General features: G+C 46.7%; 6 protein-coding genes across 10 annotated transcripts in view; 2 read left to right on the forward strand and 4 right to left on the reverse strand.

The window, feature by feature from the left end:
* The window catches only part of LOC139402512 (E3 ubiquitin-protein ligase MARCHF4-like), a 13,206-nt gene extending 5,794 nt beyond the window's left edge, over positions 1 to 7,412 (forward strand). For both annotated transcript variants that reach the window (XM_071146502.1, XM_071146503.1), the window contains exons 3-5: positions 5,567 to 5,722; positions 6,312 to 6,504; positions 6,820 to 7,412. In XM_071146502.1, the coding sequence (XP_071002603.1) occupies positions 5,567 to 5,722; positions 6,312 to 6,504; positions 6,820 to 7,310 (840 nt within the window). In that variant the 3' untranslated portion in view covers positions 7,311 to 7,412. The remainder of the gene's footprint in view (positions 1 to 5,566; positions 5,723 to 6,311; positions 6,505 to 6,819) is intronic.
* A 5,444-nt stretch (positions 7,413 to 12,856) lies between these two features.
* Positions 12,857 to 66,183, reverse strand: LOC139402508 (propionyl-CoA carboxylase alpha chain, mitochondrial-like). The gene is made up of 21 exons (XM_071146496.1): positions 66,100 to 66,183; positions 65,390 to 65,467; positions 62,107 to 62,154; positions 61,837 to 61,905; positions 55,387 to 55,500; positions 55,205 to 55,258; positions 41,869 to 42,000; positions 40,145 to 40,181; positions 39,589 to 39,667; positions 39,228 to 39,425; positions 38,747 to 38,897; positions 38,450 to 38,593; positions 38,162 to 38,236; positions 35,105 to 35,173; positions 34,924 to 34,999; positions 34,437 to 34,650; positions 31,498 to 31,600; positions 27,121 to 27,273; positions 21,386 to 21,526; positions 19,996 to 20,073; positions 12,857 to 16,163 (listed from the first exon to the last, which is right to left on the reverse strand). The coding sequence occupies exons 1-21, from the start codon at positions 66,151 to 66,153 to the stop codon at positions 16,095 to 16,097; spliced, it is 2,136 nt and encodes a 711-aa protein (XP_071002597.1). The 5' UTR covers positions 66,154 to 66,183; the 3' UTR covers positions 12,857 to 16,094.
* A 1,023-nt stretch (positions 66,184 to 67,206) lies between these two features.
* On the reverse strand, positions 67,207 to 69,618 carry LOC139402509 (zinc finger protein ZIC 2-like). The gene is made up of 3 exons (XM_071146498.1): positions 68,760 to 69,618; positions 68,141 to 68,304; positions 67,207 to 68,002 (listed from the first exon to the last, which is right to left on the reverse strand). The coding sequence occupies exons 1-3, from the start codon at positions 69,616 to 69,618 to the stop codon at positions 67,820 to 67,822; spliced, it is 1,206 nt and encodes a 401-aa protein (XP_071002599.1). The 3' UTR covers positions 67,207 to 67,819.
* Positions 69,619 to 71,669: 2,051 nt separating this feature from the next.
* LOC139402514 (zinc finger protein ZIC 5-like) lies at positions 71,670 to 74,705 on the forward strand. Its single transcript, XM_071146505.1, has 2 exons — positions 71,670 to 72,144; positions 74,148 to 74,705. The coding sequence occupies exons 1-2, from the start codon at positions 71,670 to 71,672 to the stop codon at positions 74,591 to 74,593; spliced, it is 921 nt and encodes a 306-aa protein (XP_071002606.1). The 3' UTR covers positions 74,594 to 74,705.
* A 24,177-nt stretch (positions 74,706 to 98,882) lies between these two features.
* Positions 98,883 to 116,677, reverse strand: LOC139402507 (transmembrane 9 superfamily member 2-like). Of its 4 annotated transcripts, none has more exons than XR_011633258.1 (18): positions 116,291 to 116,657; positions 115,471 to 115,538; positions 112,991 to 113,084; positions 112,385 to 112,512; positions 108,961 to 109,090; positions 108,660 to 108,784; positions 108,187 to 108,298; positions 107,884 to 107,963; positions 107,680 to 107,788; positions 105,719 to 105,851; positions 103,254 to 103,373; positions 102,806 to 102,863; positions 102,237 to 102,396; positions 101,959 to 102,110; positions 101,356 to 101,467; positions 100,526 to 100,697; positions 99,962 to 100,178; positions 98,883 to 99,121 (listed from the first exon to the last, which is right to left on the reverse strand). XR_011633258.1 is itself a non-coding variant. In XM_071146495.1 (17 exons), exons 1-17 carry the CDS (start codon positions 116,438 to 116,440, stop codon positions 100,111 to 100,113), a joined length of 1,971 nt encoding a protein of 656 aa, XP_071002596.1. In that variant the 5' UTR covers positions 116,441 to 116,677; the 3' UTR covers positions 98,883 to 100,110. The 4 variants fall into 4 exon arrangements, 1 of the variants encoding a protein (XP_071002596.1); XR_011633257.1 differs by having other exon boundaries at positions 98,883 to 99,114; positions 99,422 to 100,178; XR_011633256.1 differs by having other exon boundaries at positions 98,883 to 99,114; positions 99,277 to 100,178.
* A 346-nt stretch (positions 116,678 to 117,023) lies between these two features.
* The window catches only part of LOC139402511 (ubiquitin-associated domain-containing protein 2-like), a 42,711-nt gene continuing 15,555 nt past the window's right edge, over positions 117,024 to 144,179 (reverse strand). Inside the window, exons 5-9 of the mRNA XM_071146501.1 lie at positions 141,050 to 141,173; positions 128,289 to 128,336; positions 127,907 to 128,155; positions 118,286 to 118,456; positions 117,024 to 118,184 (exon numbers count right to left, since the gene is read on the reverse strand). Coding sequence (XP_071002602.1) covers positions 118,071 to 118,184; positions 118,286 to 118,456; positions 127,907 to 128,155; positions 128,289 to 128,336; positions 141,050 to 141,173 — 706 coding nt within the window. The 3' untranslated portion in view covers positions 117,024 to 118,070. The remainder of the gene's footprint in view (positions 118,185 to 118,285; positions 118,457 to 127,906; positions 128,156 to 128,288; positions 128,337 to 141,049; positions 141,174 to 144,179) is intronic.

Raw genomic sequence — 144,179 nt, forward strand, 5'->3', positions numbered from 1 at the left:
TCTCCCTCCTCTCTCCTCTCTCCTCCCCCCTCTCTCTCTCCTCCCCCCTCTCTCTCCCCCCCTCTCTCTTCTCCCTCCTCTCTCTTCTCCCTCCTCTCTCTCCTCCTGACCTCTCTCTCTCCTCCCTACTCTCTCTCCTCCACCCCTTCTCTCTCCTCCCTCCTCTCTCTCTCCCCCCACTCTCTCTCCTCCCTCCCCCCCTCTCTCTCTCCTTCACCCCTTCTCTCTCCTCCCTCCTCTCTCCCTCCCCCCTCTCTCTCCTCCCTCCCCCCCTCTCTCTCTCCTCCACCCCTTCTCTCTCCTCCCTCCTCTCTCCCTCCCCCGCTCTCTCTCCTCACCCCCTCTCTCTCCTCCCCCCCTCTCTCTCTCTCTCTCTCCCCCCACTCTCTCTCCTCCCTCCCCCCCTCTCTCTCTCCTCCACCCCTTCTCTCTCCTCCCTCCTCTCTCCCTCCCCCCCTCTCTCTCTCCTCCACCCCTTCTCTCTCCTCCCTCCTCTCTCCCTCCCCCCCTCTCTCTCCTCACCCCCTCTCTCTCCTCCCCCCCTCTCTCTCTCTCTCTCTCTCCTCCCCCTCTCTCTCCCCCCACTCTCTCTCCTCCCTCCCCCCCTCTCTCTCTCCTCCCCCTCTCTCCCCCTCTCTCTCTCCCCCCACTCTCTCCCCCTCTCTCTCTCCCCCCTCTTTTTCTCCCCCTCTGTCTCTCCTCCCTCCCCCCCTCTCTCTTCCCCCCCCTCTCTCTTCCCCCCTCTCTCTCCTCCTCCCTCTCTCTCTCCCCCCCTCTCTCTCCTCCTCCCTCTCTCTCTCCCCCCCCCTCTCTCTCCTCCTCCCTCTCTCTCTCCCCCCCTCTCTCTCTCCTCCTCCCCCCTCTCTCACTCAGTCTAGTCTAATATGTTATTGAATGTAAACCCTGTTTCAGACACTTGTTGGACCTACTCTGCTAGTCTGATTCCTGTCACAGACAGTACAGGACAGTCGGTTCCCCGGGCGGTTTAGGTTGAATTAGGTTGGATAACCAACGTACCGGTTCAGACCTCTTTTCAACTCACGTTGTTGTAGCCTAACTACCAGACAGCAGGCTACACTGGGTACACATACATTTATCTGCCAGCCAGGGCCAGCTTTTCTATGTCTTTATTGTGTAGTATCCACCTGTTTGTATTACATAGATAGTGTGAAATTGAGTCTAGATAATTGCCTGTCTTTCTCTGAAGAAAGGAACAGGAGAGATGTCATTATAGATGTTTGGCTTTAGAAAAGTGCTCTTCTGGGTGTTTGTGTTTCAACAACTGAAACATGAAAGCAAGAGAATGACCTTCTTGAAAGGCTGTTTCCGCCCTCTCTGTGTCTCTCTGTCTCTCTCTCTGTGTCTCTCTGTGTCTCTCTGTGTCTCTCTGTGTCTCTCTGTGTGTCTCTCTCTCTGTCTCTCTCTCTGTGTCTCTCTGTGTCTCTCTGTGTCTCTCTGTGTCTCTCTCTGTGTCTCTCTGTGTCTCGCTCTGTGTCTCTCTCTCTGTCTCTCTGTGTCTCTCTGTGTCTCTCTGTGTCTCTCTGTGTGTCTCGCTCTGTGTCTCTCTCTCTGTCTCTCTCTCTGTGTCTCTCTGTGTCTCTCTGTGTCTCTCTGTGTCTCTCTCTGTGTCTCTCTGTGTCTCTCTGTGTGTCTCGCTCTGTGTCTCTCTCTCTGTCTCTCTCTCTGTGTCTCTCTCTGTGTCTCTCTCTGTGTCTCTCTGTGTCTCTCTGTGTGTCTCGCTCTGTGTCTCTCTCTCTGTCTCTCTCTCTGTGTCTCTCTGTGTCTCTCGCTCTGTGTCTCTCTCTGTGTCTCTCTGTGTCTCTCTGTGTGTCTCTCTCTCTGTCTCTCTCTCTGTGTCTCTCTCTGTGTCTCTCTCTGTGTCTCTCTGTGTGTCTCTCTCTCTGTCTCTCTCTCTCTGTGTCTCGCTCTGTGTCTCTCTGTGTCTCTCTCTCTGTGTCTCTCTGTGTCTCTCTCTCTTTGTCTCTCTCTGTGTCTCTCTCTCTGTGTCTCTCTCTCTCTGTGTATCTCTCTCTCTGTGTCTCTCTGTCTCTCTCTCTGTGTCTCTCTGTGTCTCGCTCTGTGTCTCTCTCTCTGTGTCTGTATCTCTCTAATAAAAGAGGTTGCATGGTCCTTAGGAAAAATAACATTTGAGTCTGGATATGGTGAGCCTGGATATGGTGAGCCTGGATATGGTGAGTCTGGATATGGTGAGCCTGGATATGGTGAGCCTGGATATGGTGAGCCTGGATATGGTGAGCCTGGATATGGTGAGCCTGGATATGGTGAGCCTGGATATGGTGAGCCTGGATATGGTGAGCCTGGATATGGTGAGTCTGGATATGGTGAGCCTGGATATGGTGAGCCTGGATATGGTGAGCCTGGATATGGTGAGCCTGGATATGGTGAGCCTGGATATGGTGAGCCTGGATATGGTGAGTCTGGATATGGTGAGCCTGGATATGGTGAGCCTGGATATGGTGAGCCTGGATATGGTGAGCCTGGCAGATTCAAGACTACCCACCATCACTGCTGACCCTTTAAATAGTTGATCCTGCTTCTTATTAGAGAAGATCCTGGTGAAGGATTCATCTGACCAGAGAGGATGTGGCCTGGTCATGATAACCATGGTAGCTGTGAGATGTCTGGAACCAGAGAGGATGTGGCCTGGTCATGATAACCATGGTAGCTGTGAGATGTCTGGAACCAGAGAGGATGTGGCCTGGTCATGATAACCATGGTAGCTGTGAGATGTCTGGAACCAGAGAGGATGTGGCCTGGTCATGATAACCATGGTAGCTGTGAGATGTCTGGAACCAGAGAGGATGTGGCCTGGTCATGATAACCATGGTAGCTGTGAGATGTCTGGAACCAGAGAGGATGTGGCCTGGTCATGATAACCATGGTAGCTGTGAGATGTCTGGAACCAGAGAGGATGTGGCCTGGTCATGATAACCATGGTAGCTGTGAGATGTCTGGAACCAGAGAGGATGTGGCCTGGCCATGATAACCATGGTAGCTGTGAGATGTCTGGAACCAGAGAGGATGTGGCCTGGTCATGATAACCATGGTAGCTGTGAGATGTCTGGAACCAGAGAGGATGTGGCCTGGTCATGATAACCATGGTAGCTGTGAGATGTCTGGAACCAGAGAGGATGTGGCCTGGTCATGATAACCATGGTAGCTGTGAGATGTCTGGAACCAGAGAGGATGTGGCCTGGTCATGATAACCATGGTAGCTGTGAGATGTCTGGAACCAGAGAGGATGTGGCCTGGTCATGATAACCATGGTAGCTGTGAGATGTCTGGAACCAGAGAGGATGTGGCCTGGCCATGATAACCATGGTAGCTGTGAGATGTCTGGAACCAGAGAGGATGTGGCCTGGTCATGATAACCATGGTAGCTGTGAGATGTCTGGAACCAGAGAGGATGTGGCCTGGTCATGATAACCATGGTAGCTGTGAGATGTCTGGAACCAGAGAGGATGTGGCCTGGTCATGATAACCATGGTAGCTGTGAGATGTCTGGAACCAGAGAGGATGTGGCCTGGTCATGATAACCATGGTAGCTGTGAGATGTCTGGAACCAGAGAGGATGTGGCCTGGTCATGATAACCATGGTAGCTGTGAGATGTCTGGAACCAGAGAGGATGTGGCCTGGTCATGATAACCATGGTAGCTGTGAGATGTCTGGAACCAGAGAGGATGTGGCCTGGTCATGATAACCATGGTAGCTGTGAGATGTCTGGAACCAGAGAGGATGTGGCCTGGTCATGATAACCATGGTAGCTGTGAGATGTCTGGAACCAGAGAGGATGTGGCCTGGTCATGATAACCATGGTAGCTGTGAGATGTCTGGAACCAGAGAGGATGTGGCCTGGTCATGATAACCATGGTAGCTGTGAGATGTCTGGAACCAGAGAGGATGTGGCCTGGTCATGATAACCATGGTAGCTGTGAGATGTCTGGAACCAGAGAGGATGTGGCCTGGTCATGATAACCATGGTAGCTGTGAGATGTCTGGAACCAGAATAAATACATTATATTGGTAATACTGATGATAAAAATACGCTTTTTAAATGAGTGTCACACACTAACGTGTCATCTCACTCTCTCTCACTTTCTCTCACTGAGCTGATAAATCTCTATCACTCTCTCTGAGAGGATTATAAATGACAAGTTCACGGTAGAACGCACTGATGTGAGAATCACACACGCTCACACACACGCACTCTACACACAAACTTTCACACATAACAAGATAAGAGCGTTAAGGATTCATCTCTGAGGAGGTCTCTGTTCAAACAGATTACATGAGCTTTGGGAGGTAAGAAAGCAGAAACCACAGCCCTGTCTATCTGTCTGGAGGAAACACGCTGTAGAATCCACACTGTGACAGATACAGAGTCAGTGGGGACATGTAGGTGTAGAACTGAAGGGCACGTTACTGGTAACTCTAGAGACAAGGCTCCAGATCGACCATTCTCCAGAGCTGTGGGTGTAGAACTGAAGGGCACGTTACTGGTAACTCTAGAGACAAGGCTCCAGATCGACTGTTCTCCAGAGCTGTGGGTGTAGAACTGAAGGGCACGTTACTGGTAACTCTAGAGACAAGGCTCCAGATCGACCATTCTCCAGAGCTGTGGGTGTAGAACTGAAGGGCACGTTACTGGTAACTCTAGAGACAAGGCTCCAGATCGACCATTCTCCAGAGCTGTGGGTGTAGAACTGAAGGGCACGTTACTGGTAACTCTAGAGACAAGGCTCCAGATCGACCATTCTCCAGAGCTGTGGGTGTAGAACTGAAGGGCACGTTACTGGTAACTCTAGAGACAAGGCTCCAGATCGACTGTTCTCCAGAGCTGTGGGTGTAGAACTGAAGGGCACGTTACTGGTAACTCTAGAGACAAGGCTCCAGATCCACCGTTCTCCAGAGCTGTGGTGCACAGGACATGTAGAGATAACGTGGCTCCCTATTCCCTACATTGTGCACTACTCCTGCTCTGGCTAAAAGTGACGCACTATATAGAGAATACGGTGCCAGATTAACCCTGTGGCAGCGCCAATTATGTATATAAACCCTGGATTGCTGATGCTACGTATTGGCCAATGAGAGGCTTTGAAGCCATGTGTCGGCCATATTGGTGCTCCCCAGTAGGAACAGACGTCCATAAGAATGAAGGGAAGTCTACAGTATTTCAATGAGGACAAAATTACATGTATATAAGTAGTTTTTGTTTTAGTAATGTAACAAATATATACTTTAAGGAAAATGTTTTTATATATGATATGTTTATCTCACATAATATCATTTAAAAGTCTGCATTAAGGCTGTGATAGAATAAACATGGTAAAACTAATGTAGACATTAATACATGCATTTCTTTAGATTCCACAATATTTTTGACACCGGTGTCGGAGTGTCAAGATGGAGGGGCGATGGCTTCAATACAGCGCCCCCTGTTGTTCATCTAGTGGATATGTAAATCACTGGTCAGCACCCTGACCGACACTCAGCTGGCTCACTGTAAGACAAACCAATAGCAGCATTTTCCTTTGTGTCCCACAGGGGGAGCTGCTGAGCCCGTGTCGCTGCAGTGGGTCTGTCCGCTGCACCCATGAGCCCTGCCTCATCAAGTGGATCAGTGAGAGGGGCTCCTGGAGCTGTGAGCTCTGCTACTACAAATACCACGTGGTAGCCATCAGCACCAATAACCCGCTCCAGGTAGGGACAGCTGTGATGGGACTCGCCAGCTCTTGGACTTGAGTCAGGGGGGAGGGTTTTAGGGGATGAAGAGGAGAGCTCTAATTGGGTGTATATCACACAGCACTGCAGAGAGAGAGAGAGAGAGGGTTAATACTAGTGTATAGTGTGTATGAATAGTATGGGATGATGATGTACTCTCTCTTCCTCCCTCTCTCTCCCCCTCCCTCCTCCCTCTCTCTCCCCCTCCCTCCTCCATCCTCCTCCCCTCCCTCATCCACCTCTCTCTCCCTCCCTTCTCTCCCCCTCCCTCTCCCCCTTCCTCCCTCTCCCTCTCCCCCTTCTCTCCCCCTCCCTCTCCCTCTCTCCTCCCTCCCTCCCTCTCTCTCTCCCCCTTCCTCCCTCTCCCCCTTCCCCCTTCTCTCCACCTCCCTCCCTTCTCTCCCTCTCCCTCCCCCCCCCTTCTCTCCACCTCCCCCTCCCTCCCTCTCCCCCCTTCCTCCCTCTCCCCCCTTCTCTCCACCTCCCTCCCTTCTCTCCCTCTCCCTCTCCCTCCACCTCCCCCTCTCCCCCCTCTCCCTCCTCCCCATCCCTCCTCCTCTCCCTCCAGTGGCAGGCCATCTCTCTGACAGTGATAGAGAAGGTCCAGATAGCAGCAGCCGTGCTGGGCAGCCTGTTCCTCATGTCCTCTATCTCCTGGCTGGTGTGGTCGTCCCTCAGCCCCTCGGCCAAGTGGCAGCGCCAGGACCTGCTCTTCCAGATCTGCTACGCCATGTACGGATTCATGGACCTCGTCTGCATCGGTGAGGCCGGCACACAGAGGAACTCCTCCTCCTCTTCTTCTTCCTTGGTTGATTTATTGGGGGGGAAAAGATACACAAGCCAGGGGATTCTACTTGTTTGCACCGTAGTCCCCTATGGAATACACCTCCCTCCTCCTCTCGTCTTCGTTCATTCCCTCTTCTCCAATCAGGACACTTGAGGTGGGACATATATGACTCCCCAGACAGAGCTCTGGAGGACTCACTGTTTGATTAACCAACACTACCAACATGTTGGATTCAGGATGTATTCATGTGTAACTGACAACCTCCCCCTCTTCTTCTCTCTCGTTCAAGCGCTGATCGTCCATGAAGGCCCTGCAGTGTTCAGGATCTTTAACCGCTGGCAGGCAGTGAACCAGCAGTGGAAGGTGCTCAACTACGACAAGATCAAAGACACTGAGGACCACCAGAGATCCAGGCTGACGCCCAGGCACCTGGCCCTGCCCAACCCCAGGACGAGTGCTCCTCCCGGGGCAGAGCCGGGGGATGACATGGTCTCCCCCTCCACCTCCTCCCTCATGGCCGCGGTGGCCGCCTCCGCGCCTGGCTATACCGTGACCACAGCCGCAACCGCCAGCCTGACGACGGTGACGACGCAGGACTCAATGTCGGAGCAGGGGCCACCATCCCTGCCAGACCACCACTGTGTGTACAACATCCTCCACCTGCTCACCCAGCACCTCTGGACAACGCAGCAGGAGTCCCGCCCCACTCAAGTCCATCCCCAGCCTCCGCAGCCCAGCAACAGCAGCCGGGAGCTGGTCATGAGAGTCACTACGGTCTGAGGCTTCAACTGAGGCCTAACTTTGTTATGTTACAACAACGAGAGAGACCGACATAAGAGAGAGAGGGTTGTGTGGCCTCGTTTTGGGAGTTTGAATGGAGGACTGGGAGACGTTGCTGTGTGTAAATGTGTGGGTGAGGGGTAGAGTGTGGGTGAGGGGTAGAGTGTGGGTGAGGGGTAGAGTGTGGGTGAGGGGTAGAGTGTGGGTGAGGGGAGAGTGTGGGTGAGGGGAGAGTGGGTGAGGGGTAGACGATGGACAGGGGGTGAGGATGGAGAGCAAGAGAGAGGGAGAGATTTGCCAGTTTCCTGTGTTTTGACAGCCTTGATGTAATAAAACGAGATTTCCAGATCTGTGTGTGGTGGTCTGATGTAGCAGGAAGGATGTGTGAGGCACAGCCATTTCTCTATATATATAGGACTCTGCTTACAGGGAGCTGTGATAGATGGCACTGATCTGATGTGATCTACTATGTAGCCTGGAGCAACACTCCTGTCAGGAAGCTGCAGTCCTCACAGTCGGGATAAATAGACCTTTCTAATTACTATGATGACAGACAGGAGCACAGTTCAGTACAGTGACAGTCCATAACACTAATACCTTCTTACATTAGCTGTTCACAATGACAATTCCGCCTGCATCCCAAATGGCACCCTATTCCCTACATAGTGCACTACTTTGGACCAGAACCTGATGGGCCCTGGTCAAAACTAGTGGACTGCACAGGGAACAGGTTGCTATTTGGGATGCAGACTGAGCTCAAGTTTCAATACAAAACACAAGCCGTCTCCTTCTGAAGAGCTTGAATAGTACGCCACTGACCCGTGGTTAGTTTGGAGTAGCCTAAAGTATGTGGTAACGCATTAACAGTTGAATTATTCATATTGGAATAGGATTCCTTCCTGTCAACTCTGAGACATGGCAGAGGCATCACAGACAGCTTTACGTCTTCCCAGAGTCATTTATAAACAGCTTTACATCTTCCCAGAGTCATTTATAAAACAGCTTTACATCTTCCCAGAGTCATTTATAAACAGCTTTACATCTTCCCAGAGTCATTTATAAACAGCTTTACATCTTCCCAGAGTCATTTATAAACAGCTTTACATCTTCCCAGAGTCATTTATATACCACTTTACATCTTCCCAGAGTCATTTATAAACAGCTTTACATCTTCCCAGAGTCATTTATAAACAGCTTTACATCTTCCCAGAGTCATTTATATACCACTTTACATCTTCCCAGAGTCATTTATAAACAGCTTTACATCTTCCCAGAGTCATTTATAAACAGCTTTACATCTTCCCAGAGTCATTTATAAACAGCTTTACATCTCCCAGAGTCATTTATAAACAGCTTTACATCTTCCCAGTCATTTATAAACAGCTTTACGTCTTCCCAGGGTCATTTATAAACAGCTTTACGTCTCTCAGGGTCATTTATAAACAGCTTTACATCTTCCCAGAGTCATTTATAAACAGCTTTACATCTTCCCAGAGTCATTTAAACAGCTTTACATCTTCCCAGAGTCATTTATAAACAGCTTTACATCTTCCCAGTCATTTATAAACAGCTTTACATCTTCCCAGAGTCATTTATAAACAGCTTTACATCTTCCCAGAGTCATTTATAAACAGCTTTACATCTTCCCAGAGTCATTTATAAACAGCTTTACATCTTCCCAGAGTCATTTATAAACAGCTTTACATCTTCCCAGAGTCATTTATAAACAGCTTTACATCTCTCAGGGTCATTTATAAACAGCTTTACATCTTCCCAGTCATTTATAAACAGCTTTACATCTTCCCAGAGTCATTTATAAACAGCTTTACATCTTCCCAGAGTCATTTATAAACAGCTTTACATCTTCCCAGCATGATAAACACAAAGGTTAAATCATGATGTGTGTCTAGTAGAACACTGTCTCTCCTGTCAGGTCCATCAATTTTAGTACAGGTTGGCATCTCTATGAGAAGTGAATCCATATGATCTTTGATAACACCACCGATGGCAGTAAAAGGGCTTCATGTGTGACAGCAAGTAGCCTGAGAGAAAACTGAAGAGCAGCAAGTAGCCTGAGTGAAAACTGAAGAGCAGCAAGTAGCCTGAGTGAAAACTGAAGAGCAGCAGAGGGTGTTGTTAGGGTGAAAACTGAAGAGCAGCAAGTAGCCTGAGTGAAAACTGAAGAGCAGCAAGTAGCCTGAGTGAAAACTGAAGAGCAGCAAGTAGCCTGAGTGAAAACTGAAGAGCAGCAAGTAGCCTGAGTGAAAACTGAAGAGCAGCAAGTAGCCTGAGTGAAAACTGAAGAGCAGCAGAGGGTGTTGTTAGGGTGAAAACTGAAGAGCAGCAGAGGGTGTTGTTGGAGTGAAAACTGAAGAGTAGCAGAGGGTGTTGTTAGGGTGAAAACTGAAGAGCAGCAAGTAGCCTGAGTGAAAACTGAAGAGCAGCAGAGGGTGTTGTTAGGGTGAAAACTGAAGAGCAGCAGAGGGTGTTGTTAGGGTGAAAACTGAAGAGCAGCAGAGGGTGTTGTTGGAGTGAAAGCTGAAGAGTAGCAGAGGGTGTTGTTAGGGTGAAAACTGAAGAGCAGCAGAGGGTGTTGTTGGAGTGAAAGCTGAAGAGTAGCAGAGGGTGTTGTTGGAGTGAAAACTGAAGAGCAGCAGAGGGTGTTGTTGGAGTGAAAACTGAAGAGCAGCAGAGGGTGTTGTTGGAGTGAAAACTGAAGAGCAGAACAGGGTGTTGTTGGAGTGAAAACTGAAGAGCAGCAGAGGGTGTTGTTTGAATGGAACATAACGAGAGAAGAGACTGCTTTTCAGATGCTTCCTGATGTTTTTGGTTCTGAGTGAAGTACCTCCAATCAAAACAGTGTGCATCTGGTAACCATGACGATGACCCCCCCCAGCACCTACCTGTCCCCTGAGTTAAGCCAACCACAGTGCTCTGTGAAAAGGACACCACATGCCTTCAGTCACTGAATACATTGTTCCACGGGGACATGCCTTCAGTGACTGAATTCATTGTTCCACGGGGACATGCCTTCAGTGACTGAATACATTGTTCCACGGGGACATGCCTTCAGTGACTGAATACATTGTTCCACGGGGACATGCCTTCAGTCACTGAATACATTGTTCCACGGGGACATGCCTTCAGTCACTGAATACATTGTTCCACGGGACATGCCTTCAGTCACTGAATACATTGTTCCACGGGGACATGCCTTCAGTCACTGAATACATTGTTCCACGGGGACATGCCTTCAGTCACTGAATACATTGTTCCACGGGGACATGCCTTCAGTCACTGAATACATTGTTCCACGGGGACATGCCTTCAGTCACTGAATACATTGTTCCACGGGGACATGCCTTCAGTCACTGAATACATTGTTCCACGGGGACATGCCTTCAGTCACTGAATACATTGTTCCACGGGGACATGCCTTCAGTCACTGAATACATTGTTCCACGGGGACATGCCTTCAGTCACTGAATACATTGTTCCACGGGGACATGCCTTCAGTCACTGAATACATTGTTCCACGGGGACATGCCTTCAGTCACTGAATACATTGTTCCACGGGGACATGCCTTCAGTCACTGAATACATTGTTCCACGGGGACATGCCTTCAGTCACTGAATACATTGTTCCACGGGGACATGCCTTCAGTCACTGAATACATTGTTCCACGGGGACATGCCTTCAGTCACTGAATACATTGTTCCACGGGGACATGCCTTCAGTCACTGAATACATTGTTCCACGGGGACATGCCTTCAGTCACTGAATACATTGTTCCACGGGGACATGCCTTCAGTCACTGAATACATTGTTCCACGGGGACATGCCTTCAGTCACTGAATACATTGTTCCACGGGGACATGCCTTCAGTCACTGAATACATTGTTCCACGGGGACATGCCTTCAGTCACTGAATACATTGTTCCACGGGGACATGCCTTCAGTCACTGAATACATTGTTCCACGGGGACATGCCTTCAGTCACTGAATACATTGTTCCACGGGGACATGCCTTCAGTCACTGAATACATTGTTCCACGGGGACATGCCTTCAGTCACTGAATACATTGTTCCACGGGGACATATTTAGTTTATGATTAGTATAAATATGTTGAAGAAAACTGTTGAAATGTAAAAGAATGAATTTTATTCTGTGGTTCAGCTTGGGTTCATCTGAGTCAGACCGTGTCGTTCAACATCGTTCCAATCATCTCTTTTTTTTATTACAAAATGAGCTCCAAACAACAAGTAGAAACACATCATGATTTAGAGGTGTAGGTCTACATTCCTTAAAGCCTGGCGTCTCATTCAGAGCTCTGCTGTACTGCGAGTCCTGATCTTTGAACTTTGACACCGAGCAGCCAATCTACTCCTTATATAGTGGACTACTTTGGGCCAGGGCCGTCTCAAGCTGTTCTGCCTTCAACAGGAGGTCATCAGTAGACTGAGTCCCAGATCTGTTTAGTCAACTACACATGACATGATGCCAATAGGAGTTGGCTTTACAGCACAAAACAGATCTGGGACTCAGGCTAGGTAAATCAGATAAAATACACATTTTACACTCTAAAGCAATCAAGTCTCTACAGGCGACACAATGCACACGATATATAATAGGTAGGCTTTCCTCTAGAGGAACCCCTGGGTAATGATGATGTCACAGAACCATAGGTGCTGTTCTGGTCGGGGGTTTCACCATTACAGTACATGTAGCATCCTCAGTATGGGATGGAAGCACCACACGCTGACAAGCAGCATCCTATGAAGTAAACTACTTTTGATCAGGGCCCATAGAGTGCCATTTGGATCATAAGCACAGGCAATATAGAACCAAAACCGATCTATAACACCCACTGGGATGTATGAGGGAGAGCGAGTGTGTGGGGAGAGAGATCGATACATCCAGCCCCTCTACCAGTCCCTACAGTATGTCCAGCCCCTCTACCAGTCCCTACAGTACGTCCAGCCCCTCTACCAGTCCCTACAGTATGTCCCTCTACCAGTCCCCACAGTACTTCCAACCCCTCTACCAGTCCCTACAGTACGTCCAGTCCCTCTACCAGTCCCCACAGTACGTCCAGTCCCTCTACCAGTCCCCACAGTATGTCCAGTCCCTCTACCAGTCCCCACAGTACGTCCAGCCCCTCTACCAGTCCCCACAGTACGTCCAGCCCCTCTACCAGTCCCTACAGTACGTCCAGCCCCTCTACCAGTCCCTACAGTATGTCCCTCTACCAGTCCCCACAGTACTTCCAACCCCTCTACCAGTCCCTACAGTACGTCCAGCCCCTCTACCAGTCCCTACAGTACGTCCAGCCCCTCTACCAGTCCCTACAGTATGTCCCTCTACCAGTCCCCACAGTACTTCCAACCCCTCTACCAGTCCCTACAGTACGTCCAGCCCCTCTACCAGTCCCTACAGTACGTCCAACCCCTCTACCAGTCCCCACAGTACTTCCAACCCCTCTACCAGTCCCTACAGTACGTCCAGTCCCTCTACCAGTCCCCACAGTACGTCCAGTCCCTCTACCAGTCCCCACAGTATGTCCAGTCCCTCTACCAGTCCCCACAGTATGTCCAGTCCCTCTACCAGTCCCCACAGTACGTCCAGTCCCTCTACCAGTCCCCACAGTACGTCCAACCCCTCTACCAGTCCCCACAGTACGCCCAACCCCTCTACCAGTCCCCACAGTACGTCCAACCCCTCTACCAGTCCCCACAGTACGTCCAACACCTCTACCAGTCCCCACAGTACGTCCAGCACCTCTACCAGTCCCTACAGTAAGTCCAACCCCTCTACCAGTCCCCACAGTACGTCCAGCACCTCTACCAGTCCCTACAGTAAGTCCAACCCCTCTACCAGTCCCTACAGTATTTAAAGAGTAACTTTCAAGACAAAAAACAGGATGTTTTAGGCTTAGTTATAGTGAAACACATCAACCCTGGTCTTCATTTTGACAGTTTGTTGCAAAAGTGATATATTCAGGTCTTTCAGTATTAAATCTAGCTCCTTGTCCCTAGTGGTTCAACTCTACCATCGAAATGGTGATGTAGAGGCGCCCCTACGTCATCAAAGGGAGGGGTTCAGTAGGTAATCCACTCCCTTCTAGATGCAGGTTGTGGAGTGGGCCAGTATATTTAGCATGATGCTTCCTTGAATACTGACGCTACACAACATACAAAAGGCAGTGAAGGCACATACCTGCACATGACCAAATTCAACGTTTTAGCTTACCGTTTCATACACATCAATCTGGTATACCAGGAAAAAATACAAATGATACGTATATACAGTTGAAGTCGGAAGTTTACATACAATTAGGTTGGAGTCATTAAAACTCGTTTTTCAACCACTCCACAAATTCCTTGTTAACAAACTATAGTTTTGGCAAGTCGGTTACTACATCTACTTTGTGCATGGCAAGTAATTTTTTCCAACAATTGTTTACAGACAGATTATTTCACTTATAATTCACTGTATCACAATTCCAGTGGTTCAGAAGTTTACATACACTAAGTTGACTGTGCCTTTAAACAGCTTGGAAAATTCCAGAAAATTGTCATGGCTTTAGAAGCTTCTGATAGGCTAATTGACAACATTTGAGTCAGTTGTAGGGGTACCTGTGGATGTATTTCAAGGTCTACCTTCAAACTCAGTGCCTCTTTGCTTGACATCATGGGAAAATCAAATGAAATCAGCCAAGACCTCTGAAAACAAATGGTAGACCTCCACAAGTCTGGTTCATCCTTGGGAGCAATTTCCAAATGCCTGAAAGTACCACATTCATCTGTACAAAAAATAGTACGCAAGTATAAACACCATGGGACCACGCAGCCGTCATACCGCTCAGGAAGGAGACATGTTCTGTCTCCTAGAGATGAACAAACTTTAGTGCGAAAAGTGCAACTCAATCCCAGAACAACAGCAAAGGACCTTGTGAAGATGCTGGAGGAAAAGTATCTATTTCCACAGTAAAACGAGTCCTATATCGACATAACCTGAAAGGTCGCTCAGCAAGGAAGAAGCCACTGCTCCAAAACCTACATAAAAAAGACAACTTCACATGGGGACAAAAATCGTACTTTTTGGAGAAATGTCCTCTGGTCTGATGAAACAAAAATAGAACTGTTTGGAGGAAAAAGGGGGAGGCTTGCAAGCCGAAGAAGATCACCCCAACCATGAAGCACGGGGGTGGCAGCATCATGTTGTGGGGGTGCTTTGCTGTGGGACGGACTGTTGCACTTCACAAAATAGATGGCATCATGAGGGAGGAAAGTTATGTGGATATATTGAAGCAACATCTCCAGACATCAGTCAGTTAAAGCTTGGTCGCAAATGGGTCTTCCAAATGGATAATGACCCCAAGCATACTCCCAAAGTTGTGGCAAAATGGCTTAAGGACAACAAAGTCAAGGTATTGGAGTGGCCATCACAAAGCCCTGACCTCAATCCTATAGAAAATGTGTGGCCAGAACTGAAAAAGTGTGTGTGAGCAAGGAGGCCTTACAAACCTGACTCAGTTACACCAGCTCCGTCAGGAGGAATGGGCCACAATTCACCCAACTTGTGGAAGGCTACCCGAAACATTTGACCCAGGTTAAACAATTTAAAGGCAATGCTACCAAATACTAATTGAGTGTATGTAAACTTCTGACCCACTGAGAATGCGATGAAATAAATAAAAGCTGAAATAAATCATTCTCTCTACTATTATTCTGACATTTCACATTCTTAAAATAAAGTGGTGATCCTAACTGACCTAAAAACAGGGAATTTTTACTAGGATTGAATGTCAAGAATTGTGAAAATCTGAGTTAGAATGTATTTGGCTGAAGGTGTGTGTAAACTTCCCACTTCAACTGTATTCGTAGCTACATCCATCATAACAAGAAATAGATGACAGTGGTCATGTTAACTTGACTGATTGGTGACTCTGCTACAGTTGGCTCATAGTTCAATGGTTGTGAGTTCTAATCCCAACTGGGGAAGATTGATTTTTTTCTTCAAATCCTTTATTTCATATATTCATCCCGTGACCACACACACACACACTTCTAATTCTGAAAAGTGAAAGCATACCTGTGAGAGGGGTCGCCCTGGTAGTAGTTGTAGGTTTTCATACAGTACCCAAGACCAGTCTGTGTTAATTTGACCATTGGAAAAAAGAGATACTGTGTAAATACTGCAATGTGGTTTGGATTGAGTTGAGCTCCTTCATTTACAAGGTGATGATTGCCCTTTCCTCCCAACACAATACCGCAGTAAATATGAGTCCACATTTCAACTATTCAACATTTCAACTCTGATACACAAGTGTTTCATTACGTTGAAATGAGAGGCGCTAGCCTGGTCCCAGACGTCCAGGCAAAATGGCACAAACAGATCTGAGACCAGGCTAGTGAGGAAGAACATTACACATGATTAGTGACATGTAGCTAAGTGATATATACAGTATTCATCATATTTAACAGGGCAATGCTCCTTTCAGAGACTGAAGGCACTAAAACAGGTCCACAGCGTCCATCTTGTTTTTCATTTTTTTTCAGAGGAAAATTCCTAGAATGAGCGAATCCCAGAAGCCAATACTGGAGAGTGTAGCCTACATCAGAACAAAACAACAAGGAGAGACTGGGGAACGGTCCATCTAGTCTACTAGTATCCTGTTCATTCCTTTGTCCCAGAATTCCTTCAACCGGACTTCGAAGCCAATCCCTGACGAGCGAGGTCAGAGGTGGGAGGGCAGAGGTTAGAGGTCGTAGGTTAGATCCTACTCCAGTTGGACCAGAAGGTCTCCCTCTCCAACCGTCTCTCCTGCTTTACAGTGGACACTCTTCACCTGGGAGGGAACCACAGAAAGGTCTGTTGTCATAGAAACGAGCCGTCTGACTGCCGTCTGACTGTGGTGATGTGTAGAGGAAAGTAATTCAGTGTGTGTGGTAATGTTGTAGTGTAGGTTAGTGTAATGGGGGGGTGGTAATGTGTTGTAGTGTAGGTTAGTGTAATGGGGGTGTGGTAATGTAGTAGTGTAGGTTGGTGTAATGGGGGGGGGGGGGTGGTAATGTGTTGTAGTGTAGGTTAGTGTAATGGGGGGGTGGTAATGTAGTAGTGTAGGTTAGTGTAATGGGGGGGTGGTAATGTAGTAGTGTAGGTTAGTGTAATGGGGGGGTGGTAATGTAGTAGTGTAGGTTAGTGTAATGGGGGGGTGGTAATGTAGTAGTGTAGGTTAGTGTAATGGGGGGGTAATGTGTTGTAGAGTAGGCTAGTGTAATGGGGGGTAATGTGTTGTAGAGTAGGCTAGTGTAATGGGGGGGTAATGTGTTGTAGAGTAGGCTAGTGTAATGGGGGGGTAATGTGTTGTAGAGTAGGCTAGTGTAATGGGGGGTAATGTGTTGTAGAGTAGGCTAGTGTAATGGGGGGGTAATGTGTTGTAGAGTAGGCTAGTGTAATGGGGGGTAATGTGTTGTAGAGTAGGCTAGTGTAATGGAGGGTAATGTGTTGTAGTGTAGGTTAGTGTAATGGGGGGTAATGTAGTAGTGTAGGCTAGTGTAATGGGGGGTAATGTGTTGTAGTGTAGGTTAGTGTAATGGGGGGGTAATGTGTTGTAGTGTAGGTTAGTGTAATGGGGGGTAATGTAGTAGTGTAGGCTAGTGTAATGGGGGGTAATGTGTTGTAGTGTAGGTTAGTGTAATGGGGGGGTAATGTGTTGTAGTGTAGGTTAGTGTAATGGGGGGGTAATGTGTTGTAGTGTAGGTTAGTGTAATGGGGGGGTAATGTGTTGTAGTGTAGGTTGGTGTAATGGGGGGGTAATGTGTTGTAGTGTAGGTTAGTGTAATGGGGGGGTAATGTGTTGTAGTGTAGGTTGGTGTAATGGGGGGGTAATGTGTTGTAGTGTAGGTTGGTGTAATGGGGGGGTAATGTGTTGTAGTGTAGGTTAGTGTAATGGGGGGGTAATGTGTTGTAGTGTAGGTTAGTGTAATGGGGGGGTAATGTGTTGTAGTGTAGGTTGGTGTAATGGGGGGGTAATGTGTTGTAGTGTAGGTTGGTGTAATGGGGGGGTAATGTGTTGTAGTGTAGGTTAGTGTAATGGGGGGGTAATGTGTTGTAGTGTAGGTTGGTGTAATGGGGGGGTAATGTGTTGTAGTGTAGGTTGGTGTAATGGGGGGGTAATGTGTTGTAGTGTAGGTTAGTGTAATGGGGGGGTAATGTGTTGTAGTGTAGGTTAGTGTAATGGGGGGGTAATGTGTTGTAGAGTAGGCTAGTGTAATGGGGGGGTAATGTGTTGTAGTGTAGGTTGGTGTAATGGGGGGGTAATGTGTTGTAGTGTAGGTTGGTGTAATGGGGGGGTGTGGTAATGTGTTGTAGTGTAGGTTAGTGTAATGGGGGGTAATGTGTAGTAGTGTAGGTTAGTGTAATGGGGGGGTAATGTGTTGTAGTGTAGGTTGGTGTAATGGGGGGGTGTGGTAATGTGTTGTAGTGTAGGTTAGTGTAATGGGGGGGTAATGTGTTGTAGTGTAGGTTAGTGTAATGGGGGGTGTGGTAATGTAGTAGTGTAGGTTAGTGTAATGGGGGTGTGTGGTAATGTGTTGTAGGTTGAGGTAATGTAGTAGTGTAGGTTAGTGTAATGGGGGTGTGTGGTAATGTGTTGTAGTGTGAGGTAATGTAGTAGTGTAGGTTAGTGTAATGGGGGTGTGTGGTAATGTGTTGTAGTGTGAGGTAATGTAGTGGTGTAGGTTAGTGTAATGGGGGTGTGTGGTAATGTGTTGTAGTGTGTGTTAAGGTAGTAGTGTAGGTTAGTGTAATGGGGGTGTGTGGTAATGTGTTGTAGTGTGAGGTAATGTAGTAGTGTAGGTTAGTGTAATGGGGGTGGGTGGTAATGTGTTGTAGTGTGAGGTAATGTAGTAGTGTAGGTTAGTGTAATGGGGGTGTGTGGTAATGTGTTGTAGTGTGTGGTAATGTAGTAGTGTAGGTTAGTGTAATGGGGGTGTGTGGTAATGTGTTGTAGTGTGAGGTAATGTAGTAGTGTAGGTTAGTGTAATGGGGGTGTGTGGTAATGTGTTGTAGTGTGAGGTAATGTAGTAGTGTAGGTTAGTGTAATGGGGGTGTGTGGTAATGTGTTGTAGTGTGAGGTAATGTAGTAGTGTAGGTTAGTGTAATGGGGGTGTGTGGTAATGTGTTGTAGTGTGAGGTAATGTAGTAGTGTAGGTTAGTGTAATGGGGGTGTGTGGTAATGTGTTGTAGTGTGTGTTAAGGTAGTAGTGTAGGTTAGTGTAATGGGGGTGTGTGGTAATGTGTTGTAGTGTGAGGTAATGTAGTAGTGTAGGTTAGTGTAATGGGGGTGTGTGGTAATGTGTTGTAGTGTGAGGTAATGTAGTAGTGTAGGTTAGTGTAATGGGGGTGTGTGGTAATGTGTTGTAGTGTGTGGTAATGTAGTAGTGTAGGTTAGTGTAATGGGGGTGTGTGGTAATGTGTTGTAGTGTGAGGTAATGTAGTAGTGTAGGTTAGTGTAATGGGGGTGTGTGGTAATGTGTTGTAGTGTGAGGTAATGTAGTAGTGTAGGTTAGTGTAATGGGGGTGTGTGGTAATGTGTTGTAGTGTGAGGTAATGTAGTAGTGTAGGTTAGTGTAATGGGGGTGTGTGGTAATGTGTTGTAGTGTGAGGTAATGTAGTAGTGTAGGTTAGTGTAATGGGGGTGTGTGGTAATGTGTTGTAGTGTGAGGTAATGTAGTAGTGTAGGTTAGTGTAATGGGGGTGTGTGGTAATGTGTTGTAGTGTGAGGTAATGTAGTAGTGTAGGTTAGTGTAATGGGGGTGTGTGGTAATGTGTTGTAGTGTGAGGTAATGTAGTAGTGTAGGTTAGTGTAATGGGGGTGTGTGGTAATGTGTTGTAGTGTAGGTTAGTGTAATGGGGGGATGTGGTAATGTGTTGTAGTGTAGGTTAGTGTAATGGGGGTGTGTGGTAATGTAGTGTAGGTTAGTGTAATGGGGGTGTGTGGTAATGTGTTGTAGTGTAGGTTAGTGTAGGTTAGTGTAATGGGGGGGTGTGGTAATGTGTTGTAGTGTAGGTTGGTGTAATGGGGGGGGGGTGGTAATGTGTTGTAGTGTAGGTTAGTATAATGGGGGGGTGTGGTAATGTGTTGTAGTGTAGGTTAGTGTAATGGGGGGGTGTGGTAATGTGTTGTAGTGTAGGTTGGTGTAATGGGGGGGGGGGGTAATGTGTTGTAGTGTAGGTTAGTATAATGGGGGGGTGTGGTAATGTGTTGTAGTGTAGGTTGGTGTAATGGGGGGAGGTGTAATGGGGAGGGGTGGTAATGTGTTGTAGTGTAGGTTAGTGTAATGGGGGTGTGGTAATGTGTTGTAGTGTAGGTTAGTGTAATGGGGGGGGGTGTGGTAATGTGTTGTAGTGTAGGTTGGTGTAATGGGGGGGGGGGGGGGGGGGTAATGTGTTGTATTGTAGGTTAGTATAAGGGGGGGGTGTGGTAATGTGTTGTAGTGTAGGTTGGTGTAATGGGGGGAGGTGTAATGGGGAGGGGTGGTAATGTGTTGTAGTGTAGGTTAGTGTAATGGGGGTGTGGTAATGTGTTGTAGTGTAGGTTAGTGTAATGGGGGGGTGTGGTAATGTGTTGTAGTGTAGGTTGGTGTAATGGGGGGGAGGGTGTCCATTGGCCTGACCTTGGCAGCTTTAGCAGCAATCAAGCTGTTCTGCATCTTCATGGCCTCGATCACACAGATCTCCTGGCCTTCAGCCACCTGGGGAACAACAATACATCATTACTACATACAATGATGTAGCGTCTATAGCATGACTCACTCCACACAGACAGACAGATGCATTGACTCACTCCACACAGACAGACAGACAGATGCATTGACTCACTCCACACAGACAGACAGACAGATGCATTAACTGGCGCCAGACGCCACATGCAATATTGATAAACCAGCATTCCATCTCCATCATTGAGTGCTGATTTACAAGGTTAAATCATTGATGGATGAGGAGGTGAAACTAATATCCAGCAACAACATGTATGTAACAACTAATGTCCAGCAACATGTATGTAACATGTAACAACTAATATCCAGCAACATGTGTGTAACATGTAACAACTAATATCCAGCAACATGTATGTAACAACTAATATCCAGCAACAACATGTATGTAACATGTAAAAACTAATATCCAGCAACAACATGTATGTAACATGTAACAACTAATATCCAGCAACATGTATGTAACATGTAACAACTAATATCCAGCAACAACATGTATGTAACATGTAACAACTAATATCCAGCAACATGTATGTAACATGTAACAACTAATATCCAGCAACATGTATGTAACAACTAATATCCAGCAACAACATGTATGTAACATGTAACAACTAATATCCAGCAACATGTATGTAACATGTAACAACTAATATCCAGCAACAACGTGTATGTAACATGTAACTAATATCCAGCAACATGTGTGTAACATGTAACAACTAATATCCAGCAACATGTATGTAACATGTAACAACTAATATCCAGCAACATGTATGTAACAACTAATATCCAGCAACAACATGTATGTAACATGTAACAACTAATATCCAGCAACAACATGTATGTAACATGTAACAACTAATATCCAGCAACATGTATGTAACATGTAACAACTAATATCCAGCAACAACATGTATGTAACATGTAACAACTAATATCCAGCAACAACATGCATGTAACAACTAATATCCAGCAACAACATGTATGTAACATGTAACAACTAATATCCAGCAACAACATGCATGTAACAACTAATATCCAGCAACAACATGTATGTAACAACTAATGTCCAGCAGCAACATGTATGTAACATGTAACATGTCCTCCACATCATCTCCAGGCTTGACAGACACCACAAAGTCACCACAGATCCAGGCATGACGCTACCGCTCTGTTCAGGATGCTCTGTTCAGGATGCTCTACGTACCAGGCATGACGCTACCGCTCTGTTCAGGATGTACTAGTGTCTCGGATCTATGTGGATTCTATGTAACATGTACGTTCTTACCACGTCTCCAGGTTTGACAGACACGGCGACCACGGAGCCAGGCATCGGAGAACGCAGGATGCTGCTGGTGTCTTCTGGAACCTTCTCAGGCATGTGAGCGCTCAGTGTGGATACCAGCTGACTGAGAACACGCACCTTAAACTGAACACACAAGAGACAGAGGTCGGGGGTCAATTCACAGTTATCAATTCATTACATATACAAGTCTACAAAGTAGGCCCATGTTGTAAAACTAATGAAAGAAAAATAAAGATGAACAACACTCCACATTCATTATTCTGAAACTCCTATTGTGTTGATGCTGTTCTCCTTGGGTCCACCGGGTGGCAGCACCCAACATCATTCGTGTCAGTCTATATCCCTGTCCCTGGCTTAGTGAATCAATACTACTGCTACTACTGCATTACTGCTACTACTGCATTACCGTCAGTGGGTTCATTCATCAGGCTATTTCATGCCAATCCTTTAATTAGTTCATGAGGCTAATTTATGTCTTACACATAGCTAGCACTGAGTGGCTGGTTTCTCCCTCGTTAAGAGTTGAAACTTCACGAAGCAGCAGGCCTAATAAATATAACAGCCAACAGTCGCTTGGCGCCGGGCAACGAGGTGAGACCGGAGAGTGGTAGGGAGGAGGGAGGGAGGGAGAGGTACAATACATATTTGCTGGTAGATATCTGTTGTGTGGTGCGATTCAATGAGCAGCTGGATACTGAAGTTTGATAACAGATTGATAACAAAATACCTTCCTAACTCTGTCCTTTTATACAGAACAAAAATATAAACACAACATGTAAAGTGTTGGTCCCATGTTTCATACGCTGAAATAAAATATCCCAGAACTGTTGCCAGAGTGTTCATTTCTCTACCATAAGCCGCCTCCAACATCATTTTGGAGAATTTGGCAGTACATTCTACATTTTTTTACTTTTGAGTAATTTAGCAGATGGTCTTATCAGAGCGACTTACAGTGAGTGCATACATTTCCATATTCCCCGTGGGAATTGAACCCACAACCCTGGCGTTGCAAGCGTCATGCTCTACCAAATGAGCCACACGGGACACAGCAGTACGTCCAACCTGCCTCACAACCGCAGACCATGTGTAACCACGCCAGCCCAGGACCTCCACATCCGGCTTCTTCACCTGCGAGATCATCGGAGACCAGCCACCCGGACAGCTGATGAAAATGTGGGTTTTGCACAACCAAAGAATTTCTGCTCAAACTGTCAGAAACCGTCTCAGGGAAGCTCATCTGTGTGCTCGCCATCCTCACCAGGGTCTTGGCCTGACTGCAGTTTGGCGTCGTCACCGACTTCAGTGGGTAAAACGCTCACCTTCGATGACCACTGGCATGCTGGATGAATCCCGGTTTCAATTGTACCGGGCAGACGGCAGACCGGATGGCGTTGTGTGGGTGAGCAGTTTGCTGAACATTGTGAACAGTGTGCACCATGGTGGCGGTGGGGTTATGGTACGGGCAGGTTTAAGCTACGGACAAAAAACACAATTGCAATTGCAACACAATGCAACACAATTGCATTTTATTGATGGCAATTTGAATGATACTGTGAGGAGGTCCTGAGGCCCATTGTCTTCCATTCATCCGCCACCATCACCTCACGTTTCAGCATGATAATGCAAACTCCGTGTCGCAAGGATCCGTACACAATTCCTGGAAGCTGAAAATGTCCCAGCATTGTCCTGGTTTATCACTGGTCTAGGCTAGGGGGGGCATTGTCCTGGTTTATCACTGGTCTAGGCTAGGGGGGGCATTGCCCTGGCTTAACACTGGTCTAGGCTAGGGGGGGCATTGCCCTGGCTTAACACTGGTTTAGGCTGGGGGGGCATTGCCCTGGCTTAACACTGGTTTAGGCTGGGGGGGCATTGTCCAGGCTTAACACTGGTCTAGGCTAGGTGGAGCATTGCCCTGGCTTAACACTGGTTTAGGCTGGGGGGGCATTGCCCTGGCTTAACACTGGTTTAGGCTGGGGGGGCATTGCCCTGGCTTAACACTGGTCTAGACTAGGTGGAGCATTGTCCTGGCTTAAAACTGGTCTAGACTAGGGGGGGCATTGCCCTGGCTTAACACTGGTTTAGGCTGGGGGGGCATTGCCCTGGCTTAACACTGGTTTAGGCTAGGTGTAGCATTGTCCTGGTTGACTTGGTAGGTCCCAGTCACACTACTAGTAGCCGGTCCCAGTCACACTACTAGTAGCCGGTCCCAGTCACACTACTAGTAGCCGGTCCCAGTCACACTACTAGTAGCTGGTCCCAGTCACACTACTAGTAGCCGGTCCCAGTCACACTACTAGTAGCCGGTCCCAGTCACACTACTAGTAGCGGGTCCCAGTCACACTACTAGTAGCTGGTCCCAGTCACACTACTAGTAGCCAGTCCCAGTCACTGACCTGTATATGAAGGTCACAGTACAATAACATTAGGAAGCCACCCACCATGTTAATGACCTCATGCATCCTTGTTTGTTTACCTTCCTCACCCCCTGGAACCCTGCCCTCATAAGACTGTATTTAGCTAGCACGCACGCACGCACGCACGCACACACACACACACACACGTCATCCTCTTCACAACACCATCAAAGTGACTAAAATAACCCCTGGCCGGGGTACCCCCAAAGGACACCCCCAAACAAACAGCCATTGATTCCCAAGGCCGACAATCCCTTGTTGGAAAACCAGGAGTGGGGAGGGAAAACCAAGCTGGACTCGTAAATCAGGGCAGGAATCCGGAGCGTCAGGAGTGTGGGGAATGGGAGCGTTGGGATGGCCTGGGGAAATGAAGGCTTCGACAGGATTTCTTCCCAGGAAACAACAGTAACTAACAGCCCTCATATTGCCCCCGTTGACTGTCACCCCAGTTCAGATACAGGTCAACCAACCAGGTTAACTAGGTGTTGATCTGTAACCAGCCTGGTAACTAGGTGTTGTTCTGTAACCAGCCTGGTAACTAGGTGTTGTTCTGTAACCAGCCATACTAAAGGTCTATTCAACTCCAGCCTGGTAACTAGGTGTTGGTCTTTAACCAGCCTGGTAACTAGGTGTTGCTCTGTAACCAGCCTGGTAACTAGGTGTTGTTCTGTAACCAGCCTGGTAACTAGGTGTTGTTCTGTAACCAGCCTGGTAACTAGGTGTTGTTCTGTAACCAGCCTGGTAACTAGGTGTTGTTCTGTAACCAGCCGTACTAAAGGTCTATTCAACTCCAGCCTGGTAACTAGGTGTTGGTCTGTAACCAGCCTGGTAACTAGGTGTTGGTCTGTAACCAGCCTGGTAACTAGGTGTTGGTCTGTAACCAGCCTGGTAACTAGGTGTTGTTCTGTAACCAGCCATACTAAAGGTATATTCAACTCCAGCCTGGTAACTAGGTGTTGGTCTGTAACCAGCCTGGTAACTAGGTGTTGTTCTGTAACCAGCCTGGTAACTAGGTGTTGTTCTGTAACCAGCCTGGTAACTAGGTGTTGTTCTGTAACCAGCCGTACTAAAGGTCTATTCAACTCCAGCCTGGTAACTAGGTGTTGGTCTGTAACCAGCCTGGTAACTAGGTGTTGTTCTGTAACCAGCCATACTAAAGGTATATTCAACTCCAGCCAGGTAACTAGGTGTTGTTCTGTAACCAGCCTGGTAACTAGGTGTTGGTCTGTAACCAGCCTGGTAACTAGGTGTTGGTCTGTAACCAGCCTGGTAACTAGGTGTTGTTCTGGTAACCAGGTGTTGTTCTGTAACCAGCCTGGTAACTAGGTGTTGTTCTGTAACCAGCCTGGTAACTAGGTGTTGTTCTGTAACCAGCCTGGTAACTAGGTGTTGTTCTGTAACCAGCCTGGTAACTAGGTGTTGGTCTGTAACCAGCCTGGTAACTAGGTGTTGTTCTGAAACCAGCCGTACTAAAGGTCTATTCAACTCCAGCCTGGTAACTAGGCGTTGTTCTGTAACCAGCCTGGTAACTAGGTGTTGTTCTGGTAACCAGGTGTTGTTCTGTAACCAGCCTGGTAACTAGGCGTTGTTCTGAAACCAGCCTGGTAACTAGGCGTTGTTCTGAAACCAGCCTGGTAACTAGGTGTTGGTCTGTAACCAGCCTGGTAACTAGGTGTTGTTCTGGTAACCAGGTGTTGTTCTGTAACCAGCCTGGTAACTAGGTGTTGGTCTGTAACCAGCCTGGCAAGTAGGCGTTGTTCTGAAACCAGCCTGGTAACTAGGTGTTGTTCTGTAACCAGCCTGGTAACTAGGTGTTGTTCTGTAACCAGCCTGGTAACTAGGTGTTGTTCTGAAACCAGCCGTACTAAAGGTCTATTCAACTCCAGCCTGGTAACTAGGTGTTGGTCTGTAACCAGCCTGGTAACTAGGTGTTGGTCTGTAACCAGCCTGGCAAGTAGGCGTTGTTCTGAAACCAGCCTGGTAACTAGGTGTTGTTCTGTAACCAGCCTGGTAACTAGGTGTTGTTCTGTAACCAGCCTGGTAACTAGGTGTTGTTCTGAAACCAGCCGTACTAAAGGTCTATTCAACTCCAGGCCTGGAGGGCAACAGGAGACCTACGTCTGGTTTCTTTTCCAGATGGTTATTAATGTTATTGAACCCTGTACTACTGAGGGACTCCATGTCCCCAGCTAGACTAGAACATACCCAGGATGAGCTAGACTAGAACATACCCAGGATGAGCTAGACTAGAACATACCCAGGATGAGCTAGACTAGAACATACCCAGGATGAGCTGGACTAGAACATACCCAGGATGAGCTGGACTAGAACATACCCAGGATGAGCTGGACTAGAACATACCCAGGATGAGCTGGACTAGAACATACCCAGGATGAGCTGGACTAGAACATACCCAGGATGAGCTGGACTGGAACATACCCAGGATGAGCTGGACTAGAACATACCCAGGATGAGCTAGACTAGAACATACCCAGGATGAGCTAGACTAGAACATACCCAGGATGAGCTAGACTAGAACATACCCAGGATGAGCTGGACTAGAATATACCCAGGATGAGCTGGACTAGAACATACCCAGGATGAGCTAGACTAGAACATACCCAGGATGAGCTAGACTAGAACATACCCAGGATGAGCTGGACTAGAACATACCCAGGATGAGCTAGACTAGAACATACCCAGGATGAGCTAGACTGGAACATACCCAGGAGGAGTGAGAGCTAAGGGATACAGGGGGACACAGTGGTCTTCCATATCCTCAGGAGAGGAAGCCTGGAAGCAGCTCAGCAGGGGTGTCTCCTCCTCTCCAACACAAAGACAGAATCCTCCAGCTGACGCAGCAGTGGACAGGACAGAGGTACTTACTGAGCCACTCATCAACCTCCTCCCAACCCCCCCCATGCCCGATCAGACCCCCACGGCCCAGCCCCAGGTCCCTAAAGGAGGAAAGGGAAGTGATGTCGCCCCATGACAAGTTCCTGTGGAGCCCACCCCCCCAGGGTGTGAGCAGCACAGAGCCGTTTATAGCTGGCTCCTTTCAAAGCCTCTGATACATAACGGATGGTCTTCTCTTCCTGACATTCTGTGTAGTGTGGGGGTCTGGGGGGTATTGGGGGTCTGGGACTAGGCTGGATGGGGATGTGTAGGCGGGGAACTGACGACGACTTAGATCGACAGATAAGAGGAACGTTACAAAATGTGTGTACATACACGAAAAACATACACACGACCACTAAGACACAAGATTCATACATTCACCAGAAGGAAGGAGAGGTGACTCACCTGTGTGCCCAGGTACTGTAGAGTGATGTCTCCTCCTGCCTCTCTAGACAGACACTGTAGAACCCTGGGGGTTCTGTTGATGGTGACAGGCAGCAGGGCTGAGGCCAGGTTCCACTCTCCACTAACCTCCACCTTAACTCCATCCACCTCCACCTGCCAGGGGGGCCAGAGGGTCATTTCATTACTACACTCTACTTATTATTCTGATACAAGACATTTGCTTCCCATGTGGAGAGACTGCAGTTTGATATGCTGGAAGAGACAGTCTGCATCCTGACAGCAGGAGGAGCAGCTATGTTGAACCACTTGGGAAAATAACAGCATCAGATAGTACTGTTGGGCAGAGGAGACACTCAGTATCCACTACTAGAGGACAGAGGAGACACCCAGTATTCACTACTAGAGGACAGGGGAAAGACCCAGTATTCACTACTAGAGGACAGGGAAGAGACCCAGTATCCACTACTAGAGAACCAGGGAAAGACCCAGTATCCACTACTAGAGGACCAGGGAAAGACCCAGTATCCACTACTAGAGGACCAGGGAAAGACCCAGTATCCACTACTAGAGGACCAGGGAAAGACCCAGTATCCACTACTAGAGGACCAGGGAGAGACCCAATATCCACTACTAGAGGACCAGGGAGAGACCCAATATCCACTACTAGAGGACCAGGGAGACACCCAGTATCCACTACTAGAGGACCAGGGAGAGACCCAGTATCCACTACTAGAGGACAGGGGAGAGACCCAGTATCCACTACTAGAGGACAGGGAAGAGACCCAGTATCTACTACTAGAGGACCAGGGAGAGACCCAGTATCCACTACTAGAGGACAGGGGAGAGACCCAGTATCCACTACTAAAGGACCAGGGAGAGACCCAGTATCCACTACTAGAGGACAGGGGAAAGACCCAGTATCCACTACTAGAGGACAGGGAAAGACCCAGTATCCACTACTAGAGGACCAGGGAAAGACCCAGTATCCACTACTAGAGGACAGGGGAGAGACCCAGTATCCACTACTAGAGGACCAGGGAGAGACCCAGTATCCACTACTAGAGGACCAGGGAGAGACCCTGTATCCACTACTAGAGGACAGGGGAGAGACCCAGTATCCACTACTAGAGGACCAGGGAGAGAGACCCAATATCCACTACTAGAGGACAGGGGAGAGACCCAGTATCCACTACTAGAGGACCAGGGAGAGACCCAGTATCCACTACTAGAGGACCAGGGAGAGACCCAGTATCCACTACTAGAGGACCAGGGACAGACCCAGTATCCACTACTAGAGGACCAGGGAGAGACCCAATATCCACTACTAGAGGACCAGGGAGAGACCCAGTATCTACTACTAGAGGACCAGGGAGAGACCCAGTATCCACTACTAGAGGACCAGGGAGAGACCCAGTATCCACTACTAGAGGACCAGGGAAAGACCCAGTATCCACTACTAAAGGACCAGGGAGAGACCCAGTGTCCACTACTAGAGGACCAGGGAAAGACCCAGTATCCACTACTAGAGGACCAGGGAAAGACCCAGTATCCACTACTAGAGGACCAGGGAGAGACCCAGTATCCACTACCAGAGGAGAGGACCAGGGAGAGACCCAGTATCCACTACTAGAGGACCAGGGAGAGACCCAGTATCCACTACTAGAGGACCAGGGAGAGACCCAGTATCCACTACTAGAGGACCAGGGAAAGACCCAGTATCCACTACTAAAGGACCAGGGAGAGACCCAATATCCACTACTAGAGGACCAGGGAGAGACCCAGTATCCACTACTAGAGGACCAGGGAGAGAGACCCAATATCCACTACTAGAGGACAGGGGAGAGACCCAGTATCCACTACTAGAGGACCAGGGAGAGACCCAGTATCCACTACTAGAGGACCAGGGAGAGACCCAGTATCCACTACTAGAGGACCAGGGACAGACCCAGTATCCACTACTAGAGGACCAGGGAGAGACCCAATATCCACTACTAGAGGACCAGGGAGAGACCCAGTATCTACTACTAGAGGACCAGGGAGAGACCCAGTATCCACTACTAGAGGACCAGGGAGAGACCCAGTATCCACTACTAGAGGACCAGGGAAAGACCCAGTATCCACTACTAAAGGACCAGGGAGAGACCCAGTATCCACTACTAGAGGACCAGGGAAAGACCCAGTATCCACTACTAGAGGACCAGGGAGAGACCCAGTATCCACTACCAGAGGAGAGGACCAGGGAGAGACCCAGTATCCACTACTAGAGGACCAGGGACAGACCCAGTATCCACTACTAGAGGACCAGGGACAGACCCAGTATCCACTACTAGAGGACCAGGGAGAGACCCAATATCCACTACTAGAGGACCAGGGAGAGACCCAGTATCTACTACTAGAGGACCAGGGAGAGACCCAGTATCCACTACTAGAGGACCAGGGAGAGACCCAGTATCCACTACTAGAGGACCAGGGAAAGACCCAGTATCCACTACTAAAGGACCAGGGAAAGACCCAGTATCCACTACTAGAGGACCAGGGAGAGACCCAGTATCCACTACCAGAGGAGAGGACCAGGGAGAGACCCAGTATCCACTACTAGAGGACCAGGGACAGACCCAGTATCCACTACTAGAGGACCAGGGAGACACCCAGTATCCACTACTAGAGGACCAGGGAAAGACCCAGTATCCACTACTAGAGGACCAGGGAAAAACCCAGTATCCACTACTAGAGGACCAGGGAAAGACCCAGTATCCACTACTAGAGGACCAGGGAGAGACCCAGTATCCACTACTGGAGGACAGGGGAGAGACCCAGTATCCACTACTAGAGGACAGGGGAGAGACCCAGTATCCACTACTAGAGGACAGGGGAGAGACCCAGTATCCACTACTAGAGGACAGGGGAAAGACCCAGTATCCACTACTAGAGGACCAGGGAAAGACCCAGTATCCACTACTAGAGGACCAGGGAAAGACCCAGTATCCACTACTAGAGGACCAGGGAGAGACCCAGTATCCACTACTAGAGGACCAGGGAAAGACCCAGTATCCACTACTAGAGGACCAGGGAGAGACCCAGTATCTACTACTAGAGGACCAGGGAGAGACCCAGTATCCACTACTAGAGGACCAGGGAAAGACCCAGTATCCACTACTAGAGGACCAGGGAAAGACCCAGTATCCACTACTAGAGGACCAGGGAGAGACCCAGTATCCACTACTAGAGGACCAGGGAAAGACCCAGTATCTACTACTAGAGGACCAGGGAGAGACCCAATATCCACTACTAGAGGACCAGGGAGAGACCCAGTATCCACTACTAAAGGACCAGGGAAAGACCCAGTATCCACTACTAGAGGACCAGGGAGAGACCCAGTATCCACTACTAGAGGACCAGGGAGAGACCCAATATCCACTACTAGAGGACCAGGGAGAGACCCAGTATCCACTACTAGAGGATAGGACCAGGGAAAGGACACAGTACCCAGCACCAGTCGTTCCTCTCCTGGGGGGTACTGGCCCCTAGTTTGATGTGTGGTTCAGTGGTTCTGGGTGACCAGGAGAGGCTGATTAGGAGCACATGTTATCATGGTTCAAGGAAAACAACCCACCAGACCAGGGACTGCAGGTGTCTAAACACCCAGCCACCGAGTGATGTCTGTCGGCCAGGACAACCCCTCCTCCCCCTCACCACCTGGACCTCCATTCAAGCCCCCTCAGAGAGAAGGCCGACAGCCTTCATTCTCTCCACCAAACCACAGAGATATATAGTGGGGTCCCAAATGATTGACACCATGATAAATTATCAGCAAAAATGACTGTATAAAACCTATAACTCTGAGTTATATTGTTTGCTCAAATAAATGGGAAAAGTATATTATTTTATACTAATACAATATTTTTTTAATCTCTAAAAAGGTTAGGGGTCAGGGGTCAAGATGATTGACACCTCTGTTTTCAATACTTCACCTTGCGAGGATAACAGTAACGAGCCTTTCTCTGAAATGTTTTAGGAGAACACATTAGGAGGGATCTTGGACCGTTCCTCCATACAGAATCCTTCCAGATCTTTGATATCCTTCGTCTGGTCTTATCAACTGCCCTCTTCAAGTCAACAGGTTTTCACCGGGTTTGGAGGAACGGTATTGGAATGTGTTAAAACCAGTCAATAATGTTGATCCCTACCTTTGAGTAAAAAACTATGTCTTTGAGTAATTATATTAGTATAAAATAATATAAATTCCCCTTTTTGTTGCATAAAATAGATCTCAGTATTTAAATGATTTACCTTTTACAGCTTTTTGCTCATCTTTATCAAGGGTGTCAATAATTTCGGACCCCACTGTGTGTGTGTGTGTGTGTGTGTGTCGCTCACAGTGAACGTGGATCCAGAGCGTGACACAGCGACCGTGTGGCTTCCCTTCTCCAACTCCACACACAGCTCCCACTGCCTCTGCTCCTGGGGGGTGGTGGACACCCTGAAACACACACACACACCACTTTCCCATTAGTATCAGTCTCAGAGAGCTATTCTCTGAGGGTCAGAGGAAGCTGTATAAACAGAGTCAGCTCCTCCACTGACTGACAGCTGCCTCCTCTCTCTCCCGACACCAGAGACCAGTCTGCTGCTCTGTTACAAAGCTGAACCAAGGAGATCCCAGCCAGCTGACCTCTCAGCCAACCTTCCGAACACAACTTCTATTAACAAAGACACTTGAAATGAGCGTGGTATAAATTAACATAATCAACAGCTCCAAAACATACAAGTTTAGCTTTTGAACCAGAAATTCTAAAGATATAAATGTTTATAAAATGTTGATGGCTAACTATAGTGTTGAGGCTTTACTGATCATGCTCTCTGGAACACTCCACTGTAGAAGGATCTGTCTGGTTTATCCCTGCTCTGAGAGAGAGGAAGGGGGAGGGGTGGGGGAGGGAGGGAGGGAGGGAGGAGACAGGAGGGAGGGAAGGAGGGAAGAGGAAGGGGGGGTGAGGGAGGGAGGAGACAGGAGGGGTGAGAGGAGGAGAGAGGGAGGGAGGGAGGGAGGGAGGGAGGGAGGGAGGGAGGGAGGGAGGGAGGGAGGGAGGGAGGGAGGGAGGGAGGGAGGGAGGGAGGGGACAGGAGGGGTGAGGGACGAGAGAGGAAGGGGGGGTGAGGGACGAGAGAGGAAGGGGGGTGAGGGAGGGAGGAGACAGGAGGGGGGAGGGAGGAGACAGGAGAGAGGAAGGGGGGTGAGGGAGGGTGGAGACAGGAGGGGTGAGAGAAGGAGAGAGATGAGGGGTGAGGGAGGAGAGAGGAAGAGGGAGGGGTGAGGGAGGGAGGAGACAGGAGGGGTGAGGGAGGAGGAGACAGGAGGGGTGAGGGAGGGAGGAGACAGGAGGGGTGAGGGAGGAGAGAGGAAGAGGGAGGGGTGAGGGAGGAGAGAGGAGACAGGAGGGGTGAGGGAGGAGAGAGGAAGAGGGAGGGGTGAGGGAGGGAGGAGACAGGAGGAGAGAGGAGGGGTGAGGGAGGAGGAGACAGGAGGGGTGAGGGAGGGAGGAGACAGGAGGGGTGAGGGAGGAGAGAGGAAGAGGGAGGGATGAGACAGGAGGGGTGAGGGAGGAGAGAGGAAGAGGGACGGGTGAGGGAGGGATGAGACAGGAGGGGTGAGGGAGGAAGGAGACAGGAGGGGTGAGGGAGGAGAGAGGAAAGGGGGGGTGAGGGAGGGAGGAGACAGGAGGGGGGAGGGAGGAGGAGAGAGGAGGAGACAAGAGGGGTGAGGGAGGAGAGAGGAAGGGGGGGTGAGGGAGGAGAGAGGAAGAGGTGAGGGAGGAGAGAGGAAGAGGTGAGGGAGGGAGGAGACAGGAGGAGACAGGAGGGGTGAGGGAGGAGAGAGGAAGAGGGAGGGGTGAGGGAGGGATGAGACAGGAGGGGTGAGGGAGGAGAGAGGAAAGGGGGGGTGAGGGAGGGAGGAGACAGGATGGGGGAGGGAGGAGGAGAGAGGAGGAGACAGGAGGGGTGAGGGAGGAGAGAGGAAGGGGGAGGGAGGGAGGAGAGAGGAAGGGGGAGGGAGGGAGGAGAGAGGAAGGGGTAGGGAGGGACGAGACAGGGGGGGTGAGGGAGGAGAGAGGAAGGGGGAGGAGTGAGGAGAGAGGAAGGGGGAGGAGTGAGGAGACAGGAGGGGTGAGGGAGGAGGAGACAGGAGGGGTGAGGGAGGAGGAGACAGGAGGGGTGAGGGAGGAGGAGACAGGAGGGGTGAGGGAGGAGGAGACAGGAGGGGTGAGGGAGGAGGAGACAGGAGGGGTGAGGGAGGAGGAGACAGGAGGGGTGAGGGAGGAGGAGACAAGAGGGGTGAGGGAGGAGGAGACAAGAGGGGTGAGGGAGGAGGAGACAAGAGGGGTGAGGGAGGAGGAGACAGGAGGGGTGAGGGAGGAGGAGACAGGAGGGGTGAGGGAGAGAGGAGGAGTGGGAGAGGGAGAGAGGAGGAGTGGGAGAGGGAGAGAGGAGGAGTGGGAGAGGGAGAGAGGAGGAGTGGGAGAAAGGAGGAGTGAGAGGGAGGAGAGAGGAGGAGTGAGAGGGAGGAGAGAGGAGGAGTGAGAGGGAGGAGAGAGGAGGAGTGAGAGGGAGGGAGGGAGGGAGGGAGGGAGGGAGGGAGGGAGTGAGTGAGTGAGGGAGGGAGTGAGTGAGTGAGTGAGGGAGGGAGGGAGGGAGGGAGGGAGGGAGGGAGGGAGGGATGGGAGGGAGGGAGGGAGGGAGGGAGGGAGGGATGGGAGGGAGGGAGGGGGGGATGGGGCCTCTACCACTGACTGCAACTACAAAGACCGACCCCCGGCGGTTCATGAACAACGAAAGGAAACGATCCGAAAAAGAAAGAAGAAAATGTGGCCAGATGTTTAGACAGATGGCAGGGCTGACAGAGAGAATCAAGTCTAACAGTTTGACCAGTAGACTGCTACACCACGCTAGGATACAGCTCTGTTAACTGGTGACATATTGCAGGACTGAGCCAGTGCTACAAACAATGGAACATGTAAAACACTGGTTTAAACACACAACACAATAATAACCTCTGTAAAAACAGACAATGGACATTCAGACACAGTGAAACAGCACAATAATTAACACATGAGGAACAATGAGAGCTCTAGCTCTTTCTGATGTCAACTAGAACCTCTTGGTGTTTTTACCTCCTCTCCGTTTGATTTAACCAGGTTAAATCTTTTAGAACATCTTTTATAGTATCAACCTGACCAAGATGGTGCTTTATCTATGTGCTGTTCCAGCACCAATTCTTACAAGAAGTTCCCACAGTTTTTTGAATTGGTTTAATTTACCTGAGATTACCCAGGAACCTCTGGGAGCGGAGCTGTGCGGAGACGTAGAGAGCGGCTGCGGTGGCGACGAGCTCCCTGCGACCCTCGGAGGTCAGCTGGTGACCTTTGAACCCCTCTGGGTATTCCTCTGGCAGGAAGTTAGTGGTGATGTCACCAGAGATGAAGCGAGGGTGGGTGATGATCTCTCTGAGCAGGGGGATGTTGTGGGTCACACCTGGACAGTCACACACACAGGAACAACAGACAGAGATCAGACCCCTGGACAGTCACACACACAGGAACAACAGACAGAGATCAGACCCCTGGACAGTCACACAGACAGGAACAACAGACAGAGATCAGACCCTCTACATGTGTGTAGCTATACAGAAAATGTCAGAGTCTTGAGGTACTGAAGATGCTTCCAGAAAGCTCTAACACCCAACACAGAGTGAGTGAGTGAGTGAGTGAGTGAGTGAGTGAGTGAGTGAGTGAGTGAGTGCCTTACCTCTGATGACATAGTTATCGAGAGCCGCCTCCATCCTCTGTAGGGCTTCAGCGCGCGTGGCGCCATAGGTCACCAGCTACGGCGAGCACAGAGGGACATTCACGTTATAGATCAGTAAAACATAAGGGCAAAGGGCAATGTGATTGTGTTAGGCAGTTTGAGGGAGAACACAGCAGCTGACCTTGGAGATCATTGGGTCATAGTAGATACTGATGTCACTTCCTTCTTGGATGCCACTGTCCACACGCACCTGATAGAGAGGAGACAACATGTCAATATGACTACATGTCAGTATGACTACATGTCAGTATGACTACATGTCAATAAGACTACATGTCAGTATGACTACATGTCAGTATGACTACATGTCAGTATGACTACATGTCAATAAGACTACATGTCAATAAGACTACATGTCAATATGACTACATGTCAGTATGACTACATGTCAGTATGACTACATGTCAATAAGACTACATGTCAGTATGACTACATGTCAATAAGACTACATGTCAGTATGACTACATGTCAGTATGACTACATGTCAGTATGACTACATGTCAATAAGACTACATGTCAATAAGACTACATGTCAATATGACTACATGTCAATAAGACTACATGTCAATATGACTACATGTCAGTATGACTACATGTCAGTATGACTACATGTCAGTATGACTACATGTCAATAAGACTACATGTCAGTATGACTACATGTCAGTATGACTACATGTCAGTATGACTACATGTCAATAAGACTACATGTCAATATGACTACATGTCAGTATGACTACATGTCAGTATGACTACATGTCAGTATGACTACATGTCAATAAGACTACATGTCAGTATGACTACATGTCAGTATGACTACATGTCAGTATGACTACATGTCAATAAGACTACATGTCAGTATGACTACATGTCAATAAGACTACATGTCAGTAAGACTACATGTCAGTATGACTACATGTCAATATGACTACATGTCAGTATGACTACATGTCAGTATGACTACATGTCAGTATGACTACATGTCAGTATGACTACATGTCAGTATGACTACATGTCAACATGACTACATGTCAGTATGACTACATGTCAGTATGACTACATGTCAGTATGACTACATGTCAGTATGACTACATGTCAATAAGACTACATGTCAATAAGACTACATGTCAGTATGACTACATGTCAGTATGACTACATGTCAATAAGACTACATGTCAATATGACTACATGTCAATAAGACTACATGTCAGTATGACTACATGTCAGTATGACTACATGTCAATAAGACTACATGTCAATAAGACTACATGTCAGTATGACTACATGTCAGTATGACTACATGTCAATAAGACTACATGTCAATATGACTACATGTCAATAAGACTACATGTCAGTATGACTACATGTCAGTATGACTACATGTCAATAAGACTACATGTCAGTATTACATGTCAGTATGACTACATGTCAGTATGACTACATGTCAATAAGACTACATGTCAGTATGACTACATGTCAATAAGACTACATGTCAGTATGACTACATGTCAATAAGACTACATGTCAGTATTACATGTCAGTATGACTACATGTCAGTATGACTACATGTCAATAAGACTACATGTCAGTATGACTACATGTCAATAAGACTACATGTCAGTATGACTACATGTCAATAAGACTACATGTCAGTATGACTACATGTCAGTATGACTACATGTCAGTATGACTACATGTCAATAAGACTACATGTCAGTATGACTACATGTCAATAAGACTACATGTCAGTATTACATGTCAGTATGACTACATGTCAGTATGACTACATGTCAATAAGACTACATGTCAGTATGACTACATGTCAATAAGACTACATGTCAGTATGACTACATGTCAATAAGACTACATGTCAGTATGACTACATGTCAGTATGACTACATGTCAGTATGACTACATGTCAGTATGACTACATGTCAATAAGACTACATGTCAGTATGACTACATGTCAGTATGACTACATGTCAATAAGACTACATGTCAGTATGAATACATGTCAGTATGACTACATGTCAGTATGACTACATGTCAGTATGACTACATGTCAGTATGACTACATGTCAATAAGACTACATGTCAGTATGACTACATGTCAGTATGACTACATGTCAGTATGACTACATGTCAGTATGACTCAAGTCTTCCAGGAAGATAGAAATAGGACATGTAGTATGTATTTCCATGTTGTTTCATGTTTACATAACATATCAATAACAATTACAACCATTTCAAAGGCAAATAGTTTTGACATCAGGGGGAGGACAGGAAGATGTAAATATGACACTATTATTAGTAGTCATAACAACAAGCATTGTGATGCTGTACATCTGAGGCCTGACGAGAACAGCAGCAGTGTTCCGTGGAAATATCCTGTCAGGTTCAGAGAGGTCAACACACGTCTTCAGCAGAAATAACAGAGAGGTCAACACACATCACGTCTTCAGCAGAAATAACAGAGGTCAACACACATCATCAGCAGAAATAACAGAGAGGTCAACACACGTCTTCAGTAGAAATAACAGAGAGGTCAACACACATCATCAGCAGAAATAACAGAGAGGTCAACACACATCTTCAGTAGAAATAACAGAGAGGTCAACACACACCACGTCTTCAGCAGAAATAACAGAGGTCAACACACGTCTTCAGTAGAAATAACAGAGAGGTCAACACACACCACGTCTTCAGCAGAAATAACAGAGGTCAACACACATCACGTCTTCAGCAGAAATAACAGAGGTCAACACACATCATCAGCAGAAATAACAGAGAGGTCAACACACATCATCAGCAGAAATAACAGAGAGGTCAACACACATCACGTCTTCAGCAGAAATAACAGAGGTCAACACACATCACGTCTTCAGCAGAAATAACAGAGAGGTCAACACACATCATCAGCAGAAATAACAGAGAGGTCAACACACATCACGTCTTCAGCAGAAATAACAGAGAGGTCAACACACATCACGTCTTCAGCAGAAATAACAGAGAGGTCAACACACATCACGTCTTCAGCAGAAATAACAGAGGTCAACACACATCACGTCTTCAGTAGAAATAACAGAGAGGTCAACACACATCACGTCTTCAGCAGAAATAACAGAGAGGTCAACTCAGAGCATATGCACACAAGCAAAAAGTGTACATGCATGTGACTCACCTTTGGGAGGTTGATGGGTTCCTGGTACTGTGACAGACGTCCAATGGAGGGCAGGCCAAAGGACTTGTAGGGGTCCTGGAGAAGGAGAAATATGCTTTATAACGGGTTATAACTGCCTAATTAAACTCTCCATAACCTCTATAACACACGGGAAGTGTCCAGCAGACAGTGGGGACCCAGAAAGCGCTTCGTAGAGAGAAGTGACACATTCACAAGGCAGCAGAAGGGCCACGGTTGACCGGCTTCACTCTACGGTACAGAGCAGAACAAGTGTTCAGTGATGCCCACCTCAGCGTAGACTCGGCTCTCTATAGCCCAGCCGTTGATGGGGATGTCTTCCTGTTTGTGTAGCAGAGGGAAACCCTTGGCCACACGGATCATCTGCTGCACCAGGTCCAGACCAGTGATGCACTCTGTGATTGGGTGCTCCACCTGAAGGGGGCAAAGGTCAGCGGTCGGGTCAACCACTCAGAGGGGAGGACTGGGTTGGTTACAGGAAGTCACTTGGTTCAAGTGTCTGGACTTGTCATGTCACAGAAAAACACACACAGAGACTAAACTACGGCTTTCTTCCCATCGCCCCACCTGAAGGCGAGTGTTCATCTCCAGGAAGTAGAAGTTCTTGTTGGAGTCCACCAAGAACTCTACGGTCCCGGCAGAGGAGTAGTGGACTGCTTTAGCCAGCTGTACCGCTTGCTCCCCCATTGCACGACGCGTCTCTGGGTCCAGGAACGTACTGCAGAGAGGAGGACAGAAATCACAGAACTTACAACCCAAGACATGTATTTAATGTAACCTTGATTTAACTAGGCAAGTCAGTTGAGAACAAATTCTTATTTACAATGACCACCTATAAGGGCCAAACCCGGACGACGCTGGGCCAATTGTGCGCCACCTTATGGGACTCCCAATCACGGCCGGATGTGATGCCGCCTGGATTCGAACCAGGTACTGCAGTGACACCTCTTGCACTGAGATGCAGTGTCTTAGACCGCTGCGCCACTCGGGAGCCCACCTAGGACTTACACCAATGAATAAGTTAAAGGTGAAAACATTGACCCCTGACCTTGGAGCCTCCTCCACCACCTTCTGGTTCCTCCTCTGGATAGAACACTCCCTCTCGTTCAGCCACAGAGCATTACCATGCTTATCAGCCAGGACCTGGATCTCAATGTGTCTGGGGTTGTCTACAAACTTCTCTATCAGCAGACGGTCGTCTCCGAAACTAGACGCAGCCTCCTGTGAGGACAAACGAAAACCTTCCCTGGGAAAGACAGAATGGAAACAGTTTATTCAAGTCTCATTAAATGTCTTAATAAAGTCTATAAATATCTTACTACACAGTGTAGAGACGTATAAATGATTGTATAATTTAAATGCTTTTATTATATTTGAATTGCAATTATTACAGTAATAACGAATCTCACCTGGTCTCATCATCGTTCCAGGCGATCCTCATGCCTTTCCCCCCTCCTCCTGCTGAGGCCTTGATCATCACCGGGTAGCCTGATCAACAACACAATATGACCCGGGTAGCCTGATCAACAACACAATATTTTTTTTTTTTATTTTACCTTTATTTAACCAGGCAAGTCAGTTAAGAACAAATTCTTATTTTCAATGACGGCCTAGGAACAGTGGGTTAACTGCCTGTTCAGGGGCAGAACGACAGATTTGTACCTTGTCAGCTCGGGGGTTTGAACTCGCAACCTTCCGGTTACTAGTCCAACGCTCTAACCACTAGGCTACCCTGCCGCCCCCATGACCCGGGTAGCCTGATCAACAACACAATATGACCAGGTAGCCTGATCAACAATACAGTATGACCCGGGTAGCCTGATCAACAACACAATATGACCCGGGTAGCCTGATCAACAACACAATATGACCCGGGTAGCCTGATCAACAACACAATATGAAAATTCTGCATGGAGGCCAGGCAAATATTTTTTAAATTAATAAATTGAATTTTGATTCACTTACCGATGTCTCCTGCAATCTTCACAGCGTCCTCCACGTTCTGAGACAGGAGACAGAGTTGTAAGTTCCACCAACCACCAGCAGAGGGAGGGCACACCCTCAGCTCCTCAACCATCCCTTTGTTCCTCTGTGTCTCCCTGCCTGTCTGTGTCTCCCTGCCTGCCTGTCTCCCTGCCTGCCTGCCTGCCTGTCTGTCTCCCTACCTGCTTGTCTCCCTGCCTGCCTGCCTGCTTGTCTCCCTGTCTGTCTGTCTGTCTGTCTCCCTGTCTGTCTGTCTGTCTGTCTCCCTGCCTGTCTGTCTGTCTGTCTGTCTGTCTCCCTGCCTGTCTGTCTGTCTGTCTGTCTGTCTGTCTGTCTGTCTGTCTGTCTGTCTGTCTCCCTGCCTGTCTGTCTGTCTGTCTCCCTGCCTGCCTGCCTGTCTGTCTCCCTGCCTGCCTGCCTGTCTGTCTCCCTGCCTATCTGTCTGTCTGTCTCCCTGCCTGCCTGCCTGTCTGTCTGTCTCCCTGCCTGCCTGCCTGCCTGCCTGCCTGTCTGTCTCCCTGCCTGTCTCCCTGCCTGTCTCCCTGCCTGTCTCCCTGCCTGTCTATCTGTCTCCCTGCCTGTCTGTCTGTCTGTCTGTCTCCCTGCCTGTCTATCTGTCTGTCTCCCTGCCTGCCTGCCTGTCTCCCTGCCTGTCTGTCTGTCTCCCTGCCTGTCTGTCTGTCTCCCTGCCTGTCTGTCTGTCTCCCTGCCTGTCTGTCTGTCTCCCTGTCTGTCTGTCTGTCTCCCTGTCTGTCTGTCTGTCTCCCTGTCTGTCTCCCTGCCTGTCTGTCTGTCTCCCTGCCTGTCTGTCTGTCTCCCTGTCTGTCTGTCTGTCTGTCTCCCTGCCTGTCTGCCTGTCTCCCTGCCTGTCTGCCTGACTGTCTGACTCCCTGCCGGTCTGTCTGTCTAGCCCATCAATCATGCCCTGGGGGCAGCATAGGTAGAAGAGATCACCCCATCAGAGCTGTTGTTGCCCCCCTGGCCTGTGACAGCTACGTGACAACAACCATCAGTATCTATTTATCTACTAGCCATCAGCAGGAGAAGTGTTAAACATGGCCCACACAGCTCTATTAGGACCATCACTGTATACAGAGGAGGGGAAGAGCAGGAGAGGAGAGAGGGGGGAGAGGAGAGTGGAAGAGCAGGAGAAGAGAGAGAGAGGAAGAGCAGGAGGAGAGAGAGGGGGAGAGGAGAGTGGAAGAGCAGGAGGAGAGAGAGGGGGAGAGGAGAGTGGAAGAGCAGGAGGAGAGAGAGGGGGAGAGGAGAGTGGAAGAGCAGGAGGAGAGGGGGGAGAGGAGAGTGGGAGAGCAGGAGGAGAAAGAAGGGAAGATTGAGAGAGACCGAGAAAGGCAAATGGCTGAGGAAAGAGGGGGTAGAGGAGAGAGGGGGTAGAGGAGAGAGAGAGATGAGGAGAGAGGGGGTAGAGGAGAGAGGGGGTAGAGGAGGGAGAGAGATGAGGAGAGAGGGGGTAGAGGAGAGAGGGGGTAGAGGAGAGAGGGGGTAGAGGAGAGAGGGGGTAGAGGAGAGAGAGATGAGGAGAATAGAGATGGAGGAAAACAAATGCCTGTGTGTAGAATGAGGGATAATGAAGACCAGATCTGAGTGGTACTGTTAAATGTAGATCCAGTTTGATTTGTTGCCAGGACGATCATATGCTTGCAGAAAGTTGTTGCCAGGACAACCATGTTGACAGTATAGCTCACCTCGACGACCCCGTCGAACCCAGGGATGACGTTGACATTGGCTGCCTTGGCTAGGAGCTTGCTCTCGATCTTGTCGCCCATGGCATGGATGGCGTGGGTGTCCGGTCCTATGAACACCACGTCTTCTGCTGCCTGCAGGAGACCAACAACAACATCACCACATCAGAGAACAGCCATACACCAGAACCACTGAGACAGACGATCACACCTGGGACAGCCTGTAGGAGACCAACAACAACATCACCACATCAGAGAACAACCATACACTGGAACCACTGAGACAGACAATCACACCTGGGACAGCCTGTAGGAGACCAACAACAACATCACCACATCAGAGAACAACCATACACTAGAACCACTGAGACAGACACCTGGGACAGTAGAGATTCTACCTATACCAACCTACATAATGAACAGACCTGGGTCAGTAGAGATCTGCTACCTATACCAACCTACATAATGAACAGACCTGGGTCAGTATAGATCTGCTACCTATACCAACCTACATAATGAACAGACCTGGGTCAGTATAGATCTGCTACCTATACCAACCTACATAATGAACAGACCTGGGTCAGTATAGAGATCTGCTACCTATACCAACCTACATAATGAACAGACCTGGGTCAGTATAGATCTGCTACCTATACCAACCTACATAATGAACAGACCTGGGTCAGTATAGAGATGCCACCTATACCAACCTACATAATGACCAGACCTGGGTCAGTATAGATCTGCTACCTAAACCAACCTACATAATGAACAGACCTGGGTCAGTATAGATCTGCTACCTATACCAACCTACATAATGACTAGACCTGGGTCAGTATAGAGATGCAACCTGAACCAACCTACATAATGAACAGACCTGGGTCAGTATAGAGATGCAACCTGAACAGACCTGGGTCAGTATAGAGATGCAACCTGAACAGACCTGGGTCAGTATAGAGATGCTACCTATACCAACCTACATAATGAACAGACCTGGGTCAGTATAGAGATGCCACCTATACCAACCTACATGATTATAGTGGTTGAATTGGTTCCATTGTACCAGGCAGCTCAAGAATTTAAACGTGTTCAACATTTTTCACCAATTTCAGTATTTATCACAATGTGCATTTACATGAGTCATTTAGCAGACACTCTTATTCAGAGAGACTTACAGTTTATCTCCCCTAAACATAGTGAGGTGGGACAACCACATCTCAGTCATAGTGAGGTGGGACAACAACATCTCAGTCATAGTGAGGTGGGACAACCACATCTCAGTCATAGTGAGGTGGGACAACCACATCTCAGTCATAGTGAGGGGGGACAACAACATCTCAGTCATAGTGAGGGGGGACAACAACATCTCAGTCATAGTGAGGGGGGACAACAACATCTCAGTCATAGTGAGGGGGGACAACCACATCTCAGTCATAGTGAGGGACAACCACATCTCAGTCATAGTGAGGTGGGACAACCACATCTCTCAGTCATAGCGAGGGACAACCACATCTCAGTCATAGTGAGGTGGGACAACAACATCTCAGTCATAGTGAGGTGGGACAACCACATCTCAGTCATAGTGAGGGGGGACAACAACATCTCAGTCATAGTGAGGTGGGACAACCACATCTCAGTCATAGTGAGGGGGGACAACAACATCTCAGTCATAGTGAGGTGGGACAACCACATCTCAGTCATAGTGAGGGACAACAACATCTCAGTCATAGTGAGGCGGGACAACCACATCTCAGTCATAGTGAGGTGGGACAACCACATCTCAGTCATAGTGAGGGGGGACAACAACATCTCAGTCATAGTGAGGGACAACCACATCTCAGTCATAGTGAGGGGGGACAACAACATCTCAGTCATAGTGAGGGACAACCACATCTCAGTCATAGCGAGGTGGGACAACCACATCTCAGTCATAGCGAGGTGGGACAACCACATCTCAGTCATAGTGAGGGACAACAACATCTCAGTCATAGTGAGGTGGGACAACCACATCTCAGTCATAGTGAGGGGGGACAACATCTCAGTCATAGTGAGGGGGGACAACAACATCTCAGTCATAGTGAGGTGGGACAACAACATCTCAGTCATAGTGAGGTGGGACAACAACATCTCAGTCATAGTGAGGTGGGACAACAACATCGCAGTCATAGTGAGGGGGGACAACAACATCTCAGTCATAGTGAGGTGGGACAACCACATCTCAGTCATAGTGAGGTGGGACAACCACATCTCAGTCATAGTGAGGTGGGACAACCACATCTCAGTCATAGCGAGGGACAAACACATCTCAGTCATAGTGAGGGACAACCACATCTCAGTCATAGTGAGGGACAACCACATCTCAGTCATAGTGAGGGACAACAACATCTCAGTCATAGTGAGGTGGGACAACAACATCTCAGTCATAGTGAGGTGGGACAACAACATCTCAGTCATAGTGAGGTGGGACAACCACATCTCAGTCATAGTGAGGTGGGACAACAACATCTCAGTCATAGCGAGGGACAACCACATCTCAGTCATAGTGAGGTGGGACAACCACATCTCAGTCATAGTGAGGTGGGACAACCACATCTCAGTCATAGTGAGGTGGGACAACCACATCTCAGTCATAGTGAGGTGGGACAACCACATCTCAGTCATAGTGAGGGGGGACAACAACATCTCAGTCATAGTGAGGGGGGACAACAACATCTCAGTCATAGCGAGTACATTTTTCTTCAATAAAGCAGCTATCAGCAAAGTCAAAGCTGGCGAGGACAAAAATAAGTCAAATGTGAAATAGGTAAAAGATACAGGAAGAGACTCCATCACAGACATTTCTTGTCAGTCAAAACAGTGCTGTCTTGGGAACTCAACACAAACCCCTTCAGGCTGTAATAGTTGAGGCCTAGTCTCCTGATGTCACATCTACCCCTCCTACATTACCCACTAGCCCTGGACACATGACAGTACTTAAGGCTTATAAACAGGGAAAGAAAGAGGGACGAGAAGAAGGGCGCTTGTTCTCTCTCTCTCTCGTTGTCTTTGTGTTGTATAGAGCCCGTTGGATATTGCTTCCTGCCTCACACACAGTGGCAGAGCCTCAGGGCCCATCGTCAGGCCTACAGCTGGGCAGTAATGCTGTGGCCCAAATGGCAACCTATTCCCTATGAAGTGCATCCCCTTTGACTGGGCACTGGTCAAAAATAGTGCACTATATAGGGAATTGGGTTCCATTTGGGTCGGAGCCTAAGGGCCTGTTATTAGTATGGAGATTCACCCTCAATGACTCCCAATTCAGCACCATTAAAGTGAATGGGCCCTGGTTCCCATAGCATGACACACAAGACAAAGGCAGAGAAGGAGAAGAGGGGGACTCGACCCAGAGATAATTCTGCTGTTTGTAAATAATAAGCTTAGCTGAGAGGGACAAAGAGAAGAGTGGTGAAGAGAGAAAACAGAAGAACAAAACCCCTACTTTAGTGAAATGATTTAAGTTTTACACAAAAGGTACCTTCATTCTCATTTCATCAGTAGGCTTCCTTGTTAGACTTTGACTTGGTTGTAGAGATCACTGTTTGAACAATATTTACAACTCCTCCATCTTGGCTCCAGATCACTGTTTGAACAATCTATACAGCGCCTCCATCTTGGTTCCAGATCACTGTTTGAACAATATATACAACTCCTCCATCTTGGCTCCAGATCACTGTTTGAACAATATATACACCTCCGCCATCTTGGCTCCAGATCACTGTTTGAACAATATATACAGCGCCTTAGGAAAGTATTCATACCCCTCTGCATTTTGTTGTGTTACAGCCTGAATTCAAAATTGATTAACACATCTACACACATTATCCTGTAATGACAAAGTGAAAACATGTTTTGCTAATTTATTGAAATACAAAAACACACAAGTATCGACTCACACCCCTGAGTTAATACTTTGTAGAAGCACCTTTGGCAGTGATTACAGCTGTGAGTCTTTCTGGGTAAGTCTATACGAGCTCTAAATTCTTCAAGCTCTGCCAAGTTGGTTGTTGATCATTGCTAGGCAGCCATTTTCAAGTCTAGCCATAGATTTAAGCTGACTGAAGGGGTGTGAGTCAGGAACAGTCAATGTCTTCTTGGTACGCAACTCCAGTGTAAATTTGGCCTTGTGTTTCAGGTTATTGTCCTGCTGAAAGGTGAATTCGTCTCCCAGTGTCTGGTGGAAAGCAGACTGAACCAGGTTTTCCTCTACTGTGACTGTGCTTAGTTGTATTCTGTTGATTTTTATCCCTCCCCCCCAAAAAACTCTATAGTCCTTGCCGATGACAAGCATACCCATAACATGATGCAGCCACCACCATGCTTGAAAATATGAAGAGTGGCACTCAGTAATGTATTGGATTTGTCCCAAACATGACACTTTGTATTCATTTTTTGCTGTTTTACTTTAGTACCTTATTGCAAACAGGATACATGTTTCAGAATATATATTTTGTACAGGTTCTCTTTTCACTCTGTCATTTAGGTTAATAATGTAGAGTATACAATGTTGATCCATCCTCAGTTCTCCTATCACAAACATTATACTCACCATTGGCCTCATGGTGAAATCCCTGAGCAGTTTCCTTCCTCTCCAGCAACTGAGTTAGGAAGGATGTCTGTATCTTTGAAGGGACACCATCTAAAGTGTAACTAACAACTTCACCATGCTCAAAGGAATATGTCATGTCTAATTGTATTTTTTTTTACCCATCTACCAATAGGTGCCCTTCTTTGTGAGACATTGGAAAACATCCCTAGTATTTGTGGTTGTATCTGTGTTTGAAAAAAATTCTCGACTGAAGGGACCTTACAGATAATTGTATGAGTTGGATACAGAGATGAGGTACACACTAGTATTGAACACAGAGTCCAAGCAACTCATTATGTGACTTGTTTAAGCACATTTTGACTCCAGTACTTATTTAGGCTTGCCATAACAAAGGGGTTGATTACTTATTGAGTCAAGATTTAATCCTAAATTAAATCTTGATTTTTAATGAATGAAAAAAATAACCTACTTTGACATTATGGGGAATTGTGTGAAGGCCCTTTCAAGGCACTTTCAATGTAAAAATCCATTTTAAATTCAGGCTGGAACAACAAAACATGGAAAAAGTCAAGGGGTGTGAATAATTTCTGAAGGCACTAAGTATTCACAGCTGAGTCAATACTTTGTAGAAGCACCTTTGGTTGGGATTACAGCTTTAAGTCGTCTTGGGGGATGTCTGGATCAGCTTTGCCTTGCAGATTTGGATCAGCTTCTTCCTTGCAGATTTTCTCAAGCTTTGTTAAGTTAAATGGGGAGTGCCGGGGAACAGCAATCTTCAAGTCTTTCCACAAAATTTCAATGGGATTCAAGTCTGGGCTTCTGCTGGGCCACTCAAGGACTTTCATATTCTAGTTCTGAAGACATTCCAGCATTGCTTTGGCTGTATGCTTGGGGTCATTGTCCTGTTGGAACATAAATCTTCGACCCAGTATAAGGTTGTTTGCACTCTGAAGCAGGTTCTCATCAAGGGTTTTCCTGTATTTGGCTCCATTCATTGTTTTCTCTATCCTTACCAGTCTCCCAGTCCCTGCAGCTGAAAAGCATCCCCATAGTATGATGCTGCCACCACCATGCTTCACGATAGGGATGGTGTTCGACGGGTGATGAGCTGTGCCTGGTTCTCTCCAGACATAGCGCTTTGCATTCAGACCAAAGAGTTACATTTTAGTCTGATCAGACCACCAAACCTTTTGCCTCATGCTCTGTCTTTCACAGGCCTTTATGCAAACTCCAGGCGTGCTGTCAAGAGCCTTTTTCTCAAAAGTGGCTTCGGTCTGACCACTCTCCCATAAAGCCCAGATCGGTGAAGTTCTGTAAAGACGATTGTCCTTCTGGCAAGTTCTCCCATCTCGGCCAAGGAACACCCACTCTGAAACTAACTGCAGCTCTTTGTAAAGTGTTGCAGCCATTTCAGTCGCTGTAGTAGCTGACGTGTATAGTGCCGAGTCATCCGCATACATAGAAACTCTGGCTTTACTCAAAGTAAGTGGCATGTCGTTAGTAAAAAAATTTAAAAGCAAGCTGCCTAAACAGCTTCCCTGGGAAATTCCTGATTCCATTTGGATTATGTTTGAGAGGCTTCCATTAAAGAACACACTCTCTGTTCTGTTAGACAGGTAACTCTTTATCCACAATATAGCAGGGGGTGTAAAGCCATAACACACATGTTTTACAAGCAGCAGACTATGATCGATAATGTCAAAAGCTGCAGTGAAGACAGCCCCCACAATCATTTTATCACAAATTTCTCTCAGTCAGTCATCAGTCAGTTGTGTCAGTGCTGTGCTTGTTTAGTGTCCTTCCCTATAAGCGTGCTGAAAGTCTGTTGTCAATTCGTTTACCGTGAAATAGCATTATATCTGGTCAAACAAATTTTTCCCAGAAGTTTACTAAGGGTTGGTAACAGGCTGATTGTTCAGCTATTTGAGCCAGTAAAGGAGGCTTTACTATTCTTGGGTAGCGGAATGACTTTAGCTTCCCTCCAGGCCTGAGGGGACACACTTTCTAGTAGGCTTAAATTGGAGATGTGACAAATAAGAGAGGCAATATCGTCTGCAATTACCCTCAGTAATGTTCCAACCAGATTGTCAGACCCCGTTGGGACACACAATAATTTGTCAGACCCCACAATAATTTTCACCTCCTCCACACCGACTTTACGCAATTCAAAAGTACATTTCTTGCCTTTCATCATTTGGTCACATATACTTAGATGTGTTGTGTCAGCCAGTGTTGCTGGCATGTCATCCCTAATGTTGCTTATCTTGTCAATGAAAACATCCTTAAAGTAGTTTGCAATATCAGTGGGCTTTGTGATGAGTGAGCCATCTGGTTCAATGAATGATGGAGCCGAGTTGGCTTTTTTCCCCCCCAAATTGTAATTTAATTTGCCTCAAAGCTTTTTACGATCATTCTTTATATAATTTCTCTTTGTTTCATAGTGTAGTTTATTTTTTATTTAGTTTAGTCACATGATTTCTTAACTTGCAGTACGGTTGCCTGTCAGTTGGGCTGCCAGACTTATGTGCCATACCTTTCGCCTCATCCCTCTCAACAATACAATTTTTCAATTCCTCATCAATCCAAGGAGATTTAACAGTTTTTACAGTCATTTCTTAATGGGCGCGTTGCTTATTAGTAACTGGAATAAGCAATTTCATAAATGTGTCAAGTGCGGTGTCTGGTTGCTCCTCATTACACACCAGACCAGCAGCATCTGGTTGCTCCTCATTACACACCAGACCAGCAGCATCTGGTTGCTCCTCATTACACACCACAGACCAGCAGCATCTGGTCGCTACTCATTACACACCACAGACCAGCAGCATCTGGTTGCTCCTCATTACACACCAGACCAGCAGCTTCTGGTTGCTCCTCATTACACACCACAGACCAGCAGCATCTGGTTGCTCCTCATTACACACCACAGACCAGCAGCATCTGGTCGCTCCTCATTACACACCACAGACCAGCAGCATCTGGTTGCTCCTCATTACACACCACAGACCAGCAGCATCTGGTTTCTCCTCATTACACACCACAGACCAGCAGCATCTGGTTGCTCCTCATTACACACCACAGACCAGCAGCATCTGGTTGCTCCTCATTACACACCACAGACCAGCAGCATCTGGTTGCTCCTCATTACACACCACAGACCAGCAGCATCTGGTTGCTCCTCATTACACACCACAGACCAGCAGCATCTGGTCGCTCCTCATTACACACCACAGACCAGCAGCATCTGGTTGCTCCTCATTACACACCACAGACCAGCAAATATTATTTACATCACCAACATATGAATCACTACACAACTTATTGTATGACCTCTTATACACTATATCAGGCCCAACCTTTGTACCTGTGGTTTTTCTAGATATGGCTACAATATTGTGATCACTAAATCCCATGGATTTAAATACTGCTTTCAAGCTCATTTCTGCAGCATTAGTAAAAATGTGATTAATACATGTTGATGATTTAATTCCTGTGCTGTTTGTGGTAACCTGAACCAGGTTGCAGACACTGATTACAGTTTGACGTTTTTTTCTTGAGTGGGCAGCTTGATGAGAGCCAATCAATATTTAAATCACCCAGACAATATACTTCTCTGTTGATATCACATTATCAAGCAGTTCACACATATTATCTAGATACTGACTGTTAGCACTTGGTGGTCTATAGCAGCTTCCCACCAGAATGGGCTTTAGGTGAGGCAGATGAACCTGTAGCCATATTACTTCAATAGTATATAACATTATATTGTCTCTAAGCTTTACAGGAATGTGGTTCTGAATATAGACCGCAACACCTCCCCCGTTGGCATTTCTGTCTTTCCTGTAGATGTTATAACCATGTATTGCTACCACTGTAAGAATGGTATTATCTAAGTGAGTTTCAAGGATAGTCAGAATATAAAATGTTACAATCAAGTTATAGACTTCACGAACCTTGTCTCTTAGTCTACGCATGTTAATATGGGCTATTTCTTAGCACTTTCCTGGGTTGCTAGATTGTTTTTAACGCTTCACTGGGAAGTTTGTTAGAAGTAGACTTCCTCACGTTATTTACATTGGAGCTGATAGTGCAGGGTGAGTGAAGTGCATGAAGTGGGCTTCCTACTAGGACACCGCCTCAGTGATAACAGTGTAACTCTGGTTCCTAGGCTCATGATTACTGCTTACAATAGCTGTAGGATTAAAATAAGTATTCAGGGTAATTAGGGGTACATAATAAATTAAATGACTTCCATTGTGTTTGCCAATGCCCCTTGGATCATGTACATTTGATGCAGCATTATGACGACTCATTGTCACAATGGTAGGGATTAACTGAGCTGGTCTTTGGATCATTTACCAGTCATTGTTTCAACGCAGCCTTGAAACGCGTGGACGGAGTCCAGGAGCCAAGATGATTTGGATGGACTCTGTCATTCCTGTAGAGTATCTTCTGTTTCCAGAAGGTGTCAAAGTTATCAATAAAAGTGACTCCAGCAGAGCTACAGTAATCTACAGAGCTACAGTAGTCTACAGTAGTCTACAGAGCTACAGTAGTCTACAGAGCTACAGTAGTCTACAGAGCTACAGTAATCTACAGAGCTACAGTAGTCTACAGAGCTACAGTAATCTACAGAGCTACAGTAGTCTACAGAGCTACAGTAGTCTACAGTAGTCTACAGTAGTCTAGAGCTACAGTAGTCTACAGTAGTCTACAGAGCTACAGTAGTCTACAGAGCTACAGTAGTCTACAGAGCTACAGTAGTCTACAGTAGTCTACAAAGCTACAGTAGTCTACAGAGCTACAGTAGTCTACAGAGCTACAGTAGTCTACAGTAGTCTACAGAGCTACAGTAGTCTACAGTAGTCTACAGAGCTACAGTAGTCTACAGAGCTACAGTAGTCTACAGTAGTCTACAGAGCTACAGTAGTCTACAGTAGTCTACAGAGCTACAGTAGTCTACAGTAGCCTACAGAGCTACAGTAGTCTACAGTAGTCTACAGAGCTACAGTAGTCTACAGTAGTCTACAGAGCTACAGTAGTCTACAGAGCTACAGTAGTCTACAGAGCTACAGTAGTCTACAGAGCTAGAGTAGTCTACAGAGCTACAGAGCTACAGTAGTCTACAGTAGTCTACAGTAGTCTACAGAGCTACAGTAGTCTACAGTAGTCTACAGAGCTACAGTAGTCTACAGTAGTCTACAGTAGTCTACAGTAGTCTACAGTAGTCTACATAGCTACAGTAGTCTACAGTAGTCTACAGTAGTCTTTCAGCCAGATGTGTAATGCCAGCAGTCTGCTGAATATTCACACCCGCGGCCCAACGATGGTACTGGACCTGAAATGATTGGCCGTTTTTTGGAATCTTAATGCTAAAATCAGTTATTTAAAGTACATTTTCAAATGTTCCTAGCTAGCCCTCCTGATGTCGTTTGACCCCACATGGACTACGACAGTGTCAGCTCCCGGCATCTGTGGTAGAACAGTTTGAATCAACCTTATGTCCTGTACTCGTGCTCCTGTGGTAGAACAGTCTGAAGCAGGCTTGTTATGTCCTGTACTCGTGCTCCTGTGGTAGAACAGTCTGAAGCAGGCTTGTTATGTCCTGTACTCGTTCTCCTGGGTAACACAGGGTTTTTGCCTTGGGGACTGAGATGTTTCTCACCATAGCGCTGGTGATGTTGAATGGACCGGTTTCTCAGGCAGCCTCACGGTCTGTTGAGGGTGGGAGCTCCGAGGATCTGAACCTGAGATAGGAGCCACCGGTGAGGTAGACGGGACCGAGGACGAAGATGCAGGTACCTCCGGATCCGATCTCGAATGGGAAGCCCTCAAGGAAGAAGGCGCCGGAACCTCTGGATCCAGTGCAGCAAAGCTGTTCCTGGTCTGTGTCAGTTCTGGGCTCAACATCTCCATGGAGACCCCCGCTGCCAGAGGACGCCTCCTTCGACTTCCACGGCGAGTGACGTACCTCCGTGGCTGGTTGGTTGGGTCGAGAACAACTCCGTTCTCCAGGGAAGGGGGAGACCCTTCAGAGAAGGAACCCTGCGGAGCACTGGCCTGTCGGCTGTGGAAAGCCGACACGGCGGCGATACTTCCACTCGAACAAAGCGGCGTCCGGCTAATGGGGTGGAAGAAAATGGAAAAGTAGGTGGGCGTGGGTTCCCAAGTAGTTTGTGTTGGTTTGCTACTTGATAAAAGTAGGTGGGCGTGGGTTCCCAAGTAGCTTGTGTTGGTTTGCTACTTGATAAAAGTAGGTGGGCGTGGGTTCCCCAGTAGCTTGTGTTGGTTTGCCACTTGATTAAAGTAGCTACTTTGCTGCTGTAGTCTTCCACAAGCAGTTACTCCATTGAAAGTCACCCTGGTCCACATCGTCCCGGGAACAAAGTAAACACAGCTCCCTGCAGCGCTGGAAACTTTTAATACCGGCCTCCATTTGAGACCGCCAAGACAGTGAGGCTAGCTGGGCTTTGGTGTCTTGAGACCGCCAAGACAGCGAGGCTAGCTGGGCTCTGGTGTCTTGAGACCGCCAAGACAGCGAGGCTAGCTGGGCTTTGGTGTCTTGAGACCACCAAGACAGCGAGGCTAGCTGGGCTTTGGTGTCTTGAGACCGCCAAGACAGCGAGGCTAGCTGGGCTTTGGTGTCTTGAGACCGCCAAGACAGCGAGGCTAGCTGGGCTCTGGTGTCTTGAGACCGCCAAGACAGCGAGGCTAGCTGGGCTTTGGTGTCTTGAGACCGCAAAGACAGCGAGGCTAGCTGGGCTCTGGTGTCTTGAGACCGCCAAGACAGCGAGGCTAGCTGGGCTTTGGTGTCTTGAGACCGCCAAGACAGCTGGGCTTTTGTGTCTTGAGACCGCCAAGACAGCGAGGCTAGCTGGGCTTTGGTGTCTTAAGACCGCCAAGACAGCTGGGCTTTGGTGTCTTGAGACCGCCAAGACAGCTGGGCTTTGGTGTCTTGAGACCGCCAAGACAGCGAGGCTAGCTGGGCTTCGGTGTCTTGAGACCGATAGCAGCGCTCACAGCAATTTAGCCCAACAGAGTCGCAGGATCCAAAATAAAATAAATGGATATAAAAAAACACTGTCAGATTTTAAACCAATGTTTTTAGTTTAACAACAACAGACATCTGCCCTTTAGACGAGGACACAATGAAAAACACACAACCTATCATCCTCTAAATCAGTGTTTCCCCAACTCAGTCCTGGGGCCCCTCCCCCGGGTGCACGTTTTAGTTCGTTACGCTGATTCCAATAACCAACTCATCATCAAGCGTTGATTATTACCAAACGTTCACCCGGGGGGGGGGGGGGGGGGGGCAGGACGGAGTTGAGGAAACCCTGCTCTAAATGAAGACACAATGACAAACATCGATCCTCCCTCCCTCTGGTGCCATGTTGTGACATCTCACTATTTACATCATAATAAACCTGGCTGAGCCTTTTCAGACCTGCCTCATAGTCTCACGTCCAAACGGCTGTTCTTAACACACTGGTGAGCGGAGCACCACACGCCATTTTGCCAGGCGCAAACAAATGAGTCTCCAACAATAAGAGGTGTCCTAGAGTGCTCAACACAAGTGTGAAATGCTTGTGTCCGTCTGCAAAAGTCCCAAAAAATAATTACACATTTATTTTGAAACGGGGGGGGGTGGGGATCCACCGACGCATTGAGGGACAATACATTCTACTATACTCCATCCATCCCCCATATCCCTCCAGCTCTATTCAGCCTGAGGTTCTTTCTCATGCTAACAGAACCCTTACCCTAATCCCCCCCCCCCCCCCCCGGCTTTACCCCGAGCCCAGAGGCATACGGACATTGCCCCCACCCTCAGAGGGTTTTGCAATGCGTAAATCTGGCACTAACTATTCCCCCACTGTTACAGGAGGGGGAGGTCCTTTGAGTTGCTAATGTAATGACATCTCCATTTCCACAGCAGGCTCCCATAAGGCAGCGGACGGCCCATACCGAGCAAGAGCCTTGTTCCAGGGCAACACAATAGGAGTCGGGGACACTGGGCATTGCGGTTGATCCAAATCATGGGAGTGGGTACGACATCTTTTAGTTCCAATGAAGGAAAATAGGCCATTTACCTGTGGGATTAGCTTCAATGTACTACAGCCCACCTCCGGGTGCCTTGCATGATATGCCACAACAGGAAGGGAAAAGGGGAATACCTAGTAAGTTGTACAACTGACTGTATTCAATGGGAGGGAGAGATGTCAGGGTTGTTTTAGGACATTGAATGATGGTGGGAGAGGTACTTAGTTAACCATGAGGTAAATAAGCATGTTGTTATTTACCTGTGGAACAGGTGAGTTTTAGATTTGCAGTACCAACACAGCCTTGCATAACGGCATGGTTCGATGTGTGTCATCGGCTAAACGTCGGAGGGGTCTTGTATTTTTAAATGTTTTATTTAACCTTTTGTTTAAGTTGTCAAGTCTTGTGTCTGTCTGCAGGACATTGGGGCCATGAAATGTGGAGGTATAACTGAGAAAACATTTTCCTTTAAGTAAATTACTTTTAAAATCATTTTGAAAGATGTTACATTTTCTTATCATGAAGTGAGTCTTTTGGCGTCTGTGTGTTAAGTTTTCATATCAGGTTTTCACCCGGAGAATCACACCCTTAATAAAATTAACCTTCCGGGGGTTCCCGAAGCCTGTTGATAAGGGAAACAGAGGGGGATATACAGAGAGAGGTGTGTGTGTGTGTGTGTTCCCGACAGTTGTAAATCCCAGCATGACTCACCAGTCTCTTGGCAAACTCTTTATTTTCAGACAGAAAACCGTAGCCTGGATGCACCTTCAGAGACAGAAGAGAAAAGGCCTCAAAACACAACAGCAAACACAACCGTGTGTTCAAATGTGTGTGTGTGTTTAAAAGTTGATGTGTGTGTGTGTGTGTGTGTCAACGTGTGTCGTAAATCTCACGGCCTGGGATCCAGTCTTCCTGATAGCGTCCATGATGGCGTCCATGTTGAGGTAGCTCTTGTTGGTGGGGGCGGGGCCTACACACACTGCCTCGTCAGCCATCTTCACATGGACCTGAGGCGGCACAGAGAAAAACAAGTATTTATTCAAATGTGGCCAAAGCGTCAAGCCACAATCATATGGTACGCAGCTACTACCGCAGACACAGCTACTACCGCAGACACAGGCACTACCGCAGACACAGGCACTACCGCAGACACAGGCACTACCGCAGACACAGCCACTACCGCAGACACAGGCACTACCGCAGACACAGGCACTACCGCAGACACAGCCACTACCGCAGACACAGGCACTACCGCAGACACAGGCACTACCGCAGACACAGGCACTACCGCAGACACAGGCACTACCGCAGACACAGCTACTACAGCAGACACAGGCACTACCACAGACACAGGCACTACAGCAGACACAGGCACTACCGCAGACACAGGCACTACAACAGACACAGGCACTACCGCAGACACAGGCACTACCGCAGACACAGGCACTACCGCAGACACAGCTACTACAGCAGACACAGGCACTACCACAGACACAGGCACTACAGCAGACACAGGCACTACCGCAGACACAGGCACTACAACAGACACAGGCACTACCGCAGACACAGGCACTACCGCAGACACAGGCACTACCGCAGACACAGCTACTACAGCAGACACAGGCACTACCGCAGACACAGCCACTACCGCAGACACAGCCACTACCGCAGACACAGGCACTACCGCAGACACAGGCACTACCGCAGACACAGCCACTACCGCAGACACAGGCACTACCGCAGACACAGGCACTACCGCAGACACAGGCACTACCGCAGACACAGCTACTACAGCAGACACAGGCACTACCACAGACACAGGCACTACAGCAGACACAGGCACTACCGCAGACACAGGCACTACAACAGACACAGGCACTACCGCAGACACAGGCACTACCGCAGACACAGGCACTACCGCAGACACAGCTACTACAGCAGACACAGGCACTACCACAGACACAGGCACTACAGCAGACACAGGCACTACCGCAGACACAGGCACTACAACAGACACAGGCACTACCGCAGACACAGGCACTACCGCAGACACAGGCACTACCGCAGACACAGCTACTACAGCAGACACAGGCACTACCGCAGACACAGCCACTACCGCAGACACAGGCACTACCGCAGACACAGGCACTACCGCAGACACAGGCACTACCGCAGACACAGGCACTACCGCAGACACAGGCACTACCGCAGACACAGCTACTACAGCAGACACAGGCACTACCGCAGACACAGCCACTACCGCAGACACAGGCACTACAGCAGACACAGGCACTACAGCAGACACAGCCACTACAGCAGACACAGCCACTACCACAGACACAGCCACTACCACAGACACAGGCACTACCGCAGACACAGCTACTACAGCAGACACAGCTACTACAGCAGACACAGGCACTACCGCAGACACAGGCACTACCACAGACACAGGCACTACCGCAGACACAGGCACTACCGCAGACACAGCCACTACCGCAGACACAGGCACTACCGCAGACACAGGCACTACCGCAGACACAGGCACTACCGCAGACACAGCTACTACAGCAGACACAGGCACTACCACAGACACAGGCACTACAGCAGACACAGGCACTACCGCAGACACAGGCACTACAACAGACACAGGCACTACCGCAGACACAGGCACTACCGCAGACACAGGCACTACCGCAGACACAGCTACTACAGCAGACACAGGCACTACCACAGACACAGGCACTACAGCAGACACAGGCACTACCGCAGACACAGGCACTACAACAGACACAGGCACTACTGCAGACACAGGCACTACCGCAGACACAGGCACTACCGCAGACACAGCTACTACAGCAGACACAGGCACTACCGCAGACACAGCCACTACCGCAGACACAGGCACTACCGCAGACACAGGCACTACCGCAGACACAGGCACTACCGCAGACACAGGCACTACCGCAGACACAGGCACTACCGCAGACACAGCTACTACAGCAGACACAGCCACTACCACAGACACAGCCACTACCACAGACACAGCCACTACCACAGACACAGGCACTACCGCAGACACAGGCACTACCGCAGACACAGCTACTACAGCAGACACAGGCACTACCGCAGACACAGGCACTACCACAGACACAGGCACTACCGCAGACACAGCCACTACCACAGACACAGGCACTACCGCAGACACAGGCACTACCGCAGACACAGGCACTACCGCAGACACAGCTACTACAGCAGACACAGGCACTACCGCAGACACAGGCACTACCGCAGACACAGGCACTACCGCAGAACGGGATCTTAAGCACTTTGTTTTTTTGCAGGACCCAACGTATCACACAAAATGGATGACGTTTTGGCTCGAGCGCTACTTTCAACTACTGGCTGAAATGATACAAAATCTCTGTAGCATCATTTTAAATAACTAAATATTCAAGAGGACAAACTAGCCAAAGCATCAACTGCGATCCATTCATCTGACACAGACATTTTCTGTTCAATTAAACAGGTTGTAAAACAAGAAAGACATTATTCATTGGGTGAGAGTGGTATTTTGAAAACCACATCAAGGCCAGGCAGCCATATCATCTTCTAAATCTCACATCACCAGCCCCCGTCCTCACCCCCCCACGGAGCCAGACCCTCAGCAGATTGAGTGACAGACACTGTCACCACCAGGACACATTCCACGGGATTAACATCAACATCTGGATCAACAAGGTGGCAGAAGGAGTGTGTGTGTGTGTGTGTGTGTGTGTGTGTGTGTGTGTGTGTGTGTGTGTGTGTGTGTGCGTAGGTGTGTGTGTAGGTGTGTGTGTAGGTGTGTGTGTAGGTGTGTGTGTGTAGGGGGGGGGGGGGTTACAGGCCAGTTGGTTCCCTGCGTCTCTTAACAAAGAAGTGCTAAGGGAGGCATCATGTCTGCTCCACAGCTAAACACCACTCCAAACCTGTCCAACACATCCACAGGTCAATGGGACCTCACTATTACGTGGGCCATCTTACCTCTGGCTGTACTTGGTCCATTGACATACAACAATATTAACATCAACCGTAGAGCCTCCGGAGCACATTTTGGTGGGTACTCAACAGTCCCCCATCTACCCCCTGTGTCCTGGTCAACGTCAAGGTGGGTACTCAACAGTCCCCCATCTACACCCTGTGTCCTGGTCAACGTTTAGGAATGTTACTCAGCTTGGCAACTAGAGGAGCCCAATAAACAACCGTGTCTACCCACCCGTCTGACCAATAGAGGAGCTCAGTGCTGGAAAGTCACTTTCACACCCAGTTAAAGGCCTACTATGTCATTAAACCAGCCTGTAAATACAACTAACCTTCTCATGTAGCGGTCATTATAACACAATCCCTCTGGCTGTATGGGGTCATTATAACACACCACCTCTGGCTGTATGGGGTCATTATAACACACCACCTCTGGCTGTATGGGGTCATTATAACACACCCCCTCAATACCTCTGGCTGTATGGGGTCAATATAACACACCACCTCAATCCCTCTGGTTGTATGGGGTCATTATAACACACCACCTCAATACCTCTGGTTGTATGGGGTCCATATAACACAATCCCTCTGGCTGTATGGGGTCATTATAACACACCACCTCTGGTTGTATGGGGTCATTATAACACACCACCTCAATACCTCTGGCTGTATGGGGTCATTATAACACAATCCCTCTGGCTGTATGGGGTCATTATAACACACCACCTCAATATCTCTGGCTGTATGGGGTCATTATAACACACCACCTCAATACCTCTGGCTGTATGGGGTCATTATAACACAATACCTCTGGCTGTATGGGGTCAATATAACACACCACCTTAATACCTCTGGCTGTATTGGGTCATTATAACAATACCTCTGGCTGTATGGGGTCAATATAACACCTCAATACCTCTGGTTGTATGGGGTCAATATAACACACCACCACAATACCTCTGGCTGTATGGGGTCATTATAACACCTCAATACCTCTGGCTGTATGGGGTCAATATAACACACCACCTTCAATACCTCTGGCAGTATGGGGTCAATATAGCAATACCTCTGGCGGTATGGGGTCATTATAACACAATACCTCTGGCAGTATGGGGTCAATATAGCAATACCTCTGGCTGTATGGGGTCAATATAACACACCACCACAATACCTCTGGCGGTATGGGGTCATTATAACACACCACCTCAATACCTCTGGCTGTATGGGGTCATTATAACACCTCAATACCTCTGGCTGTATGGGGTCATTATAACACAATACCTCTGGCGGTATGGGGTCATTATAACACAATACCTCTGGCAGTATGGGGTCATTATAACACACCACCTCAATACCTCTGGCAGTATGGGGCCAATATAGCAATACCTCTGGCGGTATGGGGTCATTATAACATACCACCTCAATACCTCTGGCTGTATGGGGTCATTATAACACACCACCTCAATACCTCTGGCTGTATGGGGTCAACATAACACACCACCACAATACCTCTGGCTGTATGGGGTCATTATAACAATACCTCTGGCTGTATGGGGTCATTATAACACAATCCCTCTGGCTGTATGGGGTCAATATAACACACCACCACAATACCTCTGGCGGTATGGGGTCATTATAACACACCACCACAATACCTCTGGCTGTATGGGGTCATTATAACACCTCAATACCTCTGGCTGTATGGGGTCATTATAACACCTCAATGCCTCTGGCTGTATGGGGTCATTATAACACAATACCTCTGGCTGTATGGGGTCAATAAAACACACCAGGTTAGTAATGGAGATCCGTCTACTTTACTTTCCATCTACTACTAGACACCAACATCCCCTACACACCACCTCTACAGACCAGACAGACTTACCCCCACACACCACCTCTACAGAGCAGACAGACTTACCCCCACACACCACCTCTACAGAGCAGACAGACTTACCCCCACACACCACCTCTACAGAGCAGACAGACTTACCCCCACACACCACCTCTACAGAGCAGACAGACTTACCCCCACACACCACCTCTACAGAGCAGACAGACTTACCCCCACACACCACCTCTACAGAGCAGACAGACTTACCCCTACACACCACCTCTACAGAGCAGACAGACTTACCCCCACACACCACCTCTACAGAGCAGACAGACTTACCCCCACACACCACCTCTACAGAGCAGACAGACTTACCCCTACACACCACCTCTACAGACCAGACAGACTTACCCCTACACACCACCTCTACAGAGCAGACAGACTTACCCCCACACACCACCTCTACAGAGCAGACAGACTTACCCCCACACACCACCTCTACAGAGCAGACAGACTTACCCCCACACACCACCTCTACAGAGCAGACAGACTTACCCCCACACACCACCTCTACAGAGCAGACAGACTTACCCCTACACACCACCTCTACAGACCAGACAGACTTACCCCTACACACCACCTCTACAGACCAGACAGACTTACCCCTACACACCACCTCTACAGAGCAGACAGACTTACCCCTACACACCACCTCTACAGAGCAGACAGACTTACCCCTACACACCACCTCTACAGAGCAGACAGACTTACCCCCACACACCACCTCTACAGAGCAGACAGACTTACCCCCACACACCACCTCTACAGAGCAGACAGACTTACCCCCACACACCGCCTCTACAGAGCAGACAGACTTACCCCCACACACCACCTCTACAGAGCAGACAGACTTACCCCCACACACCACCTCTACAGACCAGACAGACTTATCCCCACACACCACCTCTACAGAGCAGACAGACTTACCCCCACACACCACCTCTACAGAGCAGACAGACTTACCACCACCTCTACAGAGCAGACAGACTTACCACCACCTCTACAGACCAGACAGACTTACCCCCACACACCACCTCTACAGACCAGACAGACTTACCCCTACACACCACCTCTACAGAGCAGACAGACTTACCCCTACACACCACCTCTACAGAGCAGACAGACTTACCCCCACACACCACCTCTACAGAGCAGACAGACTTACCACCACCTCTACAGACCAGACAGACTTACCCCCACACACCACCTCTACAGAGCAGACAGACTTACCCCCACACACCACCTCTACAGACCAGACAGACTTACCCCCACACACCACCTCTACAGAGCAGACAGACTTACCACCACCTCTACAGACCAGACAGACTTACCCCCACACACCACCTCTACAGACCAGACAGACTTACCCCCACACACCACCTCTACAGAGCAGACAGACTTACCACCACCTCTACAGACCAGACAGACTTACCGCGCTGGCGTCGACATCACTGTGCACCGCCACTGTTTTGATACCCATCTTCTTACATGTTTTCATCACCTGCCAGAGACAATGAAGAAGACGTGTGATCAGCTTCTATTCAATACATCAATAATAATAATAATAGTCTATAATGTTTACTAGGTGCTATAGACCTGCTATAGGCGCAGTAGAGAGATGAGACACGGTGTAGCTTAGGAGGGCTTTCATCCTGTCTCTTAACCTGAGAACCAGTGATGCTTAGTTAACACACAGTCTTACCCTGCAGGCGATCTCTCCTCTGTTTGCAATGAGGATCTTATCAAAGGTCTAGTAGGGTGAAAGGGAAGAAAGAGATTAGTTTGGGAACTCATTGTCACAACAAATCATTTGCTCCTGTGTGTGTGTGTGTGTGTGTGTGTGTGTGTGTGTGTGTGTGTGTGTGTGTGTGTGTGTGTGTGTACCAGTAAACACGTAGAAACACAGTAAGTGAAAGCGTCTGGTTCTGTCAGTCTTTCCGTTCCTCTGGTCTGAACACCTTATTAAATGAAACGTCTTTCCTCTGTCCCCTCTCCCCCCGCCCCCCCCACTCACAGCTCAACCCCCTGCCTGTCCTACTGCTAAACACTATGGCCAGAGGCAAGGTTGGCGGTTTGAAGATGAAAGGACAAAGCTAGGAGGATGTGACATGTTGTTTATATTGGGGATGGAGGGAAATTAAGGTTTCCCCTTGTAACATTTAGAGAGAAAAGATAATACTCTGCTAGCAACAAATAAAATACATTCTGTGTGACCCAGGTTCATGTTGACAAACCTCCACAAGTCATGACAAAGTACTGTTTTTAAATCAGAGGTCTGTCAACACAAAGTACTGTATTTAAGCAGATGTCTGTCAACACAAAGTACTGTATTTAATTTCAATACAGAACTACTCCTGTCCTTCCTGGCATCATGTGACAACCCTGCACCCAGTGAGCCATACTACTCCTATCCTTCCTGGCATCATGTGACAACCCTGCACCCAGTGAGCCATACTTCTCCTATCCTTCCTGGCATCATGTGACAACCCTGCACCCAGTGAGCCATACTACTCCTATCCTTCCTGGCATCATGTGACAACCCTGCACCCAGTGAGCCATACTACTCCTATCCTTCCTGGCATCATGTGACAACCCTGCACCCAGTGAGCCATACTACTCCTATCCTTCCTGGCATCATGTGACAACCCTGCACCCAGTGAGCCATACTTCTCCTATCCTTCCTGGCATCATGTGACAACCCTGCACCCAGTGAGCCATACTACTCCTATCCTTCCTGGCATCATGTGACAACCCTGCACCCAGTGAGCCATACTTCTCCTATCCTTCCTGGCATCATGTGACAACCCTGCACCCAGTGAGCCATACTTCTCCTATCCTTCCTGGCATCATGTGACAACCCTGCACCCAGTGAGCCATACTACTCCTATCCAATGTTCCCTCTATACTGCACCTTTAGAGACTGAACGCCACTGAGTTCACCCAATTAGTTTGCACTACGGGGCCTTCGTAAAGTATTCAGACCCCTTGACTTTTTCCACATTTTGTTACGTTACAGCCTTATTCTAAAATGGATTCAATAAGATGTTTTTAAATCCTCAGCATCTACACGCATTGCCCCATAATGAAACAGAGAAACAAGTTTATGAAATGTTTGCAAATTTATAATTAAAAAAAAAAAAAATAGCTTAGTAGTATTCAGATCCTTCGTTATGAGACTCGAAATTGAGCTCAGGTGCATCCTGTTAACATTGATCATCCTTGAGATGTTTCTACAACTTGAATGGAGTCCACCTGGGGTAAATTCAATGCATTGGACATGATTTGGAAAGGCATATACCTATTTATATAAGGTCCCACAGTTGACAGTGCATGTCAGAGCAAAAACCAAGCCATGAGGTCGAAGGAATTGTCCGTAGAGCTCCGAGACAGGATTGTGTCGAGGCACAGATCTGGGGAAGGGTATCAAAACATTCCTGCAGCAATCAAGGTCCCCAAGAACACAGTGGCCTCCATCATTCTTAGCCTCCATCATAGATCTGGCCACCCGGCCAAACTGATCAATCGGGGGAGAAGGGCCTTGGTCGGGGAGGTGACAAGAACCCGATGGTCACTCTGACAGAGCTCCAGAGATCCTCTGTGGAGATGGGAGAACCTTCTGGAAAGACAACCATCTTTGCAGCACTCCACCAATCAGGCCTTAATGGTAGAGTGGCCAGACAGAAGCTACTCCTTAGTAAAAGGCACATGACAGCCCGCTTGGAGTTTGCCAAAAGGCACCTAAAGACTTTCAGACTTTGAGAAAAAAGATTCTCTGGTCTGATGAAACCAAGATTGAAGTCTTTGGCCTGAATGCCAAGCATTCCTCCATGTCTGGAGGAAACCTGGCACCATCCCTACGGTGAAGCATGGAGGTGGCAGCATCATGCTTTGGGGATGTTTTTCAGTGGCAGGGACTGAGAGATTCTTCAAATAGCCACTTTTTGCCTCAATGACAATACCACCCATACCTTATCACAACACAACTGACTGGCTCAAACGCATTAAGGAAAGAAATTCTACAAATTAACTTTTAAGAAGGCAAACCTGTTCATTGAAATGCATTCCAGGTGACTACCTCATGAATCTGGTTGAGAGAATGCCAAGAGTGTACAAAGCTGTCATCAAGGCAAAGGGTGGCTACTTTGAAGAATCTCAAATATAAAATATATTTTGATTTGTTTAACACTATTTTTGGTTACTACATGATTCCATATGTGTTATTTCATAGTTTTGATGTCTTCAATATTATTCTACAATGTAGAAAATTGTCAAAAATAAAGAAAAACCTTTGAATGAGGCGGTGTTGTACAACTTTTGACCAGTAGTGTATGTAAATGTGATTTCAGTTTCTTTATTTATTTTTTAAATTAGCAAAACAAATTCTACTGTTTTTGCTTTGTCATTATGGGGTATTGTGTGTATATTGATGGGGGGGGGGGGATGATTTAATCCATTTAGAATATGGTTGTAATGTAACAAAATGTGGAAAAAGTCAAGGGGTCTCAATACTTTCCGAAGGAAAAAGTATTTTTCTGTGATCGAATCAACATTATATCAGCCCCTTTTCAATGCAACAAGCCAAAACAAATCTAACTTAGCAAGATTTAGTCTGTGATGTTGTAGGCAGAGCTGGAGCACAACGGAGTAGAATTCTATTGGCTCATGAGCCGTCTTTCAATCCCCTGTAGGATATATATCAAAAGCTATTTGCATGTTTAAATGTTATGGGATTTGCTCCATTGGTTTTGTCGGTAGGCCTACATTATGCTCCAATAGCATGTCTGTCTAAAACTGTAAGGGTACAGCCTCCGTTCACTGTAAACGCTCGCCGGACGTTGTACAGCATTCTCACAACTTTCAACTCACAAGACCTGAAATGTGCTCTGTGCTCAGTGCCCCCCCCCAAAAAAAATGTTGAGGTAACATTGGTCCTAGCCTTCCATGCATCCTTGTGACAGCCCTGCACCCTGTGAATCATATGTTACCTTCTCATTGGAATCATAAACAGTGGAGTACTGGACTCGACTGGACGCCACACAGCATCTGGACTGGAAAGAGGCATGCTGCGGGGAAACATTTCAGAAACATGAACGTTATAGTACCATCATAAACACCACTCTTCGCTATTCTTTATAATGGACACATGCCGAACATCACAAAGAGGTGAAGGTTAAACGTGATGGCAGCGGTGTTGTTTCTATTACACCAACAGCGCCCAGTATTGCTGAGCTGGAACGAAGGCAAATCCCGATATTATCATTCAAAGACAGTTACATTTAGTCATGTGGTGAAGGTTCGACCAGTTCAGGATTGTGTTATATAGTGTAACAACTTATTAACAAGATGCTAACGGGTTGGACGCTTTGACATTGACAGAGGAGGAACGGACGAAGCTGTACATTCTCTAATACGAATAACTTAAACATTTATACCGCGAAATTAAACATTTAAATGTCAGAGTAGAGAATGCTTACATCTTACAAACTTCAAAAGAAGAGAGACGGCTTGAGAGAAGGCGTGTGAGTGACAGACAGACTTGCTAGCTTGGCAGGCTAGCGAACAGATGTCCAATTGTGTGGTGCTAGAAACTTGCATTAAAAGGCATAGATTGTCGGGTGTTTCGGTTTTGCAAGAGCTCTTCATGAATTTCAAATAACTAGCTACAAGATTAAGTTTACAATAACTGACAGCTCACCTTAGCAACAAGCAAAACTCTTCGCAGGGTTGAAGTGATCATGTACGCCGCCATGTCTGTCCGGGTGAGAGGAGCGCAGTAGTGACGTGTAACAGGGGAGTGTGCTCCGTCTTCCAATCAAATCGAGTAACCGGACGTAGAAGTACGTACGTAGAAGGACGTCGGTAGAGCTTGAGGGTTTTCAATGTATTTAGACTGAATGGACCATACAGTAGAGCCTACTTTTATAATGCAAAGCCTCGTCTTACTTCTTTGTCCATCTGTTTTCTCACCTTCTCGCCTGTTTTCCTACCTTTTCAAATGATATGAACAACAATGATGTTGAATATTATCAACATAGTAGGTATTTCGAGTGACATTTGGAATTTGTGGACTTTTACAGAGATAAGCCTAGAAGAAATCCATTATTCCTATATTTTCATAATGTAATTGTAGTGTCATACAGTAGAATACAGTCATGTACAATATCAATGTATCTTCATTATTCTCTGGAAATGGGGAAGAAATCTATAAAAACTGAAATGATGGAATTAGGTCTATATCTGGGTTGGCCTATAGACTTCTTTCCCCAACTCTTTAACCGTTCTTTCCTGTTGTATCGTCTCTCGTTATTGTCCACTGCAATGACAGGAATAAAATCAGAACACAGCAGGCCGTGTAAACTCCAACCTGTAAGAAATGACTGGCGCGGTGTTAAAATACTCATGCGATGTAAATTTAGTGTCAGGTACACGGTATGTTATCCTCGCTGATTTTACTCGTGTAAAATACAGTCATGTACAATATTTTTTGGTTTGTTTTTAAAATGGTCGAATTAATAAACTAAAGGGGTCTCATTTCAATGACCTTTTTTTTAAACGAACAAACATGAAATAACAAAACAAGTTGTATTTCTCATAAACAATAGTTTGGTGGCGATCAATCCAAGTTGTCCAGCCATATTAAGGATAAAGTAATCCCTTCTCCACATAAATAATGAATCATTGAATTGATGATTCTGAACAATAAACGCATGATAATTTATGCATAAATGTAATTTATTATCTTACATATCAGTAGGGTACATATACAATTTAGACTTGTATACATTCCATATCATACTTGTTGGTGTAGGGAGCGTTCAAACTGAACTTTCTTTTAATGCAAAACATTTACAGAGAGACACGAATTTAAAAAAGGAATTAAGACAGGCATTTTAAACATCACATTCATTTTACTAACACGTTTGTTAACATAATATAGACTTACAGAAAAACAACACAGCAACTTTCTTTTTTATATAAATTATGTCTCAACTGGGCATCTCAAGAGGTCGTTCATGGAGGACAACGCATATTCAACCTGTTCAACTTCAACAAAAACTTGTTTCCAATTTGTTTAAATGTGCACAATTAAACTAAGGTTAACTTTGGCACTTATTTAAAATACTTTTAAATAGTTCATGTTCAGTCTCAAACTCCCAATCAACTGTAAAAATAACCGATCTCAAAATGACAACGAAAGACTGATAATTAAACAACCATCGAAAGAAAAATAACGTTTGTTTTTTACATAAGACATTTTCTTCTTTGGCTTCCAATGTTTTAGTGCAACGTTCTTGATTCATATTTCAGTCGCGCGTAAAGCGTCCATTTAGGCCAGTCAGATGCTCATTGTATTTGTTGCCTGTTTTTCCTTCATTTTTTTGCCGTCGTTTTCCCGTTAGTCTTGAGTGTGGTCCTCAGACATACCACTCACTGAAGTTGGACGAGAGGTTGCTGTGTCCGCTACCGAGGACCGCAGAGTCCGGGGACATGGTGCTCTGGGTCTCCGAAGCAGGGGACACTAAACTCGGGGGCGTCGAGGACTCATATCCGCTGCTGGCTCCGGGCGAAGTGTCTGCTACTGACAAAGAATCATGCACCTAAAATAAATCAAAACAAATCTGTCAACAAACAATCCCTCAAAGATGACCACAATTTCGGCACAAAAGTCCCCACAATTTTGTCACAGAACAAAGTTGTCCAGGACAAGTATATTTTGGCAAAGACAGAAAACGGACCTTCATATGTTTTCTCAGAGAGCTGGGGTGTGTGTAGGACTTGACACACTTCTTGCACAGATAGGGCTTGTCAGACGTGTGAACGTGCAGGTGTTTCTTGCGGTCACTGCTGTTGGCGAAGCGTCTGTCGCAGCCGAAGAAATCACACATGAACGGTTTCTCCCCTGGTGGAGAACAGAAGGAGGGGATTAGTTGAAATGTGTTTGTTGGTTTAAATACAGTCACAGTTGTTTTCAAATATCTGATACGATTTAGTTATAGGCCCCGCCGATAAAACCCTAAGCGCATCAACAAATAAAAACATGGGAGAGTTATCAATCCTTTTTTAAACTTTCTAAACAACCTCACTTCATACAAAACTCAAATCAGATGTCTAAAACTGACGTTTATATCCATGAGATATTCAACCTGCAGACATCAAATCAAAATTAAATCAAACTGTATTTGTCACATACAACAAGTGTAGACTTTACCGTGAAATGCTTACTGACAAGCCCTTCACCAACAGCGCAGTTCAAGACGAGTTAAGAAAATATTTACCAAATTAACTAAAGTAAAAAAAATATATAAAAAGTAACACAACATAACAATAATGAGGCTATATTTCGTTTTAAATTACCTGTGTGAGTTCTCTTGTGTATCTTCAAGTTCTCAGAGCGCGCAAAGACCTTGCTGCACGCGGGGAACGGACACGCGAAAGGCTTCTCTCCAGTGTGCACCCGAATATGATTCACCAGCTTGTATTTGGCCTTGAACGATTTGTTCTCGCGCGGGCACTCTTCCCAGAAGCAGGTGTGGCTACTCTGCTCGGGCCCACCAACGTGCTCCACGGAGACGTGCGTAACCAGCTCGTGCATGGTGCCGTAGGTCTTGCCACAGCACCGGCTCGCCCCGCCGGGCTGGTCCGGGTCTATCCACTTGCAGATCAACTCTTGCTTGATGCACTGCTGCCGCATGAAGCGGAAGAACGCGGCTGGGTGATGATGGTGGTGAGCTGCCATGCCCATGTTGTGACCCATTGCCCCATATTGACCGTAAGGATCGCTCCTTGGACCGGAAACATGGTGATACTGGTCCGCTCTCCCGAATACCTCCCCTGGTAGCCCCAACCGGCCGCCCAGCACGTTAGCAGAGCCGTGGTGCTGGTCTTGCATCCCGGGAAAGAGGAGGTGTCCATGCCCGTGGCCCTGGCCCTCTACGTGTGAGTGATGGAGAGACCCAGCCATAGTCCTGAGGAGAGAGTGCTGATCGCTGACAGGGGAAGAGTCTCCGAATCCCCGGTTACGCAGGATAAAGTCCCGTGTAGAGTTGGCGTAGGATGGGCCATACCCAGGTCCCTGGCTGGCGATGTGGACCGACTCCATAAAGCTGGGGTCTCTCTCCTGCATCTCGACTGGTGAATGCGCTGAGTGGTGCCTTTGGAACGCGCTCGCACTGACCCCTGAGCCTGATTGCTGGTGACCTCCCTCCAACAGCATCACAGCACGAGCCTGGGCTCGATGAATGGAACGATGCGCAAAGTAAATATGTGAACTGTAGGCGAACTGTAGGCGAACTGTAGGCGTGCGTAGAAAGCGGTTGAAGAAGTGTCCAAAAGCTCCAAATAAAAATATGTTTCTTTCTCAAATGAGGACTCAATATCTTGCCGCAAAACACATTCCAGATAATTCCTCAGCACCCCAAGGAGAAAAAACTTCCCCAAGCTGTGAATGAATAGTTTTGCAGGAGTCTCAACAGGAATGTGCCAGGTCATTTACCCGGGAATGAATAAAGGTCTTGTGGTAAATGTTCAGAATGCTGTTTGTAAGTATGACTATTCACTACAACGTGAAAATGCTTATCCCGGGGTCTTCAAAGGGCACTTCTTACCTCCCCTTTTTACAGAACCCCGGGTGTTCACCAAACGCACCCTAATTGGCCACTGCAGCTCATCCCGATCCCAGCCATTCCACCAATTACAGGCAAGCGTCTCATGACTAATAGATGCTTGCTCCGCCCATGTTTTATTACTTTGGAAAGTCTTAACGGGAAAATGACAAATGTTAGGTGAAATCCTGAAAGTGAAACCAGTCACTTCCTTTACGTTGCTTGAATGCTGAATAGTGACGGGGGAAAAAATATGCATTCAGTTGTGTGGAAAGTATATATTTTCACTCACACAACACACACACACGCGTTTAATAATAGATTTTGCAAGCTAACCATATGTTATGTCAGATCAAAGCTAACATCTGTTTTAACTGATGCACCTCAGCCATACAATTTCATTAGGCCTAAATAAACCCCCCCAGGGAGATTTATGTTTCAAGTGAATAAAATGGACTTACAGCAAGGAGAAGAATGACCCCCCCCCCAAAAAAAAGTTCCATTGCTCCATGGTTACAGTTACGCACGGCCCTACCTCTTTTGTCCCGCTGGAAACACCACAGGAGTGAGTCGAGTTCAAAGGCAGCCCTGCAGCTCTGGGTTGGAGGGAAAAACAACCTTTCAGTCTGAGAGAATGAAGTGTCTCTGTGGAAACATAAAACATTAACCCTGTCCTGTTAGAGGCGCAGAGGAAGATACAACAAAACAGCTATAGGACCAAAATACAATTGCAAATGTTTGAAATCCGATTCCAAATGATTAGCAGAATCTTCAAGACTTTTCATTTTGGAACATGACATGGCATCCCATGTTCCTTACTATCCACTGAATGTGTCAAACCATATATAGAATGAAAAGTGGATATTCTGTAAACGAAATATTTAATATTTTATTGCGAATTCAATTATGTGACAAATGCCCAAGGAAAAGTTGAATTTCTTACAATTCCACGTTTTACATTTAGTAAATATATCCTTGTGGCCACAACTATCAAATGTTATATTTATATAGAAAGGATACAGTTTATAACAAAATCAAACGTGGCAAAAGAAAACAACGTTTATTTTTGCTAATCGGCGGAGGAAAAAAACCCTCAACCAACATGGATTAAATTTGAAGTAAATCTGTCTTCTCATGATAGGCTATAGAGGGCATTGACATTATGCATATGTAGTCCCGGCCTATAGATGCCACAGATGTTCACTTGGCGAGCGTCCTCGTGCTTACCACTGGGGGGCGCATCTCAATAATTCCGAGTATATTCTCATCTCCCTTTCCTTCGAATCCACTGATCTGAAAAGACTGGAGTGAGGAAATAAATCACCTTCATCCGCCATATTGCTTTCTTCTGTTTTTCAAATCAGTGCCGCCTGAGCTGAAGGAATAGGTGATGAAGAGAGGACGCCATTTTACACCATTGGGATACGGTCATAGATCTGCCAGTTTTTCTTACAACTATGTGGGGACGGACCACCTGGTTCTAACCGGGTTTACGGCCAATTTACAGAATATGCCTCATGCTCCTCGGTAGTCCAAAACCTGGGCGGACCGCGTTAAGATCAACGTGGTTTCCCCAAATCAGCGCGGTTTCTATCTGCAGCTGCAGGAAGCATAAAGGACAGAGAAAGGCAAGACAGCCAGCCCGAGGCCCGTCTCTACTACCATGCAGCGGCCGGGTGGTCGCCATCGCCACAATGGCCACTCTCTGCTCCGCAATAACAATTCCATGATCTCATACATCGCTTCTCCTTCACCGCGCGCTTCTACCACAGGCGCCTATGCGGAATACTCCACCAACAACAACAGGCCGATAAAGCCCGAGCTGGTCTGCAAATGGACGGACCACGAGCACCGTGACCGAACTTCAAAACAAAGGATATGCGACCAAACTTTCAGCTCCATGCACGAGCTGGTGGACCACGTAAGCACCGAGCACGTCGCTGGGCTCGAGCCCCTGAGCCATGTTTGTATGTGGGAAGAATGCCTGAGAGAAGGAAAGGCGTTTAAAGCCAAATATAAACTGATAAACCACATCAGGGTACACACTGGGGAGAAACCGTTCTCATGCACTTTCCCAGACTGCGGGAAAGTGTTTGCTCGGTCGGAAAACCTCAAGATTCACACGCGCACGCACACAGGTATGTAGATTATGTTCCATAAAGGACACTGGGAATGCCAACAAAGAACCGACCCTTTCGTTTCCTTCATTCCACAGTGAAAGGTTATGTTATTCTACATGGCGTCATTGGGCCTATACTAAAAGTAAACAATGGGACAACATTTCAGATGTATATACAGTAGGTTAGTCACTGCTTGCCAGACAGGCAGAGCACGTCATCATGTTGACATGTTCCACACACAGTCCTATTCAGGAAGTAGCCTGTTTGTGGAGTAGTAGACTACACTGTGTGGTGGGGTTTGGCCATTGACAAGAAGTGAAGGACCTTTTAAAGGGAAGGTCCAGGGAAGCCAGCTGTAGAAAAGGGAGATTGTTCTCAGTCAGTGAAGTGACACTGTTTGACATATTTCATGCAGCTACATCAACTCGAGGTTGACAGATGAAGCACGGTACACAGGGTAGGGTGGAGCACGGTACACAGGGTAGGGTGGAGCGCGGTACACAGGGTAGGGTGGAGCACGGTACACAGGGTAGGGTGGAGCACGGTACACAGGGTAGGGTGGAGCGCGGTACACAGGGTAGGGTGGAGCGCGGTAATCACGGTAGGGTGGAGCGCGGTACACAGGGTAGGGTGGAGCGCGGTACACAGGGTAGGGTGGAGCGCGGTACACAGGGTAGGGTGGAGCGCGGTACACAGGGTAGGGTGGAGCGCGGTAATCACGGTAGGATGGAGCGCAGTACACAGGGTAGGGTGGAGCGCGGTACACAGGGTAGGGTGGAGCGCGGTAATCACGGTAGGATGGAGCGCGGTACACAGGGTAGGGTGGAGCGCGGTACACAGGGTAGGGTGGAGCGCGGTAATCACGGTAGGGTGGAGCGCGGTACACAGGGTAGGGTGGAGCGCGGTACACAGGGTAGGGTGGAGCGCGGTAATCACGGTAGGGTGGAGCGCGGTACACAGGGTAGGGTGGAGCGCGGTAATCACGGTAGGGTGGAGCGCGGTACACAGGGTAGGGTGGAGCGCGGTACACAGGGTAGGGTGGAGCGCGGTAATCACGGTAGGGTGGAGCGCGGTACACAGGGTAGGGTGGAGCGCGGTACACAGGGTAGGGTGGAGCGCGGTACACAGGGTAGGGTGGAGCGCGGTACACAGGGTAGGGTGGAGCGCGGTAATCACGGTAGGGTGGAGCGCGGTACACAGGGTAGGGTGGAGCGCGGTACACAGGGTAGGGTGGAGCGTGGTACACAGGGTAGGGTGGAGCGCGGTAATCACGGTAGGGTGGAGCGCGGTAATCACGGTAGGGTGGAGCGCGGTACACAGGGTAGGGTGGAGCGCGGTACACAGGGTAGGGTGGAGCGCGGTAATCACGGTAGGGTGGAGCGCGGTACACAGGGTAGGGTGGAGCGCGGTACACAGGGTAGGGTGGAGCGCGGTACACAGGGTAGGGTGGAGCGCGGTACACAGGGTAGGGTGGAGCGCGGTAATCACGGTAGGGTGGAGCGCGGTACACAGGGTAGGGTGGAGCGCGGTACACAGGGTAGGGTGGAGCGCGGTACACAGGGTAGGGTGGAGCGTGGTAATCACGGTAGGGTGGAGCGCGGTACACAGGGTAGGGTGGAGCGCGGTACACAGGGTAGGGTGGAGCGCGGTACACAGGGTAGGGTGGAGCGCGGTACACAGGGTAGGGTGGAGCGCGGTACACAGGGTAGGGTGGAGCGCGGTACACAGGGTAGGGTGGAGCGCGGTAATCACGGTAGGGTGGAGCGCGGTACACAGGGTAGGGTGGAGCGCGGTACACAGGGTAGGGTGGAGCGCGGTACACAGGGTAGGGTGGAGCGCGGTACACAGGGTAGGGTGGAGCGCGGTACACAGGGTAGGGTGGAGCGCGGTACACAGGGTAGGGTGGAGCGCGGTACACAGGGTAGGGTGGAACTTGTATGTTGTGTTGAAGATGTTTAGTCCTGTGACTGATGTCATCATTCTATTTCCTCCCCCATAACACCTTTCACCTCTCTTTCTAGGTGAGAAGCCATTTCAGTGTGAGTTCCCCGGCTGCCTGCGGAAATTCGCCAACAGTAGTGACCGTAAGAAGCACTCGCAGGTTCACACCAGCGCCAAACCGTACGACTGCAAGTCCCACGGCTGCTTCAAGTCCTACACGCACCCCAGCTCCCTCAGAAAACACATGAAGATCCACCTCAACGCACTCAAGTCCTCTCCTACCTCCGAACCCATAGACCTGTCGTTCACAGGGATTCTTGGGAAACGTAGTTCCCGGGATTACGTAGCTTCACGGACTAACTGCTCGTCCTCCAGGCTCTCGCTGGCTCCGACGGTGTCCAACATGAAGGAGTGGTACGTGTGTACCAGGACCACAGGTCAGGGACAGAACTACCTCCAACTCACAGCAGACCAGATCAAGTCAGAACCGTGTGGTGCTGATGAGGAGTATTATAACCCCACGTAGCAGGAGGCTTTGCATTAGGGACCGTGTCCACTACAATGGATCCTAAATACAGGGGTAGAAGCTGTAAGGACATGACATACGTCTCGTATCAATATGGCCATGTGATTATTTAAAACACTTATTATTATTATTATTATTATTATTTTAACCTTTTGTTTAACTAGGCGAGTCAGTTAAGGACGAATTCTTATTTACAATGACGGCCTACCCCCGGCCAAACCCGGACGACACTGGGCCAATTGTGCGCCGCCCTAGGGGACTCCCAATCACGGGCGGATATGATACAGCCTGGATTCTAACCAGGGACTGTAGTGACACAACTCCATGCACTGAGATGCAGTGCCTTAGACCGCTGCGCCACTCGGGAGCGATGAGCACAGCACACTTCCCCTGTCAATATGGAGATGGACAGATGTAATGGAGACTTACTGTATGTGTCAATGTCTGGGCCAGTGTTCATAATGAAGTGCCGTGTAAGAGTGCTGATCTGGGATCAGGTTAGCCTTTTAGATCATAATGAATACTAGAGAGAGGACCAGATCCTAGTGCTGATCTGGGATCAGGTTAGCCTTTTAGATCATAATGAATACTAGAGAGAGGACCAGATCCTAGTGCTGATCTGGGATCAGGTTAGCCTTTTAGATCATAATGAATACTAGAGAGAGGACCAGATCCTAGTGCTGATCTGGGATCAGGTTAGCCTTTTAGATCATAATGAATACTAGAGAGAGGACCAGATCCTAGTGCTGATCTGGGATCAGTTTATCCTTTTTAAAATCATATTGAAAAAGATAGCATTAGACAAGGAGGACCTGATCCTGGTTCAGCACTCTGAGGCTCTTTATGAGTACAGGCCCTGATGTCCGTGTGTTATCTAATGAGAAGCCGTAGCCGTGAAATGTATTGCCATAAGAGATTAAAGACAACGCCCCTCTGATTGACACCCGGGGGCCCGTATTCACAGAGCGTCTCAGAGTAGGAACGCTGATCTAGGATGTAAAAGACAAAACTGCTTTGTAAATACGGGGCCTGATCCGAGTTAGATTCTTAAAGATATTTGAGCTGCGCTTGATTTACTTATTGATGGAGTTGGCACTTTTCTGATTGGTCCATTGGTTCCTGTTGATTAACTGTTTTTGGAGTTGGCTCTTTTCTGATTGGTCCATTGGTTCCTGTTGATTAACTGTTTTTGGAGTTGGCTCTTTTCTGATTGGTCCATTGGTTCCTGTTGATTAACTGTTTTTGGAGTTGGCACTTTTCTGATTGGTCCATTGGTTCCTGTGCACCAGGCAAACTAAATCAAGCGCATCTCAAGTATTTGACAAATGTAATGGACTCATGTCTGGTTGTATAGCTACGCTACTGAAGCAGAGCGTTCGGTGTAGTAATGTAAACGTTAAGGTACCTCCGAGACGGTTTGCTCCGTTCCATAACTGTCAGATAGACTCTGTAAAGACTACTTCCAATGGAAGAAATGGCTAACGTTCCCTTGACAGCAGCTCCGGCCCTATAGAAGCCATGTTATGATGTACTTAATGACTTGGGTGTAAAACCGTGATGGGGTTTCGTTGAATTCTGAATGTGAGAAACGTTGCCAGAACCTCATGAGTCACTCTGTTTACATGTGACTGTGCTGATCAGTGTGGTGGTCGTTGCTGTGTTGACTTACAGCGACGAGGTTTATTATATTTTCTGAACATTTTATTATTGTGTTTTAAATCTATTTTCTCAGCCTTTCATAGTGCCTCATTAAACCCTATTCCCACATTGATATGTCTATTGGTGAGCTGTTAATTACCACACAACAGATTCATCCTCTATCTATGCTAATAACAGCTGATTTCAGTCAGACAAATATGTTTTCTATGTGGTCAAAGTGAATAGAAACTGTGTGTATAAATAATAATAAATACTCATAATTTCCCCCAGAAGTAACAAGTTGTCATTGCTTGTTTTTAAGCAGTATTGACAAGTGAATTATATTGACTATGTAAGGGGCCTCCTCTTTCGTTCTGGGAAGCACCATGAATGGCCTTTCTCTGTTTCTATTCACTTTGAAAGTTGAAAATGCTACTTTCTCGTTTGCATTATATACAGAAAGTGCCTTTGTGAATGGTAGGAATCAACCAGATGAAGAGACTTGAGGAAAATAGTCCAACCTGACAGACCAACTCCAGCCGGTTGCAAGGCGCCTGGACCACAAGGCAGCTGCCAGTGGATGAGTAAGAGAGGGCTTTTAACATGGAACCTACCGGGGGAACAGCGTTCTGTTGTCCTAACAAGACTGCTGAGATGAGTAAGAGAGGGCTTTTATCGTGGAACCTACCGGGGGAACAGCGTTCTGTTGTCATAACAACACTGCTGAGATGAGTAAGAGAGGGCTTTTAACATGGAACCTACCGGGGGAACAGCGTTCTGTTGTCATAACAACACTGCTGAGATGAGTAAGAGAGGGCTTTTAACATGGAACCTACCGGGGGAACAGCGTTCTGTTGTCATAACAACACTGCTGAGATGAGTAAGAGAGGGCTTTTAACATGGAACCTACCAGGGGAACAGCGTTCTGTTGTCCTAACAACACTGCTGAGATGAGTAAGAGAGGGCTTTTATCGTGGAACCTACCGGGGGAACAGCGTTCTGTTGTCATAACAACACTGCTGAGATGAGTAAGAGAGGGCTTTTAACATGGAACCTACCGGGGGAACAGCGTTCTGTTGTCATAACAACACTGCTGAGATGAGTAAGAGAGGGCTTTTAACGTGGAACCTACCGGGGGAACAGCGTTCTGTTGTCCTAACAACACTGCTGAGATGAGTAAGAGAGGGGCATTTATCATGGAACCTACCGGGGGAACAGCGTTCTGTTGTCATAACAACACTGCTGAGATGTGTAAGAGAGGGCTTTTAACGTGGAACCTACCGAAGGAACAGCGTTCTGTTGTCCTAACAACACTGCTGAGATGAGTAAGAGAGGGCTTTTAACGTGGAACCTACTGGGGGAACAGCGTTCTGTTGTCATAACACTGCTGAGATGAGTAAGAGAGGGCTTTTAACGTGGAACCTACTGGGGGAACAGCGTTCTGTTGTCATAACAACACTGCTGAGATGAGTAAGAGAGGGCTTTTAACATGGAACCTACCGGGGGAACAGCGTTCTGTTGTCCTAACAACACTGCTGAGATGAGTAAGAGAGGGCTTTTATCGTGGAACCTACCGGGGGAACAGCGTTCTGTTGTCATAACAACACTGCTGAGATGAGTAAGAGAGGGCTTTTAACATGGAACCTACCGGGGGAACAGCGTTCTGTTGTCATAACAACACTGCTGAGATGAGTAAGAGAGGGCTTTTATCGTGGAACCTACCGGGGGAACTGCGTTCTGTTGTCATAACAACACTGCTGAGATGAGTAAGAGAGGGCTTTTAACATGGAACCTACCGGGGGAACAGCGTTCTGTTGTCATAACAACACTGCAAAGATGAGTAAGAGAGGGCTTTTAACATGGAACCTACCGGGGGAACAGCGTTCTGTTGTCATAACAACACTGCTGAGATGAGTAAGAGAGGGCTTTTAACGTGGAACCTACCCGGGGAACAGCGTTCTGTTGTCCTAACAACACTGCTGAGATGAGTAAGAGAGGGCTTTTAACGTGGAACCTAATGGGGGAACAGCGTTCTGTTGTCATAACAACACTGCTGAGATGAGTAAGAGAGGGCTTTTAACGTGGAACCTACCGGGGAAACAGTGTTCTGTTGTCCTAACAACACTGCTGAGATGAGTAAGAGAGGGCTTTTAACATGGAACCTACCGGGGGAACAGCGTTCTGTTGTCCTAACAACACTGCTGAGATGAGTAAGAGAGGGCTTTTATCGTGGAACCTACCGGGGGAACAGCGTTCTGTTGTCATAACAACACTGCTGAGATGAGTAAGAGAGGGCTTTTAACGTGGAACCTACCGGGGGAACAGCGTTCTGTTGTCCTAACAACACTGCTGAGATGAGTAAGAGAGGGGCTTTTATCGTGGAACCTACCGGGGGAACAGCGTTCTGTTGTCATAACAACACTGCTGAGATGAGTAAGAGAGGGCTTTTAACGTGGAACCTACCGGGGGAACAGCGTTCTGTTTTCCTAACAACACTGCTGAGATGAGTAAGAGAGGGCTTTTAACGTGGAACCTACTGGGGGAACAGCGTTCTGTTGTCATAACAACACTGCTGAGATGAGTAAGAGAGGGCTTTTAACGTGGAACCTACCGGGGGAACAGCGTTCTGTTGTCCTAACAACACTGCTGAGATGAGTAAGAGAGGGCTTTTAACGTGGAACCTACTGGGGGAACAGCGTTCTGTTGTCATAACAACACTGCTGAGATGAGTAAGAGAGGGCTTTTAACGTGGAACCTACCGGGGGAACAGCGTTCTGTTGTCCTAACAACACTGCTGAGATGAGTAAGAGAGGGCTTTTAACGTGGAACCTACCGGGGGAACAGCGTTCTGTTGTCATAACAACACTGCTGAGATGAGTAAGAGAGGGCTTTTAACTTGGAACCTACCGGGGGAACAGCGTTCTGTTGTCCTAACAACACTGCTGAGATGAGTAAGAGAGGGCTTTTAACATGGAACCTACCGGGGGAACAGCGTTCTGTTGTCATAACAACACTGCTGAGATGAGTAGGAGAGGGCTTTTAACGTGGAACCTACCGGGGGAACAGCGTTCTGTTGTCCTAACAACACTGCTGAGATGAGTAAGAGAGGGCTTTTAACGTGGAACCTACCGGGGGAACAACGTTCTGTTGTCCTAACAACACTGCTGAGATGAGTAAGAGAGGGCTTTTAACGTGGAACCTACCGGGGGAACAGCGTTCTGTTGTCCTAACAACACTGCTGAGATGAGTAAGAGAGGGCTTTTAACATGGAACCTACCGGGGGAACAGCGTTCTGTTGTCCTAACAACACTGCTGATATGAGTAAGAGAGGGCTTTTAACATGGAACCTACCGGGGGGGAACACTGTTCTGTTGTCCTAACAACACTGCTGAGATGAGTAAGAGAGGGCTTTTAACATGGAACCTACCGGGGGAACACCATTCTGTTGTCATAACAACACTGCTGAGATGAGTAAGAGAGGGCTTTTAACATGGAACCTACCGGGGAACAGCGTTCTGTTGTCATAACAACACTGCTGAGATGAGTAAGAGAGGGCTTTTAACATGGAACCTACCGGGGGAAAACTGTTCTGTTGTCCTAACAACACTGCTGAGATGAGTAAGAGAGGGCTTTTAACATGGAACCTACCGGGGGAACACTGTTCTGTTGTCCTAACAACACTGCTGAGATGAGTAAGAGAGGGCTTTTAACATGGAACCTACCGGGGGAACACTGTTCTGTTGTCCTAACAACACTACTGAGATGAGTAAGAGAGGGCTTTTAACATGGAACCTACCGGGGGAACAGCGTTCTGTTGTCCTAACAACACTGTTGAGATGAGTAAGAGAGGGCTTTTATCGTGGAACCTACTGGGGGAACAGCGTTCTGTTGTCATGACAACACTGCTGAGATGAGTAAGAGAGGGCTTTTAACGTGGAACCTACCCGGGGAACACTGTTCTGTTGTCCTAACAACCCTGCTGAGATGAGTAAGAGAGGGCTTTTAACGTGGAACCTACCGGGGGAACAGCGTTCTGTTGTCCTAACAACACTGCTGAGAGGGGCTTTTAACGTGGAACCTACCGAACAACCCTGCTGAGATGAGTAAGAGAGGGCTTTTAACGTGGAACCTACCGGGGGAACAGCGTTCTGTTGTCCTAACAACACTGCTGAGAGGGGCTTTTAACGTGGAACCTACCGGGGGAACACCGTTCTGTTGTCCCAACAACACTGCTGAGATGAGTGAGAGAGGGCTTTTAACATGGAACCTACCGGGGGAACAGCGTTCTGTTGTCCTAACAACACTGCTGAGAGGGGCTTTTAACGTGGAACCTACCGGGGGAACAGCGTTCTGTTGTCCTAACAACACTGCTGAGATGAGTAAGAGAGGGCTTTTAACATGGAACCTACCGGGGGAACAGCGTTCTGTTGTCCTAACAACACTGCTGAGATGAGTAAGAGAGGGCTTTTAACATGGAACCTACCGGGGGAACAGCGTTCTGTTGTCCTAACAACACTGCTGAGATGAGTAAGAGAGGGCTTTTAACATGGAACCTACCGGGGGGGAACACTGTTCTGTTGTCCTAACAACACTGCTGAGATGAGTAAGAGAGGGCTTTTAACATGGAACCTACCGGGGGAACACCGTTCTGTTGTCATAACAACACTGCTGAGATGAGTAAGAGAGGGCTGTTGACATGGAACCTACTGGGGGAACAGCGTTCTGTTGTCCTAACAACACTGCTGAGATGAGTAAGAGAGGGCTTTTAACGTGGAACCTACCGGGGGAACAGCGTTCTGTTGTCATAACAACACTGCTGAGATGAGTAAGAGAGGGCTTTTAACATGGAACCTACCGGGGGAACACTGTTCTGTTGTCCTAACAACACTGCTGAGATGAGTAAGAGAGGGCTTTTAACATGGAACCTACCGGGGGAACACTGTTCTGTTGTCCTAACAACACTACTGAGATGAGTAAGAGAGGGCTTTTAACATGGAACCTACCGGGGGAACAGCGTTCTGTTGTCCTAACAACACTGTTGAGATGAGTAAGAGAGGGCTTTTATCGTGGAACCTACTGGGGGAACAGCGTTCTGTTGTCATAACAACACTGCTGAGATGAGTAAGAGAGGGCTTTTAACGTGGAACCTACCCGGGGAACACTGTTCTGTTGTCCTAACAACCCTGCTGAGATGAGTAAGAGAGGGCTTTTAACGTGGAACCTACCGGGGGAACAGCGTTCTGTTGTCCTAACAACACTGCTGAGAGGGGCTTTTAACGTGGAACCTACCGGGGGAACACCGTTCTGTTGTCCCAACAACACTGCTGAGATGAGTGAGAGAGGGCTTTTAACATGGAACCTACCGGGGGAACAGCGTTCTGTTGTCCTAACAACACTGCTGAGAGGGGCTTTTAACGTGGAACCTACCGGGGGAACAGCGTTCTGTTGTCCTAACAACACTGTTGAGATGAGTAAGAGAGGGCTTTTAACATGGAACCTACCGGGGGAACAGCGTTCTGTTGTCCTAACAACACTGCTGAGATGAGTAAGAGAGGGCTTTTAACATGGAACCTACCGGGGGGGAACAGCGTTCTGTTGTCATAACAACACTTCTTCCCCATTGTCTTATGTGGCTGATTGGGACACTGACTGCAGATAAAGGGACATTCTTAGACCCGGTGACGCCACTCTGTCTCAGTGGACATAGTCTGGATCCTAAATCACACCTCCTTCCCTATACAGCCCATTGGAGTGGTTGAAAGTAGTGTACTATATTGGGGGCTATCTGAGATGAGCCCACAGCCTGCAAAGTGGGAAAGAGAAAATAGCATGTCTTTTAGGCCCCTATCCATTCTCCATCAGATAGCATGTCCTTTAGTCCCCTATCCATTCTCCATCAGATAGCATGTCCTTTAGTCCCCTATCCATTCTCCATCAGATAGCATGTCCTTTAGTCCCTTATCCATTCTCCATCAAATAGCATGTCCTTTAGTCCCCTATCAAATAGCATGTCCTATAGTCCCCTTTAGTCCCCTATCCATTCTCCATCAAATAGCATGTCCTTCAGTCCCCTATCCATTCTCCATAAGATAGAATGTCCTTTAGTCCCCTATCCATTCTCCATCAGATAGCACGTCCTTTAGTCCCCTATCCATTCTCCATCAAATAGCATGTCCTATAGTCCCCTATCCATTCTCCATCAAATAGCATGTCCTATAGTCCCCTATCCATTCTCCATCAAATAGCATGTCCTTTAGTCCCCTATCCATTCCCCTATTCATTCTCCATCAAATAGCATGTCCTTTAGTCCCCTATCCATTCTCCATCAAATAGCATGTCCTTTAGTCCCCTATCCATTCCCCATCAAATAGCATGTATTTTAGTCCCCTATCCATTCTCCATCAAATAGCATGTCCTTTAGTCCCCTATCCATTCCCCTATCCATTCTCCATCAAATAGCATGTCCTTTAGTCCCCTATCCATTCTACATCAAATAGCATGTCCTTTAGTCCCTTTTCCATTCCCCTATCCATTCCCCTATCCATTCTCCATCAAATAGCATGTCCTTTAGTCCCCTATCCATTCTCCATCAAATAGCATGTCCTTTAGTCCCCTATCCATTCTCCATCAAATAGCATGTCCTTTAGTCCCCTATCCATTCTCCATCAAATAGCATGTCCTATAGTCCCCTATCCATTCTCCATCAAATAGCATGTCCTTTAGTCCCCTATCCATTCTCCATCAAATAGCATGTCCTTTAGTCCCCTATCCATTCTCCATCAAATAGCATGTCCTTTAGTCCCCTATCCATTCTCCATCAAATAGAATGTCCTTTAGTCCCCTATCCATTCCCCTATCCATTCTCCATCAAATAGCATGTCCTTTAGTCCCCTATCCATTCTCCATCAAATAGCATGTCCTTTAGTCCCCTATCCATTCCCCTATTCATTCTCCATCAAATAGCATGTCCTTTAGTCCCCTATCCATTCTCCATCAAATAGCATGTCATTTAGTCCCCTATCCATTCTCCATCAAATAGCATGTCTTTTAGTCCCCTATCTATTCTCCATCAAATAGCATGTCCTTTAGTCCCCTATCCATTCCCCTATCCATACCCCTATCCATTCTCCATCAAATAGCATGTCCTTTAGTCCCCTATCCATTCTCCATCAAATAGCATGTCCTTTAGTCCCCTATCCATTCTCCATCAAATAGCATGTCCTTTAGTCCCCTATCCATTCTCCATCAAATAGCATGTCCTTTAGTCCCCTATCCATTCCCCTATCCATTATCCATCAAATAGCATGTCCGTTAGTCCCCTATCCATTCCCCTATCCATTCTCCATCAAATAGCATGTCTTTTAGTCCCCTATCCATTCTCCATCAAATAGCATGTCCTTTAGTCCCCTATCCATTCCCCTATCCATACCCCTATCCATTCTCCATCAAATAGCATGTCCTTTAGTCCCCTATCCATTCTCCATCAAATAGCATGTCCTTTAGTCCCCTATCCATTCCCCTATCCATTATCCATCAAATAGCATGTCCGTTAGTCCCCTATCCATTCCCCTATCCATTCTCCATCAAATAGCATGTCTTATAGTCCCCTATCCATTCTCCATCAAATAGCATGTCCTTTAGTCCCCTATCCATTCTCCATCAAATAGAATGTCCTTTAGTCCCCTATCCATTCCCCTATCCATTATCCATCAAATAGCATGTCCTATAGTCCTCTATCCATTCTCCATCAAATAGCATGTCCTTTAGTCCCCTATCCATTCTCCATCAAATAGCATGTCCTTTAGTCCCCCATCCATTCTCCATCAAATAGCATGTCCTTTAGTCCCCTATCCATTCTCCATCAAATAGCATGTCCTTTAGTTCCCTATCCATTCCCCTATCCATTCTCCATCAAATAGCATGTCCTTTAGTCCCCTATCCATTCTCCATCAAATAGCATGTCCTTTAGTCCACTATCCATTCTCCATCAAATAGCATGTCCTTTAGTCCCCTATCCATTCCCCTATCCATTCTCCGTCAAATAGCATGTCCTTTAGTCCCCTATCCATTCCCCTATTCATTCTCCATCAAATAGCATGTCCTTTAGTCCCCTATCCATTCTCCATCAAATAGCATGTCCTTAGTCCCCTATCCATTCCCCTATTCATTCTCCATCAAATAGCATGTCCTTTAGTCCCCTATCCATTCTCCATCAAATAGCATGTCCTTAGTCCCCTATCCATTCCCCTATCCATTCTCCATCAAATAGCATGTCCTTAGTCCCCTATCCATTCCCCTATCCATTCTCCATCAAATAGCATGTCCTTTAGTCCCCTATCCATTCTCCATCAAATAGCATGTCCTTTAGTCCCCTATCCATTCTCCATCAAATAGCATGTCCTTTAGTCTCCTATCCATTCCCCTATCCATTCTCCATCAAATAGCATGTTCTTTAGTCCCCTATCCATTCCCCTACAAATAGCATGTCCTTTAGTACCCTATCCATTCTCCATCAAATAGCATGTCCTTTAGTCCCCTATCCATTCTCCATCAAATAGCATGTCCTTTAGTCCCCTATCCATTCCCCTATCCATTCTCCATCAAAAAGCATGTCCTTTAGTCCCCTATCCATTCTCCATCAAATAGCATGTCCTTTCGTCCCCTATCCATTCTCCATCAAATAGCATGTCCTTTAGTCCCCTATCCATTCCCCTATCCATTCCCCTATCCATTCTCCATCAAATAGCATGTCCTTTAGTCCCCTATCCATTCTCCATCAAATAGCATGTCCTTTAGTCCCCTATCCATTCTCCATCAAATAGCATGTCCTTTAGTCCCCTATCCATTCTCCATCAAATAGCATGTCCTTTAGTCCCCTATCCATTCCCCTATCCATTCTCCATCAAATAGCATGTCTTATAGTCCCCTATCCATTCTCCATCAAATAGCATGTCCTTTAGTCCCCTATCCATTCTCCATCAAACAGAATGTCCTTTAGTCCCCTATCCATTCCCCTATCCATTATCCATCAAATAGCATGTCCTATAGTCCCCTATCCATTCTCCATCAAATAGCATGTCCTTTAGTCCCCTATCCATTCTCCATCAAATAGCATGTCCTTTAGTCCCCTATCCATTCTCCATCAAATAGCATGTCCTTTAGTCCCCTATCCATTCTCCATCAAATAGCATGTCCTTTAGTCCCCTATCCATTCCCCTATCCATTCTCCATCAAATAGCATGTCCTTTAGTCCCCTATCCATTCTCCATCAAATAGCATGTCCTTTAGTCCACTATCCATTCTCCATCAAATAGCATGTCCTTTAGTCCCCTATCCATTCCCCTATCCATTCTCCGTCAAATAGCATGTCCTTTAGTCCCCTATCCATTCTCCATCAAATAGCATGTCCTTTAGTCCACTATCCATTCTCCATCAAATAGCATGTCCTTTAGTCCCCTATCCATTCTCCATCAAATAGCATGTCCTTAGTCCCCTATCCATTCTCCATCAAATAGCATGTCCTTTAGTCCCCTATCCATTCTCCATTAAATAGCATGTCCTTTAGTCCCCTATCCATTCTCCATCAAATAGCATGTCCTTTAGTCCCCTATCCATTCTCCATCAAATAGCATGTCCTTTAGTCCCCTATCCATTCCCCTATCCATTCTCCATCAAATAGCATGTCCTTTAGTCCCCTATCCATTCTCCATCAAATAGCATGTCCTTTAGTACCCTATCCATTCTCCATCAAATGGCATGTCCTTTAGTCCCCTATCCATTCTCCATCAAATAGCATGTCCTTTATTCCCCTTTCCATTCCCCTATCCATTCTCCATCAAATTGCATGTCCTTTAGTCCCCTATCCATTCTCCATCAAATAGCATGTCCTTTAGTCCCCTATCCATTCTCCATCAAATAGCATGTCCTTTAGTCCCCTATCCATTCCCCTATCCATTCTCCATCAAATAGCATGTCCTTTAGCATGTCCTTTAGTCCCCTATCCATTCCCCTATCCATTCTCCATCAAATAGCATGTCCTTTAGTCCCCTATCCATTCTCCATCAAATAGCATGTCCTATAGTCCCATATCCATTCTCCATCAAATAGCATGTCCTTTAGTCCCCTATCCAAAATCGATTATACTGTTACCATAGGGCCTAAGATACTCCTGTTGCCATAGATTCTACTGTTAGCATAGGGCCTCAGATACTCCTGTTACCATAGATACTCCTGTTAGATACTCCATAGATACTCCATAGATACTCCTATTACCGTAGGGCCTCAGATTCTCCTGTTACCATGGGGCCTCCTGTTACCATAGATACTCCTGTTACCAAAGGGTCTCAGATACTCCTGTTACCATAGATTCTCCTGTTACCATAGATACTCCTGTTACCATAGATACTCCTGTTACCATGGGGCCTCAGATATTCCGATCGGTGGAGTTAAATACCTGTCTATATGTGCTGCTGGGTACCTCTGATCTGACCTGGGATTTAATTACATCACAAAGGTTCATCAAAAATATTATCAAGAAAGCACACAAATCAAAAAGAAATCTGCGTTGAGTTTATCTAACTCGCTAAGATCGTCTCAGAGAGAGACATGTTTCATGCTCTGTCACAGTATTTCTCAGAGGTCTGTGTGTGTGTGTGTGTGTGTGTGTGTGATTTGCTCAGCAAGAATTTGGAGAAGGAGGGGTGTGTTGGAGGTTGACTAATGCTTATTATCAGTCAATAAACCCTTCAGTAAAACAAGAGACAGAGACACAGAGAAATAGAGAGACAGAGACACAGAGAAAGAGAGACAGAGACACAGAGAGAGATTTTTATATTTACTACCATTTTATATTATTATTTGCTATCATTTATAATTTTGTTACAATGTATATTGTATACATTGTTGCTTTGGCAATATTGACATAATGTTTTTCATGCCAATAAAGCAGCTTGAATTTGAATTTGAATTTGAGAGACAGAGACACAGAGAGAGAGACACAGAGACAGAGACACAGAGAGAGAGAGACAGAGACACAGAGAGAGAGACAGAGACACAGAGAGAGAGACAGAGACACAGAGAGAGAGACACAGAGACACAGAGAGAGAGAGAGACAGAGACACAGAGAGAGAGAGACAGAGACACAGAGAGAGAGACACAGAGAGAGAGACACAGAGACAGACACAGAGAGAGAGAGACAGAGACACAGAGAGAGAGACAGAGACACAGAGAGAGAGACAGAGACACAGAGAGAGAGACACAGAGACACAGAGAGAGAGACACTGAGAGAGACACAGAGATAGACACAGAGAGAGAGACAGAGAGAGAGAGACAGAGGAGAATGAAATACTTAGATCGAGGAGAACAGGAGAGCTCCTCCATTAGAGTCAAGCCAACCATGACACCCCTCTCCAGAGAGAGAGAGAGAAGAGGAAAACAAAGAAAGAAGGGTTAACAATGGTGGGAACAGTGGTGGGAACAATGGTGGGAACAGTCCCAGTTGACCCCTCAACCCTCTTATTCTTTAAAGGAGAACACTTGTAATCCACAGGTCAGCGTTCGTGTCTTCATTTGGGATTATCCAAAACCTTAAAGACATTGTGATAAAGACACCCCAGAAACAAATAAACACCAGACATGACAACTGAAGTTGGTAGGAATCGGGCCGGGCACGAACTGGCCATCGGGCCGGGCACGAACTGGCCATCGGGCCGGGCACGAACTGGCCATCGGGCCGTGCACGGACCGGCCATCGGGCCGGGCACGGACCGGCCATCGGGCCGGGCACGGACCGGCCACCGGGCAGGGCACGGACCGGCCACCGGGCAGGGCACGGACCGGCCATCGGGCCGGGCACGGACTGGCCATCGGGCCGGAAACGGACCGGCCATCGGACCGGAAACGGACCGGCCATCGGGCCGGGCACGGACCGGCCACCGGGCAGGGCACGGACCGGCCATCGGGCCGGGCACGGACTGGCCATCGGGCCGGAAACGGACCGGCCATCGGACCGGAAACGGACCGGCCATCGGACCGGAAACGGACCGGCCATCGGACCGGAAACGGACCGGCCATCGGACCGGAAACGGACCGGCCATCGGGCAGTTGTGGGCCTGTCTACATTGTATTTTTTTTGCGCAGAATGACTAGGACCTGTGTGTTATACATATCTGGACTGATTTCTGGTCCCAGTCAGACCCTGGATCGGGCGTCTCATTGAATCTGCATCTGAGTGTGGAAGACAGAAACGTCGTCGCCTCTCTACCGGTAATGAATGTTGTTAAGAAATACCTCTCCCTAATGGCTTCCACCTTTCTCCTATAAAACACATCAGAAGGCTGTGGCGGACACGGACACGGACACGGACACACACACACACACACACACACACACACACACACACACACACACACACACACACACACACACACACACACACACACACACACACACACACACACACACACACACACACACACACACACAACCTTCCTCCTTCCCCGTCACAAGGCTCCCAGTCAGACCCATACCTCCCAGAGGACTTTGCTGTGTGTGTGTGTGTATGTCTCCCAGAGGACTTGGTTGTATGTGTGTCTCCCAGAGGACATTGTTCTGTGTGTGTGTGTCTCCCAGAGGACATTGTTGTGTGTGTGTGTCCCAGAGGACTTTGTTGTGTGTTTGTGTGTCTCCCAGAGGACTTGGTTGTGTGTGTGTACCTCCCAGAGGACTTTGTTGTGTGTGTGTGTACCTCCCAGAGGACATGGTTGTGTGTGTGTGTGTGTACCTCCCAGAGGACGTGGTTGTGTGTGTGTGTGTGTGTGTACCTCCCAGAGGACTTTACTAGCTATAAAACATCAGTGAAACAATAAGAGCCGTGCTACAGCAGCGTCCTGGGGCAGCAGCAGGCCTTGCTGAACTCCACTATAATCAGGGGAAACAGGCAGGCTGTGTGACGACTACACACTGATGTGAAACAGTCAGGGATTTGTTTAGGGAGGTAGTTAGTCAGGGCTCACAGGGATCTCTGTGTGTTCACAGAGGTAGGTAGTTAGTCAGGGCTCACAGGGATCTCTGTGTGTTCACAGAGGTAGGTAGTTAGTCAGAGCTCACAGGGATCTCTGTGTGTTCACAGAGATAGGTAGTTAGTCAGAGCTCACAGGGATCTCTGTGTGTTCACAGAGGTAGGAACTTAGTCAGGGCTCACAGGGATCTCTGTGTGTTCACAGAGGTAGGAACTTAGTCAGGGCTCACAGGGATCTCTGTGTGTTCACATAGGTAGGTAGTTAGTCAGGGCTCTGTGTGTTCACAGAGGTAGGTAGTTAGTCAGGGCTCACAGGGACCTCTGTGTGTTCACAGAGGTAGGTAGTTAGTCAGGGCTCTGTGTGTTCACAGAGGTAGTTAGTTACACTGATCTGAGGTTGCTTGCATCTGGGTTGTTCCAGGAAATGAGTGCCTTTTGCATCCCTCAAAAGTGTATTTATTCTACAAGCCTGTTATATTAAATGAAGAGCCCTTTACTGACGACCACCCTGAAGACATGTTAACCCACCTCACACTGTCTCCAGGTGTTCTCCATCATGGGAAAGCCCTGTCTCCAGGTGTTCTCCATCATGGGAAAGCCCTGTCTCCAGGTGTTCTCCATCATGGGAAAGCCCTGTCTCCAGGTGTTCTCCATCATGGTAAAGCCCTGTCTCCAGGTGTTATCCATCATGGGAAAGCCCTGTCTCCAGGTGTTATCCATCATGGGAAAGCCCTGTCTCCAGGTGTTCTCCATCATGGTAAAGCCCTGGAGACATGTTAACCCACCTCATACTGTCTCCAGGTGTTCTCCTCTCCTTCCCTCTCCTCCCCTCTAACTCTCCTCCCCTCTCCTCTCCTCTAACTCTCCTCTAACTCTCTCCTCTCCTCTAACTCTTTCCTCTCCTCTAACCCTCTCCTCCCCTCTCCTCTCCTCTAACTCTAACCCTCTCCTCTCCTCTAACCCTATCCTCTCCTCTAACCCTCTCCTCTCCTCTAACTCTCTCCTCTCCTCTAACCCTCTCCTCCCCTCTCCTCTCCTCTAACTCTAACCCTCTCCTCTCCTCTAACCCTCTCCTCTCCTCTAACCCTCTCCTCTCCTCTAACTCTCTCCTCTCCTCTAACCCTCTCCTCCCCTCTCCTCTCCTCTAACTCTAACCCTCTCCTCTCCTCTAATCCTCTCCTCTCCTCTAACCCTCTCCTCTCCTCTAACTCCCTCCTCTCCTCACCTTTAACTCTTCCTCTCCTGCTGGCATCATTAGACCAAATGACAGACTAAAGTGTTAATCTGGAATAAGAGATTAACCAGGATTAATGACCTCCAGGAGCCCGATCCGAATCCTTAATCTGTGCTTTGATGTGTCATTATTTGGTACTTACTTCCCAACAAACACACAAACACACTACACCATTATTAACAACAGGTTATTATTACACACTACACCATTATTAACAACAGGTTATTATTACACACTACACCATTGTTAACAACAGGTTATTATATCACACTACACCATTATTAACAACAGGTTATTATATCACACTACACCATTATTAACAACAGGTTATTATATCACACTACACCATTATTAATGAGGTTATTATATCACACTACACCATTATTAATAACAGGTTATTATATCACACTACACCATTATTAATGAAGTTATTATATCACACTACACCATTATTAATAACAGGTTATTATATCACACTACACCATTATTAATGAGGTTATTATATCACAATACACCATTATTAACAACAGGTTATTATATCACACTACACCATTATTAACAACAGGTTATTATATCACACTACACCATTATTAATGAGGTTATTATAACACAATACACCATTATTAATGAGGTTATTATATCACACTACACCATTATTAACAACAGGTTATTATATCACACTACACCATTATTAACAACAGGTTATTATATCACACTACACCATTATTAACAACAGGTTATTATAACACACTACACCATTATTAACAACAGGTTATTATAACACACTACACCATTATTAACAACAGGTTATTATAACACACGACACCATTATTAACAACAGGTTATTATATCATTGTAAGTACTGTTTTGTCGGACAAATGTATTGATAGCAAGATTCAAACAATTTTGAGAGCAGGTAGCAAGACAGAATCTTTCTCCCCCAGCTCTCTCTCTCTCTCTCTCTCTCTCTCTCTCTCTCTCTCTCTCTCTGTCTGTCTGTCTGTCTGTCTGTCTGTCTGTCTGTCTGTCTGTCTGTCTGTCTGTCTGTCTGTCTGTCTGTCTCTCTGTCTGTCTGTCTGTCTGTCTGTCTGTCTGTCTGTCTCTGTCTGTCTCTGTCTGTCTGTCTGTCTGTCTGTCTCTCTCTCTCAGCTGTAAGCACATTTGTCTCGTCTCCTTTCTAACTCTCTAATACAAAACATTTCCTATCAAACAGCCTGTTAGTTACACACATTGATCAGAAATAACAGAGAAGGTAAAGAGAAAGGAAGAGATTAAAGGGCCTGAGAGTGTCTGTGAGAGGATTCAGTGGAACGAGGGCACCGGGGTCGGCTCTTCAAAGTGAACTGCTTAAATTGACTTCAGGAAAACCCAATAACCAGATTGAGAAATCTGCTATGGAACACAGTGGCGTTCCGGAACCCCCATGGTGCTTCACGGAGCTTCATGAAGCCCCCCTAGTGGGGACAAAGAGACACCCCACACTCTGGAATCTGCTCTGAACACCCCCAGAACAGAGGGCCCAACTGTTCCCCTTCTGGGAGATTGGAGAGGGGGCCTGGGAGGAGAAAGGGCCTGGGGGGGAGGTTTGGGGGAGGGGGTAAGAGGGTAGCAAAGGGGTGAGGCAGACAGGCGTCTTTGGGGACTGGGGTGACCCTAAAACAATGATGTCCCCTGGATAGGCTGACGGAGAGGTAATAGACTGGTCTGTTGTTGTCTGAGTGATGGAGGGTCGAACCAAGGGGCTCCAGCTCAATACAGCAGTGTTGAAGACTGAGACTCAAGCCATTCCACACAGATTGTATCTTTCTGGTCTCAACAACATAACCGTGAGGCAACACAGCTGCACAGTCACTGGGTTTCTACCTGATTCTCCTGAATGGAGACCTCTCCTCCCTTTCTAATGGCAATATGCCACAGTATAACGTTAGCAATATTTCTTTGCAGACATTCCTTCGTCCTAATTTCATCAGACGGATGGCAGGTTTCTAAGCAATCTGTAAAGAATGAATGTGGGTGTAAAAGTGACAGAGGAGGGTCATCTGTGTGACTGATCAGCAGGCCAGGAGAAAGAGGAGGAGTTCATATCGAGCTCAGAACAAGTAATGAGGAGCTGAGACAAAAGGAGCTGGAATAAAACCACAGAGCAGGAGAAAGGAGGAGGGAATGGCCTGGAGCTCCAGGAGTCATCAAAGATGAGACAGTTCACACACAAAGAGATGAATGCTCTCTCTCTCTCTGTCTGTCTGTCTGTGTCTGTCTCTCTCTCTTCTTCTGTCTGTCTCTGTCTCTCTCTCTCTCTCTGTCTGTCTCTATCTATCTCTCTCCCTCTGTCTCTCTCTCCCTCTGTCTCTATCTGTCTGGCTCTGTCTCTATCTGTCTGTCTCTGTCTCTCTCTGTCTCGCTCTGCCTCTGTCTCTTTCTGTCTCTGTCTCGCTCTGGCTCTGTCTCTCTCTGTCTCTATCTCGCTCTGCCTCTCTCTGTCTCGCTCTACCTCTGTCTCTCTGTCTCTATCTGTCTGGCTCTGTCTCTATCTGTCTGGCTCTGTCTCTCTCTGTCTCTATCTGTCTGGCTCTGTCTCTCTGTCTCGCTCTCCCTCTGTCTGTCTGTCTCTCTGTGTCTGTCTCTCTCTTCCTCTGTCTGTTTCTCTCTCTCTCTCCCTCTATCTCTCTCTCTCCCTCTGTCTCTCTCCCTCTGTCTGTCTCTATCTGTCTGGCTCTGTCTCTCTCTGTCTCGCTCTGCCTCTGTCTCTCTCTGTCTCTGTCTCGCTCTGGCTCTCTCTGTCTCTGTCTCGCTCTGCCTCTCTCTCTCTCTCTCTGTCTCTGTCTCGCTCGGGCTCTGTCTCTCTCTCTCTCAAAATACCATCTCACCAGGAGGTTTTCATTCTTTAGAAACCATCAGTCAGTCAGCCATGACAGGAGCTTCTGTGGGAAGATGGCTGCCGTCTGTCCACCCTCGTTAAAAACGACCCATAAAACAATGACTGGTGTCTGTTGTTCAAATAAAGCTTAATCATCATCATCACCATCTTCATCATCATCACCATCGTCCTCTTCATACATCCTCGTCATCAAAGGTATTTTCCCCCCAGTGAAATACAATGTGTGTGTGTGTGTGTGTGTGTGTGTGTGTGTGTGAGTGAGTGTGTTTGTATGTGTTGTGGAACCTAAGCTCACAGCAGAATGAGTCACCTCCATGTTTCCATATGAAGAGGAAAACCAACCAGGTCTTCATGCATCAGACATACTGTGAGGCAAAGCTGTTTTTCCCCATGGAAATGCAATGTGTTTTATTCCCCATGGAAATGCAATGTGTTTTATTCCCCATGGAAATGCAATGTGTTTTATTCCCCATGGAAATGCAATGTGTTTTTACCCCATGGAAATGCAATGTGTTTTATTCCCCATGGAAATGCAATGTGTTTTATTCCCCATGGAAATGCAATGTGTTTTTACCCCATGGAAATGCAATGTGTTTTTCCCCATGGAAATGCAATGTGTCTTTCCCCATGGAAATGCAATGTGTTTTTACCCCATGGAAATGCAATGTGTTTTTCCCCATGGAAATGCAATGTGTTTTTTCCCCATGGAAATGCAATGTGTTTTATTCCCCATGGAAATGCAATGTGTTTTTCCCCATGGAAATGCAATGTGTTTTTTCCCCATGGAAATGCAATGTGTTTTTCCCCCATGGAAATGCAATGTTTTTTTTCCCCATGGAAATGCAATGTGTTTTTCCCCATGGAAATGCAATGTGTTTTTCCCCCATGGAAATGCAATGTTTTTTTTTCCCCATGGAAATGCAATGTGTTATTCCCCATGGAAATGCAATGTGTTTTATTCCCCATGGAAATGCAATGTGTTTTATTCCCCATGGAAATGCAATGTGTTTTATTCCCCATGGAAATGCAATGTGTTTTATTCCCCATGGAAATGCAATGTTTTTATTCCCCATGGAAATGCAATGTGTTTTTTCCCCATGGAAATGCAATGTGTTTTATTCCCCATGGAAATGCAATGTTTTTTTTCCCCATGGAAATGCAATGTTTTTTATTCCCCATGGAATTGCAATGTGTTTTTTCCCCATGGAAATGCAATGTGTTTTATTCCCCATGGAAATGCAATGTTTTTTTTCCCCATGGAAATGCAATGTGTTTTATTCCCCATGGAAATGCAATGTGTTTTATTCCCCATGGAAATGCAATGTGTTTTTTCCCCATGGAAATGCAATGTGTTTTATTCCCCATGGAAATGCAATGTGTTTTATTCCCCATGGAAATGCATTGGTTTTTTTTCCCATGGAAATGCAATGTGTTTTTTCCCCATGGAAATGCAATGTGTTTTTCCCCCATGGAAATGCAATGTGTGTTTGTGTTGTAATTTACAGCCGTATGAGTCCCCTCTGTCTCAGTCGAAAGAGGTGAACCAACCAAGTGGACAATTACAACCTTTTACTTCCTTTCCACTTCACCCAGAGAACACTGACTCAAGCCCCTCTGTTCTACACACAGCCCCAGTTACACAGACAAGACTTCAAATCCCATTCAGTAAAACCCTAGATTCTCCCTCCTTCCTCTCTCTCTTATAAAGCTCTGGAACTCAATAACATTGAGAGGTGCTGAATCAGCAGCTGATTCACTGCTGAGAGCCCCAGCGGATCCTCCATGTGTGACTCTGACAAGCAGAATGTTCTGGACAATCCACCATTCTAAAGAGAATCCCGGAACAGAGTGCCATCACAATGACATCGGTCAGCCAGTGTCTCTGCACGGACAATGGGTGACAGGAGTGGAGGAGGGGTTAACATGGCGGGAGGCTTTGAAGAGGCCTGTGTCCTTAAAGCCTTTGAATGGATGAGTGAAACAGACTAAAGGCTGTCCACCCCTTTCATTAGCTGTGTGTGTAGAAACACCGTGGAGCATGTGAATACAGACTGTGACATGTTGATGATAACCTATAGGGGAATGGGCCATAAGGGAAGTCTCTTTGGCAGTATGAGTGTTCTGTAACCTAACTGATCTTCAGTCAGTTTTCACTGATACTACAATTCTGTTTGACCTTGTAGACTGAGGGTAGGTGGGGATGACCTGCAGGGATTTCCTGCACATTCAAAGGAAGTTTTTCTATATAATGTTTCAAGATCAATGGGATGCCCCCTAAGCACACAGCCAAGACAACACAGGAGTGGCTTCGGGACAAGTCTCTGAATGTCCTTGAGTGGCCCAGCCAGAGACTGGACTTGAACCCGATCTAACATCTCTGGAGAGACCTGAAAATAGCTGTGGAGCGATGCTCACCATCCAACCTGACAGAGCTTGAGAGGATCTGCAGAGAAGAAATGGGAGAAACTCCCCAAATACAGGTGCGCCAAACTTGTAGTGTCATACCCTAGAAGACTCTAGGGGCGGCAGGGTAGCCTAGTGGTTAGAGCGTTGGACTAGTAACCGGAAGGTTGCGAGTTCAAACCCCCGAGCTGACAAGGTACAAATCTGTCGTTCTGCCCCTGAACAGGCAGTTAACCCACTGTTCCCAGGCCGTCATTGAAAATAAGAATTTGTTCTTAACTGACTTGCCTGGTTAAATAAAGGTAAAATAAAAATAAAAAATAAAACTCGAGGCTGTAATCGCTGCCAAAGGTGCTTCAACAAAAAACTGGGTAAAGGGTCTTATGTAAATGTGACATTTCCGTTTTTTACATTGTTAATACATTTGCAAACATTTTAAAAAATCTGTTTTTGCTTTGTCATTATGGGGTATTGTGATGTCATTATGGGGTATTGTGATGTCATTATGGGGTATTGTGTGTAGATTGAAGGAAAAAAACAATTTAATTTATTTTAGAGTAAGGCTGTAACGTAACAAAACGTGGAAAAAGTGAAGGGGTCTGAATACTTTCTGAATGCACTGTGGAATCTGAAGCAGTGTGGATGTCTATCTCTCAAACATCTTTATACCCCAAACCCCCCTTCCCTAAAAAACTACCTAAAGCACACCTAACCAACCTGACCACTGTGATCATTATAACCAGCCTGACCATTATAACCAGCCTGACCACTGTGATCATTATAACCAGCTTGACCATTATAACCAGCCTGACCATTATAACCAGTCTGACCGCTGTGATCATTATAACCAGCCTGACCGCTGTGATCGTTATAACCAGCCTGACCATTATAACCAGTCTGACCGCTGTGATCATTATAACCAGCCTGACCGCTGCGGTCATTATAACCAGCCTGACCATTATAACCAGCCTGACCGCTGTGACCATTATAACCAGCCTGACCATTATAACCAGCCTGACCGCTGTGATCATTATAACCAGCCTGACCACTGCGGTCATTATAAACAGCCTGACCATTATAACCAGCCTGACTGCTGTGATCATTATAACCAGCCTGACCACTGTGATCATTATAACCAGCCTGACCACTGTGATCATTATAACCAGCTTGACCATTATAACCAGCCTGACCGCTGTGATCATTATAACCAGCCTGACCATTATAACCAGCCTGACCGCTGTGACCATTATAACCAGCCTGACCACTGTGATCATTATAACCAGCCTGACCTCTGTGATCATTATAACCAGCCTGACCTCTGTGATCATTATAACCAGCCTGACCATTATAACCAGCCTGACCACTGTGGGCCATTATAACCAGCCTGACCGCTGTGATCATTATAACCAGCCTAACCGCTGTGACCATTATAACCAGCCTGACCATTATAACCAGCCTGATCATTATAACCAGCCTGACCACTGTGATCATTATAACCAGCCTGATCATTATAACCAGCCTGACCACTGTGACCATTATAACCAGCCTGACCATTATAACCAGCCTGACCACTGCGGTCATTATAACCAGCCTGACCGTTGCGGTCATTATAACCAGCCTGACCATTATAACCAGCCTGACCACTGTGATCATTATAACCAGCCTGACCGCTGTGATCATTATAACCAGCCTGACCGCTGTGATCATTATAACCAGCCTGACCATTATAACCAGCCTGACCACTGCGGTCATTATAACCAGCCTGACCATTATAACCAGCCTGACCGCTGTGACCATTATAACCAGCCTGATCATTATAACCAGCCTGACTACTGTGACCATTATAACCAGCCTGACCACTGTGACCATTATAACCAGCCTGACCATTATAACCAGCCTGACCACTGTGGCCATTATAACCAGCCTGACCACTGTGATCATTATAACCAGCCTGACCACTGTGATCATTATAACCAGCCTGACCACTGTGATCATTATAACCAGCCTGACCACTGTGATCATTATAACCAGCCTGACCACTGAGGTGCTCTGGCTCTGTGGAGGAACTTCCCCGTCGATCCCGTCTCACAAATGTCAGCGAATTGAACAGAAGGTCTTGCCTTTATGTGACCTTTAGGTCATCCTGAGCTTAGTGGGCACCACAGCAGGGCCTCTCCTCAGCTTAGTGGGCACCACAGCAGGGCCTCTCCTCAGCTTAGTGGGCACCACAGCAGGGCCTCTCCTCAGCTTAGTGGGCACCACAGCAGGGCCTCTCCTCAGCTTAGTGGGCACCACAGCAGGGCCTCTCCTCAGCTTAGTGGGCACCACAGCAGGGCCTCTCCTCAGCTTAGTGGGCACCACAGCAGGGCCTCTCCTCAGCTTAGTGGGCACCACAGCAGGGCCTCTCCTCAGCTTAGTGGGCACCACAGCAGGGCCTCTCCTCAGCTTAGTGGGCACCACAGCAGGACCTCTCCTCAGCTTAGTGGGCACCACAGCAGGACCTCTCCTCAGCTTAGTGGGCACCACAGCAGGACCTCTCCTCAGCTTAGTGGGCACCACAGCAGGGCCTCTCCTCAGCTTAGTGGGCACCACAGCAGGGCCTCTCCTGAGCTTAGTGGGCACCACAGCAGGACCTCTCCTCAGCTTAGTGGGCACCACAGCAGGACCTCTCCTCAGCTTAGTGGGCACCACAGCAGGACCTCTCCTGAGCTTAGTGGGCACCACAGCAGGACCTCTCCTCAGCTTAGTGGGCACCACAGCAGGGCCTCTCCTCAGCTTAGTGGGCACCACAGCAGGGCCTCTCTTCAGCTTAGTGGGCACCACAGCAGGGCCTCTCCTCAGCTTAGTGGGCACCACAGCAGGGCCTCTCATCAGCTTAGAGGGCACCACAGCAGGGCCTCTCCTGAGCTTAGTTTGCACCACAGCAGGGCCTCTCCTCAGCTTAGTGGGCACCACAGCAGGGCCTCTCCTCAGCTTAGTGGGCACCACAGCAGGGCCTCTCCTCAGCTTAGTGGGCACCACTCTCCTCAGCCCCGGTTCAATGTATCGACCTCACTTGACTGTGTTGTTCAATACTTTACACTGACTACGTTCTTAAAGACACAGGAAAACAAAACACTCCAACAGGAACATTGTTTTATTTTAAATGGACCATTTCTTATTTTTCAGATCATAATTACATCATTTCAACCCAGTGAAGGAGAGAAGGAACCCAGTGAAGGAGAGAAGGAACCCAGCTGCTCGGTCAGACTAATGAAACTAGTATCATTTATGAAGAGAGTATATTTACACTGAAAGGATATAAGAATCAGAGCCCCACATAACTGATGGACGATGTCCCAAATGGCACCCTATTCCCTATGTAATGCGCTACTTTAGACCCGAGCCCTTGATCAAGGGTAGTGCACGACATAGGGAATAGGGTGCCATTTGGAACATAGAAGTCGATGATGCCTTTCACAAAATCCCAAACGGTTGGTTTTTGAAAATAAAATGAACTACTGATGAGGCACGTGTCTGAGGCAAAAATAAAATAAAGACAAAAAATAATGTAATTGGAATATAAAGTTAAATAACAGACCAGTTGGTTAATACTCAAGCATTTATAATACAAAATAAAACAAACCCCAGAGAAAATGTGTTCATCCCAAATTGCACCCTATTCCCTACATAGTGCAGACTACTTTTGTAGTGCAGACTAGAGTGGCATTTGGGACTCTCTTCCGACTACACTACCAGCCCAGAACATGGGTTAGAGGAGGAATTCCATCTCACATTATAAAGCTTATTACGACCCCAAATCATTCATCAGCATTAGAAAAAAAACAATAGTTATTTACAATCATATTGTCCAACACTATTAATAGTTTGAATGACAACGTAAAATCACCTTAGTGCGCCAACGTGGGGACAGAAACTAACTGTAACCGGGGGGGGGTGTTAATAGTCACGACCTTCTAGATTTCCTGTTTCCATTTGTCAGAGGTGAATAAAGGATGTTTCATTGATGTGCAGTAGGTTCTGGACCTCCAACAGGTATTTCCTGCTCTCCAGACTACATTATGTATAGATGTGTGTGTACACACACACACACACACACACACACACGGGAAGACTCTGTTGTCTTGCTGCTCTGACAAAAATGCGTCTTCCACACAGTAGACAAGGGTTGTGTTCCAAACGGCTCCCTATTTAGACCAGTGGGCCCTGGTCACCGTACGCAGTCAGGGTGTAACGTAACAATAGTGTCCCTCCAGCCCAGGGAGGGTGAGGGGGGCGGGGTGAGGGGGGAGGGGGCGTGGCAGAGTAAACAGGAAAATCCATTGGTTTAGTTTTTGGTTAACTACTCAGTCCACCTTCACTACGCTATAGATCTTGGTGACGAACCAGAAACAGGCGAAGAATCCAATCGTTCCTGATGGAGAGAGAGAGAGACAGGAAATGTAATTGACAGAAAGAGAGAAACTATGAAAATCACACTTTCCCAGGGCCATTTGTCAATCCCACATCCTGCTGTCTAGGAAACTCTCATTGCTACGACAACAGACACCATCTGACTGTGTGTGTGTGAAAACGAGTAGAGCTGCACCTCAACCTAAACCCCAGAAAGGCAGCATAACAGTCAAGGTGGGAGGATGCCCAGTCCTATTTGGTCCAGTCCATTGAACTAGACTAATGAGGATAACCTCTGCCCTCTGACCTAGTCCATCCTCCTCATGGCAAGCTACAGTATGATGCCCCCCCCCCCCCCCAGCTACCTACCTGTGAATAAGAAGAAGATGAGAGCCATGATCATGGTGTAACCAAAGTAGAGGATGGTGCTAGCCAATCCTGTGATCTGGAGCTTGGAGAAGAAGTAGTGGATGGCATAGACCAGGAAGTAGACGGCCGTGAAACCACTGGTCAGGAAGGAACGCCACTGCCAGTGATAGTCCTGATGGAGAGAGACAGAGAGAACAGTTAGTAATGATTTTATAAACACAGAGATATCTAAGACAAGACCACTGGTCAGGAAGGAACACCACTGCCAGTGATAGTCCTGATGGAGAGAGAGAACGTAGCACTCCCTTAATTAAACTTCCTGTTATTCCTTTCATCCTGTCTCCTCTCCTTCTCAACCGTAGTGGAGAAGGAGGTTCCAGGTCCCTTGTTTGGGAACTTCTCTTTTAAAGAGAGAAGCTGTTAGGAATCAAGGAAAGAGGATTTGAGAAACAGTCCCTTCATCCTCGTCATTAAGGGCACTATTGCCATTGGTCACATGACCCGACCAGGAAATACTCAGATCGTCGTAACTCAGCACAGAGGTGGAAGTAGCAGAGTAGGATGGTGTGTGTGTGTGTGGTGTCTTACCTCAGCACAGAGGTGGAAGTAGCAGAGTAGGATGGTGTGTATGTGTGTGGTTTCTTACCTCAGCACAGAGGTGGAAGTAGCAGAGTAGGATGGTGTGTGTGTGTGTGTGTGTGGTGTCTTACCTCAGCACAGAGGTGGAAGTAGCAGAGTAGGATGGTGTGTGTGTGTGTGTGTGGTGTCTTACCTCAGCACAGAGGTAGAAGTAGCAGAGTAGGATTGTGTGTGTGTGTGTGGTTTCTTACCTCAGCACAGAGGTGGAAGTAGCAGAGTAGGATGGTGGCCTCAGAGCAGGTGATTACCAGGATGATGAACACCAGAAACAGGAAACCAAACATGTAGTACATCTGGTGAGACCTGGTGTGAGACACAACCATACATCATAAAGATAACCCACTGCTCTAGCATCTGGTGAGACACAACCATACATCATAAAGATAACCCACTGCTCTAGCATCTGGTGAGACAACCATACATCATGAAGATAACCCACTGCTCTAGCATCTGGTGAGACACAACCATACATCATAAAGATAACCCACTGCTCTAGCATCTGGTGAGACAACCATACATCATGAAGATAACCCACTGCTCTAGCATCTGGTGAGACACAACCATACATCCTAAAGATAACCCTTTAAAACATGCTGTCCTCTGCTTCACTCCAACCACTAGTCAACCTACAGAGCCGTAGTCAGTTACTCACTCAACCCCGTTCACACTTCTCCAAACCTCACCCGTTCACCTTTAACCTCACTGACTGGTTCTGCCTTCGCGACAAGCTGCTCGTGTAGCAGTCCTAAAACAGAGCAGCAGCGCCTGCAGGGTAGCTGATCTGAGACACTCACCAGATGCTGTTGAGGATGAAGAAGAGCTGGATGAAGATACAGCCGAACGGGAGGATCCCCCCCATGACGATCCCTGGGAGAGATCTGGTGTAGAACGACTGCTCCGGGATCTGACGAGGGATCTGATTGGTCCGCACAGGGTGCTCAATCCCCTGAAATGCACCAATCACACGACAGAGGGGAGGAGTATGAAAGGCATGATATGCACACAAACTTGTGTGTGTGTGACAGAGTGTATGTTTGAATGTATTCACATACTGACGTGTGTTTGTACTCACAGTCTTCTTGAAGCCGAAGTAGGCCCCTATGAAGGTGAGGGGGACAGAGATGCAGAACCACAGAGCCAAGATGGCCACCAGGGTGCCAAAAGGCATGGCTGCAGACGAGCCCTCACCCCACAGGATCAGATTCATCACAAAGAAATCAGCAAACACAACCCTGAACACAGAGACAGACGTTAACTAACAACCCTGAACACAGAGACAGACGTCAACTATCAACCCTGAACACAGAGACAGACGTCAACTATCAACCCTGAACACAGAGACAGACGTCAACTATCAACCCTGAACACAGAGACAGACGTCAACTATCAACCGTGAACACAGAGACAGACGTTAACTATCAACCCTGAACACAGAGACAGACGTCAACTATCAACCGTGAACACAGAGACAGAAGTCAACTATCAACCCTGAACACAGAGACAGACGTCAACTATCAACCCTGAACACAGAGACAGACGTCAACTATCAACCCTGAACACAGAGACAGACGTCAACTATCAACCCTGACCGTAACCACAAACTAAGGTCTATCTCCTCAACCAATGTAAAGTCAGACTCACCCAGGACACAGGAAGCAGGTCAGCAGGACGTTAGTCTTCCATTTCTCCCCACCAAAGGCTGTGACATCACAGAGAGAGAGAGAGAGAGCAGACGTGAAGAGAAACAGTCAGCAACTCTTGGGAGACAAACAGACGTTTCTTGGAAATTCAAACTTCTTTCTTTACTGCCAAGGTGTTGAGGCATATAGCCTTTAGCAGGGAGGAAGGATTCAGGCCATAGAGCATGTGTTGCTAGGGAGGGTTGGGTTGGGGGGGGGGGACCCCTACTGCTACAGGCCTCTACAGAACACTGAACCAGTAATTGACACAGAGACTATCCCCCCCCCCAGCTGACACTGATTGGGCCTAACGAGCTACCCTCCAGCACAGTTGGGTCGTGACTGGTCGACTTTTCAGGGTCAAGTTGGGGTCGTGACCCTTTCCCCCCTCAGCCCAAATGTTCCCTTACACTTGTAGAAACGGGCAGCCACGTAGCCGGCTGGTGTGCCCAGTAGGACCCAGAGCACCACGGCACACGTCATCAGGGCACCGCGGTTCGCCGGGGACAGGAAGCCCAGGCAGGCAAAGACTGGACAAGGGGAGCACAATGTATATGGATCAGAAAATAAAACACACTGTTGGTTTTGACTGAACTGTGTTTTATTATTGTGTTGGTCCTTTTCTGCTACTGAACACATTTAATAACCAAGATGACTGTCAGTGACTACATTCAATAACTAAGATGACTGTCAGTGACTACATTCAAATGACTGTCAGTGACTACATTCAATAACTAAGATGACTGTCAGTGACTACATTCAATAACCAAGATGACTGTCAGTGACTACATTCAATAACCAAGATGACTGTCAGTGACTACATTCAATAACCAAGATGACTGTCAGTGACTACATTCAATAACTAAGATGACTGTCAGTGACTACATTCAATAACCAAGATGACTGTCAGTGACTACATTCAATAACCAAGATGACTGTCAGTGACTACATTCAATAACTAAGATGACTGTCAGTGACTACATTCAATAACCAAGATGACTGTCAGTGACTACATTCAATAACTAAGATGACTGTCAGTGACTACATTCAATAACCAAGATGACTGTCAGTGACTACATTCAATAACCAAGATGACTGTCAGTGACTACATTCAATAACTAAGATGACTGTCAGTGACTACATTCAATAACCAAGATGACTGTCAGTGACTACATTCAATAACCAAGATGACTGTCAGTGACTACATTCAATAACCAAGATGACTGTCAGTGACTACATTCAATAACTAAGATGACTGTCAGTGACTACATTCAATAACCAAGATGACTGTCAGTGACTACATTCAATAACCAAGATGACTGTCAGTGACTACATTCAATAACTAAGATGACTGTCAGTGACTACATTCAATAACCAAGATGACTGTCAGTGAATACATTCAATAACCAAGATGACTGTCAGTGACTACATTCAATAACTAAGATGACTGTCAGTGACTACATTCAATAACCAAGATGACTGTCAGTGAATACATTCAATAACTAAGATGACTGTCAGTGACTACATTCAATAACTAAGATGACTGTCAGTGACTACATTCAATAACCAAGATGACTGTCAGTGACTACATTCAATAACTAAGATGACTGTCAGTGACTACATTCAATAACCAAGATGACTGTCAGTGACTACATTCAATAACCAAGATGACTGTCAGTGAATACATTCAATAACTAAGATGACTGTCAGTGACTACATTCAATAACTAAGATGACTGTCAGTGACTACATTCAATAACCAAGATGACTGTCAGTGACTACATTCAATAACTAAGATGACTGTCAGTGACTACATTCAATAACTAAGATGACTGTCAGTGACTACATTCAATAACCAAGATGACTGTCAGTGACTACATTCAATAACCAAGATGACTGTCAGTGACTACATTCAATAACCAAGATGACTGTCAGTGAATACATTCAATAACCAAGATGACTGTCAGTGACTACATTCAATAACTAAGATGACTGTCAGTGACTACATTCAATAACCAAGATGACTGTCAGTGACTACATTCAATAACTAAGATGACTGTCAGTGAATACATTCAATAACTAAGATGACTGTCAGTGACTACATTCAATAACTAAGATGACTGTCAGTGACTACATTCAATAACTAAGATGACTGTCAGTGACTACATTCAATAACCAAGATGACTGTCAGTGACTACATTCAATAACCAAGATGACTGTCAGTGACTACATTCAATAACTAAGATGACTGTCAGTGACTACATTCAATAACTAAGATGACTGTCAGTGACTACATTCAATAACTAAGATGACTGTCAGTGACTACATTCAATAACTAAGATGACTGTCAGTGACTACATTCAATAACTAAGATGACTGTCAGTGACTACATTCAATAACTAAGATGACTGTCAGTGACTACATTCAATAACCAAGATGACTGTCAGTGACTACATTCAATAACTAAGATGACTGTCAGTGACTACATTCAATAACTAAGATGACTGTCAGTGACTACATTCAATAACCAAGATGACTGTCAGTGACTACATTCAATAACTAAGATGACTGTCAGTGACTACATTCAATAACTAAGATGACTGTCAGTGACTACATTCAATAACCAAGATGACTGTCAGTGACTACATTAGATAACTAAGATGACTGTCAGTTAATGCATTAAATAAGTGAAACACTAGTCCTAATCTCAGAGTAGAAGTAACTAAGTACTTCCTCTATACTATATGCTACCATGCTAATTTGTTTTTGGGTAATGACAAATAAATGGTCTGGACAAGTGTAGAAGGTTTGTTTTGCATTCCTACAAGTCAACAACAGGTAGACAGAAACACAGAGCTGTAGATTGTAGAACTCACAGAGAGTGACGAACATCATGATGAAGATCTGAGTTCCAGATCCCAGAAAGACAGAGAGGAGCATGCCTTTCCTGGGAGGCCGGAAGACGTCTCCATGGACCAGCTTCCAGCCAAACTCCTCCTGGGCATCTTCCTGACACGACCAGCAGAGAGGGAGGAGGGGAAGACCTTCACTTAGTTTCACTTTCAACTGGATTTATCCTATATAACATCTTCCTCACCACATCTCTCACTATAAAAAGACCATCACAAAACAGCAAGAATGTTCAGGCCAAATGAGGAGAGGACAGGGAGGGTGTGAGGGGGAAACCCAGCAGGATATAACAGGGGGGAGAAGATGAGGGAGTGGGGTCTCTCCTGTCAATTAGCGGTGATAGACTTCAGAGGGTTGGAACACGAGCAAGCTGGTCGCCGCGGTGACGCTACCTGTCAGTCTGATCGCTAGGGGGAGGGGCTGAAGGGAGTCTGATCGCTAGGGGGAGGGGCTGAGGGGACAGAGCTGCTGAAATAATGACTGATCTCGGAGACAGATAGAGACTACAATACTGGTAGGGGAGGGGGTCGGGGGTGAGAGGTGCTGGTGGGGGGGTAATATAGATACATGTCACCCCTAGTGACCCCCACAAGCCTTCCTAGAGAACATCTGCTGTCAGTTTTCCTGGAGATGAGAGATGGTAGATGGAGAGTACACAAGGTCACACACCCCGAGGTCATAACCAAAGCCTCCACCAGCTGGCTGGAGCCAATCAGAGCTTGGAGCCAGTTGTTGGGGTTCTGTGTGTCTTTACCGCACCAGTAGACCAGACCACTGCCCTCTCACTCCTCATCAGGGACATGTCTATGTTTGTGTCTGTACCGAACCAGTAGACCAGACCACTGCCCTGTCACTCCTCATCAGGGACATGTCTGTGTGTTTGTGTCTGTACCGAACCAGTAGACCAGACCACTGCCCTGTCACTCCTCATCAGGGACATGTCTGTGTGTTTGTGTCTGTACCGGACCAGTAGACCAGACCACTGCCCTCTCACCCCTCATCAGGGACATGTCTGTGTGTTTGTGTCTGTACCAGACCAGTAGACCAGACCACCGCCCTGTCACTCCTCATCAGGGACATGTCTGTGTGTTTGTGTCTGTACCAGACCAGTAGACCAGACCACTGCCCTGTCACCCCTCATCAGGGACATGTCTGTGTGTTTGTGTCTGTACCAGACCAGTAGACCAGACCATTGCCCTGTCACCCCTCATCAGGGACATGTCTGTGTGCACTAGATAACCCTTGCCAGTGTCACACAGACAGAGCCCTCATGTGACACATCCCACAAACCAACATGGTGGACTGGGACTGTGGGACCTGAAGGGAAACCAACATGGCGGACTGGGACCTGAAGGGAAACCAACATGGCGGACTGGGACCTGAAGGGAAACCAACATGGCGGACTGGGACCTGAAGGGAAACCAACATGGCGGACTGGGACCTGAAGGGAAACCAACATGGCGGACTGGGACCTGAAGGGAAACCAACATGGCGGACTGGGACCTGAAGGGAAACCAACATGGCGGACTGGGACCTGAAGGGAAACCAACATGGCGGACTGGGACCTGAAGGGAAACCAACATGGCGGACTGGGACCTGAAGGGAAACCAACATGGCGGACTGGGACCTGAAGGGAAACCAACATGGCGGACTGGGACCTGAAGGGAAACCAACATGGCGGACTGGGACCTGAAGGGAAACCAACATGGCGGACTGGGACCTGAAGGGAAACCAACATGGCGGACTGGGACTGTGGGACCTGAAAGGAAACCAACATGGCGGACTGGGACTGTGGGACCTGAAAGGAAACCAACATGGCGGACTGGGACTGTGGGACCTGAAAGGAAACCAACATGGCGGACTGGGACTGTGGGACCTGAAGGGAAACCAATCAGCTGGATTACTGTGGAGGATTTACCAGACTCACCACAGAGTCCATCTGGTTGTATCTGGCAATGTCCTTATGTAGAGTCCTCAGCATGATCATAGCCACCATACCAGACAGGAAGAGAACGATCACCAGAGAGTTCATGATGCTGGGGGACAAGACAATACACACACAGTTACAGACAGAAGGGGTGTGTGTGTGTGTGTGTGTGTGTGTGTGTGTGTGTGTGTGTGTGCATCTCACCTGAACCACTGAATGTTGGTGTGGGGCATGGACTCCAGAATGTAGTCCCAACGTGACGCCCATCTGATGTGCGTGTCCTCCTAGATACAACACCAGCATTTATATTACACCCACTGACCAGAGCACATGACTAACCTCTCCTGAGACCTGACCACTCGCATTAGCTCCCCAAGCGTATGTCTAGGCTTTAGCTCAGTGGGCTAGCCGGCGTTACAGCACGTAGGAAACCAGAGACTGAACCTAGTCAGTCACACAGACAGAGGCATTTCCATTTACAAACGGTCGTGGGGTTTAGAAACATACCACAAACTGGACAGAGTAGGTATAGCCGATCTTCAGCTCTCCACTGAACTTGTTGTTCAGGTACATGGGCCCTCCTGCACAGTCGGGGGCCTCCACTTTGGTGTGTTTATAGCTTTGGAGGAGAGGAGGAAGAGAGGAGAGAAGAGGAGAGGAGGAAGAGAGGAGGAAGAGAGGAGAGGAAGAGAGGAGGAAGAGAGGAGAGGAAGAGGGGAGGAAGAGGAAAAGAGGAGGTGGGAAGGAGGAGAGAATAGGTCACAATAAATAAATACTTGATGTGAATTAAAGAGAGACATCATTACTTTGAGTAGAAACACACATTATTTAAAAATGAACATTTCATGGAGACTAGAGAAATAAATAATTAATTGTTAAGAACTAGAAAACCCTAAGGGGTGAATTCTAACTTCACATCAATGAATGACTAAGTGACAGTGAGGATTGTCCCCTAAGTGAGCGACCGTTTGACCTCCTACCTCTTGGGCTCCATCTTGGCAGCGACCAGTCTAGCCCCAGCAGCCTCGTTCTCCACCACATGATAGTGAATGGTGATGTCAACATGGTTGAAGACGTAGAATGTGTCTTTGTCCTTAAAGTCAGACTGGAACGAGGAAACACTTAAGTGGTGTGCTTTATAAACATGTTATAAGCAAATATAAGCCTTTAATAATGTCTTATAATGTGTTATGTCTATCTAGCAAAAACTTTTAACTGACAACAAAAAAATGGCCCGACTCAGAGGCCTAACCTCCACACACAGGATATGAATGGACTCACGTTGACAACACAAGCGTCTTTGGGTCGTCCCGCCTCAGTGACGTAGCAGCCAATGGGAAACCCTGGGTTACAGAACTTCTGTCCATCCTCCACGTCATAACACCAGGTCACCGGCATGTTGTCCACTATCCTACAGGAGACACACAGGGATACAGCATGTTGTCCACTATACAGGAGACAGACAGGGATACAGCATGTTGTCCACTATCCTACAGGAAACCCACAGGGATACAGCATGTTGTCCACTATCCTACAGGAGTCAGACAGGGATACCGCATGTTGTCCACTATCCTACAGGAGACAGACAGGGATACAGCATGTTGTCCACTATCCTACAGGAGACAGACAGGGATACAGCATGTTGTCCACTATACAGGAGAGGTACAGGAGAGGTAGACACAGGGATACAGCATGTTGTCCACTATACAGGAGAGGTACAGGAAAGGTACAGGAGAGGTAGACACAGGGATACAGCATGTTGTCCACTATACAGGAGAGGTACAGGGGAGATACAGGAGAGGTAGACACAGGGTTAAGGACAGTGTGCGGTTGAGACTGTGGTCCAATCCCAAATCGACCCCTAAACACGTGTGGAGATCTGATTGGATTTGAGAGGTGTGAGCTATATGGTAATAACTCCACCCTGTCCTCTGATAGGCTAGGAGGACGTTTCACCATATATCTGATACCAGCGCTTGGCAACAAGAGTGGTTTTTGGGGCACCAAAGTTAGTATTTATTTTGTTGTATTTTAGATTTGGGTCAAATAAGACCAGCAAAATGTATTTTTATATAAATATTTAATCGTATCAATGTGACCATGGTATAAAAATGCTATTTTCAAATGCAATCTCTTTTTGGGGCTTAGTTATGGTCAATTTGCAGTGCACAAATGATTATCATGATGATGTTCTGACCCACCCTCCCATCCACTCCGACAACAATCAGTCCGAGGTTTAATCTAGTCGCCTACCCCTGGTCAATGTCAATCACATCCTCTCAGATCTCCACAACTGCCTAATGTTCAGGGATCTATTTGGGATTGGGTCAGTGGTGTCTATGGGGTCAGAGGACAATACAAGCCAAGCTCGACACCTATTGGCCACATGAGTCAGTGCAGGTGTCTGAAGTCTGGGTTGAATCCCAGCTTTGTAAACTCTAGACTTCCTGTATGGGAAATGTGTGTTTACATCTCAATTCAGAGGAAAATTAGGTATGTGTCTGTTGCACAAAACAGAGAATGAATCTCTAACCAGTATGACTATCTTACCAGTGGTGCTGGTAGTTAGCAGTATGACTATCTAACCAGTATGACTATCTAACCAGTGGTGCTGGTAGTTAGCAGTATGACTATCTAACCAGTATGACTATCTAACCAGTATGACTATCTTACCAGTGGTGCTGGTAGTTAGCAGTATGACTATCTAACCAGTATGACTATCTAACCAGTGGTGCTGGTAGTTAGCAGTATGAATATCTAACCAGTATGACTATCTAACCAGTATGACTATCTAACCAGTGGTGCTGGTAGTTAGCAGTATGACTATCTAACCAGTATGACTATCTAACCAGTATGACTATCTTACCAGTGGTGCTGGTAGTTAGCAGTATGACTATCTAACCAGTGGTGCTGGTAGTTAGCAGTATGACTATCTAACCAGTATGACTATCTTACCAGTGGTGCTGGTAGTTAGCAGTATGACTATCTAACCAGTATGACTATCTAACCAGTGGTGCTGGTAGTTAGCAGTATGACTATCTAACCAGTATGACTATCTAACCAGTATGACTATCTAACCAGTGGTGCTGGTAGTTAGCGGTGCTGGTAGTGAGCAGTATGACTATCTAACCAGTGGTGCTGGTAGTAAGCAGTATGACTATCTAACCAGTGGTGCTGGTAGTAAGCGGTGCTGGTAGTTAAGCAGTATGACTATCTAACCAGTGGTGCTGGTAGTTAGCAGTATGACTATCTAACCAGTGGTGCTGGTAGTAAGCGGTGCTGGTAGTTAAGCAGTATGACTATCTAACCAGTGGTGCTGGTAGTGAGCGGTGCTGGTAGTAAGCAGTATGACTATCTAACCAGTGGTGCTGGTAGTTAGCGGTGCTGGTAGTGAGCAGTATAACTATCTAACCAGTGGTGCTGGTAGTAAGCAGTATGACTATCTAACCAGTGGTGCTGGTAGTAAGCGGTGCCGGTAGTTAACCAGTATGACTATCTAACCAGTGGTGCTGGTAGTTAAGCAGTATGACTATCTAACCAGTGGTGCTGGTAGTGAGCAGTATGACTATCTAACCAGTGGTGCTGGTAGTAAGCAGTATGACTATCTTACCAGTGGTGCTGGTAGTAAAGCAGTATGACTATCTTACCAGTGGTGCTGGTAGTTAAGCAGTATGACTATCTTACCAGTGGTGCTGGTAGTTAAGCAGTATGACTATCTTACCAGTGGTGCTGGTAGTTAGCAGTATGACTATCTAACCAGCGGTGCTGGTAGTTGAGCAGTATGACTATCTAACCAGTATGAATATCTTACCAGCGGTGCTGGTAGTTGAGCAGTATGAATATCTAACCAGTATGAATATCTTACCAGTGGTGCTGGTAGTTGAGCAGTATAAATATCTTACCAGTGGTGCTGGTAGTTGAGCAGTATACATATCTTACCAGTGGTGCTGGTAGTTGAGCAGTATAAATATCTTACCAGTGGTGCTGGTAGTTGAGCAGTATAAATATCTTACCAGTGGTGCTGGTAGTTGAGCAGTATAAATATCTTACCAGTGGTGCTGGTAGTTGAGCAGTATAAATATCTTACCAGTGGTGCTGGTAGTTGAGCAGTATAAATATCTTACCAGTGGTGCTGGTAGTTGAGCAGTATAAATATCTTACCAGTGGTGCTGGTAGTTGAGCAGTATAAATATCTTACCAGTGGTGCTGGTAGTTGAGCAGTATAAATATCTTACCAGTGGTGCTGGTAGTTGAGCAGTATAAATATCTTACCAGTGGTGCTGGTAGTTGAGCAGTATGAATATCTTACCAGTGGTGCTGGTAGTTGAGCAGTATAAATATCTTACCAGTGGTGCTGGTAGTTGAGCAGTATAAATATCTTACCAGTGGTGCTGGTAGTTAGCAGTATGAACATCTTACCAGTGGTGCTGGTAGTTAGCAGTATGAATATCTAACCAGCAGGGCTGGTAGTTAGCAGTATGAATATCTAACCAGTATGAATATCTAACCAGTGGTGCTGGTAGTTAGCAGTATGAATATCTTACCAGTGGTGCTGGTAGTTAGCAGTATGAATATCTTACCAGTGGTGCTGGTAGTTAGCAGTATGAATATCTAACCAGCAGGGCTGGTAGTTAGCAGTATGAATATCTAACCAGTATGAATATCTTACCAGTGGTGCTGGTAGTTAGCAGTATGAATATCTTACCAGTGGTGCTGGTAGTTGAGCAACATGCCTTTCTTCAGAAAGTCCAGGTGGGCTTTGTCCTCTGGCTTGTTGGTGTTGTAGGACTTAGTACACACCGGCTTACAATCCACCTTCTTCTTGAACTCAAACTTCAACACACAGACATATAATGATTTACTCAACTTCCTGCTGAGAGTTAGACCAGTAGAATACACAGGGTGACATTTCTCATTTTGCTGTGAATCAGCAGTTTCTCTCTTGTTATGTCAGTCAGTGATGGTCAGCCAACTAGCCCATGCCAACTAACATATTTCAGATAGCTTACTGGATAACAAATGTAGCAATCTAAACTTGTTATCCGGGGTTGGTATGAATGTGGCTACTCAGACACGCGAGCAACTGCGGCCCCCTCATGATGAGCTCAGGTTTTTTGTGGCCCCCACCCCCATCAGAGTTGCCCATCCCTGATTTAGCATGTAGGTACAGGTAGTACACACCAGAGTGAAGGGGGAGTCGGTCATTCGGAGTGAGGTATGAAGGTGCAGAACATTGTAATGAGATTAGAAATGTAATACCAACAGGATATTAAAGTGTGTGTGTGTGTGTGTGTGTGTGTACATCACCCACCTTGTAGGGAGAGGGCTCAATTCTCTCGCCAAACAAAACCTGACCCAAATTCTCAGACGGGCGCTTCTCGGAGTCGATAGCGCAGAAATCAAACCTGAAGAATACAAGGAGAGAAAAAGGGAGTTGACAAACGTTCTGTTTCAGCAACACCAAGACAGCCCATAACAAGATGAACATGCCCTGAGTTCCCCACAACACCAAGCCAGCCCATAACCAGATGAACATGCCCTGAGAGTTCCCCACAACACCAAGCCAGCCCATAACCAGATGAACATGCCCTGAGAGTTCCCCACAACACCAAGCCAGCCCATAACCAGATGAACATGCCCTGAGAGTTCCCCACAACACCAAGCCAGCCCATAACCAGATGAACATGCCCTGAGAGTTCCCCACAACACCAAGCCAGCCCATAACCAGATGAACATGCCCTGAGAGTTCCCCACAACACCAAGCCAGCCCATAACAAGATGAACATGCCCTGAGAGTTCCCACAACACCAAGCCAGCCCATAACCAGATGAACATGCCCTGAGAGTTCCCACAACAACAAGCCAGCCCATAACAAGATGAACATGCCCTGAGAGTTCCCACAACAACAAGCCAGCCCATAACCAGATGAACATGCCCTGAGAGTCCCCACAACACCAAGCCAGCCCATAACCAGATGAACATGCCCTGAGTTCCCCACAACACCAAGCCAGCCCATAACAAGATGAACATGCCCACAACACCAAGCCAGCCCATAACAAGATGAACATGCCCTGAGAGTTCCCACAACAACAACGCAGAAACGTTAATATGATTTCTACTTCAGTTCACAAACTGGAGCATTTTGTCTTCCTTTTTAAACCATCTGCTGCTGGTACTTTTTATCTGATACCCAGATTTCAACAACAACAACCTCCCCTCTCTCGTCACACAGCAAGCTAACATAAAGAAGGCCACATTTCTCACGCACACTTAACACTGCAACGTCACTTCAATTACAGTCCCCTGACCCTCTCCACGACCCCTTGGTGGAAAAGGGGCATTAGTGTCCTCTAACGGCTTGACAGAACAGCTCCTGTGGCTGAGCATGTTGAGGCCTCTAGTATCACATTTAACTCAGGAAAATAATAAATAAAGTAATTCAGATGCCACATAATAACCCTAAGTACTATTGTTATCAAAGTATCCCATCTTTGATTTAATGCCATTGGAGTTTTCAGATCCAGAGTAAGGACTGAAACTGGCCTGTTTCGTTGACTTAAGCCAATATCTATATCTTCTATTGACTATTTCTCTAAACCATGATAGGCAGCCATTTTGTTGAAGCAGAACTACTGTAATAGAACAGTGCTGGACTTGGTCTGAAATAGGTGCCGGTACTGTTTGTATTTAGGTGCAGGAGCTCCATCATACTTTTAGAGCTAATATTCTATAAGAGGTGCCGGAACTCAGCCCCAGTGAGTTCCTGTCCAAGTCAAGCACTGCAATAGAGTATTATTAACATTGTCTATGGACTTCAGAATTCCAGTCACAGTTGGATATCGCTGGTGCTGCTATAGTGACAGAGAGGAGAAAGAGTCAGAGAGGGAGAAAGAGTCAGAGAGGGAGAAAGAGTAGGAGAGGATGGTGACAGAGAGGAGAAATAGTCAGAGCGGGAGAAAGAGACAGGTGAGAAAGAGTAGGAGAGGATGGTGACAGAGAGGAGAAAGAGTCAGAGCGGGAGAAAGAGACAGGTGAGAAAGAGTAGGAGAGGATGGTGACAGAGGAGAAAGAGTCAGAGCGGGAGAAAGAGACAGGTGAGAAAGAGTAGGAGAGGATGGTGACAGAGAGGAGAAAGAGTCAGAGCGGGAGAAAGAGACAGGTGAGAAAGAGTAGGAGAGGATGTGACAGAGAGAAGAAAGAGTCAGAGCGGGAGAAAGAGACAGGTGAGAAAGAGTAGGAGAGGATGGTGACAGAGAGAAGAAAGAGTCAGAGCGGGAGAAAGAGACAGGTGAGAAAGAGTAGGAGAGGATGGTGATAGAGAGGAGAAAGAGTCAGAGCGGGAGAAAGAGACAGGTGAGAAAGAGTAGGAGAGGATGGTGACAGAGAGGAGAAAGAGTCAGAGCGGGAGAAAGAGACAGGTGAGAAAGAGTAGGAGAGGATGGTGACAGAGAGGAGAAAGAGTCAGAGAGGATGGTGACAGAGAGATGCTCTAGTTTATCAGACAGTATTAGTGTGCCTAGTCCTACCCTGGCTGACTTCACCATGTTCCTAACAAATGTCACCCTATTCCTTACACAGTGCACTACTTTTGGCCACGGCCCATAGGTCTCTGGTCAAAAGTAGTGCACTGTATAGGGAGTCATTTGGAACACAGCCTATATCTTCCCCGTACACTAAGTCTGCATCTACACAATAAGAACACTGTCCAAAAGCACCGAACCCACAGCCTTCAGCAGCAAGACTGAGAAATGTAGAAGACCAATAAGAAGTTGTTGTTCCTGATGTACTTACGCAGTGTATTCATAGGGTAAGACAGACTCCACAGAATCCAGTCTGTTCACAAATATCTCGATGGTCGACTGAAAAACAATCAAACGCACAGTTATTTTCTCAAAATGGTAGATGACAAGTATCGGCAACAACATCTAGAATACAGCACACATTGCAGCTGTTTTTTTTTCTTTCTCAAAGGCACAATTAGGCTAACGACTAGAGATCTGAAATGGGAGGGAGGAGGGCTACATAACTTTACAGGATGTCTTTATGTTCTGTTCCGCAGTGGAATTGATTCTTATCAGTTCTTATTCAGGCCCTTCCTCTAAGAACAACTGTCATGCAGTTGACAGCTATCTTTTAAATTAGGATAATACGGAATTTGGGACATAATTAAACATTTGAATGACAAGTAACTTCTGATCAAAAGTATGGAAAAAACGAATTAGCTGTCTACAACACAAGTTAAGCAGTTGTCTCACAAGTAGTAGCCCAACTAGCTCGTAGGGGGTGCTAATTAGCTAGCTAGCTTTCTAGCGACCAATATGCATTACAGATAGCTTACTGTGACTGGTTGGCCAACAACACTGGTTCTAACTAGCTTTAGATTCTACTAACGTTACCTAGTGATTCATCATTATGACAGCTATCCAGCTTCAAATGGTAACCAAGACAGCAAGCTGTTCTGATCCCTTCCAAGGAGTTTCAGAATGCTAACATTAGCAGCTAGCAGGCAAGTTAACTGGTAGCTAGCTTTACTTTCCAGCTGATAATTAGAAGGAAGATAGCATGAAACCGTCGGCGCATTTTTTACTTTTTTTTTTTTAGATCTAACTACCTTACAGTCCGGTACTTCATTCTCTTTCCCAGTTTGTCCTGGTTCACAAAAACTAACAGGGGCCAGACCCGGTAGATAGAAACTTGTAGCGCTGTGTAGCAGAAGGAAGATCACCAAAACAGAGCCTCTCGCTCTGTGCAGGGAGCACATTTTCCTCTTCTCTCGACGAACCTAGTTAGCTAAACGTTTCTTGGCGTAACGTTAATATCTGTCTACACAGGGGGTGACAGGCTAGCTGGCATTTGAATTCACCAGATAGGACAGTTGACATAAGGTAGCTAACGTTAACTAGCTGGGATATGTCTGCCTTCGTAGCTACATAACCCAGAGACTTTTCCTGCAGCGGGCAGACACGTCATCTGCGTCTACACGGACGTGTTCTTCCGTGGAGGATGATGGGACTCTGGAGGTAAAGTTGGCTGGGCTGTTGTTGAAAGAATAGCACTTTGTGTTAAAGAGAAGACATTTTCCGACAAAAAAAAAATGTAGAATTAAAAACGGGTTTATTGTCATAATTTCTAATTCCGCTGAGAATCAAACAGCAACATTCAGAGCACCTTACAATTTGTCTCTGGCAGAAAGTGCCTATTCCAACAACGACCTGGAGATGGCAGTGTAAAACTAATATTTCTCTCAAAACGGGAACTATTATTCGCCATGTTTGTCACAGTCATCCCAAAGCATTATAAAACTGTTATACGAGTAATGCTGTGAATTAAAGCAGAAAATCATCTGAAGGTGAGAGGTAGGTTTATTCATTAGGCCATTATACTGTTGTAACGCTGTATGGGCAGCACGGTTACCACAGCAGAGCACATTGCATATATATTTCAGTGGTTGGAAGCGGTTTGTTAAATTGTTAATCATTTGTAATCTGTAGCATAATGACACCACACACAGGCATAGGTTAACCAAACAACAAGCCCACCTCCGTTTATACAGTCAGTCACATAAAACAAAAAGTAAATCAAAATTATATAAATAAGTGTTAAGTCCTCAATGATTTTGTGAAAAACTAGTGAAACAGTTTAAATAATGAATATCTTGTCACCATGATTTTATTCCATAGTGTAGTTAACCAGAATGTAGCCACTGAGCAGCTAAACATACAACCCATCCACTAATTAGTACATGTGCAGACGTTTTTCATTGAGTATACAAGATTGACAGTTTCCATAATTTAGTATATTCTCCTCATTTCAAACCCCTTTAAGATTTTAGATTAATTCTGAGGAATTTTAGATTAATTCTGCAGAAGTCAAGCAAACAAACTCCTGTAATCACTGTCCATGGACAAATGACACAAAATAAAACCTTTAGGGACTGGCGAATGTGTGTGTATGTTTTCTGGGCGAAGGTGTGTGTGAGGTGGAGGAAGCCGTAATGAACCATGGTAATGCTAGAGTATAGAGAAGACACTAGATGCAACAAGCCCTGAGAATAGCAGCCTTCTGATCCTCCTCTGTCCCTCAGCAGCAAGGTGACAGGACAGAGTATCCAAACTATCTGGAACAGGGCTGAGCACCCACTACCAGGAAGCACTGTGGACAGCCCTCTTCACCCTTCAGGAAGCACGGTGGACAGCAGCAGCATTACTGTCCTCCTCTCTCCTTTCCTCATAGTAATTGTGTAGTCTGTGTTGAGTTATTCTCTGTGTAGTCCTCTGGAGCTCCAGAGCAGCACCCTGGCCTCAAACCCCCAGGACCCTGCTCACTGGATCAGACCCACACTTCATTCTGTTGTTTTTCTCTCTCAGGTTCTACATCTTTCAAACTCCTCCCTACCCTAAATGCTGCAGTAGAAAGTTGGTTGCCACGTTGATGTCGTTGTTGGATGCTCTGAGGGCATCCTGAGCATCTATTCTGGAGAAGCCCATCTCCATCAATCTGGCAACCTAGGGAAACAGAAATAAACACACACAAACATCAGAGAAATGCTAACACGAAACTGGTAAAGAAACGCAATTCCGTGTCCGCACTCACTCACAGTGCTCACCTGTTCTTCAGCTACAGGAGTGTTGACCAAGAGAGGAGCTGTGGGCTCCAGCAGTGGTGGAGCTGTGGGGTGGAGCTGCTGTGGAGAGGGGTGTGGCTGCGGCTCTGGGGGAAGGTTCTGTCCTCTGTGTCTCAGCGATGGGAAAAATCTGTTCCAGTTCATTAGGCCATTCTGGGAAGGACCGAGAGGGACAATCATGGTGCGTTCAAGACAACTGGGAACTCTGGGAAAATAATAAAATAACTCAGACTGGGAAAAATCACGACATCAGTGATCTTCAAGTCAGAGAAGTTGGAGCTCTAGGATGATGCCCGAGTTTCCAACTTGTAATTCTGAGAGGACCGTTCAAAGTGATTTTTCCCAGTCAGCTTAGTTCAGACAGGTTAAACAAGGATTTTAAAGCCTTGAGACAATTGAGACATGAATTGTCTATGTGTGCCATTCAGAGGGTGAATGGGCAAGATTTAAGTGCCTTTGAACGGGGTATGGTAGTAGGTGCCAGGCACACCGGTTTGTGCCAAGAACTGTAATTCTGTTAGGTTTCTAACACTCTGTTTCCTTTGTGTATCAAGAAACCACCCAAAAGACATCCAGCCAACTTGACACAACTGTGGAAAGCATTGGAGTCAACATGGTCCAGCATCCCTGTGGAAACGCTCCTGACACCTTGAAGAGGGCACGCACCAACAAATAACTTAGCTGGCAACATGGCTATTGTGTCAGTAACCACAGCCATCATTAACCATAGACTACACATACAAAGCCTTGGATACAGGTTAAAGGTGACAGGAAAAAGGTGTCCCTGTTTTTCCAAACCTTTATAGAAAAGCTAAATACATCAAAGTGATCTGCAATAATATTTGTCAGAGTAGATTTTGTACCTTTGATCTAACACTAAAAGAGGCATGGCTACCTGTCAACATGCTCTTTTGGAATGCTGAAGAAATTTGTCTTGGCACCTAAAACCCTCACAAACTTTTACAGATTCACAATTGAGAGCATCCTGTCGGGCTGTATCACCTAGTATGGCAACTGCACCGCCCGCAACCCCAGGGCTTTCCAGAGTGTGATGCGGTCTGCCCAACGCATCACCGGTGTCAAACTACCTGCCTCTACCTACAGCACCTGATGTTACAGATCACAAAGAACAACAACCACCCGAGCCACTGCCTGTTCACCCCGCTATCATCCAAAAGGCGAGGTCAGTACAGGTGCATCAAAGCTGGGACAGAGTAATTGAAAAACATCTATCTCAAGGCCATCACTGTTAAATAGCCATCACTAGGTAGCTTCCACCCAGTTACTGAACCCTGCTCCTTAAGAGGCTGCTGCCCTTATTACATAGACTTGGAATCACTGGTCACTTTAATAATGTTTACATACTGTTTTACCCATCTCATATGTACAGTGGGCTCCAAAATTACTGGCACCCCTGACTGGCAATGCACAACCAATACTTACAAAAATAAAACAAAATTATAAAGAAACTCAAAATACCAACATGTGAGAAATACTGGACTTTATTAATGCTTCAATGGAACCCACCAAAATCAATTTGATTTAAATAAAAATCAATGCCCTCCAAATCAAGGTTCCACAATTAATGGCACCCTTCATGATTATTGTAACATCTGCCGAAATTCAACCAGGAAGTAAATTCCACTTATTTACGTGTACCTAAATCTTAAAGAACTATATGGAGCCATTACACCACTTCCTGTTTCACTAGGGTATAAACATGAGGTAACAAGCATGCAATATCCCGCTGTCAACAAAATAACTGTCAGTTCAAAAGAGACAGCTGGTCGAAGACCTTCATACAGTGCCTTGCGAAAGTATTCAGCCCCCTTGAACTTTGCGACCTTTTGCCACATTTCAGGCTTCAAACATAAAGATATAAAACTGTATTTTTTTGTGAAGAATCAACAACAAGTGGGACACAATCATGAAGTGGAACGACATTTATTGGATATTTCAAACTTTAAAAAAAATCAAAACCTGAAAAATTGGGCGTGCAAAATTATTCAGCCCCTTTACTTTCAGTGCAGCAAACTCTCTCCAGAAGTTCAGTGAGGATCTCTGAATGATCCAATGTTGACCTAAATGACTAATGATGATAAATACAATCCACCTGTGTGTAATCAAGTCTCCGTATAAATGCACCTGCACTGTGATAGTCTCAGAGGTCCGTTAAAAGCGCAGAGAGCATCATGAAGAACAAGGAACACACCAGGCAGGTCCGAGATACTGTTGTGAAGAAGTTTAAAGCCGGATTTGGATACAAAAAGATTTCCCAAGCTTTAAACATCCCAAGGAGCACTGTGCAAGCGATAATATTGAAATGGAAGGAGTATCAGACCACTACAAATCTACCAAGACCTGGCCGTCCCTCTAAACTTTCAGCTCATACAAGGAGAAGACTGATCAGAGATGCAGCCAAGAGGCCCATGATCACTCTGGATGAACTGCAGAGATCTACAGCTGAGGTGGGAGACTCTGTCCATAGGACAACAATCAGTCGTATATTGCACAAATCTGGCCTTTATGGGAGAGTGGCAAGAAGAAAGCCATTTCTTAAAGATATCCATAAAAAGTGTCGTTTAAAGTTTGCCACAAGCCACCTGGGAGACACACCAAACATGTGGAAGAAGGTGCTCTGGTCAGATGAAACCAAAATTGAACTTTTTGGCAACAATGCAAAACGTTATGTTTGGCGTAAAAGCAACACAGCTGAACACACCATCCCCACTGTCAAACATGGTGGTGGCAGCATCATGGTTTGGGCCTGCTTTTCTTTAGCAGGGACAGGGAAGATGGTTAAAATTGATAGGAAGATGGATGGAGCCAAATACAGGACCATTCTGGAAGAAAACCTGATGGAGTCTGCAAAAGACCTGAGACTGGGACGGAGATTTGTCTTCCAACAAGACAATGATCCAAAACATAAAGCAAAATCTACAATGGAATGGTTCAAAAATAAACATATCCAGGTGTTAGAATGGCCAAGTCAAAGTCCAGACCTGAATCCAATCGAGAATCTGTGGAAAGAACTGAAAACTGCTGTTCACAAATGCTCTCCATCCAACCTCACTGAGCTCGAGCTGTTTTGCAAGGAGGAATGGGAAAAAATGTCAGTCTCTCGATGTGCAAAACTGATAGAGACATACCCCAAGCGACTTACAGCTGTAATCGCAGCAAAAGGTGGCGCTACAAAGTATTAACTTAAGGGGGCTGAATAATTTTGCACGCCCAATTTTTCAGTTTTTGATTTGTTAAAAAAGTTTGAAATATCCAATAAATGTCGTTCCACTTCATGATTGTGTCCCACTTGTTGTTGATTCTTCACAAAAAAATAAGGTTTTATATCTTTATGTTTGAAGCCTGAAATGTGGCAAAAGGTCGCAAAGTTCAAGGGGGCCGAATACTTTCGCAAGGCACTGTATATCACTGAGCACTGTCAGGGCAATTATTTAAAAACCTCTAAAGATATGGAACAGTTAAACCTCACGGTTAGAGCATGCAAATGCATTTTCCCCCCTGAGGATATGGAGGAGGATGGGGAGAGAAGCAACCAAATCCACAATAATAACGGTCAAAGAATTGCAGGCCTTGGTGGCCTCCACAACCACAGGCTCTTTGGAAGGGTTGCCAGAAGAAAGCACCATCAGACTCCACCACAACCACAGGCTCTTTGGAAGGGTTGCCAGAAGAAAGTACCATCAGACTCCACCTCCACAACCACAGGCTCTTTGGAAGGGTTGCCAGAAGAATGCCCTTTCTGACCCCAAGACACAGACGCAAGCGCTTGGAGTTTGACAAACGTAATTCAAATTATGACTGGAAGAGGGTACTCTGGTCAGATGAGGCCAAAATGGAACGTTCTGGTCAGATACAGCATTGGCATGTTTGGCGTCGAAACAGAGATGCATACAAGGAGAGGCACGGTGAAATATGGAGGGGGGTCAGTGATGTTTTGGGTCTGTTTTAATTCCAGAGGTCCAGGGGCACTGGTTACGATTGATGGCATAATGAATTCCACCAAGTATCTGACAATCTGGTTGCCTCTGCAAGGAAGGCTGGGACTTAGCCGTAGGTGGACTTTCCAACAAGACCAAGACCCAAAACATACCTCAAGATCCGCACAGAAATGGTTCTGTGACAACAACATCAATGTTCTGCCATGGCCATCTGTTGCCGGACCTCAATCCAATCAAAAACCTGTGTGCTGAGTTGAAGAGGGAAGTTAATAAGCACAAGCCCACGGATGTGAAGGATCTTGAAAGGATCTGCATTGAGGAATGGTCCAACATCCCTCCAAATGTGTTCCTTAACCTTGTCAAACATCACAAGAAAAGACTCCATGCTGTTATCCTTGCCAGAGGTGGTGGCACTAAGTACGAAATGAGGAGTGCCAATAATTACGAAACCTTGATTTTGGTGAAATGTATTTTGTATTAAATAATTGTATGATTTTGGTTGGTTCCATGGAAACATTAATAAAGTCCAGTATTTCTCACACGTTGGTATTTTGAGTTTCTCTCTCTAATTATATTGTTTATGCGTTGCCAGTTTTACTTTTAGATTTGTGTGTATTGTTAGATATTACTGCATTGTTGGAACTAGAAACACAAGCATTTCACTACACCCGCAATAACATCTGCTAAACATGTGACCAATAAAATGTGATTTGATATAAATGGAAGACTCATCACAATGATCGGAAATTCACTATGTGGCTATAGCTAGCTAACTCTCATTATCTGCAGTGGAAGGACCACCAGAGGGCAGGCTGGGCTCACGGATAGTAGCCCAACAAGGCATGGGAGACAAGGTAACCAGAGGGCAGGCTGGGCTCACGGATAGTAGCCCAACAAGGCATGGGAGACAAGGTAACCAGAGGGCAGGCTGGGCTCACGGATAGTAGCCCAACAAGGTAACCAGAGGGCAGGCTGGGCTCACGGATAGTAGCCCAACAAGGCAACCAGAAGGCAGGCTGGGCTCACGGATAGTAGCCCAACAAGGTAACCAGAAGGCAGGCTGGGCTCACGGATAGCAGCCCAACAAGGTTACCAGAGGGCAGGCTGGGCTCACGGATAGTAGCCCAACAAGGCAACCAGAGGGCAGGCTGGGCTCAGGGATAGCAGCCCAACAAGGCATGGGAGACAAGGTAACCAGAGGGCAGGCTGGGCTCACGGATAGTAGCCCAACAAGGTAACCAGAGGGCAGGCTGGGCTCACGGATAGTAGCCCAACAAGGTAACCAGAGGGCAAGCTGGGCTCACGGATAGCAGCCCAACAAGGTAACCAGAGGGCAAGCTGGGCTCACGGATAGTAGCCCAACAAGGTAACCAGAGGGCAGGCTGGGCTCACAGATAGTAGCCCAACAAGGTAACCAGAGGGTAGGCTGGGCTCACAGATAGTAGCCCAACAAGGTAACCAGAGGGCAGGCTGGGCTCACAGATAGTAGCCCAACAAGGTAACCAGAGGGCAGGCTGGGCTCACGGATAGCAGCCCAACAAGGTAACCAGAGGGCAAGCTGGGAACACGGATAGCAGCCCAACAAGGTAACCAGAGGGCAGGCTGGGCTCACGGATAGTAGCCCAACAAGGTAACCAGAGGGCAGGCTGGGCTCACGGATAGTAGCCCAACAAGGCATGGGAGACAAGGTAACCAGAGGGTAGGCTGGGCTCACAGATAGTAGCCCAACAAGGTAACCAGAGGGCAGGCTGATCTCACGGATAGTAGCCCAACAAGGCATGGGAGACAAGGTAACCAGAGGGCAGGCTGGGCTCACGGATAGTAGCCCAACAAGGCATGGGAGACAAGGTAACCAGAGGGCAGGCTGGGCTCATGGATAGTAGCCCAACAAGGCAACCAGAGGGTAGGCTGGGCTCACGGATAGTAGCCCAACAAGGCAACCAGAGGGTAGGCTGGGCTCACGGATAGTAGCCCAACAAGGCAACCAGAGGGTAGGCTGGGCTCACGGATAGTAGCCCAACAAGGCAACCAGAGGGTAGGCTGGGCTCATGGATAGTAGCCCAACAAGGCATGGGAGACAAGGTAACCAGAGTCAATTAAGCACAGCTGACGGTACTAATGACATACTCTCCTTCCCCTATAAGAGAAAGAATGGAACCAGCAGAGAGGGGGAGGGAAAACTATCTCTGGAAGATGGCCACCGAGAGAGAGGAGCGATCCAGGAAGAACCACTAAGACGGTGACAAGCCCGTGACTTTTTGTTGTTGTAGTTTAAAGATAATCCTATTGTGTTCCTGTTTCATCTGGAGAAGAAGATGTATGTTTTTCCTTGGAAGATTTTCATTGATTATGTTGGAGTGTTTTTGTTGACAAAATGCCCTCAATAGAGAACTGTGTTCAATCCAGAAAAGCTCCTCCTGACTCGTTCATTCCACCTTTCCTCTTTAGAGAGACGCCCAATGACTTGGTCCGCTCACACTACTGCCTATGAGTCATCATTATTGACTTACATGTTCATTTCTTCAGATATACAAGTGTCTAATGGCTTCATTTCTGATACAGAGAAAATGACTCATACAAGCCGTGTCTGTAGCTTGTGTTCCTTGCAGTTGGCCACTAACCTATTAATTTAGCCCTCAAATGATGTATTTTTCTGGCCATAGAATGCAAGAATGACATCTTCACCAACATTTAGAAATGACAGCTAAATGTAGTGATAGATTGTTTTTTTGTGGGGGGGGGGGGGCTTATTTAATGAAGCCTAAAATATAATAATTATTAAGTGTCACAGTTTTTGGTGGAGACCTTTGCCCGTCACCTTTAAACAGTTTCCAGCTCTGATCTTCTCCCCATCATAACAGCCGTAGGGGGTTAAATAGCATTGGATCAGTTTACAGCTCTGATCTTCTCCCCATCATAACAGCTGTAGGGGGTTAAATAGCATTGGATCAGTTTACAGCTCTGATCTTCTCCCCATCATAACAGCCGTAGGGGGTTAAATAGCATTGGATCAGTTTACAGCTCTGATCTTCTCCCCATCATAACAGCCGTAGGGGGTTAAATAGCATTGGATCAGTTTACAGCTCTGATCTTCTCCCCATCATAACCAGCCGTAGGGGGTTAAATAGCATTGGATCAGTTTACAGCTCTGATCTTCTCCCCATCATAACAGCCGTAGGGGGTTAAATAGCATTGGATCAGTTTACAGCTCTGATCTTCTCCCCATCATAACAGCTGTAGGGGGTTAAATAGCATTGGATCAGTTTACAGCTCTGATCTTCTCCCCATCATAACCAGCCGTAGGGGGTTAAATAGCATTGGATCAGTTTACAGCTCTGATCTTCTCCCCATCATAACCAGCCATAGGGGGTTAAATAGCATTGGATCAATTGAAAATGGGGAGAATCTGAGCTTTGCAACAATGCCAGAATGATTGCTGTACTCCTAATATTAAATAACTGGCATTATTTATGAACAATTATTTTAAAAAGGCAAATGTCAAAACAGAGCTTCTGATGTCATCGAAGCTAAAATGGCCAATATAAATATAAACATGACTGTTTCTATACAGAATAAAGGTCATGTAGACTTTAGAAGAGCCCTGCCTGCACATCAGTTCAGAAGACAGAGACCGCCAGGAGCTGTGTGTTGGAAAGGCAGGACTATAAACTCACGTAGCCTTTGCATGTGAAGGACATTCATTCTGCCAATGAGAGGATTGCATTAAATATTCTGCAAAGGCATGCATGCTTCTGATTGGCCAAAACAGATCAGAAGGAGGGTCATGTCAAATGGAATGTCCATTAGTCTGTGGGTGTGTGTGTGTGTGTGTGTGTGTGTGTGTGTGTGTGTCTAGTACTGTGTGTGTGTGTCTAGTACTGTGTGTGTGTGTAGTACTGTGTGTGTGTGTGTGTGTGTGTGTAGTACTGTGTGTGTGTAGTACTGTGTGTGTGTGTGTATAGTACTGTGTGTGTGTGTGTGTGTGTTTAGTACTGTGTGTGTGTGTGTGTGTGTATAGTACTGTGTGTGTAGTACTGTGTGTGTGTGTGTGTGTGTGTGTAGTACTGTGTGTGTGTGTGTGTGTGTGTGTGTGTAGTACTGTGTGTGTGTGTGTAGTACTGTGTGTGTGTGTGTGTGTGTGTGTGTGTGTGTGTAGTACTGTGTGTGTAGTACTGTGTGTGTGTGTGTGTGTGTGTGTGTAGTACTGTGTGTGTAGTACTGTGTGTATGTGTATATAGTACTGTGTGTGTGTGTAGTACTGTGTGTGTATAGTACTGTGTGTGTGTAGTACTGTGTGTGTGTGTGTGTGTGTATAGTACTGTGTGTGTGTTGTTCTGTGTGTGTGTGTTGGTGTGTGTGTGTGTGTGTGTGTGTGTGTGTGTGTGTGTAGTACTGTGTGTGTGTAGTACTGTGTGTGTGTAGTACTGTGTGTGTGTGTGTGTGTGTGTGTATAGTACTGTGTGTGTGTGTGTGTGTGTGTGTGTGTGTATAGTACTGTGTGTGTGTGTGTGTGTATAGTACTGTGTGTGTAGTACTGTGTGTGTGTGTGTGTGTAGTACTGTGTGTGTGTGTGTGTGTGTGTGTATTACTGTGTGTGTGTGTGTGTAGTTCTGTGTGTGTGTGTGTGTGTGTGTGTGTGTAGTACTGTGTGTGTAGTACTGTGTGTATGTGTATATAGTACTGTGTGTGTGTGTAGTACTGTGTGTGTATAGTACTGTGTGTGTGTGTAGTACTGTGTGTGTGTGTAGTACTGTGTGTGTGTGTGTGTGTGTGTGTGTGTGTGTGTGTGTGTGTGTGTGTGTGTATAGTACTGTGTGTGTGTAGTACTGTGTGTGTGTAGTACTGTGTGTGTGTGTGTGTGTGTGTGTGTAGTACTGTGTGTGTGTAGTACTGTGTGTGTCTGTATATAGTGCTGTGTGTGTGTAGTACTGTGTGTGTGTGTGTGTCTGTGTGTGTGTGTGTGTGTGTGTGTGTGTGTGTGTGTATAGTACTGTGTGTGTGTAGTACTGTGTGTGTGTAGTACTGTGTGTGTGTATAGTACTGTGTGTGTATAGTACTGTGTGTGTATAGTACTGTGTGTGTATAGTACTGTGTGTATAGTACTGTGTGTGTGTATAGTACTGTGTGTGTATAGTACTGTGTGTGTGTATAGTACTGTGTGTGTGTGTAGTACTGTGTGTGTGTGTGTGTGTGTAGTACTGTGTGTGTGTGTGTGTGTGTAGTACTGTGTGTGTGTGTAGTACTGTGTGTGTGTGTGTGTGTAGTACTGTGTGTGTGTGTGTGTGTAGTACTGTGTGTGTGTGTGTGTAGTACTGTGTGTGTGTGTGTGTAGTACTGTGTGTGTGTGTGTGTGTGTGTATATAGTACTGTGTGTGTGTGTGTGTGTATATAGTACTGTGTGTGTATATAGTACTGTGTGTGTATATAGTACTGTGTGTGTGTGTGTATATAGTACTGTGTGTGTGTGTGTATGTGTAGTACTGTGTGTGTATATGTGTAGTACTGTGTGTGTATATAGTACTGTGTATGTGTAGTACTGTGTGTGTGTGTATATTGTACTGTGTGTGTGTGTGTGTAGTACTGTGTGTGTATATAGTACTGTGTGTGTGTGTAAATAGTACTGTGTGTGTGTGTCTGTCCATACCTGTGGTGGTCTGTGGTTCCTCCTGGCCTGATGGAACTGGGCCAGCAGCATCTGTTGATCATGGAGATCCATCCTCTGCTGTCTCTGGATGTCCAGAGTAGCCCCCATACCCAGGGGGGGTTCATTGGGGGGCGGGGGCCCGGAGAACAGGGGTTCCAGGACGAAGGCCCCTACACGGGACAGCCACCGGGGTACGAAGAGCAGCCGCTGCACCCCCAGAGCGTTTCCGTGGTACAGCTTCCCAGAGACCTGTAGGGGAACACGCGCTGTGTGGTTCAGACGTGTGGATTTACAACTTCTGAAGAAGCGGCTGTGGTTGAGATAAAGGGGTTGGGTATAATGCTGGTTGCTATGCAACAGGGTCAGTGTGGTGTGAACTCACCAGTCCACTGAGAGCAACGAGCCACATGAACGGACTGGAGGTCAGGAGCTGAAACACAACACAGAGACATATTAACCACTGACCCCCACCATGCTGAACACTATGTAACTCTACATATTAACCCCCACCATGCTGAACACTATGTAACTCTACATATTAATCACTGACCCCCACCATGCTGAACACTATGTATCTCTACATATTAACCACTGACCCCCACCATGCTGAACACTATGTAACTCTACATATTAACCCCCACCATGCTGAACACTATGTAACTCTACATATTAACCCCCACCATGCTGAACACTATGTAACTCTACATATTAACCCCCACCATGCTGAACACTATGTAACTAACTACATATTAACTCCCACCATGCTGAACACTATGTAACTCCACATAATAACCCCCACCATGCTGAACACTATGTAATTCTACATATTGACCCCCACCATGCTGAACACTATGTAACTACATATTGACCCCCACCATGCTGAACACTATGTAACTCTACATATTAACCACTGACCCCCACCATGCTGAACACTATGTAACTCTACATATTAACCCCCACCATGCTGAACACTATGTAACTCTACATATTGACCCCCACCATGCTGAACACTATGTAACTCTACATATTGACCCCCACCATGCTGAACACTATGTAACTCTACATATTAACCCCCACCATGCTGAACACTATGTAACTCTACATATTAACCACTGACCCCCACCATGCTGAACACTATGTAACTCTACATATTAACCACTGACCCCCACCATGCTGAACACTATGTAACTCTACATATTGACCCCCACCATGCTGAACACTATGTAACTCTACATATTAACCACTGACCCCCACCATGCTGAACACTATGTAACTCTACATATTGACCCCCACCATGCTGAACACTATGTAACTCTACATATTAACCACTGACCCCCACCATGCTGAACACTATGTAACTCTACATATTAACCACTGACCCCCACCATGCTGAACACTATTTAACTCTACATATTAACCCCCACCATGCTGAACACTATGTAACTCTACATATTAACCCCCACCATGCTGAACACTATGTAACTCTACATATTAACCACTGACCCCCACCATGCTGAACACTATGTAACTCTACATATTAACCCCCACCATGCTGAACACTATGTAACTCTACATATTAACCCCCACCATGCTGAACACTATGTAACTCTACATATTGACCCCCACCATGCTGAACACTATGTAACTCTACATATTAACTCCCACCATGCTGAACACTATGTAACTACATATTAACCACTGAACCCCACCATGCTGAACACTATGTAACTCTACATATTAACCACTGACCCCCACCATGCTGAACACTATGTAACTCTACATATTAACCCCCACCATGCTGAACACTATGTAACTCTACATATTAACCCCCACCATGCTGAACACTATGTAACTACATATTAACTCCCACCATGCTGAACACTATTTAACTCTACATATTAACCCCCACCATGCTGAACACTATGTAACTCTACATATTAACCACTGACCCCCACCATGCTGAACAGTATGTAACTCTACATATTGACCCCCACCATGCTGAACACTATGTAACTCTGCATATTAACCACTGACCCCCACCATGCTGAACACTATGTAACTCTACTGACCCCCACCATGCTGAACACTATGTAACTCTACATATTAACCCCCACCATGCTGAACACTATGTAACTCTACATATTAACCACTGACCCCCACCATGCTGAACACTATGTAACTCTACATATTAACCACTGACCCCCACCATGCTGAACACTATGTAACTCTACATATTGACCCCCACCATGCTGAACACTATGTAACTCTACATATTAACCACTGACCCCCACCATGCTGAACACTATGTAACTCTACATATTGACCCCCACCATGCTGAACACTATGTAACTCTACATATTAACCACTGACCCCCACCATGCTGAACACTATGTAACTCTACATATTAACCACTGACCCCCACCATGCTGAACACTATTTAACTCTACATATTAACCCCCACCATGCTGAACACTATGTAACTCTACATATTAACCCCCACCATGCTGAACACTATGTAACTCTACATATTAACCACTGACCCCCACCATGCTGAACACTATGTAACTCTACATATTAACCCCCACCATGCTGAACACTATGTAACTCTACATATTAACCCCCACCATGCTGAACACTATGTAACTCTACATATTGACCCCCACCATGCTGAACACTATGTAACTCTACATATTAACTCCCACCATGCTGAACACTATGTAACTCTACATATTAACCACTGAACCCCACCATGCTGAACACTATGTAACTCTACATATTAACCACTGACCCCCACCATGCTGAACACTATGTAACTCTACATATTAACCCCCACCATGCTGAACACTATGTAACTCTACATATTAACCCCCACCATGCTGAACACTATGTAACTACATATTAACTCCCACCATGCTGAACACTATTTAACTCTACATATTAACCCCCACCATGCTGAACACTATGTAACTCTACATATTAACCACTGACCCCCACCATGCTGAACAGTATGTAACTCTACATATTGACCCCCACCATGCTGAACACTATGTAACTCTGCATATTAACCACTGACCCCCACCATGCTGAACACTATGTAACTCTACATATTGACCCCCACCATGCTGAACACTATGTAACTCTACATATTAACCACTGACCCCCACCATGCTGAACACTATGTAACTCTACATATTAACCCCCACCATGCTGAACACTATGTAACTACATATTAACCCCCACCATGCTGAACACTATGTAACTCTACATATTGACCCCCACCATGCTGAACACTATGTAACTCTACATATTAACCACTGACCCCCACCATGCTGAACACTATGTAACTCTACATATTAACCCCCACCATGCTGAACACTATTTAACTATACATATTAACCCCCACCATGCTGAACACTATGTAACTACATATTAACTCCCACCATGCTGAACACTATGTAACTCTACATATTGACCCCCACCATGCTGAACACTATGTAACTCTACATATTAACCCCCACCATGCTGAACACTATGTAACTCTACATATTAACCACTGAACCCCACCATGCTGAACACTATGTAACTCTACATATTAACCACTGACCCCCACCATGCTGAACACTATGTAACTCTACATATTAACCCCCACCATGCTGAACACTATGTAACTCTACATATTAACCCCCACCATGCTGAACACTATGTAACTACATATTAACTCCCACCATGCTGAACACTATTTAACTCTACATATTAACCCCCACCATGCTGAACACTATGTAACTCTACATATTAACCACTGACCCCCACCATGCTGAACAGTATGTAACTCTACATATTGACCCCCACCATGCTGAACACTATGTAACTCTGCATATTAACCACTGACCCCCACCATGCTGAACACTATGTAACTCTACATATTGACCCCCACCATGCTGAACACTATGTAACTCTACATATTAACCACTGACCCCCACCATGCTGAACACTATGTAACTCTACATATTAACCCCCACCATGCTGAACACTATGTAACTACATATTAACCCCCACCATGCTGAACACTATGTAACTCTACATATTGACCCCCACCATGCTGAACACTATGTAACTCTACATATTAACCACTGACCCCCACCATGCTGAACACTATGTAACTCTACATATTAACCCCCACCATGCTGAACACTATTTAACTATACATATTAACCCCCACCATGCTGAACACTATGTAACTACATATTAACTCCCACCATGCTGAACACTATGTAACTCTACATATTGACCCCCACCATGCTGAACACTATGTAACTCTACATATTAACCCCCACCATGCTGAACACTATGTAACTCTACATATTGACCACTGACCCCCACCATGCTGAACACTATGTAACTCTACATATTAACCCCCACCATGCTGAACACTATGTAACTCTACATATTAACCCCCACCATGCTGAACACTATGTAACTCTACATATTAACCACTGACCCCCACCATGCTGAACACTATGTAACTCTACATATTGACCCCCACCATGCTGAACACTATGTAACTCTACATATTAACCCCCACCATGCTGAACACTATGTAACTCTACATATTAACCACTGACCCCCACCATGCTGAACACTATGTAACTCTACATATTAACCCCCACCATGCTGAACACTATGTAACTCTACATATTAACCCCCACCATGCTGAACACTATGTAACTCTACATATTAACCCCCACCATGCTGAACACTATGTAACTCTACATATTAACCCCCACCATGCTGAACACTATGTAACTCTACATATTAACCCCCACCATGCTGAACACTATGTAACTACATATTGACCCCCACCATGCTGAACACTATGTAACTCTACATATTAACCACTGACCCCCACCATGCTGAACACTATGTAACTCTACATATTGACCCCCACCATGCTGAACACTATTTAACTCTACATATTAACCCCCACCATGCTGAACACTATGTAACTACATATTAACTCCCACCATGCTGAACACTATGTAACTCTACATATTGACCCCCACCATGCTGAACACTATGTAACTCTACATATTAACCCCCACCATGCTGAACACTATGTAACTCTACATATTGACCACTGACCCCCACCATGCTGAACACTATGTAACTCTACATATTAACCCCCACCATGCTGAACACTATGTAACTCTACATATTAACCCCCACCATGCTGAACACTATGTAACTCTACATATTGACCACTGACCCCCACCATGCTGAACACTATGTAACTAACTACATATTAACTCCCACCATGCTGAACACTATGTAACTCCACATAATAACCCCCACCATGCTGAACACTATGTAACTCTACATATTGACCCCCACCATGCTGAACACTATGTAACTACATATTGACCCCCACCATGCTGAACACTATGTAACTCTACATATTAACCACTGACCCCCACCATGCTGAACACTATGTAACTCTACATATTAACCCCCACCATGCTGAACACTATGTAACTCTACATATTGACCCCCACCATGCTGAACACTATGTAACTCTACATATTGACCCCCACCATGCTGAACACTATGTAACTCTACATATTAACCCCCACCATGCTGAACACTATGTAACTCTACATATTAACCACTGACCCCCACCATGCTGAACACTATGTAACTCTACATATTAACCACTGACCCCCACCATGCTGAACACTATGTAACTCTACATATTGACCCCCACCATGCTGAACACTATGTAACTCTACATATTAACCACTGACCCCCACCATGCTGAACACTATGTAACTCTACATATTGACCCCCACCATGCTGAACACTATGTAACTCTACATATTAACCCCCACCATGCTGAACACTATGTAACTCTACATATTAACCACTGACCCCCACCATGCTGAACACTATGTAACTCTACATATTAACCACTGACCCCCACCATGCTGAACACTATTTAACTCTACATATTAACCCCCACCATGCTGAACACTATGTAACTCTACATATTAACCCCCACCATGCTGAACACTATGTAACTCTACATATTAACCACTGACCCCCACCATGCTGAACACTATGTAACTCTACATATTAACCCCCACCATGCTGAACACTATGTAACTCTACATATTGACCCCCATCATGCTGAACACTATGTAACTCTACATATTAACCCCCACCATGCTGAACACTATGTAACTCTACATATTGACCCCCACCATGCTGAACACTATGTAACTCTACATATTAACTCCCACCATGCTGAACACTATGTAACTCTACATATTAACCACTGAACCCCACCATGCTGAACACTATGTAACTCTACATATTAACCACTGACCCCCACCATGCTGAACACTATGTAACTCTACATATTGACCCCCACCATGCTGAACACTATGTAACTCTACATATTAACCACTGACCCCCACCATGCTGAACACTATGTAACTCTACATATTAACCACTGACCCCCACCATGCTGAACACTATTTAACTCTACATATTAACCCCCACCATGCTGAACACTATGTAACTCTACATATTAACCCCCACCATGCTGAACACTATGTAACTCTACATATTAACCACTGACCCCCACCATGCTGAACACTATGTAACTCTACATATTAACCCCCACCATGCTGAACACTATGTAACTCTACATATTAACCCCCACCATGCTGAACACTATGTAACTCTACATATTGACCCCCACCATGCTGAACACTATGTAACTCTACATATTAACTCCCACCATGCTGAACACTATGTAACTCTACATATTAACCACTGAACCCCACCATGCTGAACACTATGTAACTCTACATATTAACCACTGACCCCCACCATGCTGAACACTATGTAACTCTACATATTAACCCCCACCATGCTGAACACTATGTAACTCTACATATTAACCCCCACCATGCTGAACACTATGTAACTACATATTAACTCCCACCATGCTGAACACTATTTAACTCTACATATTAACCCCCACCATGCTGAACACTATGTAACTCTACATATTAACCACTGACCCCCACCATGCTGAACAGTATGTAACTCTACATATTGACCCCCACCATGCTGAACACTATGTAACTCTGCATATTAACCACTGACCCCCACCATGCTGAACACTATGTAACTCTACATATTGACCCCCACCATGCTGAACACTATGTAACTCTACATATTAACCACTGACCCCCACCATGCTGAACACTATGTAACTCTACATATTAACCCCCACCATGCTGAACACTATGTAACTACATATTAACCCCCACCATGCTGAACACTATGTAACTCTACATATTGACCCCCACCATGCTGAACACTATGTAACTCTACATATTAACCACTGACCCCCACCATGCTGAACACTATGTAACTCTACATATTAACCCCCACCATGCTGAACACTATTTAACTATACATATTAACCCCCACCATGCTGAACACTATGTAACTACATATTAACTCCCACCATGCTGAACACTATGTAACTCTACATATTGACCCCCACCATGCTGAACACTATGTAACTCTACATATTAACCCCCACCATGCTGAACACTATGTAACTCTACATATTGACCACTGACCCCCACCATGCTGAACACTATGTAACTCTACATATTAACCCCCACCATGCTGAACACTATGTAACTCTACATATTAACCCCCACCATGCTGAACACTATGTAACTCTACATATTAACCACTGACCCCCACCATGCTGAACACTATGTAACTCTACATATTGACCCCCACCATGCTGAACACTATGTAACTCTACATATTAACCCCCACCATGCTGAACACTATGTAACTCTACATATTAACCACTGACCCCCACCATGCTGAACACTATGTAACTCTACATATTAACCCCCACCATGCTGAACACTATGTAACTCTACATATTAACCCCCACCATGCTGAACACTATGTAACTCTACATATTAACCCCCACCATGCTGAACACTATGTAACTCTACATATTAACCCCCACCATGCTGAACACTATGTAACTACATATTGACCCCCACCATGCTGAACACTATGTAACTCTACATATTAACCACTGACCCCCACCATGCTGAACACTATGTAACTCTACATATTGACCCCCACCATGCTGAACACTATTTAACTCTACATATTAACCCCCACCATGCTGAACACTATGTAACTACATATTAACTCCCACCATGCTGAACACTATGTAACTCTACATATTGACCCCCACCATGCTGAACACTATGTAACTCTACATATTAACCCCCACCATGCTGAACACTATGTAACTCTACATATTGACCACTGACCCCCACCATGCTGAACACTATGTAACTAACTACATATTAACTCCCACCATGCTGAACACTATGTAACTCCACATAATAACCCCCACCATGCTGAACACTATGTAACTCTACATATTGACCCCCACCATGCTGAACACTATGTAACTACATATTGACCCCCACCATGCTGAACACTATGTAACTCTACATATTAACCACTGACCCCCACCATGCTGAACACTATGTAACTCTACATATTAACCCCCACCATGCTGAACACTATGTAACTCTACATATTGACCCCCACCATGCTGAACACTATGTAACTCTACATATTGACCCCCACCATGCTGAACACTATGTAACTCTACATATTAACCCCCACCATGCTGAACACTATGTAACTCTACATATTAACCACTGACCCCCACCATGCTGAACACTATGTAACTCTACATATTAACCACTGACCCCCACCATGCTGAACACTATGTAACTCTACATATTGACCCCCACCATGCTGAACACTATGTAACTCTACATATTAACCACTGACCCCCACCATGCTGAACACTATGTAACTCTACATATTGACCCCCACCATGCTGAACACTATGTAACTCTACATATTAACCCCCACCATGCTGAACACTATGTAACTCTACATATTAACCACTGACCCCCACCATGCTGAACACTATGTAACTCTACATATTAACCACTGACCCCCACCATGCTGAACACTATTTAACTCTACATATTAACCCCCACCATGCTGAACACTATGTAACTCTACATATTAACCCCCACCATGCTGAACACTATGTAACTCTACATATTAACCACTGACCCCCACCATGCTGAACACTATGTAACTCTACATATTAACCCCCACCATGCTGAACACTATGTAACTCTACATATTGACCCCCATCATGCTGAACACTATGTAACTCTACATATTAACCCCCACCATGCTGAACACTATGTAACTCTACATATTGACCCCCACCATGCTGAACACTATGTAACTCTACATATTAACTCCCACCATGCTGAACACTATGTAACTCTACATATTAACCACTGAACCCCACCATGCTGAACACTATGTAACTCTACATATTAACCACTGACCCCCACCATGCTGAACACTATGTAACTCTACATATTAACCCCCACCATGCTGAACACTATGTAACTCTACATATTAACTCCCACCATGCTGAACACTATGTAACTACATATTAACTCCCACCATGCTGAACACTATTTAACTCTACATATTAACCCCCACCATGCTGAACACTATGTAACTCTACATATTAACCACTGACCCCCACCATGCTGAACAGTATGTAACTCTACATATTAACCCCCACCATGCTGAACACTATGTAACTCTACATATTGACCCCCACCATGCTGAACACTATGTAACTCTACATATTAACCACTGACCCCCACCATGCTGAACACTATGTAACTCTACATATTGACCCCCACCATGCTGAACACTATGTAACTCTACATATTAACCACTGACCCCCACCATGCTGAACACTATGTAACTCTACATATTAACCCCCACCATGCTGAACACTATGTAACTCTACATATTAACCCCCACCATGCTGAACACTATGTAACTACATATTAACCCCCACCATGCTGAACACTATGTAACTCTACATATTGACCCCCACCATGCTGAACACTATGTAACTCTACATATTAACCACTGACCCCCACCATGCTGAACACTATGTAACTCTACATATTAACCCCCACCATGCTGAACACTATTTAACTCTACATATTAACCCCCACCATGCTGAACACTATGTAACTCTACATATTAACCCCCACCATGCTGAACACTATGCAACTCTACATATTAACCACTGACCCCCACCATGCTGAACACTATGTAACTCTACATATTAACCCCCACCATGCTGAACACTATGTAACTCTACATATTGACCCCCACCATGCTGAACACTATGTAACTCTACATATTAACCCCCACCATGCTGAACACTATGTAACTCTACATATTAACCACTGACCCCCACCATGCTGAACACTATGTAACTCTACATATTAACCCCCACCATGCTGAACACTATGTAACTCTACATATTAACCCCCACCATGCTGAACACTATGTAACTCTACATATTAACCCCCACCATGCTGAACACTATGTAACTCTACATATTAACCCCCACCATGCTGAACACTATGTAACTCTACATATTAACCCCCACCATGCTGAACACTATGTAACTACATATTGACCCCCACCATGCTGAACACTATGTAACTCTACATATTAACCACTGACCCCCACCATGCTGAACACTATGTAACTCTACATATTGACCCCCACCATGCTGAACACTATTTAACTCTACATATTAACCCCCACCATGCTGAACACTATGTAACTACATATTAACTCCCACCATGCTGAACACTATGTAACTCTACATATTGACCCCCACCATGCTGAACACTATGTAACTCTACATATTAACCCCCACCATGCTGAACACTATGTAACTCTACATATTGACCACTGACCCCCACCATGCTGAACACTATGTAACTCTACATATTAACCCCCACCATGCTGAACACTATGTAACTCTACATATTAACCCCCACCATGCTGAACACTATGTAACTCTACATATTAACCACTGACCCCCACCATGCTGAACACTATGTAACTACATATTAACTCCCACCATGCTGAACACTATTTAACTCTACATATTAACCCCCACCATGCTGAACACTATGTAACTCAACATATTAACCACTGACCCCCACCATGCTGAACAGTATGTAACTCTACATATTAACCCCCACCATGCTGAACACTATGTAACTCTACATATTGACCCCCACCATGCTGAACACTATGTAACTCTACATATTAACCACTGACCCCCACCATGCTGAACACTATGTAACTCTACATATTGACCCCCACCATGCTGAACACTATGTAACTCTACATATTAACCACTGACCCCCACCATGCTGAACACTATGTAACTCTACATATTAACCCCCACCATGCTGAACACTATGTAACTACATAGTAACCACTGACCCCCACCATGCTGAACACTATGTAACTCTACATATTAACCCCCACCATGCTGAACACTATGTAACTACATATTAACCCCCACCATGCTGAACACTATGTAACTCTACATATTGACCCCCACCATGCTGAACACTATGTAACTCTACATATTAACCACTGACCCCCACCATGCTGAACACTATGTAACTCTACATATTAACCCCCACCATGCTGAACACTATTTAACTCTACATATTAACCCCCACCATGCTGAACACTATGTAACTACATATTAACTCCCACCATGCTGAACACTATGTAACTCTACATATTGACCCCCACCATGCTGAACACTATGTAAGTCTACATATTAACCCCCACCATGCTGAACACTATGTAACTCTACATATTGACCACTGACCCCCACCATGCTGAACACTATGTAACTCTACATATTGACCACTGACCCCCACCATGCTGAACACTATGTAACTCTACATATTAACCCCCACCATGCTGAACACTATGTAACTCTACATATTAACCCCCACCATGCTGAACACTATGTAACTCTACATATTAACCACTGACCCCCACCATGCTGAACACTATGTAACTCTACATATTAACCCCCACCATGCTGAACACTATGCAACTCTACATATTAACCACTGACCCCCACCATGCTGAACACTATGTAACTCTACATATTAACCCCCACCATGCTGAACACTATGTAACTCTACATATTGACCCCCACCATGCTGAACACTATGTAACTCTACATATTAACCCCCACCATGCTGAACACTATGTAACTCTACATATTAACCACTGACCCCCACCATGCTGAACACTATGTAACTCTACATATTAACCCCCACCATGCTGAACACTATGTAACTCTACATATTAACCCCCACCATGCTGAACACTATGTAACTCTACATATTAACCCCCACCATGCTGAACACTATGTAACTCTACATATTAACCCCCACCATGCTGAACACTATGTAACTCTACATATTAACCCCCACCATGCTGAACACTATGCAACTCTACATATTAACCCCCACCATGCTGAACACTATGTAACTACATATTAACTCCCACCATGCTGAACACTATGTAACTCTACATATTGACCCCCACCATGCTGAACACTATGTAACTCTACATATTAACCCCCACCATGCTGAACACTATGTAACTCTACATATTGACCACTGACCCCCACCATGCTGAACACTATGTAACTCTACATATTAACCCCCACCATGCTGAACACTATGTAACTCTACATATTAACCCCCACCATGCTGAACACTATGTAACTCTACATATTAACCACTGACCCCCACCATGCTGAACACTATGTAACTCTACATATTAACCCCCACCATGCTGAACACTATGCAACTCTACATATTAACCACTGACCCCCACCATGCTGAACACTATGTAACTCTACATATTAACCCCCACCATGCTGAACACTATGTAACTCTACATATTGACCCCCACCATGCTGAACACTATGTAACTCTACATATTAACCCCCACCATGCTGAACACTATGTAACTCTACATATTAACCCCCACCATGCTGAACACTATGTAACTCTACATATTAACCACTGACCCTCACCATGCTGAACACTATGTAACTCTACATACCTGCAGGCCTACAATGTAAACCAGGGACTTGTTAGTTACGGAGATCTGACCAAGGAGTTGAGTGACTGGAACCTTGGGGATGGAGGAATGGAAAGGTACAAACAGGCTGAACACTGGGCCTAGCCTGGAGGAGAGGTGAGGAGGAGAGGGGGAAGGAGAGAGGGGAGGTGAGGAGGAGAGAGGAGAGGGAAGGAGAGAGGGGAGGTGAGGAGGAGAGAGGAGAGGAGAGAGGGGAGGTGAGGAGAGGAGAGGGGAGGTGAGGAGGAGAGGGGAAGGAGAGAGGAGAGGGAAGGAGAGAGGGGAGGTGAGGAGGAGAGAGGAGAGGGGAAGGAGAGAGGAGAGGGAAGGAGAGAGGGGAGGTGAGGAGGAGAGAGGAGAGGGAAGGGGAGGTGAGGAGGAGAGGGAAGGAGAGAGGGGAGGTGAGGAGGAGAGAGGAGAGGGAAGGAGAGGGGAGGTGAGGAGGAGAGAGGAAGGAGAGAGGAGAGGGAAGGAGAGAGGAGAAGTGAGGAGGAGAGAGGAGAGGGGAAGGAGAGAGGAGAGGAGAAGGAGAGAGGGGAGGTGAGGAGAGAGGAGAGGGGAAGGAGAGAGGAGGTGAGGAGGAGAGTGGAGAGGGAAGGAGAGAGGGGAGGGGAGGTGAGGAGGAGAGAGGAGAGGGGAAGGAGAGAGGGGAGGTGAGGAGGAGAGGAGGAGAGGATGGAGGTGAGGAGGAGAGAGGGGAGGTGAGGAGGAGAGAGGGGAGGTGAGGAGGAGAGAGGGGATGGGGAAGGAGAGAGGGGATGGGGAAGGAGAGAGGGGATGGGGAAGGAGAGAGGGGATGGGGAAGGAGTGAGGGGAGGTGGAGGAGAGAGGGGAGGTGAGGAGGAGAGAGGGGAGGTGAGGAGGAGAGAGGGGATGGGGAAGGAGAGAGGGGGAGGTGAGGAGGAGAGAGGAGGAGGTGAGGAGGAGAGAGGAGGAGGTGAGGAGGAGAGAGGGGATGGGGAAGGAGAGAGGGGAGGTGAGGATGAGAGAGGGGAGGTGAGGATGAGAGAGGGGAGGTGAGGATGAGAGAGGGGAGGGAAGGAGAGAGGGGAGGTAAGGAAGAGAGAGGGGATGGGGAAGGAGAGAGGGGAGGGAAGGAGAGAGGGGAGGTGAGGAGGAAAGGAGGAAAGGAAAGGAGAAGATGGTTAAAACAATGTTCTGTTCACAAACACCAAACCTCTGAGCAGATATACAGTAAAGTATATTTCTATTAGAGGAAGTAAGAGTGAATCATTATAGACCAGCAGCTAACCTCAGAGCCCTGCCATTACAGTCACTCACAGCAGGACACGCACAGTCACACACACACACAGTCACCCACACACACACACACCAGGACACGCACAGTCACCCACACACACCAGGACACGCAGTCACCCACACACACACCAGGACACGCACAGTCACCCACACACACACCAGGACACGCACAGTCACCCACACACACACCAGGACACGCACAGTCACACACACACACACACCAGGACACGCACAGTCACACACACACACACCAGGACACGCACAGTCCCCCACACACACACACCAGGACACGCACAGTCACCCACACACACACCAGGACACGCACAGTCACCCACACACACACCAGGACACGCACAGTCACCCACACACACACCAGGACACGCACAGTCACCCACACACACACCAGGACACGCACAGTCACCCACACACACACCAGGACACGCACAGTCACCCACCCACACACACACCAGGACACGCACAGTCACCCACACACACACCAGGACACGCACAGTCACAAACACACACACACACACCAGGACACGCACAGTCACCCACACAGTCACCCCCACACACACCAGGACACGCACAGTCACCCACACCAGGACACGCAGTCACCCACCCACACACACACACACACGGACACGCAGTCACCCACACACACACGAGGACACGCACAGTCACCCACACACACACACACACACACACACACGGACACGCAGTCACCCACACATACACACACGAGGACACGCATGGTCGCCCACACACACACACACACACACGGACACGCACAGTCACCCACACGGACAGTCACCCACACACACACAGTCACCCACACATGCACACACAAGGACACGCACAGTCACACACACACACAGAATGGAGATGAGCATCACAGGATGAGCCATATCTGATATGTCCATGCTTGACGCACACACACACACACACACACACACACACACACACACACACACACACACACACACACACACACACACACACACACACACACACACACACACACACACACACACACACACCTACTAGTAATAGTGAGAGCCTGAGGGTATGAATACAGTTCGTATTAAAAGTAGAGATTCATTTTTTATGAACTCCACATGAAGGATCAGAATGAGGAACATGACAGCAGCCCAGAGAGGTCATGAGAGGGTCATTAGTAGTGATGGGAGGAGACAGATCCATACAGTTACATGTCCAGTTGGCTGTAGCTGCACCAAAACTACAGTAGGTTTCCTTCATAGCGTATTCTCCATCTTTTTAAATAGGGAGACAATGTGTTTTCACTCTCTCTCTATCACACCACGAGGCCCCCCGGTAATATCACACCACGAGGCCCCCCCGGTAATATCACACCACGAGGCCCCCCGGTAATATCACACCACGAGGCCCCCCGGTAATATCACACCACGAGGTCCCCTGGTAATATCACACCACGAGGTCCCCTGGTAATATCACACCACGAGGCCCCCCGGTAATATCACACCACGAGGCCCCCCGGTAATATCACACCACGAGGCCCCCCCGGTAATATCACATCACGAGGCCCCCCCGGTAATATCACACCACGAGGCCCCCCGGTAATATCACACCACGAGGCCCCCCGGTAATATCACACCACGAGGCCCCCCGGTAATATCACACCACGAGGCCCCCCGGTAATATCACACCACGAGGCCCCCCGGTAATATCACACCACGAGGCCCCCCGGTAATATCACACCACGAGGCCCCCCCGGTAATATCACACCACGAGGCCCCCCGGTAATATCACACCACGAGGCCCCCCGGTAATATCACACCACGAGGCCCCCCGGTAATATCACACCACGAGGCCC

The sequence above is a fragment of the Oncorhynchus clarkii genome, unplaced genomic scaffold (genome assembly GCF_045791955.1).
Source record: "Oncorhynchus clarkii lewisi isolate Uvic-CL-2024 unplaced genomic scaffold, UVic_Ocla_1.0 unplaced_contig_8908_pilon_pilon, whole genome shotgun sequence".
NCBI classification, from domain to species: Eukaryota; Metazoa; Chordata; class Actinopteri; order Salmoniformes; family Salmonidae; genus Oncorhynchus; species Oncorhynchus clarkii.

Bases quoted from the DNA above. Each gene is read 5' to 3' on its own strand.
- LOC139402508 (XM_071146496.1), bottom strand. From the start codon at position 66,153: ATGGCGGCGTACATGATCACTTCAACCCTGCGAAGAGTTTTGCTTGTT. The intron at 65,468-66,099 runs GTGAGCTGTCAG...GTTTCCCCGCAG, and splicing joins GAGTTTTGCTTGTTGCTAAG to CATGCCTCTTTCCAGTCCAG. The intron at 20,074-21,385 runs GTAAGAACGTAC...GTTGTTCCCCAG, and splicing joins CTGTCAAACCTGGAGACGTG to GTGGCTGAAGGCCAGGAGAT.
- LOC139402509 (XM_071146498.1), bottom strand. From the start codon at position 69,618: ATGCTGTTGGAGGGAGGTCACCAGCAATCAGGCTCAGGGGTCAGTGCG. The intron at 68,305-68,759 runs GTAATTTAAAAC...GTTCTCCACCAG, and splicing joins ACACAAGAGAACTCACACAG to GGGAGAAACCGTTCATGTGT. The intron at 68,003-68,140 runs GTCCGTTTTCTG...GATTTATTTTAG, and splicing joins CTCTGAGAAAACATATGAAG to GTGCATGATTCTTTGTCAGT.
- LOC139402514 (XM_071146505.1), top strand. From the start codon at position 71,670: ATGCAGCGGCCGGGTGGTCGCCATCGCCACAATGGCCACTCTCTGCTC. The intron at 72,145-74,147 runs GTATGTAGATTA...CTCTCTTTCTAG, and splicing joins TCACACGCGCACGCACACAG to GTGAGAAGCCATTTCAGTGT.
- LOC139402507 (XM_071146495.1), bottom strand. From the start codon at position 116,440: ATGTGCTCCCTGCACAGAGCGAGAGGCTCTGTTTTGGTGATCTTCCTT. The intron at 115,539-116,290 runs GTAGTTAGATCT...ATTGTTTTTCAG, and splicing joins ATGAAGTACCGGACTGTAAG to TCGACCATCGAGATATTTGT. The intron at 108,785-108,960 runs GTGAGTCCATTC...TCCTCGTTCCAG, and splicing joins AAGACGCTTGTGTTGTCAAC to TCTGACTTTAAGGACAAAGA.